This window comes from Aedes albopictus, chromosome 3 (genome assembly GCF_035046485.1).
Source record: "Aedes albopictus strain Foshan chromosome 3, AalbF5, whole genome shotgun sequence".
Classification (NCBI taxonomy): domain Eukaryota; kingdom Metazoa; phylum Arthropoda; class Insecta; order Diptera; family Culicidae; genus Aedes; species Aedes albopictus.
The window spans coordinates 444694988-444832935 of NC_085138.1; the positions used below are offsets into that span (position 1 = coordinate 444694988).

The following is a 137948-nucleotide window of genomic DNA, read 5'->3' on the forward strand; positions in this document are numbered from 1 at the left end:
TCATGTTTACAACTTTACTGATAGATACACCGTTTTGATACATGAGAAAACCAAACGACGTATCTAGCCAAAATCAAAAGTAACAGATACACCAAACTGGCACCATACAAAAGCGACGTATCTGGCATGACGTATCTCTAACCAACCCGGTGTATGTGTATTTATGTCAAAATTCATTGTAAAAATGATATGGAATGAATAGGTTTTGTTTCTTACCTATTGCGTGCTATATCCCTGGTGATGTTAAGCACGAAAAAGCTTATGAAAAGTCTTTTTATAAAAAACTGTTTTAGTGAAATGGTCGTCAACATTGACCATGAATTTACTCAGATCAGTGAAAAAGTTAGATACGTCGATTTGAAAAAATATGCTTGAAATATGCTTAAAACTAAAAATTAATATCTGCGTGTTTGAAAAGGGATTTACATTGGGTGTTGCAAGTCACCCCGCACGACGTCTTGTATCAAAAACGACCTTATTTGGCTTTTTCAACATGAAAAAATAAATCAATCTATAACTTGTTCACTCTATTTTATAGAGGAGCTGGCTATTAAAACTATTACAAATAGTTTGAACTTTAAAATTGAGTTTAATCAACATTTTTTGTTAGTTGAAGCTGAAAAGTGTTGCAAGTCACCCCTCCTCTTCTTCTTGGCGTAACGTCCTCACTGGGACAAAGCCTGCTTCTCAGCTTAGTGTTCTATGAGCACTTCCACAGTTATTAACTGAGAGCTTCCTCTGCCAATGACCATTTTGCATGTGTATATCGTGTGGCAGGCACGAAGATACTCTTTGCCCAAGGAAGTCAAGGAAATTTCCTTTACGAAAAGATCCTGGACCGACCGGGAATCGAACCCGTCACCCTCAGCATGGTCATGCTGAATACCCGTGCGTTTACCGCCTCGGCTATATGGGCCCTATAAAGTCACCCCGTTTGACGGTATTAAATGAAGGGCTTTCTTTGTCTTTCATGTCATTGCATGAAGTTGAATATTGTGAGGCAAGTAGAATTATACACTATGCCCAGGGAGTCGAGATCCATAGCCTCAACCACTGGAGACCCTGGAGGCAGTATAGTGTCTATAACTGCAACAGAAAGCTTGTTGATTGTTCATAGTTTCGCCAAACTTTCAGATAATGGCTCTGTTCAAATTATGTTTTCCAGGGTGTTCAACATGCATTCCTTACAGGTGATTAGAAATCGCGATTTTCTAACTTGCTTTAGTTACGATTTTTTGTCGCCAGAAACGCAGTCATATTTACAAGCGCAGAAGAAACTGTCGACCATAATCGATTGGTTTCCGAGGAAGTTAAGCGACATTTTCCCTAGCTTTGTCCTCAGCTTGTCCAAAATACATGATTTACCCTCGACATCGATGTTGTCCTCTCATCGAGTTGGAGGTTTTTTTGCCATGCACTCTCGATCCTGCCCCAGTGTGCGTCGTCATCGGTGGCTAGTTTGATGGTTGTAGAACATCACTCTACAGGGAAAGAGGGAAAAGAGGAGGGAAAGCGTGTTATAAAACTGCTAACCTATTTTGATGCGTCGCGGCGCAGTTACTGTACTCTCTATCTCTCTCTAATCGTCGGGATTGTGTGAGCGGTGTGTTTGGGCTGCTGCCTGCTGCTTTGGGTTCAATGAGCTTTGAAGCATTTTCTTTTCGTCGAGGAGCGGCCAAAAGACATCGCCCGCCACAATCCGTCGAACTACGGAGATTCTCAGTTCAAAAGGGGGTTTATTTCACGCCGCACGAAGCGGTCAATGGATTGGCTCTTAAGTTTTATCATCATTGAAAGCGCGTTTTTTCGGGAAGTTGGATGTTTTCCGCAAAGTAAATGCTTACCTAGAACAGGATGAAAAGCCACTTCCGGTAATGGTTCCACAATCTGGAAGGAAGGTGTAGAGAAGAAACATGCCTGAGTAAACAATCTATTCTAGGTTAGAATCGTTCTCGGTGATCTTACCTGTTGTTCTGGCGCGCGGATTTCCCGGTGACTCATCTCCGGGCCGATTTCCGCGATCTCTCACAGTATACTCCTGTGATTTGAGATTTTTCAAATGCATCAAGCCACAAGAATATACCGCGAAACAGCGCACCATTTTGGTTCTCGTCCAATTCAAGGAGGGACAGCTTTCGTGAAAAAGCACGTTTTTTCCTCTCCGCATTTCTTCCTTATACAGCCACCAGCTTGCTAGCACGTCGATTCCGAGCGGAAGGAACCGCCAAGACACTTAGCGCGACGACCTAAAAACGTTTTAATTCAATAACCCTCAAGCAGAATCTTTCACTTATTTTTCCACCCGGCAAATAAAAAAACACGATCCGAAATTTCACCTTATTTTCACTTGCACTTCACTCGAACGACGATCATTCGAGAGCGAGAGTCGAAAACCACGCCAAGCTCGTCTCGCCGTCGCCGCATTGTGGGAACAACTTCCGCAATTTCAACCGCCCGAAAACCGCACTTTTTCACCGAATTTTTCGCAACCTTCACTCAATAACCGGTCCCCAAACTTAGCCCCACTCGGAAAAACAAAAACAATGCCGAATTTTGGCATTTTATTACCCGAAAACTGCACTAAAAACTGGAGGTCAAGACCCGAGGAAATTCACGTACCGCCGCACACCACTCAGTCCGGCGAAGAGAGAAAAATCCTCACGCCGCGAAAGCGAACCAAACTCGAGTGAAGCCGAAGTGAAAATGAAGGCGCAAACGAACGAGAGAGTGCCAGAGCTGCGATGCATGCAACCCCGGCAGTGCAAGAGAGAGAGAAAGAGAGCGCTGCTTTTTGACGGAGGAGCAAACTTTGACGTCACGTCCGGAAGTGGCAAGAAAGTTTCAAGATAGCCGGGTGAGCGGTCTCTGGCGGCGGGCACTGGAAACGAGAGGGAGCAGTGCTCGGTTTCGGGTTGATTTGAAACGGCGGTTGAGCCTCGGTTTGCATTAGGTTCATTTTTACGCTATTATTTATCGTCGCAGCATCAAATCGAAGTCGTCGCTCATGCACATGCACATGCAAAGTTGTAGCACAGAGAACAGACATCCAGGCTAGAACAAATTTCAATCAGAAAATTGTGTAAGGATTTGAATCTTCACTTGAGTAAGGTTGCAAACCAATATACAATGACAACACTAACGCCGCCAAACATCATATTGCCACAGTCAGTGGTGAATTGAAACATTTCAAGTGGTGAATTTAATTAGTATGAGAAATTAACCGATTGCAGCGCCACGGTATTGCCACTTGTGTTGCCGATTTCAAATGGCCGTTAAATTCCTTACACAGTTTCTGAAGTGGACTTGGATGTCTGTTCTCTGTGGTTGTAGTTGAGAAGTAAATTTGATGAATCTATTTTTTCTGTTGCGCATCATTAAGATAAGGCCGATGCAAATATTTAATTTGTTTTATGTCACCACCCCCCTCAAAAATCCCAAAATATTGAAGGGGCGAAAAAAAAACATGGCGGCCAATGACTCTATTTTCAATAGAAAAAATATTTTCAAGCAAACAATTTTTCAATAGTTCACAAATATTTTCAATAGTGATTATAATTTGAAATTTTTCAATAGTTTTTTTTTTCGTTTGTTCCTTATTTATTTTTGTCCACCCCCTCGTACCCGATGAGAGGTTTCGGACATAAAAGAAAAATAATATTTGCATCGGCCTAATTAAGAGCTGCAATATGTATTGTCTATCCGGTTGGAATCAAGACCGACATTCAATCACAAATTGCCATTTTCTTGGTCCACAAGTGTCGCAACTGTTTCGCATCTAGTGCGCTGTGTTGCTGTCAACGACGAGAAGGATGCGTACTACTTCTAACATGTTTAAAAAACGTCGCGAGTTGGGTCGCGTCGCGACTTGATTGTGCAAAGTCCGGTTTGGTGGCGGCCCGACAATACTACTCCTCGCACTACTGTTTGCTTTCCCAAATGAGGAGAACGTGCCTCTGGACCCAGCTAACAATTGTAAGTCATAAACAAGCAAGCTTGCTGAATTGTTGCTTAATAATGGCAATGATAGCTGAACTAAAATTATGCTCTACATGTAAATGTCCAATTACTCATAGGAGGAATCACCCAACGGGGAACCTTGAAACTCGCTTGCGAACTCCACCGTTGGAACTGATGTTTGCTCCGGCCGAGTGTTTCTACCGAACTGGCGCCAAGCCGCCCAAACACTGAGTTGTGTTACAAACATAATCAACTTGTCTGTCTGACCTGACAGGCAGCAAGGATGAGGCGGGTATGCACCATATAATAAAGGACAAGCTTGGTATACACCTCACACTACACATTACTGTTTAAATGATTTTTCAATTGAGAAAATAGTCAATGTCGACTTTCCTCATCGGTATCAACAATGATAAATTGAAACACTTTTCAAAAGTTTAACAAGAAATTTATTCGACTAGCATTGATTCCTTAACAAAAGAGTTTAACAAAACATTTGTCTGTATCCTATTGAGCTGATGTATCGATAAGCATACACTGAAATAAATTTTGTTGTCGTTTCCACCGAATCCATGGTAGAATTAAGAACTGTACCAACAATTTTCAACCGAATGCAAAATTCTGTTAATTGTACTGAAACATTGTCAATATTATCATGCGTGTCGAGATGCGTGTATTACTGTTGACTAAAAACATTCTTGGTTCTACTATTTGGGCATTGTAATTTCGACCATGTAGACTTGAATCTTGCGCGTCTTAGATAAACATGGTCAAAAATACAATGTCAAAATAGTAACATCAAGAATGTTTTAGTCAATGGTACTTCACGCATGGTAATATTGACAATGTTTCAGTACAATCACAGAGAACAGACATCCAAGTCCACTTCAGAAACTGTGTAAGGAATTTAACGGCCATTTGAAATCGGCAACACAAGTGGCAATACCGTGGCGCTGCAATCGGTTAATTTCTCATACTAATTAAATTCACCACTTGAAATGTTTCAATTCACCACTGACTGTGGCAATATGATGTTTGGCGGCGTTAGTGTTGTCATTGTATATTGGTTTGCAACCTTACTCAAGTGAAGATTCAAATCCTTACACAATTTTCTGATTGAAATTTGTTCTAGCCTGGATGTCTGTTCTCTGTGGTACAATTAACAGAATTTTGCATTCGGTTGAAAATTGTTGGTACAGTTCTTAGTTTTACCATGGATTCGGTGGAAACAACAACAAAATTTATTTCAGTGTATGCTCCTTAACAATGTGTTTTTCACTTGTCAAATAAACGCCTTTAGCCCGTCATGGATTGATTCGGAACTTTGTTCGGATTATGGGATAGGGTAAACAGGTATAATATGCCCCCCTTAAGCAGAAATGATAATATTTTTAAAACTGGCGCCTTATTCCATCTATTGTTCACTGCAAATCGTTGTTCCTAGAATCAGTGAAGTGTTGCATGCGAACTTTGTCTTTGGAAGAGCGGCTATGGAAGCTTTGAAACGTTTTTCGAAAACGTTCCAAAATCTGCCTTTTCAAAACAAACGGGGCAATACGCCCCATCAAAAGAAAAACGTCCAGCCCCGTGATAAAACTGTCCCAGAAAATAATTCCACCACATGCATATCCTAGAAGGGCCTTTTACCAAGTGTTTAACTGCATAATAGTTGCAAAATAACCCAAGTAAACAGAACTAGCTTCGTTTATAATGAAGTCAGCTTACAAGAGGTAAAATATTACGTCTAAAGCCTCAATTTTAGACTTTTTGATATTTTTATTGCTTTTCTGTACCAATCAACTAACAGACCAGCTTGATGGTAAATATTCTTCAATACTTATGATTTCTAATCGATCACGCATGTGAAAAACGCTTGAATCGCTAGAAAATTAAGGGGGCGATTTACCCCGATGGGGCGCATTATACCCTTTTACCCTAAATCATGGCTAAAACTGTTTAGGCAACCAAGTTATTAAAGAACCAAAACTTTAAACGAATCACATAAAATAAAACAGAATAGAATTAGGGTAAGTGTACCAATTATGGCTATAGTACCATTTATTCGCCATAGTTGATTTTCACCCTTTAACGATATATATCAACAATAAAAAAAATGCGAACAACACGTTCACAAAAGAAGGTTGCACTCATTTAAAGTCCACATTTTGCTTAAATTATGGTAGAAATAAATCATTTTCCTTAAAATTTCGGCTCCCTTGCACCCTTTTTCGCCATAGTGTACCAATTATGGCTAATCCCATAAGAAATGCATGCAAATAGTGCGAAAAGGAACCGAAGTTAAAAAATGTAGCCATAACTGGGACAGGGTTCCTATCATTGGCACGCGCCGTAATAAATACTAAAAGTAGTTTTGGCTCCGTTTTTATATTTTTCCTGTAAAGTATGGAAACTAAGCTATCTTTTAACATATTGGTGACATTCGTTGGTCTTCGCGTTATTTTTGTACAAATAGTTTTCCTTAGGTAGTGCCATAATTGGTACAGGCACCCTATTTAGTTTAACACTGAGTGCTAAGAGACGTAATCAACGTAAAAATGAGGCATTTAGTCTGTAACAAGACATCTTGTACCTTGATTATTATATTTTTTATCTTCCGCAGCAGTTCGATTGTATGAGACGCTTGGATCGATGCACTTGACATTTCAGTGCTGTCGTGTTTACTGAATATTGTTCCCTAGATAACCAAACAGCATTCAGAAATCGACATAATTCAAGTATTCCTAAACATCCTTATGCACTATTTATTGAACATAATATCAAGATTCCACGACAAAAGCATAAATAAAGAAAAATGCTCAACGGATCTTCGACTGAGCTTGAGTAGATTACCTGAACAAATGCTGTGAATGCACAATTTCCAAGGCCATACCGCACCACACATTGTCATACATTTTTACAGATCGATATTTAATAATAAAAATAAAACATATTCATATCGCAATTAGTTCGTCTGGTAACAATATCTTCAATAAGGACCAACACTTTTTGGCCGCATTCGATACAAGTTTTCTCACCATGCGATAAAAATACTGACAGCGAAATCAGAATGGAAAACACGTGTTTTGGGCTGAATAGTTGTTGAAGTATAAGGCGTTGTTCAGTTGATTACCACGTGCTGTGCTAATTCACCACTGCTGAACACAAGTTCAGGAGTGATCATTATTGAGTCATGGGAAGATTATGTTTTGCTTTGGGTGCTGCATCTCACAATCTCTAGAATGGCGCAGATAAGAAGGCATGCGGCTTGCAATCGACAAGTCTCGAGTTCTAATCCGGATTTAGGTAATTTTTTTATGTAATTCTTATTTCATAATAGGTGTTGTGGTAGTTTAGCAGATCGATAAGTAGGCCGAGCCCTTGGAATTATCATTTGAAATGTCCGTGGATAAGTCTTACTTATTTGAAGGTTGGACAAAGAATGAATTGAAAGTTTATTGAATGTCATAATCAAGTTAGGGTCTGGGACCATTTGGGCAGGAGCACCTATTTTGGGCACTTGCTTCTACAACTCAGTCAATTTCAAACCGATTGACTTGAATTTTTGTACACGGCTAGATACTGTGCCTAGCTGATTGTGTCTCAAAAATCAAGCCAATCGGTTGAAAATTGCCTGAGTTATAGCAGCAAGTGCCCAAAATAGGTGCTCCTGCCCAAATGGTCCCAGACCCTATATTAGATTGCTTATATTTATCGGTTGCTCGGTTGCTATGATGTAACATCTCTCTAAAACAACCAATATCCTTGAAGCTTGGATGGGAGCCTAAGCAATCGTCTAGGGCGTTCCGGTGTTTCTGGGTTTGCTCGAGGTTCTTCATCTTCCGGTTCTGGTTCGGGATCATTTTGTAGTTCATCTTGTTCAAGTATGGGTTCTACCAACTCGGTTACCGGTAACGAAGAAACTTCATCGATTGGGACCATTGGAACATCTACACCAGCAGGTACATGAACTTTACTTCCTGATTCTGTAGTCGGCATTTGTCGAAGACCAAATTCATCGAAGAAAACCGTGAGTGGTGAATCTTGATGTAACGGTTGCTCTTCAACTTCAACTCGATTTCGTAGTTGTTTGATGTGCGACCGGATCAGTCGACTATTTCGATTCAGAAAAACGTTGTAATTAACTTTTTGCAATTTCTCATCGTAATAGGCTGTTTTACCTCATGCAAATCTGCCAGGAAAAGGCCTACTTTCCCACACCACATTAGTAGTGCGGTAATGATTCATTACAGCACTGATTTGCGTTGCGTAATGAACCATTACAGCACTGTTATCAGTTTTGATCAACTTCTTGATGCTTTCTGGACGCAAGTTTCAAAATTTGTGACAACTGCACAGCATAACCTGCTATGATCAGACTTCTTTAAACATGGCTATGAACAACAGTGTGCAGTTTGATGAAAAAGTTTTGTTAAAAACAATCCTCAAGTGGTAATTTATGAAATTGCAAAAAAACGTTGTACGCAACTCGGTGCAGAACTCGATTTTTACAGCACTCGTCGTACTTATCCAACTCGGCAAGCCTCGTTGGATAAGGGTACAACTCGTACTGTAAAAATCTTCATTCTGCACCTTGTTGCGTAAACTACTATTTCCGATACGCTCGATGATCCTACCAGGTATCCAGCTCCACGAATTGCCTTGGTGAACTTGGGCATACACCGTATCGCCTTGTTTGAAGCATCTTGGAGAATCCTGAAGGTTGGTAACATCACCCTTCCGTTCGACTTTCTTGGACTGCTGTTGACGTTCTGGAGGTTTCAAAAGAGCTGCTACTGTTCGCATTGACCTTCCTAGCATTCTTTCAGCTGGTGACAGTCCGCCAAGATCCGGTGTTGGAGTGGAACGGTATACGGTTAGAAACGTCTGAAGTGAATCTTCTAGGGACTCTCCTCCTGAGCAAATCTTCTTTACGCTTCTTTTGACGGTGTCCACAAAACGTTCAGCCAATCCGTTTGATTGCGGGTGGTATGGTGCCGTGCGGATGTGATGGATTCCAAAAGATTCGCAGAATTTCTGGAATTCAAAACTGGTGAATTGTGTACCATTGTCACTTACTACGGTTTCAGGAATTCCAAACGTAGCGTTTGAGGTGCTTGATAGTAGCTTTTGCAGTCGTCGACTTGGTGAGAACTATTTCGGGCCATCTGGAAAAGGGATCAACGACCACCAGAAAGTATTGATTGATTGATTGATTTATCTTTATTTGAGAGACTTTCAGCCCTTACCACTAGAAAGTAGTTGCCATCAACCGGTCCAGCGTAGTCGATGTGTATACGTGTCCACGGCTTCTCTGGTGTGGGCCATTGTTCTGGTTTCGCCTTGACGGGAGCCTTAGTAGCAGTAGCGCAGTGACTACCGCGTCGAACATAATCCTCGATTGCACCATCCAGTCCAGGCCAGTAAACGTAGTTTCGTGCGATAGTCTTCATACGAAACATTCCGGGATGTCCTTGGTGGAATTGATGCAGCAAGCGTCGCCAAAAAGCCTCTGGAACGATCACCCTTTCCTTGAACATCACGCATTCGCTGATAATACTGAGGGATTCACGTCGATTGTAGTACGGAAGAACAGCTTCGGCAACTTTCTTTGGATTAGCTGGCCATCCATTAACAATGTATTTCTTGACTTGTTGGAGAACTTCGCATTTACTTGTGGCATCTCGGAGCGCTGAAAACGAAACTGGAACTGCTTCGATTGTGGTGTTTGTCGTAACGAAAGATGCTAGTATAAATTCCACATCTGATCGATACTACAATAGAAACCAGACTGAATTCGTTCACCTCATCCCGAGTTTACGAACCCCTACGACCATCTCCATCTCGGTTACGAATCTCTCTCCCTCTCTCTCACTCCTATGCGGTTCTCCGCGCGTCGCAGCCGCATCGAATGAGTATACTCCATAGTTTGCACTCTAGTCTGCGCTTTCAACTGAATTCAACTTTCGTTCGGTTTTTGTTCTTTATCCCGGTTTGCACGCGGTTCGTTTAGAGGTGTTCAAAACAAAATGTTTGTTTTTTATTGCACACATGATACATCATAATCATTTATTTAATCAATCCAATCCTAACCACTACAGTGTTGAGGATACTTGCCATGTCTTCTTCGAGCGAAACGGCAGCAATAATGTAGTCTTCCTCTGGGCGCAAGCTTCTATCGATAAGGCGGGAAAGCATGTCAGCACATCCAAATTCGTTTGTTGAGACGTGCTGAATGTCGAAATCGTAATTCAGCATGATGAGGGCCCAGCGCTGCAAGCGATTTGCCGTGTGCACCGGGATACCCTTTTTCGATCCGAAAATTGACAGAAGTGGCTTATGGTCCGTCTGGAGTGTGAATCTTCTACCCAACAGCATCTTGTGGAATTTGGTTACTCCGTAAACGAGAGATAGGACTTCTTTTTCCGGTTGTCCATAGGCTTGCTCAGCAGAGGTGAGAGTGCGTGAAGCGTGTGGCCTAGGTAACGGACTTCAGTTTGGAAAAACTTGCATTTTTGAATTTTCAGATTAAATCCGCAATCCGTCAGTCTTTGCAGCAACTTGTTCAGCGATTCAGCATGAGATTTCCAGTCAGGGCCGGATTTACAAATGTGGGGGCCCGGGGCCACTGTGTTGTGGGGGCCCTCTTTTTAGAGGATATTTTTTTTTCATTGTAGAAAAATTCAGAAAATATGAAAAATTCTTCCATAAATTAGTGTAGTTATTGGAGAAATTAATCTAGCTTAATTAGCGTAACTAGAAAAAAGGCAATCTAAGTATAACAGATATCCAGATATGAAAATCTAGTCTGAAGTCGGTTGTAAAAGAAATTCTATCAAGTAAATAACTCTTTATCCGAGAGTGTTCATAGTATTAGATTCCATTGATCAAGTCGAAATTCGTGAGAAAGTTCTTTAAGTAATTTAAAAATAGATTTTTAAGGAGACATTTTCGATAAATTTCAAATAAAATTTAATTTATAGCGCCGTTATTGCAAAAGTTCCAAATAGAATTTCTTGCGGAATCATTGATGAAATCTATAGAGTTGCTAACCGATTACCAAGTTTCTTTTTTGTGAAACTTGAGCATAAACATTTCTAACGCGACTTCGAGAGGTGTTTCTGGTGTACGCGCAAAATAATTGTTAAGAACTCTTTGTGAAACTTCAAGAGGCAACAAATCCATAGTGGTATTTTTAGCGGAAATTCTACTAAAAGCTGCTGAAGAAATTTCATCGGAAATCCATAAAGAGTTCCTGTTTTATTTTGAATAGAATTATAAGTAAAATTTCGCAATAATCTTTGACGGATGAATTTTTAGTAAATTTAAACAAAAAATGTTTGCAAAACTTTAAATGTTTCAGGATTTTTCAAGAATTTCTCCACAAATATCTACTGCAATTTTTATAAGAAACCTATGGATTTGTTAAGAGTTCGCCTTAAATTACACATTCAAGCCAGGAAGAAAAATTCGACATGAATTTAATCATATTAAAGAAAATCGGATTAGGTCTTTGCAAAAAAAAATCCACTCAAAATTCTTGCTAATTTCTTCAAAGAAATGTTTCAACAATTCTGGGATTCGATTTGAATAATTTATAAGTTTGGTTAGTGGAATCAAACTCTACAACTCAAAAAACTTTTCTTTATTCTGATAGAAACACTTGCAAATCTTCAAAGAACTATATAGGAAATGTTTAGAAATAATACCAATAATTTTCGACAGAAATAAACACGAATTTTCAGCAGAAACTTTTCGATTCTCTATTCCATAGAGTTTAAGATTTCATTCAGAATTCAGGTGAAGTTGATCATTCCGAACCATAAAAATCTTAACAACTTTCAGAAGAAGTTTGAAATTTTATAAAAAGGCAGATATCTGCTTCTTTCTAATTTGGAGCACAATATTTCACACACATCTTGATAGTTGAAGTACTTGTGATAAAAATTAAAGCAGGATGTTTCTAGCACTACTTTTTTTCGATTCCCATTTCAAGTTAGATTTTGTGGGGGCCCCTAAAATGTGGGGGCCCGGGGCCATGGCCCCCCTGGCCCCCCCTTAAATCCGGCCCAGTTTCCAGTCCTTGCTGAAGATGATGATGTCATCGATGAAAGGGCGTACTTCAGGAAGATCCGCGATGAAACTTTCTATCATCCGCTGGAATGCCCCTGGTGCTGACTTGACTCCTGGGGCCAGGCGGTTGAAGCGAAACAATCCTCTATGCGTGTTGATCGTCAGAAGTTGTTTCGAATCTTCGGTTACTTCGCATTGAAGATACGTATCGGACAGGTCGATCACACTGAAGACTTGACATCCTGCCAGCTGGGCAAAAATTTCTTCTGGTACCGGCAGGGGATAGTTGTTGGCTTCCAGAGCGTTGTTCAGGCCTGTCGAGTAATCCGCGCAAATGCGAACTCTGCCATCCGGTTTCTTCACAGCTACGATGAGGGCTGCCCACTCCGAGAAATCCGCAGGTGTGATTATTCCTAGGCTTTGAAGACGATTGAGTTCAGCATCAACCAACGGTACGGGATGAAACGGAACGGGTCGTTTTGGGCAGAAAACTGGCTTAATTCCGGGCTTGAGATGCAGTTGTACCTTAGTGCGGTTGCACAGTCCATGGGTCTCGTTGAAAACTTCTTTGTGCTTGAGTTTCAGCTGCTGAATCTCTCGATCGATTTCACGTTTGGAAAGCATCACGATCTGATTGCAAATGGAATCAAACGGAATTGACCTGCAGTTGAACAAGTCAATCCATTCAATGCCCATCAGATTCAGATCACGTACGGATGTGACGAAACATCTGCCTCGCTTCGTTTCTCCTTTGATGGATACTTCACATTCGAACTCACCGACTAGGGATAGTGGATCACCCGATGCGTTTGAGGCTTGGCTTGATGATGGATTGATCGCCGGCTTGCCGAGTTGCTTCCAGACAGTTTCCGAAACAATGGAGATGTCGCTGGCCGAATCGAGTTGAAGAGGGACTGGTACTCCGTTGATCGCCACGGTAACGAACTTCCGCTTGCTTTCCCGGTGTTCAATGTGGTTGACAACGAACACGCCTTTGGCTTCAACACTAGAGTTCCCCTTCTTTCGCTTTTTGCTGATGGTTGATTGTGATTGTGTGGTCTTAGCCGGATTTGCTGATTTCTTGGAGCAGGAATAGTATCCTTCCTTATGACCGACACGGTTGCAGTCTCTGCAGAGGTGGTTGTTGAAAACGCATTCCTTCACAAAGTGCATATGTCCGCACTGCCAACAAGGTGTCTTCGACTTCTTACGTTCTTGCTTCGAGAAATTGTTCTGAGGCGCTGCACCTTTCCTGTCCCTGATGGCGTGAACCGCTGACTTCGAACTGGATTGCTGTTCGATTATGCTTGTGTCTTCCTTCAGGTTGATGAGGCGTTGATACTCGTCAATTAACGACTGGAGAGTGGCTGGTGCTTCAGGTTTCTCGTGTTCCAGGATCGAAAGAAGTCTTGCTCGAACATCGGCGTATTTTGAGGCTTTCAGTCCACTGACGAACATGAGGCATTTGAAATGGTCCAGGGTAAGGTTTTGGAATTAAAAATCTTCACAGGCTCGATTGACATGTCCACCATACCTGATAATATCTTCAGATTCACTCTTCACCAACTGGAGACATTGGAAACGCTTCCGGAACGTGGAGACTTGATTTCCAAAGATTTTCTTCAGAATCTTCACGGTGTCTTCAAACGTCACGTCTTTTGGAAGCTTCGGGAGTAAATAATTTATATAACGGCTGCGCGAAGGAGTATCCAGCTTCCGGAGGAGCAGGCGAACTTTTGCGGCGTCTTCCAGCTGGCGGGCGTCATTCTCGAAGAGGTCTTGATAGCGGTCAAACCAACGTCCAAACGTCACTCCGTTTTCTTCATCGAAGGCAAACTCGGTTATGTTTGAGGACAGGGACTCCAAAATCTGCTCTTGAGATTGAACCTGCAGAAGTGCTTGCTGCTGCTGTTGTGCCATCTGTTGTAGAAGCTGGGCCATTTGAAGAATGACTTGCTGGATTCCAGGAACGGCGTTATCTCGTTCTGGCATCTTCGTGAGTTCTAACTTCTCGCCGCCAATCGAAATGTCCGTGGATAAGTCTTACTTATTTGAAGGTTGGACAAAGAATGAATTGAAAGTTTATTGAATGTCATAATCAAGTTACATTAGATTGCTTAGATTTATCGGTTGCTCGGTTGCTATGATGTAACATCATTATTAGTCGAGACGACAACTGGGGAAGCACCACACATCATATATTTGTAAATATGCCAAATACCTGCTTTTTCGCCAAGAAAAGCACCCCATTAAACCCTATCCAATTTCCAACTCCAGATATCCATGAAGTGGGCCAAGTTCTTGGACATATTCTGAGTAGATATCTAATCAACATTTTCCCTCCCCATCCCCGCTGGTCGTAAGAACCTGGCCAGGTGTCGAAAGTCGTTAAATGAAAGGTTTCTTTTGGATATCTTTTGCTGTTTCCCTACCTGTCCCTATCCCAATTCAAATCATAATTTCCTTCTTTTCCCTCAGATAGATGATGAAATAAGCGTTCGTTATGGCGTTGGTACAAATGTCCCAAATGAAAGGATAACATGCCTCTCGACCCAGCCTTCTGATTCTTAATACCTAGGATCCTAATACCACTATGCACTGCGAGTTGTAACCTTGTTAGCATGGTGGCTCTAGAGAGGAAGCTATAAAGTTTGCATGGGTTGTAGCTTCTTCGACTAGAACTCTTAAGAATTCCGTATCGCGCGTTAATCGTAATTCGGGGCGCAGCTGACGCCATAAGATTAGAAGTCGCGAGTGAGTGAATAATAATACTAAATATAATTCCAGATGTTGGGCTTAGTGAACGAAATAGACAAGCTTGTAGCTTATTTTAACAAGATTGGCAGTATGTTTCAAACACGGTTTGAATTGATGTTTAAATGAGATCCACAGCACCGAAATTTATTTAAAAAAATGGATTTAAGCTCAATTTGGCGTACAGTTTCAGAATATGAAATTATCCCAAAATTAGAAATAACTAGAGCAAAGGGTGGAGAAAGGGCTTTGGAATAAAGGGAGTAGAAGAGGCTAAAATGTTGAACGTAGCTTGAGGGAGACCAAAACGATCGATTCAGAAGGTGAGACATTGTATCTTTCAAGTGTTAAATTTTTCATGTAGGCCACCCTAAGGACCACGCTTCAGTGGATCCTGCGAGTGCGAGTAACGAAGAAACCATGATGTAACGGTGAAAGATGAATCACAAGCTCACTATCGCAAGTCCAACATCCAGAAGATGGCCAACCTGATAAAAAAATACAATATATGCACAAAAAAACCAATTGCACTAGAGATTTCAATAATGAAAACACCATAAATTTGATGATAGTTGACTTGCATTTGCTCCAGAAAATTTGATTTTTTTTATGGTAAAGATACATAACAACCCCCATTTTCTTTTGTAAAAGTGATATTTTGAATACATGCTATGGATTACTGCACGAATTTATACTAGCCTGCTTACTCTCACACGAAATTTGACGTTTGAGCGGTGTCTCAAACGTCAAATTTTCTGTGAGAGTAAGCAGGCCAGCATAAATTAGTGCAGTGGACCATGGTGGAAAACCATAGGGTCTGTTGTTACTCTATAGTTTAAACAATTCAATGAATTGTGACTTACATTCATTTCAGCGTGTTGTAACAATACATTAGTGGGCGGGCATGATGCAAGATTGCTGCACAATAACCTTGTACAGTTAGTTTTCGTAGCACATGTGATCTGGCGAGCATTGAGCGTAATTGAGGGTGGAGAGTGACCAACGCAGAATATTTTGTCGTTAATTTATCAAGTTTTGTCTTCATGAATTAGAATTGGAGCAAACAGTAGAAAAGGGAGAAGTTCTTTCTGAATAAATGATATTCCATTCGAATCCATTATTCTCTGTCGAATAAAAAGTACAATAATTTATTTTCTGCTCTAAAATGCGCACTGTTAGAATAATATTAAACAACTGTTGTATCACTTAGTATTGGGGGAGGGAGTGTATTGTATATTTTTACTTGCATAATTTGTTCATTTGAATCGACCGATAAGAAAAAAAAAAGTGTAGAGCTAATAAATAAAGAGGCATATGGTGTAAATTTAAATACTAATGTAACAATTAGTACTGCGTTTTTTTTTTGTTGTTGTTTGTCGTCGTTTTGTGTTTCCGTTCGATTGCGACTCTGTATCTCGGCAGCCTACTTAGACCACGCGCCACTGAAGTACACTTGTGTCCAATCCACCAGCCGACAGAAGCCGGACGCCATCATGCATGAACTTTACGGCCGTTACGTGACTACTGTGACCTCGGTAGGCATGCGACAATGACTGAAATGAGTAAATTACAGAAAAACAATGAGCTAGCTACCTAGCTGCATCTCGCGTGATGCGGGATGGATGATCTGACTGAACGCGCGATTACCTTTGGTTGCGAGGCCGGATAGCTAAACAGCCGTATTTTGCCGGTATCGTCGGCTGTGACCAGAAATTGCTCTTCCCCGTCTTTGCAGACGCTGTTGATGTCCGTGCCGTCAAAGTTCTCCGGCCATATTCCAACCGTCTCGAAGCTCACCGTGCACGACTGGGTGGCCCATTCGAGGTTCTTCACCGTACTCTGGGTTGTTATTTGGCGGCAGAGCGTTGGGTTCCCTGTGGGAAGATTATGAATTAGGTATCCCATTAAAGGCTTCTTATTTTTAGAAAGTTTGTGATTAGACGAGATTAAAACTGTTAAACTTACAGTAGAGTAGTTCGTAGTCTCCCGAGTTTGACCTCAACACTGTACTATCTTTAGACCAGTCCATGTGGGAAATAAAGCTCGAATGACCCTGAAAGTGAACAGTTAGTGCCTTCCAAGCATAAAATCTAATCATTACTCACCGCACACTTTCCAATCTTGGAGAACCGATGAGGCACCTTGGTACATTGATAGATGTATATGCCACAGTCCTTCGAGCCCAGAGCCAACAAGTTGCTGTCCGGGGAGAATTTGATCGTTTGAATAACGTCCTGTCCATCCTGATAGACGGCCAACAGTTCTCTTGTCACCGTATCGAAAACCATCCATCGCCCTCCAACGCCTCCAACTATGATCGTGTCTCCGGTGTTCGAAAACTGCACCGTTTGGATAGGCTCTCCGATATCTTTACTCCACACTACAGAATGTGACAAAGAGTCCCATAATTGCAGAAGTCGATCACGTCCACCGGTTACAAACTGTGCCACCTGAGGATGTGACGACAACGACCACAGAAGATCTGTATGACCCATTACGATCGGTACAAGTCCCAGGGTGAAGTCACCGGACAGAATGCAATTTTTCGTAGTCCCAATGAGCAGCTGTGATCCTTTTCCTTGAGTAACAACTCTGACTGCTCCAAAATGTGCTTCGACTAGTTGTTCCGACTTTAACCGCATCGAGTCATCCATCAGAACCAATCGACCATCCTTACCTCCGGATACAAACCCTCCGTTCCGCAACGCACATATCGAGAAGATCGATCCTTCGTGAACCTTTTTCAAGAATCGACTGATCACGTTTGTTCCACGGGGCCAAATGGAAATGTTTCCATTCGAATCTCCCGTCACTACGTCTCCGGCAGGAGTAAACGATATCGCCGTCACGTACTTGGGCTTCTCTCGGTTTTCAAACACTCCCATCCGCTTGTACAACATGCCGTTCTGATCCAACGACCAGAACGCGATATGATTCTTCCCGATCGTAATGATCTGCCCTTTGTCGAGCGGATGGAACTCCACGGCTACGATCGTGTCCACCGAGCATTTGGTTTCGGTGATCCTTCTTCCATTCTCCTTCTTCTGCCAGTCCCAGATTGATATGATCTTGTCCGGTGAATCATCGATCGCCGCAAGGATCGTCCCACTATCCGCCCGACTAAACGACAAACAGTTGATCGCTCCGGTAAAGTCTCCCAGTCCGATCATGTTCAACGTCGCTAACGATACGGAGTTCCACACTCGTATATGGGGAAGCGTATCCCTTCCTTCATGGCCTCCACATTGCCCCGTCGCCACCAATAGCTTGTTGGGATGCACTGCTAAGCTCTTGACATCGTCAGTATGGCCAACGTAGTGTCGCTGGGACTGCTCGTCCATGTTGTACAGGATGACCACCGCAGCAACGAAATACACCATTTCGCCGGTCGGAAGCTGATGCAGGTTCGACCGACAGTCCTTACCCCGATACCCGTAGACCCAGTCCAGCCGGAGGCGTTTGTTCGGAGCCGGCTGGACCTTGGTCGTTTCGTACGAACTAATTTGAGCTTCTGGAATGTGTAGCACTATGGGACGGCCACTGATGTAGAGCTTAAGATAATCGTCGTCGTCCCGCCGTTGGACGTACGCGTGCGATCCGGCCTGCTTCGGACCGTTGCCGCTGAGGCTGCTGTTCAGATTCAGGAGGGACTTGGTGGAGAAACGCGACATGCTGTTACTGGAATGGAATAGGGGGAAAAGCAAAATGAATCAATTAACAATACAAGCTAAACATGTGAACTGTTGAGTTTATATGTATTAAATATTCTAGTTGTAAATAAAATTACGGCGAACTAACAAGTTTATTTGCAGGCTCTTTCGTGCATTTGGGTTCATCGCTTTTCCTGCGGGAATCATTGAAGTCTCCAGCATTATATTTCAAGCCCGGGAGGATCATTGGAAGAATTTTTGAAAACATTCTCATAAAAGCATCGAAACTATCACTGGAGGAAACCCTCGAATTGTTCCTGTGAGAATTTCTAAAGGAGATGCCTTAAGAAATTCTTGAACAATTTTGCTGCAGGTAGGGTATCGCGCTACTTGGGCGGTGGCTTCTATATTCGTCTGTTTTCCACTATAACTCAGTCAATTTTGAACCAGTTGACTTGAAATGTTGTACACGGGTAGATACTATACCTATCTCGCCGCATTCCAAAAATTGTGTCAATTGGTTCAAATTTGACTGAGTTATGGCGGAAAACAGACGAAAATAGAAGCCACCGCCCAAGTGGCGCGATTCCCTATCTTGGGAGAACTTTCAAATAATGGCGAGTTTCAAAAGATCCTGGAATTTATGCAAAAAGAAATGTCTGGAGGAATTTAAGAAGGAGTTCCTAAAAAATGCCTGGTGCATTGCCTAGAGTAATTCTGGAAGAAGTCCTTGGCAGAATTCCGAAAGAGTCTTTCCTGGGTGAATTCCTGAAAGATACTTTGGAGAAATGTCTGAAAGCACATACTTACATGCTAAAATATAAGTTCTTATATGTTAAAAGTAAGTCACAGTGACTTCTACGCAACCAGACTTATTGACTTATTGTCTTGCTTATTGTAAGAATTGCTAATGAAATCCCTGAGTAAACTGAAGAAACTGCTGGAGAGATTCCCGAAAGAATCCATGGGTAATTTCCTGGTTCCTGTGTGCATCCTTTTTAAATTATTTTCCAATACTATTCGCTGGAGGAATTCCTCCAGAAATTCTTGAAGTAATAAAAAAAATCATCAGGTAATGCCGGAAACATTCATGTATACATCCCTGGGAAAGATGATTGAAAGATTTTTGATATTTCTGAAACTGAGAGGAGTTTCTGAAGAAATCACTTCAGGTATTCCTTAACCCTTTGGAGCCGGAGGGGTCATATATGAACCCAACATAGAAACGGCTGTATAAATTCATCCATTCAGAAAAACAGAATACTATCTTCGGCAAAGTTGTTGCAAATTGAGTCCTCTGTTAAGGAAAAATGGGAATATTTGTATTTGAGACTTCATTGACAACCTAGAACATCCTGAACACCATAAAATTTGGAAAAACGAAATAATTGACATACCAGTTGTTCTAAAAGCTGAACTTGAATATGGGTTACGTTTATATGTATTCATTAACCCTTGGTCAAGAATATCAAGAGATGTTTTATATTCTGGGATGTTCTAGTTGTTCCAAATTGTCCTAGAGTGAAGTCCTTCAAATCTACAAGAATAATTTTATGTATTTTCGTCACAAACAATAGTATTGCATTATCTACTGTGATCCGTGAAGTTCTTGGCATCTACAATGTCATTTAGAGACACTATAGGGATACCCCAGGTCAGCCAAACTACCTTGGAGTTCAGAACTTCAGGTCTACACTCGTAACAATAGCCATATCTGTTATACTGAGTAACGCTGCATAATCAACCGCGGTTACTGGAGCAGTCTGAAGTCTACTAGCTTATTATAACCCTTTGGGACATTCAGGGTCGTCCAAACTGTTCTATAATGAAGTCCTTCAAATCTACAAGGATAACTCTATGTGTTTTCGCCATAAATAATAGTATTGTATAATCTGGTGGGATCCGCGAAGTTCTTGAATTCTCATTCATGTTCAAATGACACTATAGGGATATTCCAGGTCAGCCGAACTACCTTGGAGTTCAGAACTTCAGGTCTACACTTGTAACAGTAGCCATATTTGTTATACTGAGTACCGCTACATAATTAATCGCGGTAACTGGAGCAGTCTGAAGTCTTCTAGCTTATTTTAACTCTTTTGGATATTCCCGGTCGTCCAAAATGTTCTATAATGAAGTCCTTCAAATCTACAAGAATAACTCTATGTGTTTTCGTCATAAATAATAGTATTGCATAATCTGCTGGGATCCACGAAGCTCTTGAAAGCTCAAATGTCATTTAAAGATAATATAGGGATATTCCAGGTCAGCCAAACTACCTTGGAGTTCAGAACTTCAGGTCCAAACTGTTATATAATGAAGTTCTTCAAGTCTACAAGAATGTCTTTATGTGTTTTCACCACAAATAATAGTATTGCATAATTTGCCGGTTTATCCGTGGTTACGGACTAATCTGAAGGCTACTTTTTATTATTAACCTCTAGGACATTCAGGGTTGGGCAAAGTGTTCTAAAATGGAGAAAAACTTTGTGTTTTCGCCATAAATAACAGCATAGCATAATCTGCTGAGATCCGTGAAGCTCTTGAAATCTTAAAAGTTATTTAGAGACACTATGGAAATATTCCAGGTCAGCCAAACTATCTTGGAGTTCATAACTTAAGGTCTACACTCGTAACATCAGCTATATCCGACATCTGACATACTGCTACTGTTACGCACGATGTAGTACGAATTACTTAAAACTGAAATGGTTTACTCAAAATAAAATGGAGTATAAAACAAGTTGATCGGATTGAACGATTGATAACAATGAATGTAATGCTTTAGCGCTGAAGTGTGTGAGATGTGTCAGCCATCAGGATCAATCCTGTTCAGTTACTAGGATGTGGAACTATTTGGGCAGGAGGGCCTATTTTATGCATTTTCTACTATACCTCAGATAATTTGATATAATTTTTACGTGCACAGCAAAAAATTCTGTAAGTTACACCTTACGTAGAAAAGTTTGCATTTAACATTTAACTCACTGAACTTTACATTCAAGAATTTCTTGTATGGAATACTGAAAACAAGCTTCATACTGAGAGCAAGCTGTTATAAACAGATAGAAAAATGTGTGCGATACGACGTGGTCCTTATAAGGTTTTATTACGTGGACTTCATGTAATATATTGCAGGACAGTTTGTACGACTCTGATTACCCCAAACTACTACTATGTCATAGTCTCTGGTTGTATTCTGTTAGCTCCAGTATGTATAATAGATTATACAACATAACTCTTTATAGCCAAAACAGAAGCTTCAACTGCTGTAGATGCTAGATAATAGAAACCAAAATAGTTTGGATGGCCCCAGCTGATCTTATGATGTTTATTGAGCTTTCAGAAGACGTCTCTCTCGGGCATTCCAGAGGTTAAATGAAAACCTATAACAATGGCTTTTTATTCAAATAAGAGATGGTTTACTATTCAGTAAATCTTTTTTTTTAATTTCTCATGTTTCGTACAAAGTCAACTCGGAATTCACGGAAACATGGAGTAATCATAGTTACACATAAATTGTACCTGTAGTTGCTCTGCAAACCATTTGCAAAACTATTACCCAACCTTGTTGGTGATAATCTCAGGTTCATATTATAGAATGTTGGATACAATTGAATCACACATAATAAAAGAACATCCAGCTTCTTTGTTGAACATATTTAAGTAATGAAGTGAACAAATAGAAAACAATTATAATGTTGAATTGTATTTTCGAATAGTTTTTGGGGTTTCATTCTTTTCGGGGCCTTGACCAAACACCAAAAACTATTCGAAAGTCATCAAAACAGTCGTCGTCATTATAGTTGAATTATAGCAAAATGCACATTTTTTTTGAAAATTTCCACTGGTGGGTCGCGAGAAGACCGCCTAATGGCCAAGGGGGTCGCATATCCGAAAAGTTTGGGCACCTATGAAAATTCAAGAACAGTTTGGATGACCTAGGATATCCCGACTGATGTAATACGCTCTATTGAACTTTCAGATGACTTACTGGACATGATAGATTACAAATCGGAGCTTTGTATAATGAAAGCAATTACCGTTACACCCGTCGGCTTTAGGATCTAAACTCAAGAACAGTTTGGATGACCTAGGATATCCCGACTGATCTGATACTCTCTATTGAACTTTCAGAAGACTGACTGAACATGATAGATTATAAATCGTAGCTTTGTATAATGAAAAAAGTTATCGTTACACCCGTAGACTTTAGGATCCAAACTCAAGAACAATTTGAATGAAATAGAATTTCTCGACTGAGCTGATACTGTCTAGGCGCTGTCCATAAACTACGTAGGCTTCTTTTCGGCAATCTCAGAATACCCCCCCTCCCCCTTCGTAGGCTTTTGTTCATACAAAATTTTCGAAATTTGTATGGAGCGTAGACTTTGGCTAGACCACACCGTCCCCCTTAGAGTCTTCGTAGTTTGTGGACAGACCCCTATTGAACCTCCAGAAGACTTACTGGACATGATAGATTACAAACCAAAGCTTTGTATAATGAAAGAAGCTGCCGTTGCGCCCGTAGACTATAGGATCTAAACTCAAGAACAGTTTGGATGACCTAGGATATCCCGACTGATGTAATACTCTCTATTGAACTTTCAGAAGACTTACAGGGCATGATAGATCACAAATCGTAGCTTTGTATAATGAAAGAAGTTACCGTTACACCTGTAGACTTTCGGATCTAAACTCAAGGACAGTTTGGATGACCTAGGATAACTCGACTGATATTATACTCTCAATTGAACTTTCAGAAGACTTACTGGACATGATAGATTACAAATAAAAACTTTATATAATGACAGAAGTTACCGTTACACCCGTAGACTTTAGGATCTAAACTCAAGAACAGTGTGGATGACCTAGGATATCCCGACTGATGTAGTACTCTCTATTGAACTTCCAGAAGACTTACTGGATATGATAGATTACAAACCAAAGCTTTGTATAATGAAAGAAGCTGCCGTTACACCAGTAGACTATAGGATCTAAACTCAAGAACAGTTTGGATGACCTAGGATATCCCGACTGATGTGGTACTCTCTATTGAACTTTCAGAAGACTTACTGGACATGATAGATCACAAATCGTAGCTTTGTATAATGAAAGAAGTTACCGTTACACCTGTAGACTTTCGGATCTAAACTCAAGAACAGTTTGGATGACCTACGATAACTCGAGTGATCTTATACTCTCAATTGAACTTTCAGAAAACTTACTGGACATGATAGATTATAAATGAAAACTTTATATAATGACAGAAGTTACCGTTACACCCGTAGACTTTAGGATCTAAACTCAAGAACAGTTTGGATGACCTAGGCTATCCCGACTGAGCTGAGATTGTCTATTGAACTTCCAGAAGACTTACTAGACATGATAGATTACAAACCAAAGCTTTGTATAATGAAAGAAGCTATCGTTACACCAGTAGACTATAGGATCTAAACTCAAGAACAGTTTGGATGCCCTAGGATATCCCGACTGATATAATCCTCTCTATTGAACTTTCAGAAGACTTACTGGACATGATAGATCACAAATCGTAGCTTTGTATAATGAAAAAAGTTACCGTTACACCTGTAGACTTTCAGATCTAAACTCAAGAACAGTTTGGATGGCCTAGGATAACTCGACTGATCTTATACTCTCTATTGAACTTTCTGAGGACTTACTGGACATGATAGCTTACAAATTGAAGCTTTGTATAATGAAAGAAGTTACCGTTACACCAGTAGACTTTAGGATTTAAACTCAAGAACAGTTTGGATGACCTAGGATGTCCGGAAAAAATATTCTGCATAATATTCTACCTTTTTCATACTATTGAGCATCAATACTACAGAAATACGTAGAAAAAAAACCATAATTACGCTTGGAAAATTCCGGCTTCGAAGGGTTAAAGAATTCCCGGAGCAATCGCTGGAGGAATTTCTGGAGTTATTGCTTTAGGAATTGTTGGAAGAGTCCCTGAATATTCCTGGAGGAATCTCTAGAGGAATTCTTTTAACAAATACTGGATAAATTTCTGGAGGATTCTCTACAGTAACTCCGGAAGAAATTTCTGAAAAAAAAATCCCTTGAGAATTCCTGAAGGAATTTTTAGAAGAATTTCTGGAGGAATTCCTAGAAAAATCCTCGAAGGAATTACTGAAGGAATCCCTGGAACAAATCCTGAATAAGTTTCTGAAGGAATTCTTAGCGGCATTCCTGGTGGAGTTCTTGGAGAAATCCCTGAAGCAATTCCTGGAGGAATCCCTGGAAAAATTCCAGAAGGCATTCCTAGAGTAAATCCTGAATGGATTTCAGATTCAATCCGTGAAGGATTTCCTGCGGAAATTCCTGGATGAATTGCTGACAGAATTAATGGTGTAATTCCCAGAATAATTCCTGGTGAAATCCTTGAAGGCATTCCTGAAGAAATTCCTGCGGTTACTGAAGGAATTCCTCGAGAAGACCCTGGAGAAATTCTTGGATGAAATCCTGGAGAAGTCCTTGAAGTGATTCCTGGAGGAATATCTGAAGGAGTACCTAGAGGAATCGATGAGTGAATTCCTGGAGAAATCTCTGCAAGAGTCCAAGGAGGAATCCCTGGAAGAATTCCTGGAAAAATGCCTAGCAAAATTCCTGGTGGGATTCTTGGAGGAATCCCTGAAGTAATTCCTGGAGATTTTTTTGGAGTAGTTCCTGTAGGAGTCTCTAGAAAAATCCTTGGAAGAATCGCTTGAAGAATTCCTGAATGAATTTCTGGAAGAACTTCTGGGGAAATCCTAAAGCAATTCCTGGAGGAGTCCCTGAAGCAATTCCTGGCAATTCCTTCGCTGAAAGAATTCATGCATAAATCTTTGCAAGAATCCAAAGAAGAATCCCTGGAGGAAATTTCGGAAGAATTTCTGAAAAAAATTACTGTAAAAGTTCTCGGAGGAATTCCTAGAGGATACCCAAGAGGATTGTCTGTAGGAATCCCTGAGTACATCAACACAGGAGCTCCTGGAGAAATATCTAGAGGAATTTCTGGCAGAATCTCTGGAGGAATTCCTGGGGGATTTTTTTTTAGAGAAATCCCTGTAGGAATTCCCGATGAAACTTCTGGAGAAATCTCCTAAGAAATTCTTAGGGAAATACCAGGATCAATTCCCGAAAAAATCGCAAATGGAATTCTTGATGAAATTCTGAAGCAATCCTTAGAAGAGTTCGTGGGGGAATCCCTGTAGCAGTTCCTGAAGAAATCCTTAGAGGAACTCCAGAAGAAACTTCAGACGGAATTCCGGAAGTGAATTTAAGAGGAATTTCTAAGGGAATATCTGAACAGCTCGTGGAGGAAGTACTGGATGAATTCCTGAAGGAGTTCCTTAAAGAATACAAGGAGAAATTTCTAAATAAATCCTAAGGAGAGTTCCACGGGGGATTTCTGGAGGAACTTTTAAAATAAGTAGTTCCAGAAAGATCATCAGAAGGAATTCCCGAGTAAAGTCCTGGACAAGTTTTTGGAGGAATATCCTTGAGGAATGCCTGCAGGGATTTCCGGAGGAATCTTTGGAGAAACTCCTGGAGAAATCTCTAGAAAAAATCCAGGAGGAATTTCTAGAGGAATCTCTAGATGCATTTCTGTAGGAATCCTTGGAGGAATTGTTAGAGAATTCTCTGGAATAATTCGTGGAGGAATCTCTTAAGAAATTCGTGGAGAAAACCCTTGAGGAATTCCTGGAGAAATCCCAGGAAGAATTCCTTATGATATTGTAAATGGAATTCTCCGAGAAATCCTAAGAAGAGTTCGTGGAGGAGCTGCTCGATGAAGGAATCAATCCCTGCAGGTATTCCTGAAGAAATCCCAGGAAGAATCCTGGAAACAATTCCTAAGGCAATCGCTAAATAGTCCCTGGGGGGAGTACTGGATTAATTCCTGGAGGAGTTTCTGAAATAATTCCAAGAGGAACTCCTGAACGAATTGTAAAATAAGGTCCTGGGGGAATCCTTTAAAACAATTCCTGGAATTAACCCTGAAAGCAACGCAGAAGAAATATCCGGGTGAGTTCTTGGAGGGAATCCTTGAGGAATTACTGAAGAATTCCTTGGGAAATCCCTTTCCTAACAAATTCTTGGAAGAATTTCTGTAGGAATATCTAGAAAATAAATATGCAGGAATTCTTGACGAATTATTGCTGGAATTTTTGGATGGACTCACAAAACTTAGCCATTTTACCAAGCTTGTTATTTGGTAAAATTTTATGATAAGATTGAAATGGTTCCCTTGGAGAAATACTTGGCAAAATTTCTTGTGGTTTTCGAGTAAAAAAGGTTTGATATTTATGGATAAAAACCTTAATTATTAGAATGATATGTTTCCTGACAAAGAGATGAACCAGCCAAGGGCTGGAAGTCTCTGAAATAAAGACATATCAATCAATCAATGTTTTCTGAGATATTTTTTGGGATAATTGTTGATAATCTGTGAGTTGGCTTGAATTAAAAAAAATCTGGCGGCCAGGAGGCCCCCCTGCCCCCCTCTGACTACGCCCATGAAATCGGCTTGCACCGTTCTGAGATAGTGTCAAATAAAAGCCATTTTTAGAAGAAAACCACGAAGTTATTGAAAGAAACCATTTTTTGGGTAACGCCCCATTTTTGGGCTCATTTGGGCCACCCTTATTTCATATTATGTATTGAAAAAAAAATGTTCGAAAAATATGAAGAAATCTTCTCGAAGACAGCATATAGCAAGCCTCGTTGGATAAATATACGACTCGTGCTGAAAAAATCAACTTTTTGCAACTCGTTACATAAATAACTATTGTTTCATCACCAGTTACGATGCCTCAATAACTTTTTCTATTCGTTGCAATGTGAAGACTGCATATCAATAGAATAGTCAATTCGTATATGCATAGAACAATGATGGATCTAGCTTCTTACTCACCCGGTATTGCTGCCCGCTGGTCCCGGCGAACCGCTCACAAAGTCCCCAGTGGAGCTCCACCGCTTGCCCATGCCACCGCCCATCCCAACACCACCCACTCCCCCGATTCCGGCCGCCGAAGCGGACAGATTCTGCATGTTTGGCTGTTTGGGCGATGGCGACGGGGCAGGCGATATCGAATGGCTACTCATCGAGTCGGAATGCAACGACCCGTTGGAATGGTGTATTGCTTTTTGCGCCAGACTGCTGGCTTTGGCTGTGGACATGCTTCGCGATGGCGAACTGGTCACCCGCGATGGTACCCGACCGAATCGTTTCTCATCGACGGTGGAGTTCACTGGAAATAGATTGGAATTCTTGAAAACTTTTATATTCAAATGAAAAGCGAAATGATGTTACATCTAGTGATGGTGTTCCGCGAAAACCGAAAACTTTTGCTGGACATCACCGAACCGCTGTGTGAGCTGCCTTCGGTGTTCTTGGCGTTGTCATAGCTGTTGTCGATGGTACTCAACCGTCGCAGCACGTCAGCCAACGTGGATTTCAGACAAACGATTTCGTCTTTCTGCTCTAGCACTATTCGCTCCAGGTCGTTCACGCGCTCCACTAGGCTGGCCTTTTCCGTTTCCAGCATTTCCTCTGCAACGAAGGGAGAACGCAAACACAATAGATACCATCAGATGCAAGTTATTGATGAAATTTTTGCTATTTTTTTTATTGATTGCGATATGAGTCTGATATACAAGTCTGCGAAATGTTCTAATAGATATGTATATAGCAAAGCAATTATCATTACGCCATCCTTTCTGCACGACGCCGACGTCCTTGGAAGGGGAGACTTTTGGGGCTGCAGTCTCGGGCGACTTTGATTCACCTTCGTTTGCCATTCCATCCAGAAATCAAAGGCGACTAGACAGTTAACGTTCTACACACTCACACGTAACAACTCATCGGTAACTTGGATCAGCACAACACAACATGTTCACTTTGGCTAATTTAACAATTGAAGGAAACACAACTGATTACATGATAGAACGGAAAAACAAAGTTTGGAAACTACACCAACAGATAACACATCTTTCTCCCTAGAAAGAACTGATGTGGGAAACGATATTCGCACTAGTGCCTAATAGGCTCCAAAGCAGCAGCTGCCGGGCTCTGGTTTGGATGACAGGAGCCACCCGGAACAACGATTAGTAGCGGTACGGTGCGCAAGCGTTGGAATTCGTGTAGGCTATATACTACAGATAGGTATGCAGGGTATTATGCGTTCCACAATCACACTGGGCAATGATGACGACTGTTCTGATAGGGAAAGAATTGCGATACAGTGCCGACTATTTTGGGGAACGTTGAAGTCAACAGCTACCGTTCCAATAGTGGAGTTTTCTGATCAATGGATGGTATTTTGCAACTACGTGATTCAATTTCTTATTTTAACTCTAAGTCTTGAAATAAGAAATGATTACTAATTTTATACCTAGTTCAAACATTTTTGACCCAATACTGTTCCATGTGAACATTTATGCGTCGTCGAAATATGAAACATATGTTTAAGCATTAGAGTTTTCACCTTCTTCTGGCATTACAGATGTTTTTGGCATAATAATTTAACAATCACGTGGAGTGGACCTGGACCTGGTGTAATGGTTAAATCACGTGACTATCACGCCGAGGACCTGGGATCTAGACCCACTCCCGACAAATTCACAAAATGTGAGTTCTTCCTTCGGAAGGGAAGTAAAGTGTGAGTCCCGAGATGAACTAGCGAAGGGCTAAAAATCTCGTCAATACAGATAAAAAAAATAATAATCAAGTCAATCTCCCCAGCTTCGAGAGCATCACATTCTTCGCACAATATGGAACATAACTGTTCATTGCTTGTGCTAAAGTGTATTGATATCGGCATCAATGGCACTCGACCGAGCACGCAATCACAGACATGACGGACTTTTATTGGTTATCAGTTGAGGGGGCGAGCGAGCAACGCCCCCACTTCGCACTGCCGCTAAACGTTGTATGCCGGTGCCGTCAAAGCTGTGTATGAGGTTTATATTTTTTTTTGCAGATTTTAAGATTCGGGTTACCAGAATGTTTAATTAGCGTGGGACACCAAAAGACATTTTACTCCTGTACACTTTTTGAGTTCCATTTTGGTCCCATATTACCTGTGCAAAATTTCAGCTCGATCGGAGAAACTATATTTTAGCGCCAGCCATTTTAAGTTTTCATACGATTTACTATGGGGAAAATAACTTTTTCAAAGAAAAATCGCCATAGGTTGCTCCTTAACCCCTAAAAATAAATCGATGAATGATTTCTGTTGGAAGTTTTACGAGGAACCAACCCTCCGAAGACCGCAAAGCGATCTAAGGCATGTGGAAAAAGTTATTGACTGAAAAACGAATGGCATGCCAACGCTGTTTAACAAGGAAGGAATAACAATAAATAATAAAATCTCGTGATTTTATCGATCGGGTGAGGCTTAATAACTTTTTCCACGAACGTCGCATCGGTTTGCGGTCTTCGAAGGTCTGATTCCTCGTGAAGTTTCCTACAGAAATCATTCATCGACTTATTTTTAGGGATCTAGGGGTGACTCCTAGCGATTTTTCTTTGCAGAAGTAAAATTCCCCCATAGTAAATCGTATGAAAAACTAAGAATGGTGGGCGCTAAAATATAGTTTTTCCGATCGATTTGAAATTTTGAACAGTTGATACGGGACCAAAGTGGAACTCAAAAAGTATACAGGAGTTAGAGTTTTTCAATTTTTTGTATTTTCCCATATAAACCGTGTACCAGGCTAATGTTTATAGTTGTGAAATACCCTAAGTACATTTTCAATCATATGGCCATACACTTCAACCATTTTTTGCTTCGAATGAGTGTAATCAGTTTTGTACCTTTTAATTCCGCCCTATTTTGCTTATTCTTTGACAGATACGCGTATTTCGACTACCACTTGTAATCATCCTCAGTGTCAGTTATCCACATAAATGGATAACTGACATTGAGAAATATAACAAGTGGTAGTCGAAATACGCGTATCTGTCAAAGAATAAGCAAAATAGGGCGTAATTAAAAGGTACCGTTTTGATCAGCTAATGCTCATTGGAAGAGAAATTTCCCAGTTTGCTATGTTTGCTATGGAATCACTGAACTAGTTAAATAAGAAAATAATGCTTAGACTCCATATTTGTAGCAGCACAGGAATCAAACCCAGCTCACGTAGTGTCTTATTGGACATTAGAGCAAGAAAATATAAATAAAAAGGTAAGTTTTCCAAAAACACCCACATGATTCTTGGCTTGAAAATAAAACAATACATTTGTATCTCACATCTGGGTGGATTAATGTGAAGATATAACGAAGCATAATTTCTAAACTTTAAGATCGCAAATCTGAAGAACCAAATGATAGTTTGCGCTGAGATCTTGAATGATTGCTTGGTGGTGATGTTTAAGCGCAAATCATCTTTGTTTTTTAGATCTCGGGAGGAATTACTGGAGAAATTCCGGGAGGAGTCCCGAGAGGAATCCCTCAAAAACCCCGGAAAGTATCTTTCAAAAAAGCAGGAATCCCTTCACGTATACCTAAAAGTTCCACTATGATTCTCTGCATATATCTTTGAAAGAATACCTAGAGCAGGGATGCCACATATACAGATTTATCTCTATTATACATATTTTTGATCATCAGTACAGATCTCGTTTTATATGAAATACAGATTTTTGAGCTAGAGGGACTATTTTATTTTTGTATGGGATACAGATTTTTGAAAATAGTGATAGAGATTTCGTCATCTGGCATCCCCGACCTAGAGGAAAACGTGAAGTAATCCCAGTAGGAATGCCGGCCAGAATACCAGAAAAATCTTTTCAGGATTTTCTAAAGCAATCCCGGCAGAAATCCCTAATCCCTGGAAAAATCCCGAACAGACTACCTAATGGAATCAATTTGAACAATTTCTGAAAGAATCCCATCAGGATTTCTGGCAAGAATACATAAAAAATCCCTTTTGGATTGCCTGAAAAAATCTCGGCAGAAATCTATATTCTTTCATATTCTTTTTCTGGAGAAATCCCTAAAGGAATTTGGGCAGGAATCTGTAAAGTGATCCTTTACGAAATTCCGGAAGGCATCTTTGAATGAATTCCAGCAGGATTCCCTGAAGGAATGCCGACTGGAATATCTAAAAGAATTCTTTCAGGATTTTCTAAAGCAATACCTGCAGAAATCCTTGAAGGGATCCCAGAAGGAATCCTTACAGCAATTCAGGAAGGAACATCCTGGGGAAAGTCTCGAGGTGAACGCCTGAAGAAACCCGGAAAGAATTTCTGAAAATATCTCGAGCAAATCTTATCTCATTTATATTTATACACTAAACCTCTACCATATCTTCCACTCTATCCTCTACCTTACTGTCTTGCTTACCCTCTACCCTAACCCTCTACTCTACGATCTGTACTAACTCTAGATCCAACCGTCCACCCTACCCTCTATGTATTCTATCCTCTACCATATCAGCTATCCTATCCTATCGTATACCCTAACCTACTCCCGCTACCGTACCCTACTAGCGTGGGCCACAGAGGTCATTTTCTTCAGATCAAGGTTTTTTGAATCCATTTTGGGTTTTGAGTGATTGTGCAAAATTTGAGCGCGATCAGTTATATGCCTACACTACGCGCATCGCTATTGAAATTTATATGGGAAAACTTACTATTTTGCATATTCCTTATAACAGAATAAAAATATTCTGAAAGTTCCGATTATGTAAAAATATAGATGTCCTGATAAACTTTGCCGGAGACCGCAAAGCCATCCGAGTCTTGTTACAAAAGTTAGTAGGTTATAACTTTTGTCACAAGACTCGGATCGTGTGAAGGAGCTTAACGCTTAACATCTGAAGGACATCTAAAATAACATCAAAATTAAAATCTCATTTTTTCCACATGCATTGGATCGCTTTTCGGTCTTCGACAAAAAATTTCCAAACATGCTCAACTTTCAAGAAAAAAACGAAAAAGTATGGTTTCGTATGAAATTCCCATACGAACTTCAATCGCGATGCGCAAAATGTAGGCTAAACACCAATTGTGCCCAAATTTAATACAGTTGTTTGGGACCTCGAAAGGCACCTAAAAACTTTGATCTGATTGAATCTGATCAAATTTAAATTTTCCCATACAACGTTGATCCACCCTTACCCTACCCTTGGAGAACAGACATCCAGGCCAGAACAAATTTCATTCAGAAAGTTGTGTAAGGATTGGAATCTTCACTTGAGTAAGGTTGCAAACCAATACACGATGAAAACACTAACGCCGCCAAACACCATATTGCCACAGTCAGTGGTGAATTAAAACATTTCAAGTGGTGAATTAAATTAGTATGGGAAATTAACCGATTGCAGCGCCACGATGTTGCCGCTTGTGTTGCCGATTTCAAATGGCCGTTAAATTCCTTACACAGTTTCGGAACTGGACTTGTCTGTTCTCTGTGTTAATACCCCACTTGTTCGTTAAGCACTTGCATGCAAATTTTACTTTAATATTAATTGCATGCAAGCATTTATAGGGTACTAGATGTCCCGGCAAACGTCGCACTGCCTGCCTACTGTGTTTTTGTCATACAGCTCTTTAGAAAAGTCCCCCGCAACTTCATCTGAATGGGAGCCCCCCTTTCCCGAGATCGAAGGAGTCTCACACCAAGCTAAGAACCTTCCCTGGTCCCAAATCTACCTGCATACAAAATTTCACGCCGATCAGTTCAGTAGCTTCCGAATCTATAAGGGTTAGCCAGACAGACAGACAGACAGACAGACAGACACACAGGAATTCATTTATTGGTTCCATAATTAACCGTCATGTGTCCGACAAACTTTTTGCTTTTTTCTACACCGTGCTTTTGAAATGGGCGCTGGGTACCCGGGTATCCTGTCGGCCACATAAGGATTAAGCATGTGACTCTCATTTTCATCCTACGAAAAAAAAACAAAGAATTGAAGCGTTGTTTGTTTTTTTCTTTTTTTTTGTATTTTTTGTTAGAAGTGAGTACGCTTGAAAACAAAAAGAACGGAATCAATCGGTGCCGTAATCGCTTGCTTTCGAATAGGATGAATTTGGGAGCGTGAGATTACTAATGACACACATACCCTACAGATAGATAGACAGATCAACACACTTAGTTGAGCTCGGCTAATTTTCATTCTTTTTGCGAGGTATGCACTTCAAACGGAATCGTTCAAGTATTTTTCGTACAGTACATTCTTTTTCCGTGTCCGGAATGGTCAAGAAATTTAACATAGCAAGCCCCATTTGATTTGACGTTTCGTTTCAGCTCCGTACTAGGATCCGGAATAAAGCGACGCTTTATCATTTCTAGAGGGATTCCTTGCCTGAATTTTCCACACATCGAGATAGGCCAAGAAATTTCTTGAGATCAGCGTACTACCCATTTGCCGAGATCCGCACAAATCTGGCGTTCGATTTGAATAGGTCGTATGTTTGCTGTGCTTCCAATGTTGATACGGCCTATTCAAATCGAACGCCAGAAATCTCGGCAAAAAATCAATTTTATTCATAGCAGCACCTATGGCTGCCGCTGGCATCAAACTTCAAACGTCAAGTGTTTAACCGAGATTCAGCAAATGAACTTGAACCAAGATTTGCACAGCCGAACTCGGCATTCTGTTTTGAGTGTGAAGGCTATTCTAAAAAGTAATAGTTACTTCAACGAACTAAGCTTGACCACATCAGTAGGACGGCTCCAGGGGCACGTTCTGCTCCATTTGGATAATTTGTGACACATCTTGACCAGATAAAGATGTAGTGCTTTTGCAGCTCTACGCACAAATCACGTAGACGTGACCTTTTCCAATGCAAATAAAATTATGCTTATGTGTGAGCTTCAGTCTTCCCACAAACTTGACACATGTTCAACGTTCAACTTCTGCACGTTTTCTCGCACTTGTGTTGAACATCAAACACCAAACATCGGAGTACCCGTGTTTGCTGCCGTACTCCGTGCCGAAGAGTACTCAAGTACAAAACTTGTGTACGTACAGAAGTACAAAACGAAAATCGATCCGAGCACAAACCGAGAATGAAACCCGAAGCGGCGTTCGGATTGGCAAACGATTGGTGCCGAACTGTCAATCGTCGTTCGAGAAAGTTCTTTTTTGCACGATTGCTTCCCACTTCGTTTCGCACGGTACACATGTACTGTACATATGTTCGAACTTGTGTTTGAAACGAACTTTGAACATAAGTACACGTTTGGGTACAGATTTGTGTGTTGCGGTACGAACGCACAGTCAGAGTACAGGCGGAGTATAAATACAGCAGTACTTAGCGAGTTTGATGTTCGTTTGGGAAGACTGGTGAGCTTCCATCTGAAAATGTTTTTCAAGTTTATGTTTTGCAACATTCTTCACCTATGTTTTGTGAAGGACGTATGAAAAAAAAATCTTATTTTCTTCTTCAGAAAATTATAACTCAAAATTGATTTATTGGATTGAGATGATGTCTTCAGAGATGATTCAGGATATTTGAAGGACTTTGAAAAAAATACTCTGAAAGTAATATTCATCGCGACACCATTTAAATTTATGAGTTAGAATTTATTGAGGAAGAAATTTATTTCATACGCCCATTTGAAAAGGTAGGTAAGGAAAAATGGCTATGTGTTAAGCAAAAGTAAATGATACACAAAACCCAGCGCTCAAATAGAAAAATATCGAATGGCATGTTTTCGTGCTTTGGGCTGGAAATGCTCAGTTGCAGAAAACACCAAAAATGTAATGTTTTGATGACCTCAGATATTGACGAATCTAATAAATTTTACAACAGCGCCCCCATTAACATTGTGAATATTACGCAACTCACTATAACAATCCGTTTCCGACATTCTTAGCAAACTACAGTAGAATCACTTGGCATGATACGGGACCTCGCAATACAGGCGACTGGCTCCGCCAAAGCTCCACTCCTCAATGAGGCAGAAACACACTCACTGTCTCGTCATGATGATTGCTGTCACCGATGCTTACTAGGGGAAGGACACGCAAGGGGAATATCACTAATCATTATTCACACCTGTGGCATGTGCTTCACACATGTCATCGAACCATGCCTGAGTTCAACAGAACTCGCACGTTGTTCCATGCTGGGTCGAATTCTAGACCCTATCAGTTAGCAACCCGTCGAGTCGATGGCCGTTGCATTGCATAAGCAACAACCCGTCGATTCGATGGCCGTTTCAATGCATAAGCACTTTCAGTTGGACCACCAAATGTGTGGTCTCTTTCTATGCCTATTCTCTCTCTCTCTCTCGAGATCGGTGCATCGATCTCTGATTGGTTGTAATTTACATAGGACTTCAGACTCCTCATTAGTTACTAAGGCTAGCTTAAGTCGAAATTATGAATAAAGTTTCAGTCTGGTGAGAACCACCAAAACATCATTATCGTTTCATTTTACATGGCAGACCGCGTCAAGTGACCGGTACCTGTACCTTTAGTATAGTGAAGTTTTAGCCATTACCATACACACTTAGATTTTTTTTACAGTATACACACTCAGATTTATCTTCGTTGTTCGGTAATTATTTTGCAGAAAAAAATCGGTAATGCAAAAAAACAACCGTATTTCGGTAAAGTGAATTCATTTTACAACAATTCGGTAATTTTATTACCGATTAAATTGTAATTTGATACTTTGATAGCATCATCTGTCAAATAATTTACAGCTCGTACTGTAAAATAAAGAAATTGCCGTATACTGTAAAAACTCTACTGAAAACTACTGTAAACCCCACCTTACTTTACCGAAGTTTTGTTAAGGTGCCAACAACATTTGCGAATTGTCAAACTGCTGATGGTGCTGAAGTCTTGTTTCAGGTTTAGTAGATCGAAGAAAGTGTCCTCTGAAATATCTGTTGAGCTCTAAAAATCTTGTCATCTGAGAATTGTGGCAATATTTAGCGGAGCGTCGAGTTTACTGCAATTGAGTAAGTGGTAATACATATGTTTACTCTGGCATTTCCTCAATCAAAAATCAACATTTCGTTTCAGCTCACCCAGGTGTTTCTGTGGGGGAACGGGGTAGGAACTTGTTTCACGTTAGTACAACGATTCGGTGCTGGCTGAGACAAAATTAGTAACTGTGATGAAATTTGTCAATAAAGGCATCACATTATCTCCAAAAATTAAGTTAATACAGACAAATGAGCCCCTCAGACAGTATCTTTTATTTACATGTACCGAAAAACTGTGAAATACAAAAACATAAAATCACCGAAACCCTACGGTAGTTCTGAAGCGCACATTACCGGACTGTACGGTAATTTTTGACAGCCTTTCGAAAATGCAGTTTACCGGATGTTCGGTACTTGTTTCGATTACCGAACGTTCAGCTGTTGAGAATTCGGTAAAAAATTACCGTATACTGTAAAAAAATCTAAGTGTGTACATACAGATTTCCATCTGAGCCATGATATTAAACTCAATATTATCATTGGCCTAATGGCGCTTCAATTAGTACTAGCCTTGTACAGAACGATCGTTAAACGCGAGAGAAAGCGCGCCAATAAAATCGCGGCAAAATCACTCGCAAATTTGAATGAAGTGATTTCGAAATAGATGAAGCCAGCGATACAGTGACACCTGCGACTCCTGAGACCCCTGCGACCACTCCAGCAAGAACGAACCAACCTTCGCTCCCGTCTGAACATGGATAAACCTGTCAACAGTAAAAAAAAAGTGAGTTTTTTGATAATCTTTTGATGTAAAGTCTACCATTTTTTTAAGTGCATATTGTGTAATTTAGTGAGTGGAACCCGTAAGCCATATATTTATAAATTTGAAAATAAAATTTAATTGGATTTAGTATAATAGCTTAATGCAACGAACGAGTTTTAAACTCTTCTAGGTAATATAAACTTAGTATCACATGGAAATTGAGGGTGACATTGAACTTTATTTAACCAATTTAATCAAAATTAAATCAAATTTCATCAAAAACCCGTACAGAAATTATTTATATAAAACGTTATGTGAGAAACAAAAATATGTTAAAGAATTGTACAAGTTGATTACAGAAATTTTATTGAAAAACGAAAACCAGATAAACCCAGTAAAATTTAATTATTTCGTGAAGTGCAGTAGAATAACAGCTCAGGAAATTCTTGATATTATTAAGCATACATTTCAGACAGCAAAGAAAACATCAACGTTTAAATCAGTTGTACAAAGCATAATATTTTGCAATCGTTTGTCAAAATTTAAGACAGCAAAGGAAGCATCAAAGTTCAAATCAGTTGTACAAAGCATAATATTTTGCAATCGTTTGTCTCAAATTCCGAAAACAAAAATGGCTAGTGTTATTGAAATTATCAGGATCATTACTTCATTAGTGCCTGTTTACGATGGTAGGGGTGAAAAATTGAAAATGATCGTGTCAGCCTTGGATGCCTGTAAATCGTTGGTTAACGCTGATAATAGAGCAGCAGCCTTAAATACTATTCTATCAAGGCTAGAGGGGAAAGCAAGAGCAGCGGTGGGTAGTAATCCACAAGATGTTGAAGAAATTATACAAAAAATAAAAGATAAATGCAAAATAACCATAGCTCCTGAAACCGTAGTAGCAAAATTAAATGCTACGATGCAAAGTGGTGAAGTTTCAAAATTCACCCAAGACATTGAAAAGTTAACTTTAGAGCTGGAACGAGCTTATATCAATGAGCAAGTCCCAGTAGATACAGCTTCGAGAATGGCGGTTAAAGCTGGGGTGAAGGCACTTGCTTCCGGAATAAGAAGCGAGGAAACCAAACTATTGTTAAAAGCGGGACAGTTTACTACCCTTGACTCTGCTATTGAAAAAATTACAGAAAACGAACCATCGTCAACAAGCCAAATTTTTCATGCAAGCGCTGGTAATTCAGGGAATAATAGGTATCTGAAACATGGAAACCGTCAATCTAGGAATAATAGTCGAGGACATTTCAACAGCAACAGTAATTCCAACGTCCACAGTAACTTCAGAGGCCGTGGGAATTACAGAGGCCACGGAAACTTCAGAGGACAGTACGGATCACAACGCAATTATCATCATTCGTTTAGAGGTGGTAACAATTTCAGAGGAGGAAATTTTCGCCACCAGAGTCGTGTTTTCTATGCACAACAGGAAAACATGCAAGCCCCCCAACAGCTGAACGTTGGGGGCACGACGGGCATGATGGGCACAACGGGAATGAACGTACAACCAGCGCAACAGTCGAACCAACAGGTTTCTTTACAAAGCCAACAAGTAGCACTAGCGAATATTGTGAGACGCTAAAATGCTACAACATTAACACTTCTTGCACAAATTTTATAAATATTCAATTAGCTGCCTCCGATCGAGTGTGCACTCTTCTAGTGGACACTGGAGCGGATGTGTCAATATTAAAATCAAACGTAATTAGTGAAAGTGAACTTGTTAACATTAATGAAACGTGCTCAATTACAGGCATTACTGAACAAAAATTAGAAACTATCGGAACAATATCAACAGACATCATTTGTCCTGATAACGTTCTTATTAAACAAAAATTTCAATTAATCGCAGATGAATTTCCATTACCAACAGACGGAATTTTAGGAAGGGATTTCCTAACTAAATTTCGTTGCAACATCAATTATGTCTCATGGATACTGACTGCATTTCATGAGAATAAAGAAATTGAATTCACCATTCAGGATAACCTGAGTGGACATTTCGTTATACCACCAAGGTGCGAAGTTCTGAGAATCATCGATTCTGGACTACTTCAAGGAAACTACTTCATGGACTCAGCAGAAATTCTTCCAGGTGTTTTTTGTGCAAAATCAATCATAAACACCAGAAACCATCTAATAAAAATTATAAATACAACGCCTGAAATGATTAAAATTAGCAAAACTTTTGATAGGACATATGAGCCATTAGAAAATTTTGACGTTTTCACTTTCAATAAGATAGATTCCCAAAATAGACAGGAACGTCTCCGGGCGGAACTGAAACTGGATGGAGTCCCAAATGAAGCTAAACCTAGCTTAACGAGTTTATGCCTAAAGTTTAGTGACATTTTTGCACTCCAAGATGATAACTTAACATGCAATAATTTTTATAAGCAAGAAATATTGCTAAATGATCAAACGCCAGTCTACACCAAAAATTATCGAATCCCCGAAGTCCACCGGAAGGAAATAAACGAGAACGTGGAAAAATTACTAAACTACAACATTATTCGTCCTTCGGTATCACCCTACAATTCTCCAGTACTGCTTGTACCAAAGAAGTCAAATGACGGTACGAAGAAGAATTGGAGACTTGTAGTTGATTTTAGACGATTGAACAAAAATATCATTGCTGACAAATTCCCACTCCCCAGAATCGATGACATTCTCGATCAACTGGGAAGGGCTAAATACTTCACTACGTTAGACTTAATGTCTGGATTTCACCAGATAGAATTGAATGATTCGTCCAAAAAGTATACAGCCTTCTCCACTTCTAACGGTCATTATGAATTCAATAGACTACCATTTGGACTCAACATTTCGCCAAATAGCTTCCAACGAATGATGACCATAGCTTTGAGTGGTCTTCCCCCTGAATGTGCTTTTCTATACATCGACGATATTATTACCGTTGGGTGCTCAATTAAACATCACCTAGTTAACCTTGAAAAAGTTTTCCTAAAATTTCGAGAATACAACCTAAAGTTGAACCCATCGAAGTGTATGTTTTTCCGAAGTGATGTGACTTATCTTGGCCATCACATATCTAGTGAGGGGATACAACCCGATAAATCAAAATTTTCAGCAATTCTTAACTATCCCGAACCGCAAAATGCGGATGATGTCAGACGATTCACTGCTTTCTGTAATTACTACAGAAGGTTCATTCCTTATTTTTCTGAGATTACTGCTCCCTTAAACAAACTTTTGAGAAAAGGTGTAAAATTTGAATGGAACGATTCCTGTAAAAAGGCATTTGATAAATTAAAACAGAAACTTCTATCACCTACAATTCCCAAATTATGATAAACAATTTATTCTTAGCACGGATGCATCCAAGATTGCATGCGGTGCTGTATTAGCTCAACCTTACGGTGACATTGAGTTACCAATATCTTACGCGAGCAAAACATTCACTAAATGCGAGAGCAACAAGTCCACGATTGAACAAGAGTTGACAGCCATACATTGGGCAACCAACCATTTTAGACCATATTTATATGGTAGACGTTTTACGGTGAAAACAGATCACCGCCCACTTGTTTACCTATTTTCGATGAAAGATCCCAACTCAAAACTGACCAGAATGAGGGTAGATTTAGAGGAGTTTACCTTTGATGTTGAACATATTAGCGGAAAACAGAACGTTGGCGCCGACGCTCTATCTCGCGTTATGATCGACTCTGAGGAACTAAAAAATCTCTCGGTATTGCCTATTCAAACTAGATCCATGACAAGGCAACAATTGAATTAACCTAATAATGACACAAAAACCAATTTATCTGTTGACGAGATTGATCACCTCAAGGCTTATGAATCGGTTAACAACCTTGACGCATTTAACATGCCGAAAGTAATATTTGAAATCAATGATAATATGTACTCTGAATTTAAGAATTTTAACGAAAACACTGAAAAGGATTCTTGCACGAGAGCAATTATTCTACCAATGTGGAAAAGTTAACTTACAAAAATGTCTGCAGACATTAGATGATATGGCCGCCAAACTAAAATTAAAAAAGCTAGCAATGAAGAATGATGATAACATTTTTAATGTGATTCCTCGTCAGTTATTTAAAGACGCATGCAATAAAATACTGAAAAATTTAACACCCATCATATACCAACCAGCTCAGATTATAACCGATGAGGAAATTATTCAAAAAATAATCTCGGAAAACCATGACACCCCTACGGGAGGTCACATTGGTATAAGTAACCGGATTAGGTCAAAATATTACTGGCACAACATGAAACATACTATAGCAGATTTTGTCAAACTATGTGTGAAGTGTAGCCAGAACAAACATAAACCAAAAACAAACGAAACTTTTGTTAATACCACGACACCAACCAAGAGCTTTGATCTCGTATCAATTGATACCATTGGACCTTTAACCAAGTCTAAAAACGGAAATAGGTATGCTTTAACAATTCAATGCGACCTATCCAAATATGTAATTGCAACACCAATACCTGATAAACAAGCAAACACGTTAGCAAAAGCTTTGGTAGAAAACTGCATTCCCATATACGGCTGCCCAAAAACGATTAAATCAGATTTGGGTACCGAGTATAAGAATGAAATTTTCGAAAACGTTTGCAAACTGTTAGCAATTCAACATAAGTTTTCAACAGCCTACCATCCCGAAACAATAGGAAGTCTTGAAAGAAACCATCGTTGTCTAAACGAATACCTTAGAAGTTTTATCAATGAAAACCAAGATGATTGGGATTCATGGTTAAATTTTTACACATTTTGCTATAACACTACGCCGCACTCAGACCATTTACATACCCCTTTCGAACTAGTTTTCGGCAATCTTGCAAACATTCCGAGTCAATTTTCAAATGTATCAGCAGTAGATCCGGTCTATAACCACGAGTCTTACTTATACGAACTAAAATATAAAATGCAACAGGCATCAAAGAAAGCAAAAACCTTGTTAGAAAAAGCTAAATCAGTAAGAATCGAAAGCCAAAATACAAAATCGAGCCCAATAGTAGTAGGGATAGGAGATCGAGTATGGTTGAAGAAAGAAAAGAGAAGAAAACTGGACCCAGTTTATTCTGGTCCATTTGAAATTGTACAAATAATTCATCCAAATGTAAAAATTAAAAATATAATTAATCAAGATGAAATAATAGTCCATAAAAATCGAATAATTATAAATCAAATTTAAGTTGCATTTATCAATTCACAAATAATCTTAATTTCTTTTTCTCAAATTGTGCTATATGAAACTCTGTGAATGATTCTACTATTGAAAATCATTCTTCTTGAAGGGGAAGGATGAGCTAGCATTTAAGAAAATGAAATTTATAACGAAAACTATTATTAAATCAAAACATGTTGTAAGAGGTATCTGAAGTCAAAACAAAAATGATCTTCAATCATTTTTTCCCAAAGAGTGGTGGTGTGGCATGTGCTTCACACATGTCATCGAACCATGCCTGAGTTCAACAGAACTCGCACGTTGTTCCATGCTGGGTCGAATTCTAGACCCTATCAGTTAGCAACCCGTCGATTCGATGGCCGTTTCAATGCATAAGCACTTTCAGTTGGAAAGTGTCATTTTACAGAATATTACTTAATGACTGTTTCCAGGCAATGCTCGTTCTCAAGCTGCCTGCGGTGTGGCAGAGCCAAATGTGTGGTCTCTTTCTATGCCTATTCTCTCTCTCTCTCTCTCTCTCGAGATCGGTGCATCGATCTCTGATTGGTTGTAATTTACATAGGACTTCAGACTCCTCATTAGTTACTAAGGCTAGCTTAAGTCGAAATTATGAATAAAGTTTCAGTCTGGTGAGAACCACCAAAACATCATTATCTTTTCATTTTACACACCCCACAAACATGATAGGGTAACCAATATAATTTGGACCCCCATATATTTTGGACCCCCTGTGTCCTATTATCACAACTTACACAAGTTTAATGATGAGATGGCGGAAATATTTAGAATCATTCGCTAAATAAGATCGCTCTGCACGGGCAGCAATCATTTCCTCACTGGAAATATCCTTATTTGCCTTGAAATTATTTTTTACCAATCTCGTCATCCGTGCGAGTGTCGCATCTTGTTTACAAAAAGAGAGTGCGGTGCTGAGGAAACTTGCAGATGTAAACAAAAATGTTTATCATTCTAGCGCATTAAATTCGCAAAGTTCGTCTAATCAGCCTTTGTCAATCAAGTAATTAGGATGTGTTTCAGCATATTCAAGCGGCAAATTCTTCCAAAATAGTTTCAAACGAGTTTAAACACCGGGTGTCCAAAATATATACTGAAGAGGGTCCAAAATATATTGGGATGTCCAAAACAGTGAAAACTGATGCTTAAAAAATCAGTTATTTTCATCAAATTTTCAGCCAGAAATGACCTTGTGGGTATTTTTAACGGACAGTGGAGGCTTTTACGAACATACTAACACCATCATTATGTGTAAATACCCTCTGAATCTGTTTGATTTTGAATTAAATTCAAATCAATGTCCTCTAGGGGTCCAAAATTCAACCGTTACCCTATTATGTAATTATAATAAACAATTTAAAGGTCATAAAAATTAAGTGAGCAATATTTTCAAAAAATAGATTTATTTAAAAACAAATTTTCTTAAAAAATAATGTTAAGGTGCAAATTAATTTGCATCGCGAATTTTGTAACTGGAAATTTTGCGTAATACATACATACGGTAATTCTAAACTGCACTTTTTTTCGTAACAAAAGTGAACATGTGAAATATCACACGTCTCCATTTGTTTTTTAGCAAATCGGAAATACATGGCTGATAACAGCAAATCTTTACATTTTTACTAAAGTTCCATTTCAAATGACCTTTTATATATTCACATGCCATACGCCAAGCTGCCAACCATGTTCCCATTCATTACATTTGTCTTCACTCTGCTGTCGTCCATCGACCATCCAAAAAAAAAACCCGATTTAATCCACCTATGGTGAACAGAACCCTTCTTACACTTATTAAAATTATTATTGTATTATTTATATTTAACATATTTATTTTGTGTAATTGACCAAAAGTTCTAGACAATATTGTGGATTTGGCATCTAGTGGATTGGTTTCCAAAATTGCATCATGGACCATGGACTAAACTACCAGAAATGCCAGACACTTCCTAGAGTCTTGTATGGAATGTTTAAAAAATAGCTTACATATTCTGGAATTTTGTATCTTTTATTAACTGCTAAAAGATCTTGAATCGATTAACAAATGGTTAAGAAAATCAGCGAGATACACTTTGTCTAAATCAGTCAATTAAATTAGCTCCGAAGTACTTGGTATTCATGGTTATGGTGTAAAAACGACAAAAATGATATATCTACTAAGTTAATCAGTTTTGGCATTAGCTAGTTATTTTGGCTGTCTGGTTCTTCAAAGCTTTCATTTAACATATTGTTAGTTTCCATAAAATTCCTGTGTATTTGTAATTTGTTATTTATAATTTTGTTGAAAACAATAACCTGCTAGTTTACACTTTGTATGAGGTCAGCATCATTTATTGAAAAATAATTTCCCATAGACTGGTCAAAAACAAATGCAAGATAACAAGTGAATATAATAAAAAACAGAATTTATTGAAATACTCTTCGTAAGATATCTCAGTAATCAAATGTCGAATCGAAATAAAATTTCAGCGCCTTATACAAGCATATTGTAGCTTTCATTTGGTGCTTAGAGAACCCAAATCGGTTGACAGACGGCTGAGATATTTATTATGGTACCCTTTGGTCAAAAATCTCTCAAAAAGTTAAGGTTGAAGGATTCGTCATTGATATTATCGTCATCATTGAAATTTCAAAAGCAGTTTTCTCGTTTAAAACAAACAAGTTCGTTATGAAAATGTATTCACTGTATTCCATTCTCCATCTGGAATACAGTGAATACATTTTCATAACTAACTTTTGTGTTTTGAACGAGAAAACTGCTTTTGAAATTTCAATGATGACGATGATATCAATGACGAATCCTTCAACCTTAACCTGTATTACTCCCAAGTACTCTTTGAAAGATATCTCGGTAACCAAATGTCCAATCCTAATGAAATTGTATAGGGTTCTACTAGAATGTTGTAGCTTTTATTTGGTGCCAGGATAACCGAAATCGGTTGACAGACGGCTAAGATATTTATTATGATACTTTTGGTCAAAAATCTCAAAAGGTTTAGTTGTATAAATCTGAAGTACTCTTCGAAAGATATCTCTGTAACCAAATGTCCAATCGAAATAAAATTTCTGGGCGATCTACTAGGATGTCGTAGCTTTCATTTGGTGCCAAGAGAACCCAAATCGATTGACAAACGGTCGAAATATTTATTATGATACACTTGGTCAAAAATCTTAAAAAGTTTAGAAGTATGACTCATAAGTACTCTTCGAGAGATATCTCGGTAACCAAACGTCCAATCGAAATAAAATTCAATAGCGTTCTACTAGGATGTAGTAGCACCGACAAACCGACGTGCCACTCTATTTTCGTACATGGCAAGAGATTTGTAACGACCTTTTCAAATTGACAGTAACTCGTTATGTCAAATGACCTGTCAAACGTCCTGTCACATTTATCAAAACACCTGGACCATCCAAAGAAATGTCAGTGTCCTTTCGCGCTTGTTGTGATATTTACGCACGTATTTACGTTATTTTGTAATCGCTGAGAAGATTGTTCGATCGATGGCATGAAAAATGGGCCGTACTTGTGAAGTAAAAAATTGTTTTAACAGTGAGCCAGCATGCATAAACAAGTCCTTTTACAAGTTCCCGATGGACGTAGAGTTGTAAGTGACCGTGTATATACCACAGTACATTTCAGAGGAGAAACGAGTGATTTTTCTCTGTCCTTGTTAGATGTCGCAACTGGGTGCAGTTTTGCAATTCTGCGGAACTGGAATACTTGTTCAAATCTTCTGGACCTGCAGCATTTCAACGCAAGAGAATATGTGCAGATCATTTCCCAGCAGAAATGTTTCGCGACGTAGGCAGGTATGATAAGGGGTAAGTTATCCTACATGATATAATGAGGTCAAATTTAAACTAATACGATGCTTCTGTCAAGGCTAAGAATAGGTGCTTTTCCGTCTGCCGATTGTTCAACGGCTCCGGACACGAATACTGCATTGACAGAAGACGCGGAAGCTTGCGCGAAAGTCACCTGCATTTGCTCTGCTCCGACAAACCATCCGTCCTTTGGAATAATCGATGACAACCAAGCATGTGCAATGGAGCATTATTGCAATGTTGAGTACCTCGAAGATTCCCGAACCTATTGTCCTGTTTTAAATTCTAATGAGCCGTATGAAATTGAATCGTCCAATGAAATGATGGCACCCGTTCTGATGGAGGAACCGCATGATCGATCCAGAAGCAGCATAGTAGACTCCGCCGGGCCCATTGAGTGGAGCAATGTGGGAGATCATGATCACGGAAACTTGGACACTCGAATTACGAATATTTCCATGTCGAAAAACGATTACGGCAATACGACATCTGAGTCAACAATAGCGGTGTTGAGACAAAAACTGAAATCGGAAAGGACAGCACATTCTTCGTTAAAACAGCAAATGCAAATTGTCCGGAAGCGTTTATATGCATCTGAACGAAAATGCAAGCGAAAAGAAGCTATGCTGCAATCGCTGCGGGCGAAAGTGCGCGAGCTTACCGCAAGCCTGAAGCAGATCCGAAATAAGACTAAATCAGATGAAGCTCTCCTGAAATCAGTTAAAACGAACGAGGTTATTCACAACAGTTTGACCAACGCATCCAGGAAGCCGAAGGGAAGGAGATACAATCGTCAATTAAGACAATTTGCGACATCTTCGTATCTCTGTGGACCTAAAGCTTACAGAATGATAAAAAGTTCTAAGGCATTGTGTCTTCCCTCAAAAAGGAGTGTGAAAAGATGGACAAACAATATTCGGATCGGTCCAGGATTGAATCGGACCATTTTTGAAAAATTGAAACAGAAAGCAAACAACCTTTCTGAAAAGGATCGCGTGGTAATCATTGCTATGGATGGCATGAAAATCAAATCTAGTCTCTGTTACACCGCAAAAAATGATACTTTCCACGGATTTCCAGATACGGGGGCCAAAATTAAAGTTGAAAAAAATAGCCCTCAACGTTTAGCTAGCGAAGCAGTTACAGTCATGATGCGAGGAGTTTTCAGCAATCTCAAACAGGTAATTTGTGCATGATTCTAAATTAAGCATTATTAAATGTATTATAATAATTCTAGGGACTGGGATATTTTCTAACACAGAACACCCTCGGCAGTGAACAACAACTGGAGATAGTGAAAGAAGTCATTAGACGTGTAAGAGAGGCAGGTTTCTTTCCCAAAGTTTTAGCCATGGACCAATTTGCGACTAACATCAAGATGGCAAAGGAAGCAGGAGCAAGAAGCGAGACCCCATACTTCTCCGTGGACGGCGAAAGGGTCTATGTGATGTGGGATTCGCCACATCTCATGAAAAACGCACGTAATATGCTGAAAAAGTGCAATGCTGTTTTTGATGGTCAAATTGCTAGCTTTGACGACATCGAACAGCTTTATGCGGTGGATTCAGTATCCAATCCCAGATTGGCACCAAGACTGACAGAGAAGCATATTATATTGCCTCCCTTTTCTCCTATGAATGTATCCATGGCGGCACGAACACTCAGCGAGTCAGTGGCAGCTGCGCTCCGATACTACTCGGATTCGGGAGAGCTTCCGCAGCGGGCCAAAGAGACAGCCAACTTTGTAGCCATGATTGATAAGCTATTTGATACGTTTAATACGCGGCAGAAACGTTGTGTTTCAAAGGTACGTTTTCTTACTTACTTTGTTGAGAATCGATAAAAGATCTTGATTTACAGGTATATAAGTCAGCCATCGAGCAAAACTCGTGTCACTGGGAATTGCTGGAGTCAGTGAAATGTACACTTAATAAGATGTACTTCACTGATAAAACGTGCGTCGATATTTCAAAGGTGATTACTAAATATTTATTTAGGAATCGTCCATAAATTACGTCGTACAAAAGTTGAGAGTTTTTGATATATCCATCACCCCACACTCCTCCCTTGTCAAACTTATGAGACATATAAACTTTTGTATGCATTGTCACACCACATTGTGCTTAGTACGCTTACCACCTTAACTACCACGTGCCACCACCCTCTGCTCCGCCCAAAGCGTGACGTACTTTATGGACCTCTCCCTTATAAAATGTTTCACAAATGCTAAATATTTTACTTTAAGGCTGGTGATGAGTCGAAAAAACTGACCATGAGACAACGGCATCCGAACTTTGTTGATGGATTCATAAATAACATCAATGCACTAAAATTGCTGTGGCTGGATTTAACAACTGAGTGCAACTGCGAGTATCTTCCTACAAACCATCTGTTGCAAGACTGCCTTGAGAATCTCTTCTCAGAAATACGCCGCCGATGTGGAAGTAATGATACACCCGATGCACTACAATTCGGTGCAGCGTTCAAGTACGCAATCGTTGAGAAAAATAGTGATCTAATCGATGGTAGCAATTGTGAACAAGACTTGGCTCGACCACTGCTGGATGAAACCGATACTCAGGTGTGCAGCACCGAAGAATCCTCGGAAGAATCTACCATTCAATACTCACATGCTACGATAGATATAACGAAACCACTAGAAATCCCTGTCAAGGAGTTGAATGGTTTGATTTACATTCTTGGAGCATCAGTAAGGAGGCTGTTTCATCAAAGTTGTCACAAAAGGCTGATAGAAGAAGGACATGGTATGGCGCTCGACGATGAAATGTACAATTTTTGTAAGATCAAGCAAACCACTGGGAACAGAAGTTACAATCTACCAAACAATTATCTGTATGCCATTGGCTTAACTTGCTACGGTGCATTCACGCAATACTTCAGAAAATTTCTGTATCAAAATCATAAAGGTGTTAAAACCCGCTTGAAGAGCTGTTTGAACTACGACATTTTCAAGGACGTAGTTTGTCAGAGATGCTATGATCGAATAGTCGACAAAGTGTTTAATACATTTATACAGGGCTTCCTAAAACAAGTTAAGGCAACTAACGCAAACAAGAGTAAAACTGTAAAGCGAAAAGGTAAAGCACGCCGGATGTGCCTGCCGTTAGAATCGTCCGAAAAGTAGTTTTGTTTTTTTGTGTTCTTTGATTCTACATTGTTGATAAGCTATCAGTTTTGATTTGATTCATTCTAGATTTCTGTTTATCTTCTTTTTTTCGTTCAAATAAAAATCATTGAAAAACGATTGCAATTGATTGTACTATTGCGCAGTTCCCACCCAACTGGACCCCTTTCGCAGTTAGTATAAGTGCGGGATCGTGAATACAACTGCGATTTTGCGTCGAATCGTTTCGGTGTCTTCTGCGCACTTATTCGGCACTTTGTAATGCATAAGTGCGCAGAAGACACCGACACGATTCGATGCAAAATCGCAGTTTTATTCACGATCCCGCACTTATACTAACTGCGAAAGGGGTCCAGTGGGGTGGGAAATGCGCAATACATTCTCACTATTTTATTATTTAAAAATTCGCGAATTTAATCTTCATCTGTAAACTACCTCCTCACTCCAGCTGGTCCCAACACAGCTTCAACAGGGCCTGTATTCGTAGCTGCAAGACACACGTCACTACTAGATTTCCAATTCTTCCATTAGATTTCATTTTTTCTCTACTCCACATCACTTCGCATCCAATATCACTGTTCCACCCACGGTTGGTGTTCTGGTGTTGATTATGAGGGCTGGCGTTATGGAACAATCGAATAACGGTTGGACGCTGGCTATTTCTCCGTCTCACATTCGGAACAACTCCTTGATCGGATTTCCGCAAACCGTGACGATCGACAAATGCTGCTGGAAAGGCATATCGGTTACCTAAATTGATGGGAGTCACCATGGAAGTCACCATAATCACTTACCTGTTCGTTCCACAAGTGCCTCTCGTCAAATTTGATTTCCTGCCGGATGTTTTCTCGGGGCCGTAAATAAAATAAAACGTTCCGAAACCATATTCCAATAGCCGGTCTGTTTGGTTGGAAAAGCTAGGCAGCGGTGGCTGCAGATCGCCTGATTTGACAACTGAATGTAAACACTATATACACGAAAAACGTAATTTAGCAAACTGTGCTTTAAAATAAACTCTCAAAAACAATTCCAAATTATTTTTATAAAAACATTAAAATTCAGTACGAGGCAATAGAAATCATAATGATAGACGACAAAAGAAATGAAAAAATAACAAAATAATTTGTGCTAATTAATTTTGGCATTGAATTTAAGCCATCGGTCAGGAAAAACATTTTTTTAGATTTTTACTCGTGATTTAGTATTTTTTGTTAACCTTGTTTTTCTCTATGCACGCACACAGATGCATGCGGAACAGTGTGTAAATCATCGGATAGATGGAGCTAGTGTTTTAACGTATTTCAGTTTGAATTATTTGCCAGAAATTTATCCCCAAATCCCACAAGCTGACACGTCGGTTTGTCGGTGGTAGTAGCATTCATTTGCTTCCAAGAGAACTCAAATCGGTTGACAGACGGCTGAGAAACGTGCGTGACTTTTTTTGTAACGCACATACACACACACACACACACACACACACACATACAGACATACACACATACACACACACACACACACACACACACACATACAGACATTTGCTCAGTTCGTCGAGCTGAGTTCATTGGTATATGAGACTCGGCCCTCCGGGCCTCGGATCGAAAGTCGGTTTTTCGAGCGATATTTATACCCTTCTTATGGGTGTAAGAAGGGTAAAAAGAAAGAACTTGCGCTCTTCGGCGAAACCGTCGCCGTCATCATACCGTTGCTGTCAGTAATAAACCCAAAAAATGCTGATTCTGTAACACGAATCAAAGATGCGATGCTAGTTGCTCGATCTCTTATGATATCGCAGATTATTGGACACTTTAGATAATGGGATACATTTTATGATAACTTCCACCAAGATGGTGCCACATATGACGTAGTTTTCATATTTTTATTAAAACAGTATTTAGACAATGTCGATGTTTCCCAATGGTGATGAAACGTAAGTAAGATTACCAAGTGTTTCCATAATTATGGGAAGAGTGTACCTTCGACCAGTGCAGTGGGTGCTGGTCGAAGCAATAACCGGAAAGCGAAATGTGACAAAAGTGCCTAAATAAGGAAACTGTCGTAGCTGTTTGAACTACTTTTCCAGCAGTTGGCACAGAGAATGGCGTTCGGTAATGTTTGGGTTTTGTTATTTTAAGCTTGTTGGGAAATAGTTCACGTCATTGAATGAATTTGGATTTATGACGTTTTGACACTCGCTATGATCTTCAGTAGTTTAAACCAGAAAGCATTAATAATTAAGTGTCCATATTTGAGCGACCGCACAATGGCTTAGCCAAATTTCCATTTGCCATTTGAGAAACGAGAATAAAATAATCAACCGCACCTACCAGTGCATATTTTTGTGCTGCCAGTGGTCATCCTTGGATCAAGCGAAACTACTCCATGTTGGAATCCATTTATGAATGCGGGGTCCGGTGTGAGAAATGAATGACATAAATTTTCGAATCATAGTTGTGGAAGCCATCACAACTAGCCAGTCGCCACGTACTCGCTCCACTCAAATGGAAGGTTTAGCAAATATTTGCTCTCCATTTTCAATACAGCAGACGTTTTGTTCAGATACATGTCAATTTTCTTGGGAAGAGGCAGAATTCTACACTGGCATCACTAATTGGAGATAAACTTCGGGGCGGTCGATTCGAGACCTGTTCTGCACAAACAACGCCATTTGACCGAGCCAATTTTGGCACTGCAACTCATTTCTGACGAGTTAGCAGCAACATTCGAAAATGATTCGCTACGTCATCTTGTGAAGATGATGTCGATTTCAAGTGACCGCGCTGGGGTTTTTTTGAAGTGTCATGAGTGAGTGGTAGCTAGCTGCGTAGCTTCACGGTATCCAATAAATATTGTTTTACCGAGAATGGAAAAAACGCGGGGGTTGGAAATGAAATATTTGAACTATGCGAGATAGTGATAGATGTGACCACTTATCGATTCCCTGTCGATGACTCGTTTGTAACGCCGGGCTGGTGGTCAGAAAAATTTATGATACGAAGGTCAATAGTTATGATCGATCAATTACTGCAATGAGTAGAGGCGTTGTATTGACTTTTCAATAAAATTTCAAATATCGAACGTGTGCGTGTGTCACGCTTCAGAATGAATGTGATGGGTTGATGATCTAACTAGTCACTTGCGCTCATATCCATCGTTTCTCATGGAAATCTTTCCATTATTGTAGGCACTGGTGAAAAACTCTAAACTTAAGTAGGCCTCGACATTTACAGACTATAACCAAAAGCTTGGGGGTGGAAGCTCAGGTAAAATATTAAGGGGAATTCACTAAACAGTGTAAACTGATTAAACGTCGCGATCACTAAGGCAATCTTTGATTATTTCATTCGCAAAATCATGAAACATTTCAAATAAGCAGAAAATCATGGCTTACGCAGCAATTAAATCTGTTTAGTGAGTACCCCTATTATCTCCAGGGCGCCCATTAAAAACACCGCCCCCGACGAAGATTGGCGCTTGAGCCTAGCTATTTAGCACTGTAGTTGGAGGAGAAAGCAGAACCCGTAGCTTCCGGGAAGGTAAGCCCAGTTCCTTGGGTTAGTGGGTTGGTGTGAGGCCCTGCGAGCCAGCCATAAAAAGACAAGCACCGAAAAATCAATTAGAGAAGAATGCGAACCGATACCAATGGAGACGACCACATCGACGAAAAGAAACTTGTGAGTGGAAGCTCGGTACGTGGAACTGCAGATCTCTCAACATTATCGGGAGCACCCGAATACTCGCCGATATACTGAAGGACCGCGGGTTCGAAATCGTTTAGCGCTGCAGGAGGTGTGTTGTACAGGATCTATGATGCGAACGTTTAGAGATAATCATACCATCTACCAGACTTGCGGCAACACACGTGAACTGGGAACAGCTTTTATAGTGATGGGCGACATGCAGAGGCGCGTGATCGGTTGGTGGCCGATCGACGAAAGAATGTGCAGGTTGAGGATCAAGGGCCGATTCTTCAACATCAGCATAATAAACGTGCACAGCCCACACTCCAGAAGCACTGATGATGACAAAGACGCATTTTACGCGCAGCTCGAACGCGAGTACGATCGCTGCCCAAGCCACGACGTCAAGATCATCATTTATCGGCTGTTCGAGTCCGTATGAAGTTGATCATCAATATTAACTTCTTTTCTCGATCAGCCTAGATAGCTGTGTAGTGTCGGTAGCGATTGTCTCAATTGGCTAAGAATAACACTACGGACCGCCTGTTCCGGTGGTAAGAATCCACCAACAGGTGACCCCTAATTCATGGTGTGATGCGGCTTCATGCTTACCGTGCCTAGGAATGAATGGCTAGGGGGGTCTAATAAAAACCTAACCGCTAACGGAGCCTGTGGAGTACCAGGGCGCCCTCCACAGTATGTAGCCCTTACTGCGCTAACCGGAGCAATGGTGCAGTGGACCTTGTGTTTCTCCGAGACAATCAGCTGCCCTTCTTTAGTCTCACTTGAGGCTAAATAAGGGCGGGATTATGAAGATGTTGTTAATTAGTTTAAATTTTCACCTATATGGTTTCGCATTATGCGATTTACACAGTGTATTCTGTGTATCCTCGCCTTTGGCGTTTTCCAATCGATACCGATTTGGTTTTATTGTTGCTGTTCATTGTTGTGCTGTTGTTGCGAAGAGTTTAATCTTACCTAGTTTGGGTAGTGGCTACGGTTAGGATTGCTCAGATCAATCTTCAGCACAAAAGAACATCAACAATCAATCTTTGCAGACTTATGCAAAATGGTACAGCCCAAGTGGCCTTGGTACAAGAACCTTACTTTTGTAAGGGAAATTTCTATCTAGGAAACCTTGTGAACCCGGTGTTTGCCACTTTCAGTAAACATGAAATGGCAAACTCGCGTGTCATGCCTCGAGCCTGTGTGCTTGTCAACAACGCAATAGTTGCTACACTCATCTCTAAACTAACCACCAGAGATGTATGTGCTATCACAATTGATGTATCTGTTGGAAACCTCAACAGGAAATACGTCTATTGTTCTGTGTATTTACCGCATGATGAACCATCCCCTACGGATGCTTTCAAACAAGTCATCGCATACTGCACTTCAAAAGGCCTTCCGCTAATTGTTGGCAGTGATGCTAATGCTCACCATATCATCTGGGGCAGCTCAGACATTAACTTGAGAGGCTCCAGTTTGATGGAGTACTTAAGTAGTACAGATCTTGCATTACTTAACATAGGCAACCGCCCAACCTTCATGGTATCTGCTAGAGAGGAAGTGTTAGATATAACACTTAGCTCTAGCAGAGTTAGTCACGAGCTGACCAATTGGCATGTGTCAGATGAAGAATCTTTATCTGACCATCGCTATATTTTTTTTTGAACATTTAAATGTTACTTCGCAAACATTGCGTTTCAGGAATCCTCGGTCAACAAACTGGGATCTTTATACTGATTTGGTTGCAGCCAAATTTCATGGATATTCACCATCCATTGACACTCCAAGTGATTTAGATGATGCCGTTGATACTACAACGACCTTCATCATGGAAGCTTTTGAAGAAGCATGCCCTCTACGGTCTGTGAAGATCACAAGAGGACCCGGGTGGAGGCTAATGGCAAACAAAGGATCACAAGAGGACCCGGGTGGAGGCTAATGGCAAACAAAGGACAAAATAATAACTGGTTTTGCCTTCATATCTCGTTTTGCCATTCTTCTGTTATTATGAAAAACTTAAAACGGCAAATCAATGGCAAAATATACAATCATAGCAAATCTTGTCATTGATATGTTATTCATGAATAATGCTAAATAACACATCAATAACAAAAATTACTATCATGGTAAAACTTGCAATTTAGCACCTTATTTATAATGAATTGTATAAAATATCAAAACAATAACATAATTTACATTCCTAGCTAAATTTGCCATTATTTTGATATTGTGAGAAATTATTTATAAACATTAGGCACCATAACATATTTTACTCTTGATATACCATTAACTATTATTGTATTAATTGTATATTTCAAGCATAATTTTTCAAACTGTTGCAGAAACAAATTTAATTTTTTTTCACAGGAAGAAACAACAGCTTCGTTTAATTTTGGGTCTAGAAGTTGGTAAATTGACGACGACAACAGCATTACATGGTCCATGTACTTTTTAGGCAAGATATCAACGAAGGCCGGATACATATAATGAATGAGTATGAATATCGCAAACAACCCTACGCTGCGCAAACGTTCCTAAATAGGAGAAGCCAGAGTAGATCGCGGGGCAACGGTGGCTACGTTCATCACAGTGAATTTGATTTTTAAGTTCGTTTCGTTTTGAGTTTTTAATTTCCACAAAATAAAACTGTTTTTACATTGATTGATGAACTTAAACTTTATTGAAGAAAAAAATAGAAATAGCTCATTTTACCTTTCTGCTGCTACTTTGAAATAATAACTGAATCTACCATTATTTTAAAATTGAATTTGAACAACTAAACCTACCATCTTTTTGATCGCCACATAAACAGCTAAATTTGTTCTTATTCTGTTATCAATAACTCAAGAATGCCATATTTTGTTATTCACCGATAACAGTTAATTTGGGTCTTATTTTGTTATCAATATCTCAATAATAACTTATTATGTTCTTCAATTTAATCCGCATGCTTTACCATTACTTTGTTATTACAATGGCAAAATAAGTTATTTTTAAGTTTTTCTGCTACCAAAATTTTGTTATTATTTTTGTTATTTTAACTCTTATTTCAAACAAACAAATAACACATTTTGCCATTCAAACATTCTGTTTTAATGGTAAAATTTGCCATTATTTTGCCATTAAGCTCTAGCCGGGGAACCCCTTGGTGGAACTCTGATCTGGCGAAACTCAGGAAACAATGTAGAAAGAGTTGGAACAGACGACGTTCGGCTGGTTCGGAGGCTTTCAGGTCGGCTCGCAAGGCCTACAGGAAAGCTCTCCGGTCTGCTGAACGATCCTGCTGGAAAAACCTTTGTACAAATGTTTCCAGCTTGAGTGAAGTCAGTCGGTTAAACAAAATCCTTGCGAAATCTAAGGATTTCCGAGTGAACGAACTTCGTTTGCCAAATGGCGATCTGACTTCCTCTGATGAGAAAGTTCTGGAATGCTTATTCAGCACACACTTCCCTGGATGTGTGGATATTACATCTTCGGATGATCCTGATGTCTTTTCTTGTAGTTATGATTCTTTAGCTTCGGCTCGGAGTATTGTATCTATAGAATCGATTGAGTGGGCTCTTAATAGCTTTGCTCCTTTCAAATCTCCTGGGGCAGATGGGATTTATCCTATTTTTCTTCAGAAGGGATTTGATTATTTCAAACATGTTTTGAAAAAACTACTTGTTTGCAGTTTTGCTACAGGGTATATTCCCAAATCCTGGAGGGATATTACTGTAAAGTTTATTCCGAAAGTGGGTCGTGCGTCGTATGAAGAAGCAAAGAGTTTCAGACCTATCAGTTTGACCTCTTTTCTTCTGAAATGCTTAGAACGCATTGTGGATCATCACATCCGTGATGTTCATCTGGCCAACGTGCCTCTTCATGTGAACCAACATGCCTACCAATCTGGTAAGTCCACTGTGACTCTTTTACACAAGGTTGTTTACGATATCGAGAAAGCATTCGCTCAAAAGCAATCTTGTTTGGGTGTTTTCTTAGATATCGAGGGTGCCTTTGACAACGTGCCTTTCGATGCCATATTGGAAGCCGCACGGAGTCATGGTATATCTCCAATGATTTCCAATTGGATTCACCAAATGCTCAAAAACCGATATCTCTTCTCGACATTGCGTCTAGCAGGGATTAGGAAATTGAGTGTTTGTGGATGCCCCCAAGGGGGAGTCTCGTCACCGCTTTTATGGAATCTCGTAGCAGATACGCTATTGAGGCAACTCAATAATAGCGATTTTCCTACTTATGGTTTTGCCGACGACTACCTAACATTGTTAGTTGGTATGTGCATCAGCACCCTTTTCGACCTGATGCAAAACGCCCTTCAGGTAGTTGAGGGTTGGTGTCGCCAATATGGCCTTTCGGTTAATCCGAGTAAAACATCTATTGTTCTTTTCACGGAAAGGCGAAACCGTAACGGCGTTCGACCTTTGTGTCTCTTTGATTCTGAAATCGATGTGACTGAACAGGTAAAGTACGTTGGAGTCATTCTTGATTCCAAGCTTTCCTGGACACCTCACATTGAGTTCAGAATCAAGAAAGCTTGTATGGCCTTCGGGCAATGCCGGCGTACTTTTGGTACAACTTGGGGTCTAAAACCCAAGTATATCAAATGGATTTACACAACTGTGGTTCGGCCAATATTGGCTTATGGATGTCTTGTGTGGTGGAAAAAGGGCGAAGTGAGAACGGTCGAATCAAAATTAGGCCATCTCCAAAGGATGTGCTTAATGGCGATGTCTGGAGCGTTCTCTTCAACTCCCACGGCAGCGCTCGAAGTTCTCTTTGACGTAGCCCCACTACACATTCATCTCAAACAAGAAGCACTTTCTTGCACTTACCGTCTACGGGTACTCGGTCTACTAGAGGAAACTCCTGTGAACCGCACATCAACACACACCTCGTTGTTTTCACTTTTGGTGAATTGGGATAAAATTGTTCTTGCTCCAAGTGATCTTACATTTGCTTGTAATTTTCCGTATGGGACATTTTCCACGAAATTCCCTTCCCGGGAAGAGTGGACATCTGGATATTTGGAAAGAAGTATTTCAGACGGCATCGTATGTTACACTGATGGCTCCCTTCTCGAAGGTCGAGCAGGTGCTGGTGTTTATTCTCGTGAGCTAAGGCTGCATCAGTCTTACTCACTTGGTAGGCACTGCACCGTGTTTCAGGCCGAAATCTTTGCTCTTATGTGCGGAGTGCAATCAGCACTTCAGCAGCACGTAATGGGCAAAGAAATATACTTCTGTTCAGATAGCCAGGCTGCTATTAAAGCACTTGCTTCGGCCAACTCCAGGTCGAAGATAGTTATCGCTTGTCGAACTCAAATCGAGGAGCTGAATTCAGCAAACGCTGTTCACCTTGTATGGGTACCTGGCCATTCTTCCATCGCTGGAAATGAATTGGCTGATGAGTTAGCTCGCACTGGAGCATCACATGACTTCATTGGCCCTGAGCCAGCTATTCCAATATCGAAGTGTTGGGTAAAGCTTCAAATTCACAGCTGGGCTGCTACTCAACACAGACAATACTGGAATAGTTTGGAGTCATGTCGTCAAACAAAATTGTATTGTACTGAGCCATTTCCAAGGGTGGCGAAGTATCTTACAAATCAAATCTGTCAAAGCAGAATTGCAGCATTCTGGTCAAAGCATTGACTGGGCACTGCCGACTCAGCTATCACATGGCGAATATTCAGCAAGCTGATTCATTTGCATGTGATAGCTGTGAATCCAATTATGGAACTTCGTATCATTTGATATGTAACTGTCCAGTTTTTGCGCAACTGCGTTTCCGAATATTCGGTAAACACTATTTTCGTGTGACGTCAATAATAGACTTTCTGTAGCCATTTTAGAAGGAATCCGTAGAAATTTCGGTATAGAAATTATTTGAAACTTCTAAGGAGGAACTTGAGACAAGAAAAGTCACACGTCTTTTACACAATAGTGCCCTACAGAAGGATCGAGGTCATTTACGTTTAATAAATTAATCAGGTTTTTTTATATTCTTCATTCAATAAATTTTCTGTTTTGCTATAATTCAGTCAATTTCATACCGTTTGAGTAGATTTGTTGTATTCGGTGAGATACTTTAAATATCTAGTCGTGAATCCCTATTATATTCAAGTCAGTGGCTGAGTCTTAGCGGAAAACTGTTCAAAAGAGAGCTACCTGCCAAAATTGTCCCGCACTCTAATATTAATTCGATGTACCTATTAGGAAATTCCAATTATAATTCTAAAGTGTGTTAATCCTTGTACCATTCAAAACTGTGGGTGGGTGGAAAACTTTTCTCGCAATTCCATAAGATTGGCAACGAATTACATCCGCAAGGCTTAATCTCGTATAATCCCGCAACGCAACCACCACCATAGAGAATATTCGAAAACTCACCCGACGCTCCGTAGGCGCTTTTGAGATGCTGCAAATGGTACGACGAGGAGCGGCTCACATTGCTGGCGGTGGTGGTCATTGAGCTCTTGAAGATGGAACTGCTGCTGGCCGAAGTCGTCGTAGACTCCGAAATTGTCTCAAACGCGTGGGTGCCATTATTATTTCGCGACTCGCGATCACCATTACTGTTATTGTTATTGTTGTGTTTCTCGAGCCCGTCGCCGAACATGGTGTGATCGGCGCTGACGGCAGCGCTCATATTTTTTCTCCCTAACCACTCGCACGAGGTGCGGAGGTGCAGACTCTATGCGAAAATCTATCGGTCTAAGTATGCCGTGACGGACGATACGCGCGACGACGGCAGCCACCGACACACACAGTGGGGTGGTTTGGGGCGGTTATTTACTGCTTTTCACTTTAGCTGGATGGCTGGTTGTCTGTTGTAATGATGTCATTCGAAATGAATATTCGATAAAAAAAAACTGCGATCCGGCAAATAGCTATCACACATACGCCCCCTCACATGCGGCCGGCATACGGCCCCACCCTACCACAGAGCACAGGCGGCCGGCGATAGGTGGTACTAGCCTGCTTTGCTTTGTAAATGTCAGTCCTCCCCGGTGCGATTTGTGCGACAATCAATGGAGAAGGTGCGATGGCGGTGGAATATCAATTTCCGCTCCTACCAGTAGGCAGAGTCACTGACTGCCGTCTGGGCCTGGAATGAAACCGGGAGAGATACGGGAGTGAATTATTAGCAAAATAAGGAAGGAAGTGGTAATGAATGGAGAATGACAATAATTAAAAATAATAGCATTATGAGGGAAGGAACATGATCTAGAAAAAAAAAGTAAATGAGATCTGCCAAGGCTAGGAAGTATGAGATTTCGTTTTTGTGTCTTGTCGTTGTCAATTAGGTGAGGCTAATGACATAACAAATGATTTACGTGTCGAGACTTGCCTATATAGAAAGCTCTGGCGTGGTTATTATGACTATATAAATAAAAAGTGCACATACTCGGTCATCATAGGGTAATAACAGCAATTTGACATTTTCATGTAATTAAACGGGCGATTCATCAGTTGGGAATATTTTTAATTGACGTTTTTCGGCCCAATGACCCTGCACTCATTTTAGAGATTTTGTCATTATCTTTGCAAATTAGGACAAAGAATAAACGCCGCATCTTCATTATTATTTATTTATTTTGCATCAATTCTTTTTTTTTCATCTGTATTAACTAGATTTTCAAGGGTCCATATAGCCGAGGCGGTAAACGCACGGGTATTCAGCATGACCATGCTGAGGGTGACGGGTTCGATTCCCGGTCGGTCCAGGATCTTTTCGTAAAGGAAATTTCCTTGACTTCCTTGGGCATAGAAGTATCTTCGTGCCTGCCACACGATATACACATGCAAAATGGTCATTGGCAGAGGAAGCTCTCAGTTAATAACTGTGGAAGTGCTCATAGAACACTAAGCTGAGAAGCAGGCTTTGTCCCAGTGAGGACGTTACGCCAAGAAGAGGAGAGGAGAACTAGATTTTAAGCCCTAGGCTAGTTCATCTCGGGACCCACGCTTTACTTCCATTGCGAAGGAAGAACTCATATTTAGTGAGTTTGTCGGGAGTGGAAATCGGTCCAAGGTACTCGGTGTGATAGTCACGTGCTTATCCAAAACATAGAAACTCATTTTAAACATGACTTTTGTATATGAGTAACTTTCGCTGAGACCGGCCCACTTTTTACACCTTGTCTTCAAAAATGTTTTAGGTGGCGATTTTCTGAAAGTCCTCGTCAAAAAAGTAAGGAAAACACATTTGGATACTCAAATTGATGGACCCCCGTTAGTTGGAGCCACAACAGTTTTTGCATACCCTTTGATTTTGGTCAAATGATGACTCATTTAAACCGTTTTATCACGAAAGCTTCTCCAAAAATCACCTTAAAAACAAAATGTTGTTGAAAAGAGGAAAGATAGAGCTACTACAGTCGAACCTCCATGAGGCGATGTTCCTTAACTCGATATCGACTCATGGAGGTAATTTTTTCCATACTGAAAAATAATTTCTGGGTTACTATGATGGTCCCTCCAAAAAGCTTCCCTAAGGATTTTTGTTCCTTTACTCGATATTTTTTTTTGAGTCGATGGACCCTTCAATATCGACTCATGGAGGTTTTACTGTATTAACAGTTATAAAAAGTTGGGTCGGCCATATTGATTCTGGCCGCCATCTTGGATATTTGATCCAAAACTTTTGGCAACCACCGATTTTCAAAAATTTTGCATCAATTGAAGGCTGAGACATTTATACACAACATATCAAAAAATTAGAGATGTCTTTTTCTCCCCTCAAAAGTTATCTGCCGTTTTGTTGATCGTGCCACTTTTGCGCACTGGCCCATGTGCCGGTAGTTTACATAAATGCAGCGTTATTTTGCTGTGTATCAAAACATATAAAAACTGCATGAAAGCTGAGTTTTCGATAAACGGCTCAGAGTTTTTGGCATTCTTTGCATTTCTACGATTTTCTAAACATATTGCAACTCCCCGATACATGGTTTCTTCTTGTGCTTTACATTGAGCAGATTTATTTTATTGTTATTTTTATTTTCATATTTTATTTTTCTTTTTTATATTGTGACATACTTATCGCGACTGTATGGTTTTCTAAACACATTGCAACGTACCGATGACCCGGTTTCTATTTGTATTTTTTTTTAAATATTGTGACATACTCTTGACGATTGTACGTTTTTTTTAACATATTGCAACGTTCCGATGACCCTGGAGCGATCGGGTCTACTTATGCTTCTCACTGAGCAGAAACATAATAACAAATAATACTGTAAATAAGATCACATTTCTTCTCTTTTGATTGCCGGCATTCAAAAGATTAAATAACAACCTAATAAATAACAAATGACATGGGTCCATCGCCAGCTTTTCAGGCGAATTCTTGACTTAATACCTCTCCCAACCTCCCACTCCGTAGTACTCAGACAACCAGGAATCGCATAAGGATGCACGCTGTACATCGTATAAAGTACTATTTTATGTCACAATCGCATATGTGTACGGCTGAGGGACAATTTTCATCGCATATGGTGTTATTTTTTCATCTTACTGCGATGTATCTGGTATAATCATATAAGAGTGCAAATTAACTTTTATAATGTATGACTACATCGTAGTAGACGATATTCCTATGTTTTGTTGCGACGAACTTTGCTTATTCACAAAAGCGTTCAAGTGAACTCGCAAAGTGTCAATGGAATTCGCATACTTGCGTACTGGTACTGGTACACTTGGTACTTTTCTAATTATGTCAGTTTAACCCAGGGATAGGGTGCGACTCAAAACTCTTTGCGTGCCGCACACTCTGCTACGAGACAGCACAACAAACTAGAAGGAGACGAGTACGCGCAATCGGTTGTGTGTTGCTCGCTTACTTTGCCGCGCGCTGGAGCTCTCCTGTCTCTCACGCTCTGTCGTATGCACTCTCTCGGTGCTTGTCTCCGTGCTTTGCACTTGGCTTGATACTACGCATGATTGGAAAAATTTCGAATCAAACGACCCATCACTTGTCAGCCCTTGACAAGCTTAACAACTTTGCCGAAAACACAAACTCTTCAATTAATTTATTAATTGATTTTTTCTGTTTGGAGACAAGCACAGTCCCAAGCACCGTGCATTACTCCCTGCGCCGTAGAGCTAGTGCTGCGATTGTCTCTCGCACAATGACGAAAGCTCTCACTCATACGTCTCTTGTCTCTCGGCAAAACGGGAGACGAGCACTTGCGATTGTGTGAAACACACGCTTTTTTCGCACCGCACGGTGCATGCCGCCAATCCCTGGTTTAACCCGCACTGGTGTACAAACTAAATCGCAAAAAGTGAAAATAAACTCGTTTAAATGTACATACAAATTCGCATAAGCTAGAATCGTTACCGTTGGCATATTGCAATGTGATATGTGATAACAATGAATGAGGTGCTGTTGGAGTGCCAAAAAGCTACAAGAAAGTTAAAAGTCATCATTATAGTTACAAAACACGTTACAAAGCCATCATTTGTTTTGTTGACCTGGTAATTAACAATGGGTAATCTTATTGTTTTCATGCGTGCTCACTTTTAACAAAAAATACAAAAATAAGAAACAAAACAGACAGCATTTCAATCCTTTGTTTTTCGTAAAATTAAAATGGGAACCACATATAAGGGGACCAATACCCTATTAGTAATTCCAACTAAAAACAAATAAACCCTAGAATAAACCACTATCTCGCTAGCTTGTTACAATCGAAATCTTTTACCTAAAAATATGTATGGTTGCTTCAATAGCCAATATTTTGAGCAATGGACATACACAATAACGTTATTTGCATAAATGCCCCTAAAAATTAAAAAAAGTTGAGAAATTCATTCAGGAATTTCTACGAAAATGCTTCCGAGGATTTACCCTGGAATTCCTTTACGAATTGCTTCAGAAATTCCTCCAGGATTCCCTCCAAAAATTTCACAAAAAGTTCTTTCGGGAATTCAAAGATTTGTGATAAGCACTTGATAGAGCGTGGTTACTGGTTGTACTGTATTTACCGAACGATCTTTTTGTACGAGTAGTGTAGGTTAGTGCCTCTATCTGCTCGGTCGCCTTTTGTTGAAATTCTGGGGTGTTGTATAAAAGTAAGTGAGCCCAGAATTTTCAACTTTATTACGACGTTTATGTACAACTTTGGGTGATCGACTGTGCCTTTGGGGGGTTTATTGACATTTCAGTCTAATTTGGTCAATCAAAAACAACTGTAATGTTTTCTTATCCCGACGTTTCGGTCCTTATTGGAACTTTTTCAAAGGTTGTTTTTGATTGACGAAGAATTGACAAAGAATTCTTTCACGAAATCTAGCATTAATTGCTTTATCAATTCCTTTATGATTTTTCACAAACATTCCAGATATTCCAAAAGCTAGACTTTATAAATACTGGCGTGAGTAAGAAATGGACAAATTGGAGTGGAATTTGTGAAAAAAGTTACTCGTCCTCTTGGTGAGACTCGAACTCACGACTCCTACTCACTAAATAGGCGCGTTGCCAACTACACCACGAGAAGACCCGAAGATGTAGTGACTAACCTGAGTTCAAGCTCAGCTCAAGTTGGCAACGCGCCTGTCTATTGAGTAGGAGTCGTGAGTTCGAATCTCACCGAGAGGAAGAGTAACTTTTTCGCAAATTCCTCTCCAATTTGTCCATTTTTTCACTCACGCCAGTATTTGTAAAGTCTAGCTTTTAGAATTAAGTAAAACTACCACTCGGCTGATTGAGCCGCAAACATCGATGATTGATTAACCCTCTAATACCCAATCCCGCCTTTAGACGGGGTATAGTTTGAGCAGTTTTGTAATTTTTGTTTCGTGGAAAATCATTTTTTTAATATTTTTGGCTGATATTTAGGACAGTTCTGTATATCTTAAAATGGTTTTTGGTGTATTTTAAAGCGTAGGCTCAGTGTACCAGTTATGGCTATAGTGCCTCAAATTCGCCATAGTTGATTTTCAACCTTTAAAGATACAAATCAACAAGAAAAAAATCGTGAACAACAGATCACGAACACAAAAGATGATTGCAATCATTCAAACTTCACAATTTGCTCAAATTATGGTAGAAATAAATCATTTTCCTTAACTTTTCGGCCTCCTTGCACCCTATTTCGCCATAGTGTACCAGTTATGGCAACTCCCATAAGGAATGCATGTAAATAGTGCGAAGTGGAACCCAAATTAACAAATGTGTCCATAACTGTCCATAACAAGTCATTGTTTATTTTGTATTGAATCGCTACAATTAACATATTTTAAATTTTTCCCAAACCATTCTATCCTTGTTTAATAGTATAAGGGAATCGAATACACTCTAAAATTTTTTTCCTTGAAATTACACGGAAAATAAAATTTTCTGTGAAAAAAATTAAAATAATAATATTTTAACATTAATCATAAAATCTCAAAATGTTTTCATCTCAAAAAATCCGTTCCCCAAATTGGCTTCCAGGAAAAATACAAAAGTGTGGGGATGTTCAAAAATAAAAATTAGAAAAATCAAAAACTGAAATTCACGAAATCGAGAATTAAAAAGAATCATCTTCCAAAACATGTTTAAATCGATTTTAGATGACGAAAAATGATATTTAGATCAAAATCAAAAATTTGGGTATTAGAGGGTTAATCAATTATTCCAGATATTGTTCGAGAAATTCGCCCAGAGATTATTTCAGAATTTCCTCTGGATATTTATTCAAAAATTTAGCTATGCATTGGTTTGGAGAATGTATAGGACATTCCTTATGAAAATGTATCAAAAATTTCTTCAGAAGTTTTTGTAAAAAAAAAATCTTTTGGCCTTTTGTGCGAGTATTCGACCAAAAATCCCTCACGGATTCTTTTAAAAAATCTTCCATTGATTCATTCGAAAATTATCTTCAGAAACTTCCAATTTCTCCAGTAATTTTACTAGGAATCTCTATAAGTTTAACAATATCTGTCAGATAATCTCCCTGGGAGTTCTTTAGAAATTCCTCCAGGGACTATTTAAAAAAAATGTATGATCCATTTGGGAATTTTCTGCAGGTATTCCCATAGAAACTGCCTTAGCGATTCTTCTACAAATTTTCCGAGGTTTTTTTTTTCAGAAAATCTCCCATGGATTTCAATATAAATTCGACCCTTGTTTTTAGAAATGTCTCAGGATTTTACTCCAGAAATCTCTTTAATTAATTTCTCCAATGATGACTTTGAAAATCTTCCGCAGATTTTTGGGTAATTCATTCACCCTTGCTGAAATCCATCCCAGAGTTCATCTTGCACGAGTTCCTGAAAAAATCTCCCAGGGATTCGAACACATTTGGAAACTCCTCGTAGATTTACTTTAAAAATCATCCACGAAATAGAAAAAAATAATTCAGAAATTATTTCACCAAATATTTTTTAGTACCTATTTCTTCTAGAATTTTTTTCAAGACCTCATTTATCTGCATCCAGTCATCGTAATTTTTCTCCTTCGGAAAAGCACAAAAATGGTCATTACTTTTTTTTTGTTTTTCGATGGATTTTGATGAAATATTCCCAACTTCCCAAAAAAATCTTCTAGTTTAGAATTCCGGGGACATGGGTGCCTGGTCCACATGGTTCCGGAGTTATTCCGGATTGTCTTGGGGTACCAAAATTGGCCACATACTTTCCACAACGTATTTCTCAAGATCCCGATGAGGTAGAAGGGAAGTGTCTTGGCGAATTTGTTCAGCAGATAAAGAACTAACTGGCAACGGCGACTTTGGTTCGCGATTAGGCCGCTAGGCGGCGCCAATGTAAAAAAATGTTCAAACCCTTATATCTCAGCAACCTGATAAGATAGAATGTTGCTGTCTTTGGCAAAGTTCTTCAGCAAGCTCAGGACTATCTGATACTAGAGTCTTTGATTTGGGATTTATTCGATAGATGCCGCCTTGTGTCTGAAAAATTCAAACATGTAGGGTAGTGAACGTATTTTGGCCCGGGGCATGTATTTCGGCCCACTCTGGGGTTTTTTTTACATTTATCATATAAACTCTACAAAATCTTGGCGAATAACTATTGGAACTTCAATTTATTATTTGCCAAGATTTTGTAGAGACTATATGATAAATGTAATAAAAATCCCAGGGTGGGTCAAAATACATGCCCCGGGCCAAAATACGTCCACTACCCTATATCTCGATAGCCTTATGAGCTACAAGCATGCCATTTTCAGCAAAGTTGTTCAGCAGGCTAATAACTACGTGATAATGGCGTCTTTGCTTCGAGAATCGTCCGCTAGGTAGCACCAGGATCAAAAATGTTCAAACTTCTATATCTCAGAATCCTGATTAGATAGAATGATGCCGTCTTCAACAAAGTTCTTCAGCAAGTTAAAAACTGTCTGACTGTTGAGTCTTTGATTCGTGATTTATTCGCTAGGTTGCACCTTGTGCTAAATATTTTAACACGAATATCTCGATACTCTAATGAGCTAAAAGCATGGCGTTTTCTGCAAAATTGTTCAACAGGTTGGGATCTTGTTGTTGACGCTTGGTGACACCAGCAATCAAAACGTTCAAACAATTTTATCTCAAAAATCTGAAAACGTCAAGCAAATTGTTCCGAAAGTTATACGTATCTGGTGTCCTTGGTTGTGATATTTTTCGATATCCGTCAAGTATAAAAAAATACTTGTGTGAACACCCAAATGATCAAAAAGTATTCCGTTTTCAGCATAGTTGTTCAGCAAGCTAAGATTTTTTTGGCAGGATAGTAGGCGGTCGTGTACGGTGGTGCAATACTTTTACACCGTCGTTGACCCCCTGCAGATAAATTTTATCACCCCACAATATTGCTTCTTTTCAAAGATGGTTAGAAGGAAAAATATGGCCGCATCTAAATTCCCGGTTTTCCCTGGTAAATCAAATTTCATGAGGATTTCCGGTTTTCTATGATGATGATTAACCTGGGCTTGTTAGGGGAATATCTAGGAATTTGCATCCTTTGACAGATACGTATTTCGACCTCAACTAAGGTCGTCTTCAGTGTCTTGTACTTGACTCGACTCAAATAAGTATCTGTCAAAGGATGAAAATTCTTAGTGGAATTCAAAGGAACAGTACTTAACACGATTTTTCTTTTTACTTACAGATATTCCCCTTATAGCCCAGGTCATCATCATTTATGGTTGTTTTTGTTGTTTAAGATGATGGTTTTAGTAGTCCACCACGGGACAAAACCGAGAAATAATCCGAAAGGCCGGGGCCCGTGGCGCATGTAACACGTTTGCTTCATAAGCAGATGGTCATGGGCTCGATCCCAGTCCCGGCACTTTCGTCAGTTGCTCTTTCTCCCTGAGAGCAGGTGGCACTGACCCTCTTCTGAGCCCATGGCTCAAATGGACCCGGATACTTGGACATCGGCGAAAGGCAACTCATAATGGACCTCCAATCGGACTAGAAAAAAAAGGAACAACCAACAGCCAACACATCAACATGCTTGTGCTCATCATTTTACCATGATAGGGTAGAAAGTGAAAGCAGCACAACGGCAACCAGTTCGATATAGTAGAATTAGAATAGAATACATTTAGGTTAGAATAGAATACATTTAGTGTAAGAACAACTTCCAATTGGAATCGCTCACGCAGTGTCCTAGTGAACAAAAGAGCTGTAAATTAGGTTAAGTGATTGAAGAATAAAAAAAAACATTTTTGAAATAAAAACAGTGACATAAAAATGGATACTTGCTCTAGTATTCATTTTGCTTAGAAGATCAACCACCCCAGCATGCTTTATCATGTGTTCTTTTTTATTTCTCTGAGCATGAGATAACGAAATTTTGCTATCTTTATTGGCGCTCCACTTTGTGTAAATATTACAAAACTCACGATGCTCTACAAACTCACTGGGGGACATTCCGGTGCTGTAATAATTAGCAGCCAACGAGAACAATCTGAACCGGTGCGATACTGTAATAAAATTCCCCCGTCCGCGTCGAACACCGATTGTTCGATTGTTATGCATTTGCCATTATCGAAGTGGGTCACTGTATCGTTTATTCTCGTACAGCCAAGGGAATGAATCTAGAGGTATTTGAACTTCTGTGTGTGTACAATTGATTCTCTATGCTCAGGTAATGAGGGAGTAGTGCCCTGGAGGATCTCATCTTTAATAATGACACCAAAAGTATGAACAATATTGTAAAGAACATCTCACATCAGTCAATTACTTTGAAAAACGTTCCATTTTTTATGATTAAATGATTGTAATCCTGATTTATTGGTTCATGCATATTCGGAGTGATCAATGCACTTCAAATGACATCTTGCAGATTAGATTAATATTAATTACTGAAAATTAATATCTCAGTCATGAAAGCTCGATATGTCAACGATTACTGTTTGCGATTCTTTTTATCGCATTGTCCAGAGAGAATTGACATCATCCATTCGAATATCTCACACCGAATAGCTTCTCTCGAAATCCACAATCATCATTGCGAATGTCATGGCCATCCACGGCTCGTACTCATCTCAAAAGCTCTACAAGCGCATTAACTCCACTGAACATTTATATATTTCGTTTCGGTTTCCTTCATGCTCTTGGAAAGCAACAATTTTCGACTTTTTATCAACAAATCAAGTTTCCAAAACCGACCAAATCATCTTTGCGAGTTCGTTACCGGTTGATTTCGCGCTACAATATGGCGCGTAAATTTACACCTTAATGACATCATTTTTCCTTCGACGAACGGCAAAAAGTATCACTGTTTTTTGCATCCAGCTAGTAGTAGCTCGACAACACCAACATATTACAAACATCATCGTTCATCATCATCAACGTACGTGATGACGAAGGGCGGACGGGTGCGCGGGATTATCTTGATGGTATATTTATAGACCGAGCCTGACCATGTAGTAATCGAATGGCTTATCAATTCACATAGGCGCAGATACATGGTCGAATCATCTCACAATCAGAGTAGGCAGTTCCTCCCCTCACATCATCCTAATGAATGTTTCCACCTTGCAGCAATGAATGTTTCGTTCATGTTGGACACTGCTGTCAGCAACAGTCAGTCAGTGGTAGCCGCAGCAGGCCGATCCAAGCTATCATAACCAGCAGAGGTGCGGGATTGAAAATGTGATTGCTTTTTATTGTCGATTTTTTTTTTGTTTCTTTCTATGCTTTCCTTTTCGCATGCCAATGGTGTGGCGCATTTTTTCGCTGTTTATCATGTGTTGTTTTTCGATATTTTTTTTTGCGTTTTCCAAACCAGCTGACACACTTAAACGCCGACGACCAATTTCGACATATCGGCGCCCTGTTGGGCTTCGTTGTTGTTGTAACCGGCGCGGCAGGTTTCCAATGTTTGGGTGATCGATGATAGTGAATTCGTTTGCTGTTTTTGATTTTTTTTTTGCCATGTCACTTAAGTGATGCTTTAGTTAGCTTATGCTGATTTGATGAAATGCTCTCTTGATTTGACAACACATTTATTTGAAAATCGTTTTCAATAAATAAAATGTTTACATTTGATAGCTTTTTCTATCAAATATGATAACGTTGATTCGGTTCGGATCACTTGGGAAACCCAAGTAGCATTTTGCTAACCAATTAGTCTTGTAGAATACCTTTTAATTTTGTTTTATGATGGTTCTAAGAACCTCTTCTAGTCTTTGATAAAAAAATGTCACTTGGGAAGGTCGATTCCTTTATCCTCACCAGATTCAATATAAAAAATTGACAAACGGCAACTTTTAGTGATATGTTTTTCCTATATATAACATCAAAAGCACCATGTTCCGACTTAGTGTCGAAATCGTTAGCATAGATGTAATTCTATAGTTGGATTTTTCAGTTGTCTTCCCATTCTTTTTTTTAGGTTAATATGCTATATTCAATCCCTAACCACGCTTAAAAATAGCTACAAAGAGTATAAGAAAATCAAGTATGTTCGGTGGCCTAGAGATAGTAAAACCATGATATGGAACTCTGACTGTATCACCTAGACGTGATAAAGGTTTAATATCGCGCCTAATGAAGAATTTTTCTGAGAAACCCCCGTTATAAATTATAAAACCTCTTTTAGGATATCTCGGGGAATCAAATTAGGAATACATTTCTTCCCATGCACTTGTTCAGCTTTTTTTTCCACGATTATCCAGAAACACTACCAAAAATTCCTTTAAGGATTTTTCAGGATTTATCAATTTGTTTCCAGAATTTTCATTTAAAGAAGAATTTGGCAGGATTCATTTTCTCCAAATATTTTGCCAGATATCCCTATAGAATTAATTCTTGTCTATGTAATTCTTTAAAAATTTCTCCAGTAATTTCCCCGGAGATTTCTTCAGGAATCCTTCAGGAATTATCTTCTTCTGGAAATTTGTTCAAGGATTGCCACAGAAATTCATGCATGCATTCGTTCACAAATGTCAAATATTTTCGAAGGATATTTTCCACGAATATTATCAGAATTTTCTCCAGAAGTTTTTCTTCAAAATTTCATTTAAAGATTTCTTCAAAAAATGCAATTCCTGCAGATTTTTTTTTCACAAAGATTCTTTTAGAAATTCCTCCAGGTTTTTTTTCTAGAAATTCAGAAATTTTTCCATGAACCCTTTTTAAAAATAATTGTTGGATTTTCTGCATTAGGTTTCTTCAAATATTTCTTCATATATTCAGATATTTTTTCAGACATTTATATAGAAACTCCTCTAGAAAATTCTCCAAAGATTCTTCTGAAAATTCCTCTATGGGTTTCTCTAGGTACTGCTTGAGGTTATTTTTCCGGTAATTTTTGAAAAATTTATCTACAAATTTCTTGACGGATTCCTTCAAATATTTCTCAAGCAATTTGTCCTTCGAATTACTTTCAGAGTTCTTACATACGTTTTTCATGATTTTTCTGCTAGGAATTTAGGAGGTGTCTCAAGCAGGTGCGTCAAGTATTCTCCCAGGCATTCCAGGAATTTCTCCAGAGATATCTTCCAAAACTGCTCCAGGAAATCTCTCCTGAAATCTCCCCAAAAATGTTTTAAATATTTCTTCTAGGAATCTGCAAAAGTATCACCAGGAGTTTTTGAAGGGATTCCTTTAGACTATCCTCCAGCCTCCAGGTTTGTCTAGTTTTGTTTTGCGCAACTTCTGAAAAAATACTTTGGAAATGTCTGATCCTGAAAGAATTTCTCGAGGAATTCTCTGAGGAACCATTGAAAAAAAAATCCAAAGGAATCTCTGTTGGATCAATGCAACAATTCCTGAAAGAATTCCTCTGTTTTTTTCTGGATAAATCCCTGAAGAAATTCCTAGACATGTTCCACCAGAAATTTTCAATGGATTACCTAGAGCAATTCTTAAACAAATACCTGGTGGACTTGTTTAAGAAATACTTGTACGAATTACTGTATCAATCTTGAGAAACCATGCTGAAGAAATTACTGATAAAAAATCTGTAGAATTCTGTAAAAAGGTCTGAAATTGGAGAAACTAAAGAAGTATTTTCTGAACGAGTTCCAAGAAGAATCTCTACACCAATCCCTCACGGAGTTTCAAAAAGAATCCATAAAATATACTTCAAAGAATTTTAGAATTGGAGTAATTTCTGGGGAGACTCTTCAGGAAATATCCGAAGTAAGCCCAGAAGAAATTTCTTAGGAGTCCCTGGAAAAAATTCTGAAGGAATCTTTTGACGAATTTTTGAAGAAGTCTGTGGAAGATTTTCCAAAGAAATCACTTGGAGACATTTCTGGCGGAATCCTGAATTTAATTTTTCTTGAAAAATCGCTGAGAGCAGTTCTGAAGAAATCCGTGGGTTTTCCTTTAAGAATTCTCATACAAATTTCTGAAATAATCTATGGAGCAATTTCTGGTAGCTTTTCAAAAAGGAATTCTTAAAGAAATTTCTTCAGGACTGTATAGATTCTGGAAAAAATCCAGAAAGACAAAAGAATTCCTGGCAGAATGTTTTGAAAAATTATCTGGAAGATTTTCTGAATGAATCTTTGGCAGAATTGCTGAAGAAATACTTAGAGGATTTTTCAGGATGGTTTTCAAAATTGATCTTTCGATGAGTTATAAGAAATCTTTTTCTCAAAGAATTTCTAATGGAACTATGGAATTATGAGAGGATTTCTGAAAAAAAAAATCAGGGGGAAATTGTGGTGTTCATTGAATAAATTTCTGAAAACTAGCTAGGACAAATATCTGAAAGAATATCATTAGGAGTTCATCTGAGATACCCACAGAAACTTCTTCTGGTTACTTCTGAGATTTCTCCAGGAATTCTTCTTCGGATTCCTCTAAATCCTTCCGTGATTTCTGAAGAAATTTCTCACAGGATTCTTTCAGGAGTTTCTTCTGAGTCTCCGAGAGGTCCCATATGGGATTCTTAGGGGAGTTTTTCCTGAATTTCTCCACGAGCTTCTTTTGGGATCACCTTTCGAGATTCCGCCAGGAATTCTGTCTGATTCGAGATTTCTTTATGTTTTTCTTCTTCTAAGATTCATCCAGTTGTTTTTGGAATGTATTTACACTTTTTAGGGATTCCTGTAGAAATGTAATCCTAGAAAGAGCCAATGGAAGATGCCATTAAGAAAATCCCGGAAGAGTTTCGTACAAAACAGATGAAATTCTTCAAAAGATTGTAAGGAACTCATGGAAGAATTCCATGCGGAACTCCTAAAGTATAATTAATATAATTACACTGTGTCCAATAAGTTCTCATACAAAATCAAATTGAGTTAATTTTACATCTGAATTAAGGATTTTCAAAGTTAAGTTATTTATCAAAAGGCCAACTAAGAACTGACCAAATAGAGCATATGTTTTGAAATTAACTGTCCTTTATCCTTCTCTGCTGGCCGCTTATGTGTGGTAAGTCCATTTCAGCTGGCACGCACGCCATATAAATGATATTTCGTCCCATATTACTCGTTAATAGTTTTAAGTTGAAACAAATTAGGTTCCTGTCCTCACCATTGCTAGTAGCAAGTATGACCAGAAGAAAAAAAAAATTAGATTCTGTATTGGTGAATAACGAAGCCATTTTATTTTGTACAAAATAAAACGTAAATTAAACAAAAATGTCCATTTATGTGTTTTAATGAGATTTATTGTTTTAAGAATCATGGCTGCATTTTTTTCACACTATTTTCACTTCTAAAACATGCTTGTATCTCTATTGTGGTCAGTTTTGTCCAAAATTAACGTTTTACGATGTTTATCTTTAATAATAGCGGTCATTTTCAAGAAAATTAGCCCAAGTTGAGCTTACTTGCCAATTTCTTACCATATCATGACTTAAATTGAATTGTTTTAGCCTTATTATATTCATTTGGTACAATACTTGGGATAAAACACAAAATTTAGCCCTATGGAATTTATTTAGTAACCGTAGAAAAAAAACTTTTCGAACATTTTTCTTGCGTGCCGGAGCAAACAGGTTTCAGAAAACGGAAGTGAACTGCTAGGCTTATAAAAACATATAGAAAATAACGTTATTCGAAACCGTATGCTTTATTTAATCAGTACTATGTGGCCCTTCAATACATGCATTCATTTTGAAAATATGTATCACAGATGTGAAATAAAATTATATTTTCTAAATTTGTATTTTGTATGAGAACTTACTGGACATGGTGTAGAGTATAAGAATTTACATGAAAAACATCCTGAAGGAATTTCGTAATAAACTGAATGAGAAACATTTGGGAATATTCAACAGATATGCTGGAATTCTACGAAACACTCGTTATTTTCGTAAGGTATACCGGGAGGAAAACCGAAACAAGATGTTGGAGGAATCCAATGCACTAGTAGTTCTTAGAGGAATTCAAGAAAGACTTCTAGGTTGAATTCCAGAAAGAAATCCTAGAAGAATTGCTTCCAGAAGATGGAAGCATCTCGGATGGTATCCTAAAAGGAATTCTTGAAACAATCTAGAAAGCAGTTTCTGAAGGAAATCCGAAGAATACCTTGAAGCAATTCCAAAATGATTTATTTTTATTTCTTTATGTTTGTGAATTTGAGCATGCTGCAAATTTTTCATAGGTAAGAATTTCTGGAGAAATTCCGAAAGATCTTCAGGAAAAATCCCGAAAGAACTTTTGGAAGAATCCTGGAAGAAATCATAGGTAAAATTCAGGCAAGAATCCCGGAGTGATCTTCTGTTGTAATACCAGAAAAAAAATCTGATCTATGGAAGGAAACCGTAAAGGGACTTCTGAAGGAACCATAGCAGGGGTTCATGGAGGAGTTCTAAGATAATTCCTGGAGAAATAGCAAAAATACTTTTTTGAGAAATCTCAGAAGGAACTCCTGGAGGAATCCGCGAAGGAACTTTTGGCTGAATCTAGGAATGAACTTACAGAGGAATCCCAGATGGAGATTCTGGAGAAATCTCAGAAGAAGGACTTCCAGAAGGAAATTATTGTGCAGTTTTAGTAGGAACTTTTGGAGAAATTCTTGTAGGAACTTTTCACGGAAGAGGAATTCTCAAGAGGGGAAATTTCAAAAAGAGCTGTTTGAGGAATCTTAGAATAAACTTCTAAAGGAATCATTATGGGCATCACAGAAGCAAATCCTAGAGTAATCCCAATAGGAGATTTTTTTTTAAAAGAGGAATCCCAAATAAAAATCCTGGAGAAATCTCAAAAGGAGGAATTCTTAAAATGGGGAATCCTGAAGGAATTTCTTGGGGAGTTTCACAAGGTACTTCTGGAGGAATATCAAAAGGATCTCCTCCTGGAGAAAATATCCGAGAAACCACTGACAGAATTCCTGAAGAAATTCCAGAAAGAATTCTTGAAAGAATCACAGAAGCAACTCCTGGAGGAACACCACCAGCAAGTCATAAAATAAAGGACTCCGTGAATTCAATCCCATTACCCGTGCAAAGTCGACGGAAATGTTTAAGTTAAAATCGTAAATAGGGCCCTGCACTGTTTTGATTTTGTATGGGGTTTGAAGTTTCCACGTTGTCGTTGTTTACAAAATTTCTGTAAGAGTGAAAGAGAAGGAGAGAATTTCGTGCAGTACCCTATTACAAGGTCGCGAAACGACAAAGAATTAAAAGATATAAGCATAGCTACCGCAGCATGCTCTAAACGATTCACCATTTTCAGTTGACAATGACGGAATAACTGTCTTTAGACAAAATGTTTTATAATATTTCAATGTGAAATGAAAGTTTTACTAAAAACACATTGCTTAACTACAAAAGTACTGAATACTGTGGAACTGTGTTCGATGATTCCTTTTAGCACGTACAAAGTTGCACAATTCTGCACAAACAATTACGACATAAAGCTATGTTTCCTTCCTTTTGAAAGGAATTTCTCTTAGGATTTCTTCTGAGATTCCTCCATGTATTCCTTCACGGATTCTTTAAGAAGTTTTTTTTTCTGGGACACCTATGAGGAAATCATGAAAAATTTTCCTATGTAATCTTTTGCAACTCCTTATAAGATTTCTTCAAGATTTTTTCTAAGATTCCTCTTAGTTGTCCCGTACTATTCCGCTTGGTTATCTCTTGCAATTCGATTAGAACAAAGAATTTCTGATCCTTGGGATTTCTCCTGGAGTTCCTTCTGCGAATTTTCAAAAGTTTCTTGTGAGATTAACTAAAATATCCCTTTTATTGCGAGATGAATCAGCCGAGGGCTGAAAATCTCGATAATAAAGAAAAATATTAATAATAATAATAATAATCCCTTTTATTGCTGCAGGAATTTCACCAAGAATCAAAATTTATTTAGGAACTCATTCTGGGTAAAGACTAAAAGATCATCTTGAAATTCCTATAAAAGTTGCTTTTGAAATTCACTAAAATGTTCCTTTTGAAATCCGAGGTTTTCTTCAGAATGTTCTGTGGTATTTTTTTTTTATTTTTTTTTTGCAGGTATTCCCGCAGAAATTTTCCCTGGGATTCCCCCAAAAGTTTTTCTGGAGTTTCATCAGCAGTTACTTCTAGGATTTTTCAAGAAGTTCATTCTGCCATTCTTCTAGGAAACTGCTTTGGTATACCTGTAGAAGTTTCTTCTGGGGCTTCAATTATGAATTGATGGATTCATTCTAGAATCCTCCAAGAGTTTCTCCAAGGAATCCTCTTGGAGTTTATTCTTGGAATCCATATGGAGTTGCTTCTGGCAATCCTCCTGGAACTGCTTCTGGGAACATTAGGGAGTTGCTCCTGAGAATTTTTCTGAACTTCCCGGAGTACTCAAAGGGTTTCTTCGAGGAACCCAAATCTGTAAATTACTACATATCTACATATCTTTCAGTTCTTTTTAATTCATTCAAAAGTTCCTGGTGTTCCTTATGGAAATTTTTCAGGAGTTATTTCTGGGAACCCTCCAGAAGTTTTTTTTTTAACCTTTCAGGAGTTGTGGAAATCTTTCAAGCGTTTTTTTCTGGAATAGACTATAGAATACTCCAGGAGCACTCATCTGAGAATCCTCCAGAAGAACTTTTCACATATTCTTCCATTTTTTTTTCTGAAAATTCTGTAGAACTTCCTTTGAGGAGCTCTCCTGGAAATCTTTCAAGAGTTATACCTGGGAATCCTGAAAAAATCCTATGAATCATCCTAGAGTTTGTTATAAGAATTCAGAAGTTCCTCCTTGCAGGAGTTCTTTCTGGAAGAAAATTCTAGGAATTATAGGAGTTCCTTAATGGAATCTTCAGGAACTGCTTGTTAGGATTCCTTCAGGAGTTTCATCCTGGAATCTCAAAGGTGATCTTGAAGAAATTCCAATATCGAATTCCTAGATACCAGACTTAGCTCCCGTAGGAATTTCGAAAAGAACTTTTGATAGATTTCCTGCAAAAATCCCCAAAAAGAGTTCTAGGAGCAGGAATTACTGAAAATATCCAGGATATCATTTCTTGAGTAGTCGACAAATGACACTTCTGGAGCAATCCGCAAAGCAAATGTCTGAATCTACTGAAAGTACATTTTTGGTGTTATTTAAAGAATAAGGTCCTGGAGAATCTCTAGATGGAATTTCTGAAAAAATCCTCAGAACGATTTCCTGGAGGAATCCTCAGTTGGAGGTTTTGGAGAAACCCTTACCATGAAATCCTGAAGGAAGCCACTTTTTGCCTGTTACCAATGACATCAGTAGGTCGGCTCCAGAGGCACGTTCTCCTCCATTTAAGAAATTTGTGCCAATGACATTCTCGTATATAAAATCTGTTTTTCATACTTTCATAGCTAGGGTTACAAAAGTATTTTTTTATAAGGCTCTAACGTCATTCATACAGCAGGAATCTTCAGCTCGTACACCGCGGTGCACTTGATACACCGCAAAGCCAAAGTGTCCAATTCACAGTATAATTTATGTAAATTGAAGACTTTTTTGGCTATCCCGAAATATGTCTTCAATGGGTCTTGCCTGAAATCATTCAAATATAAAAAAAATCACCAACACATCAAACATCTTTCAAATTACTGACAATGTACTTTCGAAATCTTCGCTGAGATATTAGCAATTCTGATGACGGAGGTTTTTTTATCATCTCTTATTATACCTAAATTCAGTCACCTAGAGCTCATTTTAGAAGCTGAACCTGAGAATATGGTATGTATACGAAAAACTTGTGCGGCTAGACCAGTTCTGCAAGAAAGTCACGGAAAACCCCAATTTTTTTTCGAATATTTGAGGTAAATGTCACGGACTACCTTCGAAAAATGCCAATGATATTGACGGTAAATATCATTTTTTATTTTTCAAAGGTAGTCCGTGACATTTACATTAAATTTTCGAAAAAATAGCGGTTTTTCCGTGACTTTCTCGCAGAACTGGTCTACCCGCACAAGTTTTTCATATACCACACTCTCAGGTTCAGCTTCTAAAAAGAGCTGTAGGTGGTTGAATTTAGGTATGACGAAATGACATTTGCAGCTCTGCTTAGAATACTAGAGGAGATAAAGCGATGATCTCACAAGTAAATACCAAGAATCTTTATAAAATTTGTGATTTTATATAATAAAACCATTAGAAAGAGTCGCGTAAATTTTATGGGACGTATCAAGCAGGCATCTTCAGATTTAAATAAGTAAATGTTGCCCATTAGTAGCATTATAAATTAAGATCTGTGCCATCAGTCGAAGATATTAACATTTTAAGTAAACGAGCTTTTTTGTACGTGATTATGATGTTAAGAGTCTGGATTAGTTGGTCGAGCACTCGAATAGCGATGTACTGTCAATTACTTTAAACCAAGTGTTTGGCTTATCTTTCATTTTCGCTGTTCCAGCACATACTGACGACGCGACGGTGAATCAGAGTCATTCGTTTCACACGCTGATTGTCGCAAATCGACATAAATTTGCATACATAGTTTCGGTTGTGGAACAGCTTTGTTTTTATTTTGGAGCACGTTTTCGTAAGTGTGCTGAAGTGAAAGTAAAAATCAAATATTTGCATTTGAGAAATATTACCTCGTAAAGATCATTAAGGATGCAGAAACATCATTTATTGGCAAATGTGGTAGAGAATTCGTTAGTAGTTTGTTGGCTTCATAGCTTTTCTGAAAGTTTTATTAGGGAATTACTCATTACCACGCATTGGTAGGTGAAATATTCTACATATGTTTTACCCGTCTGTTTATCTAATGAAGAGTAATTGACAATGCAACAAGACTAAAAAATGAGGTAATTATGGTTCATCATTATTAAAATATTGAACTGTTCGATTGAGCACAAAAAACTGTAATATATTCGATTTCATACAGATGGCTCACAAACGGCTCGTACTAAATTGCACTTTCTACGATTTTCCCAACTGATCGGACCGTTTTTAAATCAAACGATTAATTACCACCAGTTTGGCAAACAGATCTAAAATTCCTTCAGCCGAAAAAAAAAATCGGCATTGGCTTTCATTCGGCTCGCAGCGCCACAGCATGGTTCATTCCATTAACATTGGAGTCGCCGCGTAAAAGAAAAACGCAGCTATAATAGTGAAAGAAGTGAAATGATTGGACACACCGAACTTGTGCACCGTTTGCCACCGTGAAGTTTTTTTTACCTATGATGAGGGAACGGGTGGTGAGGAAAAAAGAAAATTTACCAATCCGAAAGTGATCTTTACCGTTAATAACAGACAGCAATGGCAGTTTGGACGGGAAGTAGTCCACTTGTTTTTTTTGTCAAATCCGGTGGTTTTAGTGTAAGTAGGGTTTCCCTGGAAACGGCCGTTTATTTAGAAAACAACAAAATTACGCACAATGCGCGTCACGTCTACTGCTGATAAGCGATTTTTTTTGCCGCACTCACTTCGCGTCTTCCTCGTTTGAAGGTTATTATCGCGTCTAATCGAGTTAGCCTTGCCTCTGTTCACTTCAAAACTCACAAAGCCGTTTGATTATCGCACGCTCTCACTTTGTGTGCATATCTAGCCTACTGCGACGGGAGACGATGACGAGAGGTCGATTGTTTAAGCAATTTGTTAGCACATCAAAAGCTTCACATTTTCGTTCGACAGTGTAAACACTACCTCCTGTTGGCGATGCTTGCTGCTTTAGTTCACTACGATGATGGTCTTCCCGCTTGGCTACCGAGATTCGCTGCTTGCATACCGTTGCAGTTGACGTGACAACTTTCCCGCATCGTCGCACATTCAATGCATATTAGGGGGGCTATACGACCCCCTTTCACCCACTATTTCCGGCGCACCTTCACCTTTCACCGCACACGTCTCGCCGAGCCACGAACCGAATCACGTTTCAGACACACCATCAGCCAATGACTCTTTGCACTACTGTAGGAGATATCACATCATGATCCACTCGCTCATTCAGAGTACGGTTAGGTCACAAACTCGATTCGCATGCACTTCTATCAACCCTGTCAGGTACCGTATACTAGACACTAGGGCTCAGGGCAAGAGCAAAAAAAAACCGGGAAGACCGACGACCCGCTAGTTGTAACACATAAAAACTTGGAATGCTACCGCGCCGTTTGCGACTCCCATGAAGGTACGAGCACACTAAACGCGATTCGCTAATCCGGTCCGGTCGAGAGCCACTTCGAAACTCGCATCGTTACCCAAAAGCTCGCAGAGATCACCTCGGAGAGACTCGCTCAACCTGCAAAAACAGACAAACAGACACGGGCCACAGCCAGGTCGTCGTAGTGTTGCGTCGTCGTTGTTGATGTCGTTGCTGGTGTAGGGCGACTCATACCAAGGCACTGACGACGGTACGGAGCGCTGCGCAGCTGTTTCGAAGTGACGATCATTGAGTGTAAAATTGTGTCCCAATATGGACTACATTCTGTAGGTAGGTAGGTAGGTGACTGAGTTCGAAGCTGTGTGTGCGAAGCGAAGAGGGGTCCTCTACAACACATCGAATCGAAGTAGCCCAAGTGGAAGAGCCTCTCAACGGCCACTGAGCACGTGAGGCGAGGTGACGCGCGCGCCTGCACGAGTAAGGCTGCGGCCAGAGTGGACGCGTCACGCGGCGCGACGCGGTGCGGCGCGTTTTTGACGTGGTTTCCAACGCGGCTTGATAGCCAGAGTGAACGCGGTGCAACGCGTCTGTTCGTAAAGTAAACTGAAAAGTTTTCATAATTTTCGTCACCTTTGCACATGAGTACATGTTATCTGATGAAAAATTTCCAAGAGATATGTGATTATTGTGCTCAACCTAAAATTAAAAATAAATCATTTATCTAAATTTACCCTCAAATGCTATTTACTTCAGATGATTCAGAAGAGATATACATTTGGGACAATGGTGATTCCCTAACCTCAAATCTACCCGTCCTACAGGTACAAATTTTGAAATTTTATGAACAAGTGAGCTTGTAGTCAGAGTTACCACAGGGTTGTATACGTAAAAAATGGCGCCCCTTGGTTTATTTTTAAACAGCAAGGCAATGGAACAAGTTTGTTAACTCAAAAATAGTGCATTTTTATTTTGAAACTATTTTTTAAGCTTACACCCTAGTAGAATACTTTGAGATAGTAAAATAAACGAGAGGGTATCAACCCTTTTTGTGCATGAAACATGGGTAGGGCTAATGTGAAAGCTCTGCTTGTAATGGGTGACAGAGATTTCGATTATTTCCGTTAAGTCTTTAGTCATAAATTTGAAGAAATTACTGATTTTGTTTCGCATAATAGGTGAAAAGTGAGGTTACGAGACGCCACCGTATAATAAACATGTGGTATAATTCATGTTAATATTTTTTATATTCACATTTGAATACATTTGAAAAACAATTTCGTAAAATTAACGTCATGGTTTGGTAAAAACGGACGAAATCCACACAAAAATACAAAATTCTCCGCGCAAACCGCGTGACTTCCGCATGTAAAACAGTGCATGCACTGTTTTGTCGTGCGTCGCGCGGCTAAACGCTTTCCGCTTCGCATCGTTCCGCGCGCACTCTGGCATGTTATGATTGTTTTCCTTGTATTCCAATGAACGGAGTTCTGCCGCGCGTCGACGCGCGACCTGTCAAATGCCGCATTGCACCGCGCCGCGCCGCGTGACGCGTCCACTCTGGCCGGCACCTAAAGAGCAACAGAGAGCTTCGAAAAAATTGAGCAAGTTGGCTTTGTTTTGTGTATTATTTTCGCAGTTTGCTTTGATGTGCATCAGAGGTGTTCAGGTTTCTGGTTTTCAAGAGCTGAGCGTGCGGCCAAGTAGTGTCGTTGTCCTGCCCAGCGGCATTTCCATATCTTAGAACGATAACCGCGCATCCGACATATGGTAAACGGGGGTTGAAGATGGTTGCGTTGAGATATCATTGTAGCTAGAAGGTAAAGCTAATTTAGTATTTCAACAGAATCCGTTTTGAATGTCTGTTGGCTTTTGGGTCGGTGGAGAACTGCTCGGTTAAAATTTCTAAATATTATACAATGTACAAACTTTGGATGCGCTTATCAGCTTAAAGGGTAATTGTTTCAAATTACCCTTTTGGTGCTTGAGCTGTACATACAGTAATATCTGATGCAATATGAACATGCACCGTGTTCATGGTGTGATTGTGCCATCCAATAGAACTGCAATTGAAGTAATAATCATAAATAGTGGATTGTCCAATTGAACACTTATGCTGTGTCGGGACCTACGCGGGAACAATCCTAAGTGTAAATATGTAAAAGAAAATCGGGTTAAGTACGGTTCCTTTGAATTCCACTAAGAATTTGCATCCTTTGACAGATACGTATTTCGACCTCAACACACTTCGAAAAAATCTTGTAATTTTGTGTCATATAAGTCCGACATATAAAAGCAACACATTTGACGCAAAATTGTGTGCGATCTTATTTTTACAGGAAACGGAAAATGTTTGACTCATGTAATTTTACCGCAACAGCTCAGCGCGTCGGCTGCTTGTATGTATACATGATTGAGAACTGTGCTATTTATAGCACCGAATATTGAAACAAAAAAAAAATACAAACGGTTCCATTCGGGAATCGAACTTCGATCCACAGAGTGTCAGTGTTCGATCTTACTCTCTCGGCTGACTCACCACGTTGAAGAGATGGCAGTCGAAGATGAACAACTTCTACCATAAACGAACTTGCCAGTTCGGCTGTCGCGTCGTCACTGCTGGCGTGTATGTATGTACTGAGACAGCCGTCATCGCAGCCAAGCAGACAAAGGCGCCTTCTGATTGACTGAGCGTGGCTGTTTTCGTTTACCACTGCATCGGCTGATGGCAACGGATTGTCATTTCCAAGTTTGTGGCTCAACCCGGTGTTAAATTTACGAGCGGTTTTCATGCTGTTTCACTTTCGTAATAAACAATTTTCCAATGCAGTCTGTAGTCTTCATCTGATTTTGTAAAGTGCTGTTTGACAGTTCAACATCAGTAAACATTATGTTTCTGTAATATATCATGTAAATTTATAGCATAGAGAACTAAATTATCAGTTCTGTGATTTAAAATTATGACTGGAAGAACTCAAACAATATAAACTTAATACGTACGTCACAAAAAGTGTAAAAATGTGGCACATTTATGTTTATGTCAAAGTTTTTTCAGGCAGTTCGATCAATTGTGTCACTATTAAAATTGAGATTTTTTTAGTGTGAACTGTAAGGTCGTCTTCAGTGTCTTGTACTTGACTCGTCTTGTACTTGTACAATACACTGAAGACGACCTTACAGTTGAGGTCGAAATACGTATCTGTCAAAGGATGCAAATTCTTAGTGGAATTCAAAGGAACCGTACTTAACCCGATTTTCTTTTATTTTCAGATATTCCCCTAACAAGCCCAGGTTAATCATCATAATCCTAAGTGTACCTTTATAGAAATATTTTGGTGAAATGTATTAAACCGAACATTGTGCAAGTACCATACAAATTTTCCGTTTTTCTCGCTAGCTAATTAGTTTCTTTTGGTGATTTAGTCATGAATCATGCTTCTCCGAAGAGTTTTGCAAACAAATGGAGACGCTTGGTTGTTGATGATGAAGCTACTCATTGCAAATAGCAAGGATGCATGAATGTTTGAGAATTGATCTCTTTGCGATGTAAAATACGATTGAAAAAAAAATCGACATTTTTCTAAGGATTTATGAAAATTGAGGAGGTTAGAAGATAAGGGGTGTAAATGACAAAATCTCACTTTCGAGCAAACGAGGCTCAAAGTTTATCGCCAATTTTTCATCCCATACAAAACATATGGAGTTTCCAAATCAACCCGTTATTGTTTCCGATATATTGTAAATTTTCCAATCATCGTAACTATAATCCTAAAAAGTTCTAAAAAGCTTGAGATCTGAAGATGGTCGCTAACAAATTTTCAAAGGTTAGAAAAGAGCTTTTCAATATATTGAATTTTTAGCAACAAAATTCATTTCATTTAGAAGATTTTGAGCCCTAGGCTAGTTCATCTCGGGACCCACACTTCACTTCCCTTCCGAAGGAAGAACTCACATTTTGCGAGTTTGTCGGGAGTGGGATTCGATAAGTATCAATGTATTCTTGATAAATGTTCAAAATTTCATGGTTTCCGAGATATGACAGTTCAAAAATTAGTTGTCTAAAAAATAGTGTTTCACGAGCACGGGTCTAACTTCGCGAAAGATTAATCAATCGAGCCCAAATTTGTACCAATGATGCACATATAACTTGACATATAATAGGTTGACAAGCAGTCAAAATTTGAGAATTTTTATGCTCTTTATGAAAAGTTACAAAATGTTGAACTTATATGTGAGAGAAAAAAAAGTTGCCTATCCCAAACATTTTGGCCACCCCCTATATATGTTTTTTTATTTGCATGATTTCTATTTTTTCATAGCCGCATTAGTCGAGACATAATATGGACTTTTGATATGAAAAAAAAAGTTTCTTATGAAATCGAAGTGTGCCGCGCGCGAGGAAGGACGCACAAAATTTTGCGTGCTGTGTTTAGGTCGTACTGCTGTCATATTTTTGAACCAATTTGGCCGATGGCCACTCAAAAAAATGCAATTGCAATAAATTTGTTTTAAAGTTAATATGAATGTATGGTCTTTGGAGTGTACGTTTGTGCCAGTTTGAAGCAAATTTTGCAATGGACTTGCAGCTTAGTAGTGCTACATGACTGTGCGAGAAGTTTTTTTTTGTACGGGTGTAATCCGGCTTCGGAAGTAACTGTTAGTTCCGAGGATGTCTGCCCGGAGGAGTGAATCGGGGGCTTCTTATTTTTTTATTTTGAACCATAAATAATGGCTGTCACTCACTGAGTGCAAGCGTAAATACGCGGGTAGTAGCTTGAAGATCCGAAACAAACTTCTAGGTAACTCACGTGGACCAGTCATTAGCTGATGGGCAGATGGGTATAGCAACTCGAGCAATAGCGAGCCAAAAGGGTTTTTGTGGTCTAACAGCAGTGTAACAAAGTTTTAATTTAGTGAGGTCAAGCTGTTTTATATAAATATAATTTCAGGTCTATTTCAGGTCAATTCAGGTAAATTAAAATTTAGCATTCTTTACTATTTTGTTTTGTATTACTAATTTGGTGAATTCGTTTTGATGTGCATTGCGAAGTTGTCTGCAAGTCGTAATAATTATTTGTACGTTTTCGATTCTATTCATCATATTTGTTTTATCATTACACTTCATTACACTTTTTTCGTTTCAGAGAGCGAGTAATGGCGCTTAAGCCTAGGCATAAGGGTCAGGACACAGAGTAAATACCTGTGTTCCATCCCAGGAAACCCAGTCAACCACTGATCGTATAAGATGTTGCATAAGATGATAAAGTGGAGGCGATATGCGTACATTTTACATGCGCTTAAATGGAAGCATGTACGCATATGGCCTCCATTTTATCATCTTATGCAACATCTTATAGGATTTCTGGTTGTCTGGGAACTGAGGACCAATGGGTGACATTAACTTTCTTAGCATCGTCACCCCCACCGATTTTCAAGGTTGCTTTCTCAAAGGCTGAGCGGTTGGTACGAGATGTCCCCACTCTATAGCTTTCTTGTAAAACCAATAACGCTGCACAGTAGGCCTGGCCACTTTAATGCTTGTAATACATTTCTGATGCACTGCAAGCATTAATAATGACAAGAAAAATGGTAGAATTAGTCGGTTCTATCATTTTCCAGGATTCTTTCAATGAATGACTGTTTATCTGTAGACTAGACTAGACTAGAAAAAAATGGTTTCTTATTTAAAAAGGAATAGCATAAAAAATCCAATTATATAAAAAACATCGACCAAAATCGATTCGTGGTGGTGCGTAGAAAGCCCCTCCTCCTAAAACGAAGCGGTTGGTTGTGGTGCGTGGTCTATGATACATAAGTGGAGAACCTGATCGCTTCATATTTTTTTAATTATTTGACCACACCCCCAACCCCTCCCCCCATTAGTCTGCACAGTGGACCTCTTCATTTTAATATTTGTATCACATCTTTGATATGTTGAAACTATTAATACTGACAAACAATCAGAAAGAATTTTGATATTTCTAAGATTCAATTCAATACTGGCTGTGCAAGAATTAGAATTGAAAAGATTAGAACATATTTTGTTGAACTATCTGGATACAAGGTTATTAATCGATATATATTCGTTATCGCCGATAAAGTAAACGTCTGTTATTGATAATTGTCGATCACGATAACGTCTTCAGACAACTTCGTCATCGGCAATACAGTTAACTGTGGAGATTATCGACACGATAACGTCTCCGGAAAAATTTCTTCATGATCTGAACCGTTGTTGATGCCGTCACTACGGTAACCTTTATCGTGATCGAGTATGCGTTGAGTTAACTGTCGATAATTTATCGGTGAACAACCTTGATCTGGAAGTTATACCTTGAAGATTATATTGCCGAATCTCTGTTTTGCCTTTCTCGTACACTAAGTGTACTGGAAAGGCTATATATTCACTTAAAAAATGATTTTTCGAAAAAAGGCTCGGAGGATCAAGTCGAATATACCAATCACCTCAGTTCGATGATTTGAGATGATGTCTGTATGTGTGTATGTACGTGTGTATGTATGTATGTCTGTGCGCAAAATAAGTTCACTCACTTTTAAGGCCCTTCTCATTGGCCGATTTTTCGGATTATAGCTCGAATGGAACCGGAGTTTTATCGAATTGTTTGCTATTAAAATTGGTTCAGATCGGTCAAGGCGTTCCGGAGTTATGGCCATTTCAGTGATCCGGACCAGAACCGGCAGAACTGTCTGTATTTAAAACTTAACCAAGTCCCATCATGCGACACATCAAACAGCAGCGAGTTTTGTAGCCTTCAGCGTGGTTGACGAATTTTATGCGGAAATCAACACTGAAGAACAGAAATTCCACGATGTCGGTCCAAAATGGCAGCCTAATATTGAAGATGGCGGCTTCAAATTCAAGATGGTGGCTGTTTAATTGAGCTTTAGGCTCTAAAGTCATTGAATATTGATATTTTTGGTATGGGGAAGAAGTCTGCACCCCAAAAATGGTAACCGGAATATCCAATATGGCGCCCTTAAATTCAAGATGATGGCCTAAAATCCAAGATGGCAGCTCCAAATTCAAGATGGCGTCTGTTTAATTAAATTATAGGCTCTAAAACAATGAAATATGCTAGGAAATATGGGTATATTTGGTATGGGGAAGAAGTCTGAACTCCAAAAACGGCGACCAGAATATACAAGATGGTGACCTAAAATCCAAAATGGCGGCTGTTTAATTGAGTTTTGAACTCTAAAACCATGCTAAACCATGCAAAACCTTGCAATATGGGTATATTGGGTATGGGGAGGATGTCCGACGTCCAAAAATTGCGACCAGAATATCCAAGATGGCACCATAAAATACAGGATGGTAGCTCCAAATTCAAGATGTCGACTCAACATTCAAGATGGTGACTGTTTAATAGAGTTTTAAGCCCTAAAACCATATGATATGACGACTAGAATATCTAAGATGGCGGTCTAAAATCAGAGATGGCTACTCCAAATTAAAAGGAAACTATTTAATGGAGTTTTAGGCTTAAAAACTATGCAAAATGGGTATATTTCGTATGGGGAAGATATCTGAAGTTTGAAAATGACGACCGAAATATCCAAGAAAGCGGTCTAAAATCCAAAACGGCGGCTTTAAATTCAAGATGATGGCAGTTTAATTAAGTTTTAGGCCCTTAACCCATTGAATATGGGTATATTTTGTATGGGGAAGTAGAACGTACTTCAAAAATGGCGACTAGAATATTCAAGATGGCGTCTCAAAATACAATATGGCGGCTATTTGATGAAGTTTTTTTGTCTGTATTAACGAGATTTTCAACCCTAGGCTAGTTCATCTCGGATTTGATGAAGTTTTAGGCTCTTAAATCATTGAATATTGGTATATTTGATATGTGGAAGATGTTCGGAGTCCAAAAATGGTGACCGCATTATTCAAGATGGCGGTTTAAAATCTAATATGGTGGTTGTTTAAGTTGTTTAAGTTTTGGGCTCTAAAACAATGGAATATGACTATGTAGTATGGTGAATATGTCCGGAGTCCAGAAATGATGGCCAGAATATCCAAGATGGCGATCTAAAATCTAAGATGGTGTCCCAAATTCAAGATGGCAGCTTTTCAATGTTGTTTTAGGCTAATTCACTATGAGTATATTTGGTTTAGGGAGAATTTCCGGAGTCCAAAAATAGCAACCAGTATAATCAAGATGGTGGTCCAAAATCCAAGATGGCGGCTGTTTATTGGAGTTTTAGGCTCTAAAACCATTCAATATGGGTATACCTGATATGGGGAAGAAGTCTGGACTCCAAAAATGACGATCAGAAGTTTTAGGATGGCGAACTAAAAACCAAAATGGTGGCTCGAAATTCTTAGTTGCGGCTTTTGTAAGAGTTCAAAGCTCAAACATCAAAAGCCAGATAAACGATATAATTAAAGGTGTCATGAAAAGGAATTTTGTTAAACATATGAAAGTGCGATATTTATCAACATGTCACTTGAGTTTTGTTGAAATTAGTTTTCGTAGGCACGATTAAGGAGCCATCACCTGTAGGTGGATTAATTAGGTTTTTTTTTGAAAAATCGTTTGATAACATCTCCTTGTCATAGAAATTGCAGGTAAATTTTTCAAATAATTCTGACACTGAATTTCTGGAAACATCGTTGAATTCCATTAAAACATTTCAGAAAAAAATTTCTTACAAAAATATTTTCAGAATAATTTTTCAAAAGAATACAAGAAACTCCAAGAATAGCAAAAGAAATTCTTGAATTTAAACAGTACATTTTTGACGAGTTCTGCCAGAAATCTAGAATCCGTGATAAATACTCTGTAAAATTAAGCCTAAATTCATCATATTGGCAGACAAACTGAGGAGAAGTATTAAAAAATAAAATTGTGTCAAATTCATATCCATATGTTAAGCGACTAGTAGTATGCCAAACGATGATTATGCCATATGTACCAGATTTTATTGATTTTCTATCTTTTTTTGTCTCTTGTTGACTACAAAGTAACTTCACTCCAGCATCAGAGCACCATCTTCGTTGGTCTTGACTCTTGGGTGATGTTCCTCCAGTTACCCTGACCTTGTAGGGCTGGCATATAGTTTTGAATATTTTCAGATCAAAATTTTGAACATTAGAAAAAAAAAACAACATAAAGAGAAGTTTGTAATATACCTCAGATTATTAATAAAATTCACAGTTTGGAAAACTTTCAAAAATCGTTTTCAAATTCCCAGCTAACACTAAGTCGTATAGGAAGTTGACTAGGATGTTAAAGTGGAGGTCATATGTTTCAGTATTTCGGAAAAAGCCATTGGCTATCAGAATAAGCCTTCAGTATTACCTATACCGATTCTATAAGTTTTGCCGATAATTATCCGGTCCTCCGCGAAACCTACAGTAGTTTAGTAATTGGAATACATTCTTATACACACATTGTTATTATGAAACTTCTCAGCCACTTCTAGAGGGTCGTATGGCGCCCGCGGGCCGCATTTTGGTGATCGCTGACCTATATGGTTTATGCGTTTTACACAGTTCTATTTCAATCTTTTCGTTACCGTTAGTATTACGTGTTGTTTAAGGTTTTCGCATAGGCAGATTGTAGCGAAGGCGGTCCGAATCCTAAAAACTTAATTGAAAATTGTGGGTTTTCTGATAAAAAAACGGATATCTACAAAAATCAAAAAACGGTTGAGAGATTGAAAAATCCAAACATGAATCCAATTGACGGAAAATTATTAAATTATCAACTTTTTCGTACACTGTTGCGTAAGTTTGACACCAACATAAATGTTCAAATATATGACAGTTTACTGTAGTAGATAATGATTAGGTATGCTATGGATTCTACTTTGATAAAAACTCAAAGAAGTCCAATAACTGTTATGTGTCAATTTGAGTAGGTTGAATGCAAAACATTCGCTTTTTATATCAAAGTTTTCAAGTACAAGACACTGGAGACGACCTTGCAGTTGAGGTCGAAATACGTATCTGTCAAAGGATGCAAATTCTTTGTGGAATTAAAAGTAACAGTACTTAACCCGATTTTCTTTTTACTTGCAGGTATTCCACTAACAAGCCCCGGCTCATCATCATCAAAGTATTCATACCTATTGCAGTTTTAAAATTGATCGTCTAAGCATGATATACAGAAAAGTAAAAATATAGGAAGAATATAGTACGTCATAAAGATATTCGTTTAACGCCGTCTATAATTTCCTATAATGTTTTCCAATCAATTCAGCTTGCTTAGAAGATAAATTTCGCCCATTTCTTTCCAGAACAACTTATCTTATGCATTGCTCTTTCAATTAACAGGAAAATAACTTAAAAGTCAAAATATGCTTGCATAAAGAATCCTTGTGAAGGCCTGATATGTAGTACGGAAAAAAATAAGGCCAGATATGTGAACTGTTTTTCTTAATTTATCCTACGGTTATCGAGTTACTTTTCTACAAAATTTATCTTTCTAAGGAGTTCGTGAGACTAATGGAGACGCTTCGTTGTTGATGGCTGACGGCATTTTGCATCACATTCAAAAAAGTGTCTACAGTTGTATTGCGGATTTTACCACGTAAAGGACTACCACATTACTTACCAATGTAACTATCCAGACGCTTCGTTGTTGATGGCTGACGGCATTTTGCATCACATTCAAAAAAGTGTCTACAGTTGTATTGCGGATTTTACCACGTAAAGGACTACCACATTACTTACCAATGTAACTATCCAGGGTTCTACGGAAGCCAAGGGGGCTCCGAGTAAGAAACTCCCCACACTCACACGTTCGCAGAGGAAGCAGCTTAGAACTCTCCGGGAGAAGGGAAAAGACCGGAATGAGGCCTTGTCCATAATCCTGAATAAGGAGAGCGAGCCCACTTCCTCAAAACGCTCGAGAAACGACCTACACAAATCCGCCACAGAGGACCCCAAACAAAAAAGGGTGAAGCACCATCTGGATCCGAGAGAGCGCGCCCAACAGCCCACAAACAGCGCGCCTCAGAAAAACGTGTCTGGATAACAAAACCCACCCATGAGGAAAACAGCTGGTATCAGCTACAGTGATATGGCCAAAAGCGTGAAGGTCGGGATAATACCCAAAGACTTTCCCACCGTCCAACTCACTACAGCCCAGCTAGACCTTCTACAAGAAGCACTCCTGCTCAGAGTAGTTCAACAACGAAACGAGCCAATAAAACCCAAATTCAACAACCTCATCTACAAGTCCGGTTACATGGTTCTAATCTGTAAGGATCAAGAGACTGCTGAGTGGTTAAAGAGAATATCCCCATCCATGAAACCCTGGGAAGGTGCAGAGCTGATGGCAATGGACGAAGTGGCGATTCCACGTCCAGAGATGATCCGAGCATTCTTCCCACAAAGCTCCAGCTATGACAACGACCGAATAAAGGCTCTCATAGAAAGCCAAAATGACATCACAACAACTAATCGGCGTATTGTGAAACGATCCATTCTGAAAGACATTCATGTCGAATGGATCTTCACAGTAGAGGGTGCGTCGATGGAAAAGTTGAAGAAGTCCAAATACACCCTCAACTACCGATTTGGTGAAATCCAACTAAGGAAGATTACAGATCAACCGACTGCCGATACCGCCAATCCGACTGGAAGGCCGACCCAAGAGCAATCTGAGGAGGCCTCCTGTTCGGGCAAGGTTCGGCTAACTGGAAAGCCGACCCAAGAGAAATCTGAGGAAGCCTCCGGTTCGGGCGAGGTTAGTAAATCTCACCCCAAAAGCACCATAAAGGCTAGTCAGTCCGCCTCTAAAGGAAAAGCTCGAAGCTTACATGCGACTCCCTGCTCTAGTGGTACCAAACCAAAGGTATCTAAACAGGGCAAAGGGAGTGCAAAAAGCGACAGTTTGACCACAGAGGCGAAACTGGCGGGCCAGGTCGCTACAGGGAAGAGAAACAACTCAAACTGTAACACCAAACGACACCCTGATGATCCGCAACATCCAAAGCCGGATAGTCGTCGTCCGGAAAAAAGCGGTAACCCCGGAAATGGCGACTAAAGTTCTGCAAGTGAACCTCCACCATGCTGAGAGCGCCACGGGTGTGCTCTGTCGGAGGTTCACCAAAGAGAATCTAACCGTGGCCCTCATTCAAGAGCCATGGGTCAATAAATCCAGAATACAAGGTATTCCACAACACTCATGTAAGTTGGTATATGATGACAGCCAGCTTTCTCCTAGAGCGGCTATTTTATTACATAACAACTGTAAATACTTTCCAATTTCAGAATTCATAAAAAGGGACATCGTAGCTGTCAGGATGGAGGTACCTTCCGCTAGAGGAAGTAGAGAGATCTTGATGGTCTCGGCATACTTCCCAGGTGACGTGGACGAAATCCCTCCTCCAGAAATAGCTGCGCTCGTAGCCTACAGCCACCGACACAACATCCCCTTCGTCATATGGTGTGACGCGAATGCACATCACACCGTATGGGGAAGTACAAATATAAACACCAGAGGTGAGTACCTGTTACAGTTTCTCTCTTCCAAGAACATTGACATTTGTAATGTTGGTGACAAGCCCACGTTTGAAAACCTCATTCGTCAGGAAGTTTTGGACTTGACTCTATGTAGTCGGTCTATCTCTGATAAAATAAAAAAACTGGCATGTTTCTGAAGAAATATCAATGTCAGACCACAAACACATCATCTTCGAATGGGAAGGGGGTCTAACGTTATAAAAAACGTTTAAAGATCCTAAGAAAACTGATTGGGAATCCTACTCAGCTATCCTACAATCTGAAGAGTACATCATAGAAAGTCACATCAAGTCCATTACACAATTAGAAGATGCGTCCAAATCCATTAAAAACAAAATCCTTAATGCCTACCAAGAGAGCTGTCCAACTAAATCAATTAGTTCGAGCAGAGACGTTTCATGGTGGAATAAAACTCTTGAGAAGCTTAGGAAAACTGCGCGTAGGGAATTCAATCGTGCCAAGCGAACCGGCGATTGGAGCCTATACAGAAAGGCCCTGACGAACTACAACAAAGAAATAAGGTCAGCCAAACGGAAATCGTGGATTCTAATGTGTGAAAGCATAGAGAATACACCCGTAGTGGCCAGACTCCAAAAAACTCTTTCAAAATACCACTCCAATGGTGTGGGTAGCCTCCGAAAGACGGATGGTTCGCTCACTGTAGAGCCTAGCGATACACTGAGCGAATTGTTAAAGATCCACTTCCCTGATTCAATCCCTGAGTCGAGCATCGGCGACCAAGACACTGGAATTGCTGTCTCAAATCCACAAGAGATCCAATCATGGGTTTCTGGATCTAAAAAAGACGCAATAAAGGTTGCAAAGGAAGCTTTCACTCGGGCCAGGGTTGAGAGGGCTGTGAGATCTTTCGAGCCATTTAAGTCTCCTGGAATGGATGGAATATTCCCAGTTGATCCAAAAAGAGGAGAAAACACTGGTTCCACCATGTTTAGGGCGAGTCTGGTTTTGGGGCATATACACAACGATTGGCGTCAAATCCTGCATTCCGAAGACAGGCAGGAAAGAGAGTTAAAACCAACCCCAAAGCATTCAGGCCGATAAATTTATCCTCTGTAATGCTCAAAATTATGGAAAAGGTACAATGCGAGTACATAAATCACAAATTTATGAAAGCAATGTCTTTGTCAAAAAACCAATTCGCTTATCAAAGTGGAAAATCTACGATCTCGGCACTACATACGGTAGTTCAAAAGATCGAAAAAACACTTAATGCAAAATAAATTGCTCTTGTAGCATTTCTTGATATTACTGTTAAAGCAGCGAGGGGGTGTCCGCAAGGCGGAGTGCTTTCTCCTTTGTTGTGGTCACTGGTGGTGGATGAGCTTCTAGACAGCTTAGAGAGAAGAGGCTTCGAAGTGGTTGGATATGCTGATGACGTTGTCATTATTGTACGAGGCAAATTCGAGAGTGTTATCGTGGAAAGAATGCAATCTGCTCTAAATCACACTTTTTCCTGGTGTCATAAGGAACAACTAGGCATAAATCCTACAAAAACTTCCATTATCCCTTTCACCAAACGGAGGAAGGTCCAACTGAAACCCCTTTTCTTGAATCAGACACAACTAGTTTATTCAAGCGAAGTAAAATATCTAGGTGTCATACTCGACGCAAAACTGAATTGGAACTCTCATCTCCAATCAGTTGTGCAGAAAGGTCTCAATACACTTTGGGTTTGTTCAAAAACCCTGGGTAAAAGATGGGGCCTAAAACCAAGTATGATCATGTGGATATATAAAACCATTGTTCGTCCCAGGACTACTTACGCTTCCCTTGTCTGGTGGCCTAAAACTAATGAGGCTGCTGCAAGGGCGAAGCTCAACAAAATCCAACGCACCGCTTGCATAGCGATCACTGGTGCAGTTCGTAGTACACCCACTTAGGCCCTAGACGCAATGCTTCACCTGCCCCGGTTAGATCAATTCATAAAGCTGGAAGCGGACAAAATGCTCTAAGGTTAAAGAGAACAAAAACACTGCTGTCGGGAGACCTTACGGGTCACCTCAGCATATTAAATGAATTTCCATAAATCCCGCAATAGGAATTTGTAGTGACTGGATGGAAACGGTAGTCAATTATGACTTACCTTACGAAGTGCTCATTCCTTCCCGCCAGGAGTGGGAAGGAGGTGGACCCAGCGTTCCAACAGGCTCTATAAATTTCTTCACAGATGGTTCGAAAATGAATAATCTGACAGGCTCCGGAATCTATGGCCCTAGAACAAAAATCTCTGTCCACTTAGGACAGTGGCCCACAGTATTTCAGGCGGAAATATATGCAATATTAGAATGCGTGTTATTATGCCTGAGGAGAAAGTATAGGTTTGCAAAAATATGTATTTTCTCTGACAGCCAAGCGGCTCTTAAGTCGCTTAATAACTACACTTGTAACTCAAAGCTAGTGTGGGAATGCATTCTGGCTTTGAAAAACTTATCCATACGCAATCGAGTCTACCTATATTGGATCCCAGGACATACGGGTCTAGAGGGAAACGAGATTGCTGATGAGCTAGCCAGAAATGGATCTAATGAAAGGTTCATTGGCCCTGAGCCCTTCTGCGGGATCTCAGACTGCTCTGTAAAAATGGAACTGAACAAATATATGGTCAGTCAAATCACATCAAACTGGAATGCACTTCCCCATACGAGCCAATCCAAAAGGCTCGTAACGATAAACCCCAAGAAAACCCAACAACTATAAGGTCTCAACAAAAGGGATCTCAACATCTACACTGGCCTAATAACTGGACACTGCCCCTGCAGATACCATCTACAAAAGATCGGAGCAATCCAAACCTCAAATTGCCGCTTCTGTGACGAGGAGAGGGAAACATCAGAACACATCCTCTGCTATTGCAGTGCACTCACTCAACGTAGGTTCAAAGTTCTCAGCAAGCCCTTTTTAGGGCCTGCTGACATATGGATCTTATCTCCCAAGGACGTGGTTGGCTTCATAAAGCTAGTCTCGCCAGAATGGGGGAGTCACATACTGTAACTCAGGATCTCTATTCATCAATAATAGATGGTCTTGAGTTCAGTCGATACCAAGGTATCTCAGTGACAAATATGTTACTGAGATAACTTGCGTACCTCACAACAAAAGGGTATATCACAATAGTTCTAAAATCTGGACGCAGTGATCTTCACCCGACAAACGAGAGATCCATCCTTTACCGATATCAAAAACTCTTTCCCACAACAACTGTGGAGACGCAGAGGTCATATTGGTCTCGTTCCTTTCCTCGATAACCGTAAAGACGTAGCTATCGCCGTTATTGACTTTCTGAAACTTGGAGCCCTCGCTGTCAGAGATGCATATTGAAGATAATCAACCCCATTGTTGCTGTAATGTCCAATATTGATTGTTCTAGCCAATCCTTGAGTAGCAACCACGAAGTGCGCGGTTGTCTTTGCCCATGCTCAAGATTGAATGGTTCTTGAATTAAGGAAGTTAGTTGTTGAATCCATAGAAAGTTTGAAAACACAAAAAGCATTTTTAATTGCATTATCATGTACCTACTGATAAATGTAGAATTTTTTTAAGCATCACGATAAAAAACTAAAGCAACATTCGAAATGGATCATCAACACCCTGCATATTATTAGGCAGAATCAATTTAAAAGCTTGAAAATGAGGAAAATGAGAAGAATAATTCTATAAACGGTCCAGCATCGTCCACCTAACATCAATACACATATTGTTTTCAACTGTAGATTACCTTCCTCTTATTATAAATGAAATATCATAGGCAATGAGTTCAAGATTATCGAAAAGCAAAACATGTACTCACCTCTCGGTATCTTTCATGTATCTCGTGTTATTAATGATGATCTTAAAAAACGACAATCCGAAAAAGGAATCTCAAGGATCGTCGTCGGTCATGGTCTTCCGCAACACACCGATGGCCAGTCAAAAACTTGCAAAATCATACCACACACTGCTGCTAGTAAACAGAATAGCATTCGAAAATATCGAATACTGACACCCAACGGCTACAACACATGACTACAGATCCATAAATAATGTGCCCAAAGGGCATCAGCCACTACAGTCGGGCTGCTGCTGCTGCCGCGTTCTCTCCAGTCGAGAGAAATACAAACTTGTATCCACCATAGGCAACGCCACTTCACCACCACAGCCACAAAAGGCCACAAAAAAGCGGCTTGCCGCTGCCACTAAAATAATAAAACAGCAATAGCCCTGTGGCCGAAGCCAATCGAAAGCTCCATGCATAAACACTACCGATATTTACACACAGCTCACAAACACCGCACGGCCCATCGGAATCGAATAGCGCTTACTCAACTCAAACGAGTCGACGCAAAAATAAACCGCAAAATTTGCTTAATTATTTAAATAAACAATAATACAAACATCACTAGCAAGCAACCGACCGCTCGATCGCTAAGCTGTCTTTTCTGGACAACGACGACGTTCCAACTTGATAAGACTAACAAGTCACAACCTTTTGGTTTCATTGATTTTGATTTGTACACCGCACACTTCAAAAGCGGATGTGCGACATCCTCTTCCAAGTTGTCGCGACGATTCGTACTGACTGCGTACAAAAAAAAACGACAAAATGCACACGCACAGCTTGTTTGATGCGTAGCAATGGTGCGACTGAATTGTAAGTCGAAAAGGCACTCGACGCGACTCAACGCCTCATTCGTGCACGATGTCTCTCTTCCTTCCCATCTGAGTAAGCTATTACCCATTTATGTCGAAGTCGGCGATCCGGAGGTGTGTGGTGGAGTCCGTATGCTGTTATGCTCACGTTTTCAGGTATTGTTGACGTACTTGATCGCGTACAGTTTTCCGCCGAATTGGACGCCTTCGAAGTAAGTCGGTTTCTAGAGGAAGAAATATAAGATTGATCCTCATGAATTGGAGTTTCCAGTGGCATCAAGTCAAAAAGGAATCCAAATTTTCATAATTGTTGGAACCTAAGAACTAACTTGAATAGCTGCTTAACCCTTTAGTACGATATTAGGGTCTACATGACCCTGACAGGTTTGCTGAATGTGCACTACGCTGTGAATATTTTGTACAAGAATTTAAAAACAAGAAAGTTTGAAATATTAAATAAAACGATTTAAACATTTAGAAGTGTAACTTGGAGAGAAAAACCCTCAGATTTTTTTTTTTATAAAGAAGAACCACAAATGGAGACGCATGGCTGTTTGTTCCACAAAGAGTATATGGAAAAGAACGTTGCTTCTATCGTTAGCCGCAATCATGTACTTCGACAATCTCGTTGTTGGCCTTTTCAGAAGAATAAAACCTTCTAATTCCTGCTATTTCAGTGCTGATTAGATCAATATTTTTTCGCAAAACCTTTTTTGCCTTTAATATGTGACAGCAACATTAGTAGGAGAAAATATAGGTAGCAGAAAACCCTTTATTAAAAAAAAATCATTGATTTATTGCGACATTTGCACCCACTTGGACTCGGCCCAAATTCATTATTATCACAGTCGAGTTTTGCACACGACTTTGCAGCGGCTTGCGTTCACAAGTTAGGTTGAGTGCATGACAGGAGCGTCGGATGCAAAATAGGATAGCAAAGTAAGTTTGAGAAGTATGAAATGTCGCTGAGACATGATGATCTAGTGGATTCTCAAATAATCACAGTAGTTAATGAGAAACCCAATAAAAAGATAGGCTTTGTGCAATATCGATTTTAATTTTTAAAGCCTTTATTTTTCAGTGTAGGAATTTATTTGCTATTTTAAGGATGTCGCAGCAAAATCTATCAGTGGTCAGATATGCCCTCTATTTCAAATCAGTTCTCATTACCAAGCCAATCTCTTTAGATCACATTAGGCACTCATCAGCCACAAAACCCTAAACCCCCTGTTGCGCATATTAGGTTGCGATAAATAATTTAGAATAACAAATTGAATAAAATGGAATCCGAAGATGTGTTTTTACCCCGTAATAAAGTGTCGTTCATGTCTTGAACGCCGCGAGTGATCCTCAATTACCCCGAATTCCTGAACATTCGTAAAACGGTTACTAAGGATATTTTCCAAAACTTCATGTGTTGCAAACACTTCAGTGTGGAGTGATTTTGAGATTTTATACGAATTGGTTGTGGTTTGTTATAAACTAGTGGTTTGTTATAAAATAGTGCAAGAAGGGCCCGTAAGTGTTATGCAGTTTTCTCCGTCAGTTACTGTTAGTCCATAGTTTAGTAGACTACCGTACTACGCCACCATCCACGCTACTTCCAAAACCCACCACCAGAAGGAAAACGAAGTCCTTTTGGAATCTGAAAGGGATGGCAGACGCTGAAACAAGACGGAAAGATGTCTGTGCACGAATGGGCTAACAGGCATGAAAAACGGCAGTACAATGTCTCGGGTCACTGTCCGAATACTGGAGTCCAGTGACCCCACTACACTCCATTCCATGGAGAGTCGCAGAAGAACCACTAACCGAAATGATTGAAGGAACAGACATAAGGAGAAAATTTCTGTTGCGCCGCTATCCCAGGATTCTGCAAGATAAGGATCAACGGAGTGACATTAACTTTCTTAGCAACGTCACTCCCATCGTTTTTGCTTCACATGATTACACATACTATACGGAACAGTCGACTAGATGTCGTCGTTCTACTATTTATTTAAAATATACTCATTAACACTGCACAGTAGGCCTGGCCTGATCGCTTCAATAACAAGAAAAATGCTAAAAGTAGTCTTTTTTATAATTTTTCCGGATTCTTCCAAGAGATGGCTGTGTATGTGTAGTAGGGTGGGGCTTTCAAAAAATCTCTCCTATATATGATTTCTCAAGTGGAAAGTGATCTACTAGTCGAAATAAGTCAGCTGTACAAAAATGAGCGATTTCGGTTGATATTTTGGGGTGGCGCAAAGGGTTCAAGTGAAATTTTTGCTAGAACAAACTTTCAAAAATCATTTCAAATTTAATTTTCAAACTTATTTTTTCTAGACTAAATCGGTGATTCTAGAACCCGATTGGGCCAAATTTGTGCTCAAAATATCTCCACTGGTTTCCGAGATATTTGAGAAAAATGTCATATTTTGGTACCAAACCCAAAAAATACTGAAAAACGACATTTTTTTTTCAAATATCTCAGAAACCAGTAGAGATATCGCAATTTTGAGCACAAATTTGGCCCAATTGGGTTCTAGAATCACCGATTTAGTCTAGAAAAAATAAGTTTGAAAATTAAATTTGAAATGATTTTTGAAAGTTTGTTCTAGCAAAAATTTCACTTGAACCCTTTGCGCCACCCCAAAATATCAACCGAAATCGCTAATTTTTGTACAGCTGACTTATTTCGACTAGTAGATCATTTTCCATTTGGGAAATCATATATCGGAGAGATTTTTTGAAATTAGCCCCACCCTAATGTGTAGGCTATATTTTTCTTTCGACTAATATATAAGACCGAAGATGATGAACCATACACATTATTTCGTGAATGGAAAAACGAGCATCTTACTAATGAATGGCACCACCATCGTGAAACACACTCCGTTCTACATGCAAAGCGTAACATAGGAACCCGAAATTATAAGCTAATATCGTTACTTGGATTAACGGACTGAACAAAGTAAAAAATATACAAACGCTTGTCGCAATAATAATAAAATATCAAAGAACTTTATGTTGCTTTCTAATACTTTACATATGTTCACAATAGATAAATAGCATGAAACGAGCTCACCAATTTATTTGCATCTATCTTTCCAGCGGTGGTTGTACACCCGCGTAACGTTTTGACGTGTTATTCTCTCCGCGATGTCCACATTTCCATTGTTTACTAGTAGTTGCTTCGTCGTAGCGTCGTAACACACGCACATACACACATACGGTGGCACGCGGAATTTCTGCGACCGACGAGCCCCAGTTATCACTTTGTATTGATGGCGACGTCGTCGAAAGTACCACCATTCAGAACGCCGTTTGTGCTCGAACTAAAAAAACACACATACGACGGCATGCGAAGCGGAACTTCTGCGACCGATGAACTCGAGCTATCACTTTTCACTCCAATTTGGCACAGAACGATAATATCGATTAACCCCTTGAAGAAGACCAAAAAAGTAGTCGAAACGTTGGGTAAAATCAAACACAATGATGACCCGATTTTGTCAGCCCCCGATTTTGGCAGCTCTAGAAATGCCATGAATACCAGGTCCCAACGCACCACCTGTTCATCGACTTCAAGGCGACATACGACAGTATCGACCGCACAGAGCTATGGAAAACCATGGACGAGAACAGCTTTCCCGGGACGCTTACCAGGCTGATAAGAGCAACGATGGACGGTGTGCAGAACAGCGTAAGGATTTCGGGTGAACTATCCAGTTCATTCGAATCTCGACGGGGACTACGACAAGGTGATGGACTTTTCTGCCTACTATTCAACATCGCCCTGGAAGGTGTTATGCGACGAGCCGGGCTCAACAGCCGGGGTACGATCTTCACGAAATCCAGCCAATTTGTCTGTTTTGCGGATGACATGGATATTATTGCTAGAACATTTGGAACGGTGGCAGAACTGTACACCCGCCTGAAACGTGAAGCAGCAAAGGTCGGACTGGTGGTGAATGCGGCTAAGACAAAGTACATGCTGGTAGGTGGGACTGAGCGAGACAGGACAAGCCTTGGCAGCAATGTTACGATAGACGGGGATACTTTCGAGGTGGTGGAGGAATTCGTCTACCTCGGATCCTTACTGACGGCTGACAACAACGTGAGCCGTGAAATTCGGAGGCGCATCATCAGCGGAAGTCGGGCCTATTACGGGTTCCAGAAGAAACTGCGGTAAAAAAGATTCACCACCGCATCAAATGCACCATGTACAAGACGCTAATAAGACCGGTGGTTCTCTACGGATCAGAGCTGCGCAAAATCAGCCTTGCCAGTTCACCTCAGTTGACTACTGATATTGCTCCACCGTCACTATCACTGCAGCCCGATCAGGACGACGATGACAGACGACGACTTGATATTGACCGACACCCTGGATCCCTATCATTGCAAATTTACTGATATTTTTGTGGTTTTAGCCAAAACTTTTTTCATGACTAACGTACAATGCTAGTTAAATTGAACTTTATTCTAGAATTGCATTCTGGTAATCCTCTATTCGGATTTCAAAACGAATTTTAAAGATGACCTATCACTGATATTCCACACCAACACAGTCAGTCCTGTTCTGATGGAAAATGAAAAGTGACAGTGACGCCACAGAGCGCACGCTGACTTGGATCGCAGTCGGCCTATCAAAATGAGCTATTTGCTTACCATAGGGCACTGCATGAAATTATCTCCTTCTCTTTCACTCTTACATAAACTTTGTAAACAACAAGGCCAAGAAACGTCAAAATCCCATACAAAATCAAAACAGTGCAGTGCCCTATTGATAGTGATAGGGTGCAACTCTGCTACGGATACGAGACATGGACGATGCTCGAGGAGGACCTGCAAGCACTCGGAGTTTTCGAGCGACGCGTGCTACCCAAGCAACACACATGTTATAATAGAGTTACGACAGCGCAAGTTTTGGTTGTATAGAAGTTTATTTTACGTAATTCTAACATTGTGTTGAAATAACGTTAAATAAACTTCTATACAACCAAAACTTGCGCTGTAGTAACTTTAATATAACATGTGTGTTACTTGGGTAAGGACGATCTTCGGCGGCGTGCAGGAGAACGGTGTGAAACGGAGAAGGATAAACCACGAGCTCGCTGCACTCTACGGTGAACCCAACATCCTGAAAGTGGCTACAGATGGGGCTACAGATGGGAAAGATGGCTACAGGGCATGTTGCAAGAATGCCGGACAACAACCCTGTAAAGTTGGTGTTTGCTAACCATCCGGTTGATACAAGAAGGCGTGGAGCATAGAGAGCACGATGGGCGGACCAGGTGGAGCGTGATCTGGCGAGAGTTGGGCGTGACCGACGATGGAGAGCTGCAGCTGCGAATCGAGTATTATGGCGGCAAAAATTCAGTGTTATCATGAATTTGATGTTGAACTAAATAAATAAAATTGAAAAAAAAACATGATGATGATGATGAAACTGGGCTTGTTAGTGGAAAACCGGTAAGTAAAAATAAAATCGGTTAAAGTACTTTTCCTTTTAATTCACATTAGTTCAGTTGAAGTCTTTTGGCGTCATATGTATATAAATCTCGTAACGAACATATCTTGCGTCACTTTTGAAAACAGCCAAATATGCAAACTAACATATTTCTGTTCCATTAAAGGGTGCCCTAAAGGTGTCTAACCCTGTTCAACCATTATTGTTTCAAACTGCTGAAAGACTCTTCTTCTTGGTTACCTCTTGAACAGGACAAACGTAAACGTTGCCTGTTGATACGTCAAAATCCACAAACCTGCTGAGCTGAGGTAGAAATGACTTCTCTGGCTGAATCTCGTTCGAATATGGATGTAAAACATGATGTAAAATTAGTTTCTTCTCTGCCTTCATGCCTCCAGGGATTTCTCCAAGAATATTTGATCCAACTGGTTTATGAACGGCCCCTTGCTATGATTGTCACAGAGATTCCTCTAACATTTTCTCCTGAGATTTCTCACCGAAATTTGTTCAAGAAATTCCATCATTAATTCTTCTTAGGTTTTCTCTCAGAATTACTTTGGAAACCCTTCGGGAATTAATATTGAGATTTTTCTCGGCTTCATAAAAATAACACTCCCTCACAAACGCGAGTGTGTTGTGGATTGGCGTCTATACCGAAATAGAGATGGGTTTGTGAAAAAGGAGTGTTCGCGGTGTGGCTTAAGAGTCAGTTTGACTTTCTATTCCGCAGAATCATTACCTGTTCTGTGGCTTAGTTAATTAAAGCTCCGGTCTAGTGAACATGGTTTCGTGGGTTCAAATCCCACCAGAATGCGTTTTTTTTCACAAAATTCATCTCTAAATTTGTCATTAAGCAACATTTCGTGCCTATTAATCAATTACAAGTTTTTCCAGTACGATTCAGACATACTAGCAAATCTGGTAAAATGCCAGTAAAGGGCAATATGTATCATTGTGAGATATGTCCATAAGATTTTTTTCCTATAATTCCTCCTGTAATACCTCCAGAAGGTTTTCTTGATATTCCTTCAGATTCCTTGTTGGTAATTCTGCAAGACTTTTCCCATGAATTTCTACAGGAGCTTCTCCAAGGATGTATCTAGAAATTTTTCCTAGAACTACTCCTTGGATTCATCCTGGAATTTATCTAGGGCTTCTTTTAAAATTTTGTTGAGGTTTCCATCAGGACTTTATGCTAGGATTTCTCCAGAAATTATACCGGATATTCACCTTGGTGTTTCTCCGGGGATCCTCTAGAGATTTCTTAAGAAAATGTACATGTGAATGCCTTCAGGAGTTTCTCCAGAAATTACTGAATCAATTTATCCAGAAATTCCTCGGGTGATTTCCAACATTCCTCTAAAGATTTACATTTAGGGCTTCTTCCATGAATTTCCAGGTTTCTGTTGGGATTCCTCCAGGCTTTCCTTGTGGAATCCTACAGGAATATCTTTTGGTATTACTTAAGGAAATCCACTTGCCATTTCTTCCTGAATTCCTGCAGATTTTCAAGTTTTTTTTGCTGAGAATTCTTCTGGAATTCATGCTAGAATTTTCAAGTTATTTCTGTAGGAATTCCTTCAGGAATTGCTCCAGATATTCCCCACAACTTTTTTCAGGAATCCCCCTGGATGTTACACATAAGATGCGACGCGAGACAGGACACAACACTTATAGTTCTTACAACAAAAGTGCTTGTTGTAAGAACTATAAGTGTTGTGTTCTGTCTCGCGTCGCATCTTATGTGTATTGTCGAGGTTCTTACGTTAGCACAAACCTCAAGAAATTGAAGTGCCCCCTGGATGTCTTTATAAATTATGTCTACAGTCCTAACAGCAATTTCTTCAGAGATTTGATTAAGAATTCCTCCAACGTTTATTCTAGGAACTACTCCAGGAAATTTTCAAGGAGTTCTTCTGAGGATGCCTCTAAAAATTTCTCAGGAAATTACTGCCGTTCTAAGCATATCTGTACCATGTTATTTTTCTACGCATATTGTCCCACTGCTCTAACTTAAGTTCTATCTTAAAATCGATGCCAGAAAGATGCTTAACGTTATCGTGGAATATTCATTTGTGATGCTAAATGGAAAAGCTATCAAATCAACTTCAAATGGCTCTGTTACTGATACAAACACGGGAAGAATGCAAAACAACATGGGACAGATATGCTTAGAAGGGCAGATTACTCAAATGACTCTCTACATCTCGATATTGAAGGGACCATCGAGATAGGGAGAGATCGAACACAAGAACCAATTTGAAATGCACATTAGATTGAAAAATCGTCCGTAAAGCGCAGTTTCGAGTTCGAAAGGAATCGCTCAAGAAACTTCTTGAGTGTTTCCTGGCAGAAACTTTCGTCGGTGACTGCCATTTGAAATGTCATTTCTTCGCTACTGCATACTCCGATCGAAGAAAAACCGGTTTCTTGTGCGATTCAGGCAAGGAATTTCCCATGCATCAAGATAGGCTGAGAAATTCCTTCTGATCTGCAAACAGCGCTTAACTAGGAAAAACCGTCAACAAACAGATGTCACTTCGCCTACCCAGAATGTTTTGCACCTAAGAAACGAGATCTAGCAACCTGAAAAACCAGGCCACGGTGCCCCCGCAGACCGTTATTATAAAATAAAAATGTCCATCAAAACGAAGTTCAGGGATCGATTCCTGGTACCATTCTGCACCTCTGGGCAAATTTTAAAATTATCCCTAGGAGGAATCTCGAGAAATCTCGATTTGATGTTTTATAGGGGGATTAGGGGCATAATGGACACCCTAAGCAAATGAGTATGTTAGACCCGTAAAACTGAGTAAAACTTAACATATTATCAGTTGACTTTCAACTTTAACTTGTTTTCTTCATATTTCAATCATTTACAGCAGGTAGAATGTCTGTATTGTGAAGAAATAATGAATAGTAAACCGTGTGTTTTTCAGGGCTGGCAGGAAAGGTACGGGCGAAATGGACACCCATCGGGGCATAATGGACACCCCTGCATATTTTATGCTTATTCTTTGGTTACATCGACCAGTTAAGTAATTTGCCTACGGAGATTAATACCACAGATATAATACTCCATCTTAGACAAGTTTTCATAACATCAAAGTTAATTAAATAAACTTTAGACTAAAATAATCGAATTGATTTTTTCCAAACTCTCTAAAACGCCTAAAAGTATGCAATGTGCGTGCATCCATTCGCAATTGCCAGTGTTCATTTCGCCCCGAATCGACTACAACATTAAAATTGCTATTTTAAGTAAATTCTGATCAAAAATAAAATATTTCATCCATTGCTAAATCTTCGTATACATGTAGATAAAGTAACAATCAATTTGTTTTTATGGTGGACACACTCAAACACTTGTAATACCTTATTTGATGGTGCTTCGAAATTATAAGAATTTCACCATATGAAAAACATATTTCAATTTCAATGATATTTTGGTTATTTTAGAGCAATATAAATAGTACTTTTGTGAAATAGAACCATGATTTGTTCCTTCACACTTATACATTGAAAGTTTTACATAAAAGTCAACGGTTTCGGAAAAATCAGGGGTGTCCATTTCGCCCCGGGTGTCCATTATGCCCCTAATACCCCTACTGAGAAATTTTAAAGAAATCCATGTTCAGATTGGATAATATTGCTTAAAAACCTACAAAAATTTCCCAAAGTGTTCAAAGTTGTTTCAAACCAGTATATATTTATTATTACTTCAATTATACATATTTACTACTTACCCAACTCAGTTAACTGATTAAACTGACTTAAGTATGTTATGCTAAGCCATACACTAGTTTTAACGAACGCATTTAAAACTAGATTTTTTCATCATTGTTTCATAAACAAAGTTTACTTCCAAATGTTATACATTAAAACTTTCCCCGATTCTACAACATGTTTGCAATTTGCACTCCAATTTTTCATTGCGATATTAGCGTTCTCTGTGGAGTTATGGCAATAAATGTGAAACAGCGTTAAAACATATTTTTTCCTACAATTTTCTACTGAGTTGATTAAGTGCGTTGTGGAATATACGATATACGATCTTCAAAATCAGAATCATTTCTCAGTTTTCTTAAAATGAATAACGCTTTCAGCCACAATAGTCATAAACAAAATTGTTCTTTTTTTCGATATTGCTAAGCTTTTTGAACAGGGGCGCTCAGTATTTAGTATTGTATTGTTCCTTGCTGTAAATGCATCGCTCCTATATGAGGCGAGTATTGACACATAATCGATCCGATGACCGTAAGGATGTGGCCAGCGCCGTTATTGACTTTCAAATGTTGAACTCTCGAATTGTGCACATTAAGAATGATTAGCTAGTCCCAAGCCTAACATTCATTGGTACTCTGTGCAACTTCGATTGCTCTGGTCAATCACGGAGTAGCAACTACGATGTGTACGGTTATCTTCGAATTTAATTTCTTTGATATTGCCTATAATTTTGAACAGTTTTTTGAATGAAAAGTGCTACATATTCTTGCATGTGAAAACTAGAAAATCACTGAGAAATATGTGTTAAATAAAGATCTAATAGTACACCAATTTTGGAAGAACAGGAAACTACGACGTATAATTAGTAATTACAAATTTAGTACGTTGTTGTGGATTCATGACGAAGTAGAATAATATCTTCCAAATGCTATTTCCTTACAAACTAGGATACCACTCGTGAAAATTTGGCGCTATTTCTATGAATGTTGGCTACATTTTTGAAGTAATATGATATACGCGAGGAGAAATACGATGCAACTGATTTTCAATTCGTATCCAAATATTTATTTTTTTCAAAATCACTTAGGTTTTCCATACATTTGGTTGATTATATACAGTCGAGACTCCTGTTAAATACTGCCACCCACTTTATGCCCACCGCAGTTTCTCAACTGTCTTACATCCAATTTAGATGATTTTTTAGTGCTTACTATATACTCCATCATATACAAAAAAAAATGAACTAAATTGGTTAGAGGACAGCCTGGGAAACGCAATGGGCGTAAAGTGGGCGGCAGCGTCTAATAGAAGACCCGACTGTATTTTGATATTTTGATTGGTTTTATCTCAACGGAGCACAGAGGCACACCACAACGCACACAATCGACTCAGTAGAAAATCATAGAAAAAAAAAATGTTTCCATACTTTTTCACATTTATTGTCATAACTCCACAGTGAACGCTGATATCGCTATGAAAATTGGAGTGCAAATTGTAAACTTGCTGTAGAATTGGGAAAAATTTTAATGTATAATACTGGGATGTAAAATATGTTCATAAAATAATGGGGGAAAAATCAAATTTTTAATGCTTACGTGAAAACCGATGCATGGCTTAGCATAACATACTTAAGTCAGTTTAATCAGTTAACTGAGTTGGGTATGTAGTAAATATGTATAATTGAAGTGACGATAATAAATATATACTGGTTTGAAACAACTTTGAACACTTTGGGAAATTTTTGTAGATTTTTAAGTAATATTGTCCATTCTTAACATGGATTTCTTTAAAATTTATCAGTATACAACATCAAATCGAGATTTCTCGACATTCCTCCTAGGGATTATTTTAAAAATTTGCCCACAGGTGCAGAATGGTACCAGGAATCGATCCCTGAACTTCGTTTTGATGGACATTTTTATTTTATAATAACGGTCTGTGGGGGCACCGTGCAGGCATATCCTGGCATATCGACATATGAAGAATAAATCAAGAACAAAAACGAACGAGATCGCATCGAGATATGGGGATATCGAGGTAAGGAGATATCGACATGCAGAAAGGTAAAATGTATGCAGCTTGAAGGGACTGAGCAAACCATCGAGATAGGGAGAGATATCGAGATGTAGTACATCGACATGTAGAGAGTCGACTGTAACCAGGAACTCCTCCAGAGGTTTCTGCAGAATTACGAGACGAACCAGCCAAGGGCTGAAAGTCTCTGTAATAAAGCTAAATCAAATCAATCAATTTCTGCAGAAAATATATTCGGGAATTCTTCAGGAACTTTACCAGACATTTCACGAAGAATTTCTTCATTGATTCCTCTTGTGATTTTTTAAAGTTTTCTCTATGAATTCTTCCTCAGAGATAGATACAAAGGTTTTTTCATGGATTTCTTTATGAATTTCACCAGGGATTCCTCCAGGAATTGGGTTTACTTTTGTGATAAGCGTGCTTTCCCGTTTCTGACGTAACCGCTCTCTGTATAAGGTGTGTGTCATGGCCACGAGGTAGGAGATGTTTTTAGCTTTAACCCTTTGGAGCCGGAGGAGTCAATAAGACCTCGGCGATAAAATCGAGGCCAGCGAGGTTGCGGCAGCAGTGGCGAAATTATTCGGCTCCAAAGGGTTAATAAGCCACTGTGACTCACTGTGACAGTCTGTGAGCAATATTTCATCTATTCTGGTGTGTTTACCGTTCAGAACACTTTGGAAAGAAAACATGGATTATGCTAAGCCACAAAATATTCACTTCCAAAATCCATTTTTTTCTCTGTCCTCAACATTCACTTCGATTTTTGAACACAAAGCCTCAACCACCACTCTCTCCTTGTCTATGGCACCTTTCACTCGCTGCTGTTATGATTGATAAGCTCAGAACCATAATTAAGAGTAAAATAAATAAATAAATAAATAAATAAAACATGTCCCAATGTTCCTCAAAAGTACATGCAACTCCTGTATAACTAAATTTGATCATTTAAGAGTTATACACACTTTTGTAGAACATGTGTGATACTAAGGTATTTTTTTCTTTCCACACTTTGAAGCAGTTCAAATAGATGCGAAATTGTAGTACCCTCGTCGAAATCGGTCATCGCGTGGAAATACTGTGCGCTTATACGCACCCACTGGCACTGGCGTATGTATCAGAAGGCAGTTTGCGACGTACCTTCCGCAAGAGAGAAACAGCAATGATCAAGTGTGGTTGTGAGAGAGAGAGCTTGGGATGTTGAAATCTGTAAAAACAAAGCTTTAGTTTTGAGGGCTCATGACGATATGGGCAATCCTAGTTAGGCCCTTCCTGTAATATGCACATTAACACAGGTATCTGGAGAACATGGGCGTGCTTTGGAGATCAACATGGGGTTTGCCCATATATCAGTTTTAGACTTGATAGCATATCATGCTTTACAACATAGTTAAGCCTAAGCAAATAGGAAAAGTTCATTTTTGCCTTTCTCGTACACCAAGGTGTACCGAAAGGCTATATGTTCACTCCAAAAACGAAAATTTGATAGAGCCTCCGGAGGGGTCAAGTCTTATATACCAATCGACTCAGCTCGACGAATTGAGGTGATGTCTGTGTGTGTGTATGTGTGTGTGTGTGTATGTGTGTGTGTGTGTATGTGTGTGTACAAAAAACTCACATCACTTTTTGGCAGTAAACCTCATCCGATTTCAATGACCGACGGCTCATTCGACGCGGAATCTGGTCCCATTGTTTCCTATTGAAAATGGTTCGGATCGGGTCAGCCGTTCCGGAGATATGGCCATTTAGGTGTTCCGGAACGGTACCCCAGGAAGGGATAAGATATGAAAATGCATCAAACCTATGCATGCGACACATCAAACCACGGCATTTTCGATAACCTGATGAGCGGTAAGCAGAAAAATAGTCTAAGACCATATCTGAACCGGTAGTGTTCCAGAACCGGTTCCGGGTGTCCCGCCGGAAGTGGCAAATATCAAAGTGAACCAAACCCATGCATGAGACACATCAAACCACGACATTTTCGATAACCTGATGAGCGGTAAGCAGGAAAATAGTCTCAGACCATATCTGAACCGGTAGTGTTCCCGAACCGGTTCTGGGCGTCCCGCTGTAAGTGGCCAAATATACAAGTGAACCAAACCCATGCAAGCGACACATCAAACCACGACATTTTTGATGACCTGATGGACAATGAGCAGGAAAATCATCTCAGACCATATCTGAACCGGTAGTGTTCCGGAACCGGTTCTAGTCGTCCCGCTGGAAGTGGCCAAATATACAATTGAACCAAACCCATGCATGCGGCACATCAAACCACGGCATTTTCGATGACCTGATGGATAATGAGCAGGAAAATCATCTCAGACCATACCTGAACCGGTAGTGTTCCGGAACCGGTTCTAGGCGTCCCGCTGGAAGTGGCCAAATATACAAGTGAACCAAACCCATGCATGCGACACATCAAACCACGGCATTTTCGATAACCTGATGAGCGGTAAGCAGAAAAATAGTCTCAGATCATATTTGAACCGGTAGTGTTCCGAAACCGGTTCTAGGCGTCCCGCTGGAAGTGGTCAAATATACAATTGAACCAAACCCATGCATGCGGCACATCAAACCACGGCATTTTCGATGACCTGATGGACAATGAGCAGGAAAACCATCTTAGATCATATCTGAACTAGTAGTGTCCCGGAACCCGTTCCGGGGTTCCCGCCGAAGTGGTTAAATCTGAAAGAGAAACAAACCCGTACATGCGTCACATCAAATAGCAGCTTTTTAGATTACCTAATGAACGGTCAGCAAGTGTTTCGGAATCGGTTTTGAGTGGCCGGAAGAGGCCAAATGTAAAAGTGAACCAAATCCAGGCATGTGACACATCAAATCGTGGCTTTTGCGATAACCTGATGAACAGTTAGCTAGAAAATAGCCTTACGTCACTGGTAGTGGTCCGGAATTGGTTCAGAGAGTCCCGTCGAAATTGTCAAACCCTGCATGTGACACCTTCAATTTGCAGCGTTTTTGGTTAACCGATGAGCAGTTAACAAGACAATAATGTTAGACCATATTTGGTTCAGCCGGTAGTTACCCGGAATCAGATCCGGGTAGTTAAATGTAAAATTTAACCAACCCCATGGATGCGGTACATCAAATCACAACCAGTCTTGTAAACATTCGACACTTTTTACTACCTTCATTTCGTTGCCACAGTCGGGTATCAGCCGGCTTTGATACATTCGTGCGCTATCGTTACCTCTTACCTACACACAACACGAGCAGTAGAACGAAGACTGATCACGACTTATCGACAACCTGATGGAAAAATAGGGTCAGACCACATTAGATTCCCGGTAGTGTTGCGGGTTCAGCTGTGGCTTCGAAAGTGGTTAGAAGTAAAAGAGAAGCAAACCCATTCATGCGATATATCAAATCGCGGTGATTAGGTAAAGGTGAATAAATAGCAATAAAATATTCTCAGACCATAATTGGGACAACCGGTAGTGTCATGGTCCATGACTCATGGAATCAGATCTGGCTTTCCCACCGGAAATTACCAAGTATAAAAATGAACCAAACCCATACATACGACACATCAGATCGCAGATTTTTTGATAATCTAATGAACGCCTAGCAAGAAAATAGCCTTAGATTACATTAGAGACTAGCTGTTGTGTAGTAGAACCACCGTTCATGTGAAGAATTAAATCGTGGCTATGTTTAATGGCCTGATAAACATTAGGTATGAACAACAGTGACGAATAGGTCTAAGTTCTCATATATGAGAACAAAATATAGACAAAACTAAAGCGATCTCATCAAATCGTACCATTTCAGATTCCTAAGGTGTAAATTTATAGCAGGATGAGTCAACGTTGAATGGAAAAATAAGAATTTGATCGCGTAAACAGAAGATGGTGGCTGTTTTAAGGAATTTTGAGCTCTAAAACTATGTAAAACAATTGTATTTGGTATGGGAAATTTGTTTGGAGTCCACCAGAGTATCCAAAATAGCGGTCCAAAGTCCAAGATAATGGCCCAGTATTCAAGTTAGTGCCTATTTTATAGGATTTTTAATTCTTGCATTATGGGCATATTTTGTATGAAAATATGTCCAGAATTCAAAATTTCAGAAAACCCAAGCTGTGCGCTGTTTCACAAGGTCTGCAATATGACTATAGTTTGAATGGGGAAGAATGCCGGTCTTCGTCCGAAACTGGTAACCAGAAAATCATAAACGACATGCCAAAATTCAATACGGCGACTATTTTATGTAATTTTAGGTGCAGAATCCAAAAATGAATACCAGAACATCCAAGATGGTGTCTCAATGTTCAAGATGGCGCTTAGTTTAGTTGGGGTAGATATCCGGAGTCATAAAATGATGACCGGAAAATCTAAAATGACGTTTCAAAGTTTTGCGGCTTCATGACACTTGTTTGGTTTGAGTTTTGGATCGTTGTCTTATATTTTCTGAATATTGGATGTTATGCTAATATAAAATGTATCCATATTGAGTAGATTTAGCAAGCAGTTTTCATTTTGTATTTATGTCATCAACATGTCGCTCGAGCTTTGTTGAAAGGATATTTTAAAGCACGAGAAAGGCACCATCACCGCTAGGTGGATTAATTAGGGTTTTTTTACATTGGGTGACAATGGATATTATCGTCAGGTTTGTCTCTTCGTCTTGAGGGGTTTTTTGATGGCTGAATTACCTAAAACTTGGCCATATAACTCAGCCTGATTGGGAAAGATTTGACGCCAATTTTGAGTTCAATAGGTTTTTACAACATTTAAAAACTGTAGATGTTCATAAAACTCTATACTGACAATAAAAGAACTTACGTTTCGAAAAGGAAACAATTAATTTCTGATTCAATTGTTGCAGAAACAAATACTTGGTGTGCCTAATGCTCAGGTATCATCCTGGGCTTCATTTTCTCAACACACCCTCCAGTCAATATAAGCTACTTACACCCTGATCGGAAGAAGCCATACACCATCGGTCAATCTGATGGTCCAACAAGTCGTCAACAACAGTGTCGAATAGCATCACAGTCTCGGGCCAGTACGTCAGTAAGCGTCCGTCCTGCTCTGGTGTGGGTAACTTGATCTGCAGCAGCAATTCAATTTGGAGTGCTTCTATTTGGTCTCGGTTTTCTTTTTATGACCCCTGGCTCATTCACCCTTTTGTCGTCGCCTGCTGTTGCCACCGCCGCCACCCGCCGACTACTTTTGATGGCTTATACCTTTTCAGGAATGAAAACATCGACCTTAAACGTTTGTGGTTGTTGCTGTTGTTGCTGTCGTCGTCGTTGTAAGAGACCTTCTGCGTGCCCGAAATGGCTCAAGCATGATTAAGCTTGAAAAAGTCTACTTCGGATGTGAATGAGACGTCGATACGAAGGAAACAATATACAGGGGATGGCCAAAATGTTTGGGATAGGCAATTTTTTTTTCTCTCACAAAAAAGTTCAACATGCTCTAACTTTTCATAGAGTGCATCAAATATTCTCAAACCTATCATATGTGCATCATTGGTACAAATTTGAGCTCGCTTGGTTAATCTTTCGCGAAGTTAGAACCGTTCTGGTAAAACACTATTTTTTAGACTACTAATTCTTGAGCTGTCATATTTCGGAAACTAGTGAACCGAATTGAATGAAACTTTAAACTTTTATCCACAATATATGAGTGCTTGAAAACCATTTAAAACATGGGTAGAGTAAAGTGGGGCAAAAGTTCGAGTGGGGCAAGAGTTTCTTTGGAAGTTTTTGAGCTCAATTCAAATTATTTCTTTCGAGTGTCAAGGTTGTTCAAAGTCTTTTTGAAAAAGAGTCTTTCACTCCAAAAATTGAGGGGGTCAGAAGTAGAGGGGTGTAAGTGACCAAAACCTTATTTTGAGATAAAGAGCGAAAACTTTGACATCTTATAAAAAAATCAACAATATTCGAAAAAGTTTGGATTCGCCCCGAACACTCTACTATCAAGTAACTTCACCATCTGAGATGGAAACAGACATTATATACGCTGTTTTTCTGCAGATAGGAAAATTTGATTTTTTGGGTTAGTGTCACTTACACCCCTTTACCACCAAACTGTTGACTTACACCCCTTTGGCACCAAACAAGTTCTCAATAGGCCAGTACTCTACATGTAGACTCAAGTATTACTATGAATAAAATTGTCCCTAAAATGATTAATTTTATTTTAAATGAGCAATGCAAGCAACCATGATGATGTGGAAGCATTATTACTTTTCTGAATTCAAAAATCAGATGAAGTATTGGCAAATTAAGAAAAAACACTTAATTTAATCCTAGTGGGATGTAGGGGTGGGCTGCAAAACGGTGAGTCGATAAGGAGAGCATCCAATATAGCTCTGGTCCTCACAAGTTCCTACCTCATGCTTCCACGGGTCAAGCGATGACAAAGACCGCCAGCTAAGAGTTGTGTGCTTAGCTGGTAGTGCAGCCTGGGCACTGTTGTCCTTCTGACTTCAGCTAGATTGAGGAGGTACGATCCGAGTGTCTGTTCACCAAGGAGGTGCGGCTCAAACAGCGTCTGTTCTGGCATCCAGCGGCTGAGTAAGAAACGCTGCACCACGCCCAGCTAGATCCAAGGTGGTAGCCCCATCAGCGTGGTCGTCCCAGTGTTAGTTGGGACGTTAAACAGAACTGGCACGATGGCCCTCCGGCGAGACAGGAGTGTTGGCGTAGGCCCAATAAGCCACCCGTAAAAATCCCCATTGCGAATAACATAGGAGAAAATACGACTCGATACAATCGGCAAAGACCCACGCGACGAAATAAGGACTACGATTGGAAACTTGGAACATGGAATTGCAAGTCACTAGGTTTCGCAGGATGTGACAGGATAATCTACGACGAACTACATCCCCGCAACTTCGACATCGTGGCGTTGCAGGAACTTTGTTGGACTGGACAGAAAGTGTGGAAAAGCGGGCATCGAGCGGCTACCTTCTACCAAAGCTGTGGCACCACCAATGAACTGGGAACAGGATTTATAGTGTTGGGCAAGATGCGACAACGTGTGATCGGGTGGCAGCCGATCAACGCAAGGATGTGCATGTTGAGAGTTAAGGGCCGTTTCTTCAACTACAGCATCATCAACGTCCACTGCCCACACGAAGGGAGACCCGATGACGAGAAAGAAGCGTTCTACGCGCAGTTAGAGCAAACATACGATGGTTGCTCGCCGCGTGACGTGAAAATCGTTGTCGGCGACATGAACGCGCAGGTAGGAAGGGAGGAAATGTACAGACCGGTAATCGGGCGAAACAGCCTGCACGCCGTATCGAATGATAACGGCCAGCGATGCGTAAACTTCGCAGCCTCCCGTGGTATGGTAGTCCGAAGCACCTTCTTCCCCCGCAAAGATATCCACAAAGCCACCTGGAGATCACCCGACCATCAAACAGAAAACCAAATCGACCACGTTCTAATCGACGGTAAATTCTTCTCAGATATAATCAACGTCCGCACATACCGCAGTGCGAATATAGATTCGGATCACTACTTAGTTGCTGTATGCATGCGCTCAAAACTTTCGACAGTTATCACCACGCGTCGAAGTCGAACGCCGCGGCTCAACATCGAGCAACTTCGTAACGTAGAAGTGGCTCAAGACTACGCGCAGCAGTTAGCAGTGGCCCTACCAACGGAAGAGCAGCTTGGCGCAGCTACACTTGAAGATGGCTGGAGGGACATCCGATCCGCCATAGGTAGTACCTCGGCTACAGCACTAGGTTTCGCGGCTCCGAATCACAGAAACGACTGGTACGACGGCGAATGTGAACAGTTGAAAAACGAGAAGAATGCAGCATGGGCGAGAATGCTGCAACACCGTACGAGAGCGAATGAGGCACGTTACAAACAGGCGCGGAACAGGCAGAACTCAGTCTTCCGGATGAAGAAGCGCCAGCAGGAAGAACGAGATCGCGAAGCGATGGAAGAGCTGTACCGCGCTAAGGACACACGAAAGTTCTACGAGAAGCTGAACCGCTCGCGCAGAGGCTTTGTGCCACAAGCCGACATGTGCCGAGATAATCACGGGAATATTCTCACGAGCGAGCGTGAGGTGGTCGAGAGGTGGCGGCAGCATTACGATGAGCACCTCAATGGCGACGTTGCAAGTAGCGAAGGTGGCGTGGTAACAGATCTAGGAGTATGTGCACAGGACGAAAGACTTCCGGCCCCTGACCTTCAAGAGATTGAGGAGGAGGTTGGCCGGTTGAAAAACAACAAAGCCGCTGGAGCAGATCAACTACCAAGCGAGCTTCTAAAATACGGTGGAGAAGCACTGGTGAGAGCACTACACTGGGTCATTACCAAGATTTGGGAGGAGGAAGTATTACCGGAGGAATGGATGGAAGGTATCGTGTGTCCCATCTACAAAAAGGGCGACAAGTTGGATTGCGGGAACTACCGCGCGATCACACTACTGAGCGCTGCCTACAAGATACTCTCTCAAATTTTATGCCGCCGTCTATCACCGATTGCAAGAGAGTTCGTGGGGCAATATCAGGCTGGATTTATGGGTGAACGCGCTACAACGGACCAGATGTTCGCCATCCGCCAGGTGTTGCAGAAATGCCGCGAATACAACGTGCCCACACATCACTTGTTCATCGATTTCAAATCGGCGTATGATACAATCGATCGAGAACAGCTATGGCAGATTATGCACGAATACGGATTCCCGGATAAACTGATACGGTTGATCAAGGCGACGATGGATCGAGTGATGTGCGTAGTTCGAGTATCAGGGACACTCTCGAGTCCCTTCGAATCTCGCAGAGGGTTACGGCAAGGTGATGGTCTTTCGTGCTTGCTGTTCAACATTGCTTTGGAGGGTGTAATAAGGAGAGCGGGGATAAACACGAGTGGGACGATTTTCACGAAGTCCGTTCAGCTGCTTGGTTTCGCCGATGATATTGATATTATTGCTCGTAAATTTGAGACGATGGCGGAAACGTACATCCGACTAAAGAGTGAAGCCAGGCGAATCGGATTAGTCATTAATGTGTCGAAAACAAAGTACATGATGGCAAAGGGCTCCAGAGAGGAATCACCGCGCCCGCCACCCCGAATTCATATCGACGGTGATGAAATCGAGGCGGTTGAAGAATTCGTGTACTTGGGCTCACTGGTGACCGCCGACAACGACACCAGCAGAGAAATTCAGAGGCGCATTATGGCAGGAAATCGTTCTTACTTTGGACTCCGCAGAACTCTACGATCGAATAAAGTTCGCCGTAACACGAAGTTAACCATCTACAAAACGCTGATTAGACCGGTCGTCCTCTATGGGCACGAAACATGGACCCTACGTGCAGAGGACCAACGCGCCCTTGGAGTTTTCGAACGGAAGGTGTTGCGTACCATCTACGGCGGAGTGCAGATGGAAGACGGGACTTGGAGAAGGCGAATGAACCACGAGCTGCATCAGCTGCTGAGAGAACCAACCATCGTCCATACCGCGAAACTCGGGAGGCTACGGTGGGCGGGTCACGTCATCAGGATGTCGGATAGCAACCCGACTAAAATGGTTCTCGAGAGTCATCCGACCGGTACAAGAAGACGTGGAGCGCAGCGAGCTAGGTGGGTCGACCAAGTGGAGGACGATCTGCGGACCCTACGCAGAGTGCGGAACTGGAGGCAAACAGCCATGGACCGAGTGGAATGGAGGCGGCTACTATGTACAGCAGAGGCCACCCCGGCCTTAGCCTGACCGGTAAGTAAGTAAGGGATGTAGGGGTCATTATGACCCAGGCTCCCTAAACGAACACTGCACTATCGTGATGCGTCTAGCGTAATATTTTTTAAAATACACAAACACTAAGGTTTTACCGTTTGTCGGATCATTGTTACGTCAGTAAGGACCTAAGGTATTTTCAAAATTGTTAGATTATTTTATTTTTAAATGTAAATAAAAATACATTTCAACCTGATATATTAAAAAAGATAAAAAATATAGTAAACCGGCTGTGCGGTTTTTTGACATACAGCTCCATAGAGAAGTCCCCCGTTATGTGTATTGGTGCCTTTTTTGCCAGTTAATTTGTCAAGTTGTTTAGAATCTTCCCCGGCTCAAAAAAAAAAAAAAAACTGGAATGTAAATGTTCACGCCGGTCGTTTCAGATATTTGCGAGTCTATAAGAGTAATACAAACAGACAGAAACTCATTATTACATGTATAAATAGGTAGGTGTGAGCTACTAATACATATTTGATCCTTCCTAATTATGGAAATCGCCAACAATACGATTTAAAATCTTATTATTTATCATACGGATTCTAAAACAGAGCCTCAATGACACCATATACGACGTAATGATGCACTTTTAGTGTAATACTGCGTATGTAAACTCGTCCCTGGAAGTGGTTTCCAACGAGTATATACTAAAATTTTGAGTTTGGACGTCTCACGATTTCAAACGGTAATTTGTTAACTATCCTTCGTTTCATCCGTGTTTGGCAACCTTCTTTTAGGAGAAATATACCTTATTTTCCCTAGAAGAAGACTGCCAAGCACAGCCGAAACGTCGGAGAGTTTGCTATAGCAAAGCACCGCTTGAATTCGTGAGATTGTACAAACTTTTGGTAATCAAATTGATAACCTAATTCTGATCTTCACGATCGTTATAAAATCCTAAATTTTGGAATGAACAATTGTGAAAAAAGGCAGTGTTGTGATCTTAATTGGTACATTATCGTTATTCGTACTCACGATGAGCAACGAAAAGATGGTGATATTTTCACATTTTTGTGTGAAAAAGTTCAGCTAAAATATCAGTCAATTTATTTACTATCAATGTTTGCGACTAAGCCAGTCGAGTGAAATGACGAAAAGGTTACTTTTCCTCTCAGTAAGACTCGAACTAGTAGAATACCATCACTGCCATTATTAACTTGAGAATTTAAATTGATTGAAACAATGTTGAGCAGTTATATTGGAACAACAGGTTCAATGCGATTTCAACATTTTTAAGAACACATTCGCCAAGTGCGTCGTGGGTCCATGACATAAGGCATGATTAAAACCATGTACATTAAATCATAAAACAATGAGTCAATACTTCGTGTAAATATAATTAATTACTTACACCCCTCTGCCTCCAAGAAAATATCCTCAAAGGTTAAGCGTCATATTTTCAATCAATGTTTAAACATACTCAAACATTTTTAAAAATTGCGGGTCTTTGGCAACAAGCAAAGCTGATCTCGTAGAATCACGTACGATGTTTATCTCAATTTTGAATTTTTGGTCACTTACACCCCTCTGCCTCTAACCCCCTCAATTATGAAAATTGATCAATATTTCGTAAAGTTATGACAAAATGTTGGTTTTTGATCAAAAAATTGTAATATGCAATGGTCCTTCCAACGCATGGAATGGAATTGTAATGAAATCGAATTCGATATTTTATTTTGGGGCGTAACTAGGTATATTTTGAAGATGCTTTAGCATGTATAACTTTTTGCAAAAAAGATTTGGAAATCGTATTTTACACATAGTGGGGCAAAAGTTCGAATTGTGGGACAAGAGTTCGAGTCATGTAGCAACTTTAGGTAAAAACCTAAAATTCTGCAAAATGTACAAATTATCTCTAAAAATAATGAAATTAGTTGGAGAACTCGATCAAAGTTCAAAAAAAAAAATGTTGTTTCATCTGAATTTGGCGAAAAACTGCTAATTTTTGGTGTAGTACATTTAACCCCGATTTGGGTAAAATCCAGATCGAACTTCAAAGTGTATTTCAGTTCCAACATAAAATATTAATTGGTTTTAGGTATTCAGATTACCAAAGCGTCGAAATAGTGTGCGGTTAGTGAAATTCCACAAACACTAGATTCGAAATTTTGCCCCAGTGGTGGGGCAAGAGTTCGAATTAGACACACATATACAAAAAGTGTTGTAACTCAAAATTGAAAAGACATTTGGCGTAACTTTGTTCAACAAATTTTTAGATCATGGATGGTAGAATCACCACACGGTATTTTTATCTGCTTCGACTCACGGCGTGTGTATGGGAAAGGTTTATAACAAAAAAATAGGCATCGTCAAATTTTTCGCTATTCAAAAATAGAGGCTTTCAGCATTCATTTGCACGGTCCCTCAAAAAAATCCACCGAGGGATCTCGAACATCTTTTTCAGAATACTGTTTTTCCCCATACAAAATGAACGGTTCCAAATTAATCCCTATTTCTACTTAACAAACATACCCAATTTTTGTATGAAAAAGTTCCCCCGATGGAATATTTCGATGTTGGGCTTGAATGAAAGCTAGAAACGTCAACTTTCACGTAACGTAAAAATTAGCGATGCTTTTATTTTTTGTAATAAATTTCTTCTACCAGACACACCGTGCGACTTCTTGAAAAAAGTTGATTTTTCAACTAAGGTCGAACTTTTGCCCCACCTTACTCTACTTTTTAAACGTTGAAAAAAGTTATGATGGATTGACACTTTTTGGATCTTTTTCGAAAAAATGCATTTTTTTACATCAATGTCATAAAATTTTATTTTTGATATACAAAGATTTTCTACTTTCTGTTCATAAGATATCTATAAAAAGATACATTTGAGCCTATTTGGATTAAAGGAAAAACACATTTAGTATTTTTTGTGTGATATTGTAAATTTGACTCATTTTCCTCTAAATGGGTGAAATGTCAAACTATCATAACTTTTTTCAAAGTTTAAAAGTGTCTATGTTCTGATGAATTTTCAAGCACTATTATATTGTTGATAATCGCTCAAAATTTCATTCAATTCGGTTCACTGGTCTCCGAGATATGACAGTTCGAAAATTGATAGTCTTAAAAATAGTGTTTTACGAGATCGTTTATAACTTCGCGAAAGATTAAAGAATTGAGCTAAAATTTGTACCACTGATGATTATATAGGTTAATAAACAGACAAAATTTGAGAATATTCGATGCACTCTATGATAAGTTACACCATGTTGAACTTTTTTGTGAGAGAAAAAAAAGTTGCCTATCCCAAACATTTTGGCCATCCCCTGTAGGAGGAAAGTGGTTGAAAATGTGCTTGTGGCACGGTTTGTGGGGTAGAATATCATGAGGCTTAATTGAGAATTGCATCTTTATCAAAACTGGATAAAGCACTTTTATTCAAATAAATAAAAATAAATAAATAAAAAATGTGAACAAAAGATTACGTTCACTAAAGATGGCTTCACTCATTCAAACTTCACATTTTGCTCAAACTTTGATAGAAATAAACAATTTTTCTTAAAATTTCGGCTTCCTTTATATCAAAATCAAATGAAGATGACAGTAATAATTAAGGGTGTAAGTGACAAAACCCCACTTTTGAGTGAATTAGGTTTAAAGTTTTTCGCCACTTATTCATCCCATACAAAATGCATGGAGTTACAAAATCGACCCTATTTTTGACCTATTGTAAAACAATCTTAAAATAGTTCCTGAAAGCTTGAAGTCTGAAGAATTTCTTCATATGTTCAGCTCAAAATCGACAAAATGGTCACTTACACCTCTTTGTTTCTAGGCCCCTCAATTGTTCAATCATTTCATTTCTGTCATTTCTGTCAATTTGTGATAGGGTATCAAGCGACGTAAATGTTCTCGATTCGGTAGCTCTATAATATCAACCCAATAATGGACCCCACGTGTGGTCCCACCCATGATGCGACATTTTGGGAACAGAAGACAGCACACGTTGGGGCACTGCGGTGCGGACATATGGCAAGCAACGCCAGTGCCAGTGGGTTCGTACGTATGTTACAACACAAAACCTTTTTCTGATCCGCCGTGTACCACTTCTGTTCTGCGCCCTAGTCTGATCGCCCCGTTTTGCATAATGTTTGCTTGCAGACCGTCATGTTGGGTTGACATTATCGCATCGAGTTTTGCTACCTTGTACAGACTGAGCTGTAGGTTGTGTGTACGCGCCATATTTACATTTTTACCCCGACCGTAAAGCTCCGCCGGCAGCAAGACTCACCGGAAGATAGGTCGGCAAACAAAGAGAAAGAAATTCCAGAACAAGAAACATTTAAGTTTCGAAACTTTTTGCGCTCAACCAACAGCGGAGAGCGAGTATGGAAAGTATGGTTGAGATTAAATGGAAGTGAAGTTTAGAATGTTATCTGTATGAAGGTAGGCCAGGGTTGCATGAAAAGACAATTTTATATAATCCGATAATCTTTTAGAATTTTATATAATTAATGTCATTGAATGAAACAGAATCCGTCAAGTAAGGGTAGCTGTGCCCGTGTAGCTGCCGGCTTAGATAGCACTACGGACCACCTGTTCCGGGGGTAAAAGTCCACCAAACAGGTAACCCCAATCCAAGGTGTCAGGCGACCCGTGAATGGTTGAGGGGGTTTAAAAGATGCTCGATCTTTAACGGAGCCCGTAGCGTGGGTAGATCGCCTTTTTGGGTTGCGTTACGGTGAAAGATCTACCAAACCGAAATCTAGTGTCGTCCGATTTTTCAATTTTGGAATATGTGTTCTGGTAATTCAAGGAATTATAGTATTTAGTCCTTACTACTGGTGCTTTGGTGACTTCCAGTTTTTTTCCAACTTTACTTTGCATTTAGTTAAAAACCTCACCATCTGAGGCTAAACTCAATGCAAAGGAAATCAAATTGAGTTAGGGATCCATGTATGTACTAACTCTTCGAAGACTGGAAAGTGCTAGTACGCAAGGAACATACTAGAATCCTACTAGAAACATACTATTGCTGAACACATGTTCCATTATTGGAATGATATTGCTGCTAATGTTAAAACCCGGGTCCTACTGGGGAGAATTTAGCAGTAAAACAAGGGTGATGCTAGGTTTCCGATGCATGGCCAATATCAGTACTCTTGTTTTGTTTTCTAAGAAAACAAAACAAAAACTGTATCAAAATCGATACTTTATTGTCCCTCAATGGCAATTGAGTAATGCGACATGCACTACACTAAGGATACGGGTAATATCACAATAGATCTAAAAACTGGTCGCAGTGACAAACCCGAACAGGAATAAAAAAAAAAAATAAAAAAAAGGGTAGCTGAAAAATCTTAAGTTTTACATGGATTTTTCTTATTCTGTGATTGAATACGTGATTCTGAATCAAGTTTTCTTTTCTAATAATTTTAAGTTGAACCAGCTTAAAATACTGCACAGAGCAGAACAGCAAAAGTTTTCACGCCATTATAAAAGTGTCAAAAACGAATAAATGTTTTAAGGGACATTTTTGATAAACCATAACAATTTGCAGATAATGTTTGCACTTGTGACATGACCATAGCAGTTCATTGCATTATTCAAGCTAGAGCGTATGGAATTCAAACCTCAGCCATTTGCTCAGTTCCAACATTATGTTTGTACACTACTAGAAAAATCTTTTTTTTTTATTGTCGCAAACGTATTAAAACACTCCTCTATTTGTAATGCTCATACCAGTGTGCTCATGTTATAGTATCAACATTGTTTCTCATAGTTTTTTTCCTTCTTGATTACGATATTGACATTGATCGCATAATATTAAATTGTTCTCGATTTATCGCTCCAAGGATAACATTATTTGATAGCATAATTGCATTAGGTCTTCCAATTCCAATATCTATTCGGGATATTTTGGGCTCAAAATATGAACCTATATAAAAGCATTTATTCAAATTTTTAAATGAGATCTCCTATTTTGTTTGATACTGTTCGGTTTCCTTTTGGTATTTTTATTTTCAGCTTTGACCCGAAATTTGATGTCCCCCTGATCCCACCTACCTTCTGGATTTCTGGAGAAGATTGACGATTCGTGATTTGGGTTGCTTCCCTTTTTCAAGACTACGGCTCTGCTATGGTTCACTTCCGTGTGAGCCTTTAAGCGTTCTACGCGCAGTTAGAGCAAACATACGATGGTTGCTCGCCGCGTGAAAATCATTGTCGGCGACATGAACGCGCAGGTAGGAAGGGAGGAAATGTACAGACCGGTAATCGGGTGAAGCAGCCTGCACGTCGTACCGAATGATAACGGCCAGCGATGCGTAAACTTTGCAGCCTCCCGTGGTATGGTAGTCCGAAGCACCTTCTTCCCCCGCAAAGATATCCACAAAGCCACCTGGAGATCACCCGACCATCAAACAGAAAACCAAATTGACCACGTTCTAATCGACGGTAAATTCTTCTCGGATATAACCAATGTCCGCACATACCGCAGTGCGAATATAGATTCGGCTCATTATTTAGTAGTTGTATGCATGCGCTCAAAACTATCGACAGTTATCACTACGCGTCGAAGTCGAACGCCGCGGCACAACATCGAGCAGGTGCGTAACGTAGAAGTGGCTCAAGACTACGCGCAGCAGTTAGCAGTGGCCGTACCAACGGAAGAGCAGCTTGGCGCAGCTGCACTTGAAGACGGCTGGAGGGACATCCGATCCGCCATAGGTACCCAAGTAACACACTTGTCACAGAAGAGTCACGGCGGCGCAGGTTTTTGTTGCGCAGAAGTCACTGTGATTTACTTCTAGCAAGTTAGTGTTTATTTGTTAGAAGTAAGTCACTGTGACTTCTGCGTAACAAAAACCTGCGCCGCCGTGACTCTTCTGTGACAAGTGTGTTACTTGGGTAGTAACTCGGCTACAGCACTCCGCGACTCCGAATCACAGAAACGACTGGTACGACGGCGAATGTGAACGGTTGAAAAACGAGAAGAATGCAGTATGGCACGTTACAGACAAGCGCGGAATAGGCAGAGCTCAGTCTTCCGGATGAAGAAGCGCCAGCAGGAAGAACGAGATCACGAAGCGATGGAAGAGCTGTACCGCGCTAAGGATACACGAAAGCTCTACGAGAAGCCGAACCGCTCGCGCAGAGGCATTGTGCCGCAAGCCGACATGTGCCGACGTTGCAAGTACCGAAAGTGGCGTGGTAACAGAGCTTGGAGTATGTGCACAGGACGAAAGACTTCCAGCCCCTGACCTCCAAGAGATTGAGGTGGAGGTTGGCCAGTTGAAAACAACAAAGCCGCTGGAGCAGATCAACTACCAAGCGAGCTTCTAAAATACGGTGGAGAAGCACTGGTGAGAGCACTACACTGGGTCATTACCAAGATTTGGGAGGAGGAAGTATTACCGGAGGAATGAGTGGAAGGTATCGTGTGTCCCAGCCACAAAAAGGGCGACAAGTTGGATTGCGGGAGCTACCGCGCGATCACACTACTGAGCGCTGCCTACAAGATACTCTCTCAAATTTTATGCTGCCGTCTATCACCGATTGTAAGAGAGTTCGTGGGGCAATATCAGGCTGGATTTTTGGGTGAACGCGCTACAACGGACCAGGTGTTCGTCATCCGCCAGGTGTTGCAGAAATGCCGTGAATACAACGTGCCCACACATCACTTGTTCATCGATTTCAAATCGGCGTATGATACAATCGATCGAGAACAGCTATGACAGATTATGCACGAATATGGATTCCGGGATAAACTGATACGATTGATCATGGCGACGATGGATCGAGTGATGTGCGTAGTTCGAGTATCAGGGACACTCTCGAATCCCTTCGAATCTCGCAGAGGGTTACGGCAAGGTGATGGTCTTTCGTGTTTGCTGTTCAACATTGCTTTAGAGGGTGTAATTAGGAGAGCGGGGATAAACACGAGTGGAACGATTTTCACGAAGTCCGTTCAGCTGCTTGGTTTCGCTGATGATATTGATATTATTGCTCGTAAATTCGAGACGATGGCGGAAACGTACATCCGACTAAAGAGTGAAGCCAGGCGAATCGGATTAGTTATTAATGTGTCGAAGTCAAAGTACATGATGGGAAAAGGCTCCAGGGAGGAATCACCGCGCCCGCCACCTCGAATTTATATCGACGGTGATGAAATCGAGGCGGTTGAAGAATTCGTGTACTTGGGCTCACTGGTGACCGCCGACAACGACACCAGCAGAGAAATTCAGAGGCGCATTGTGGCAGGAAATCGTGCCTACTTTGGACTCCGCAGAACTCTACGATCGAATAAAGTTCGCCGTAACACGAAGTTAACCATCTACAAAACGCTGATTAGACCGGTCGTTCTCTATGGGCACGAAACATGGACCCTACGTGCAGAAGACCAACGCACCCTTGGAGTTTTCGAACGGAAGATGTTGCGTTCCATCTACGGCGGAGTGCAGATGGAAGACGGGACTTGGAGAAGGCGAATGAACCACGAGCTGCATCAGCTGCTGAGAGAACCAACCATCGTCCACACCACGAAAATCGAGGGGCTACGGTGAGCGGATCACGTCATCAGAATGTCAGATAGCAACCCGGCTAAAATGGTTCTCGAGAGCCATCCAACCGGTACGAGAAGACGTGGAGCGCAGCGATCTAGATGAATCGATCAGGTGGAGGACGATCTGCGGACCCTACGCAGAGTGCGGAATTGGAGACAAACAGCCATGGACCGAGTGGAATGGAGACGGCTACTATGTACAGCATAGGCCACCCGGCCTTAGCCTGATCGGTAAGCTAAGTAAGCCTAAAAATGCTCCCACACTATAATTTCAAAGGAAAATAGAAATAGCAATTTCGAAGAAAGTGAATATTCTCATCAACTCTGAGGTACGTTTAGATTCTTGAGATTCATCAACATTTCCTTGCATACAGCTTCTCCCATGTCCGAAGACTATAGTATACCGTACCGGACACCATCTACATATCGGTTGCTATTCTTATAAAAGGAGTATTTTCGAAAAATTGAATTTGATGGCATAGTTATCCAGTTATGAATGTCTTCGTTAGAGCAGAATTTTGGGTGTTGGCGTTGATTGACATCCAGCCTGAAAATCAAATTAACAGAGCGACCCATCGTCACCAAAACAATTCAACCAACCTAACATACCTGGGCGCTCGAGAGAGATAGAAAATTACCGATGCATCCCACCGCTCACTTATCGTTTAACTCAGTTGTCGTCGTCGTCTGGGTCGATCATTATCTCATTATTCTATTTATCTTATTTATCGAAGAAAACACACAGGCATGCGGCAAGCACAGCACCCTACATATCTACACATCTTCCACTTACTTTGGTGAAACTCCATTGCATTGCAGTACAAGGTCGCCCAGTCAGTCGGTCGAAGTTTTCACACCACACGGGAGGGAGGATTCACCCAGTTAGCAGCATCTCACCCGGTTGGTTGTCGTTTTCATCGTTTGTCACAAAACCGCGTTATCAGTTATCTTGCGTGTGCCGCGAGGAATCCGTGGAAACTGGGTGATAGACTTTCGGTTGAAGTTGAAGTTTATAACAACATACCAGTATACCTGGGGGCAGTTCTGCGGAAAAGGGAGACGAAGGAACAACTCAGTCTGTCAAGGGAACGAGCTAAAATTAATTGCGATCTAGATTAGTGCTCCAATTCACCTCTTCCGTCGCGCGCTCGCGCGTGTAGCCCCGGGGCCCTCCAACGAGCAGCTGTTGGCGGCGCAAGGAACGTCGGGTGTTCGGGAAAAGTTTGCACATGGATTGCTGACTCTAACATCGTTTGTGTCGGATGGCCTGAGAAGCGGAATTGTTTCAAACTCTCCCGGTAAGGTGGGATGATTGTTTACGGAGTGGGGCTTTTTTTGCGTTATCTTCTTCAGTTGTGGCAGAAAGGGGTGGAAAGAATTGAGAGGGTGTGTTCGACACGGCATGACCCCTCTGAAAAAAGCTGAAGAAAAACTGAGAAAGGATTACGTAACTTTTGCTCGGTTGGAAAAGGTCAGTAGAGATGAAAAATAGAATCATAAGGTCGTCGTGTCGTCGGTGTTCGTTTTATGTCCACTTGAACAAGTTTTTCTCGGTTAATCTCTGGATGCTTGTCCTCGTTGCTCAATGTCATGTGGATAACGATTTCGGGTCGTGTCATCGACTGGATATAAAATGTGATCTGATCTATGAACTGTCGAATATGATGAAAGTCGTTGACATTAATGGGCAAATTTCATCATCGATTCATCAAGTATATTTAAAGAGAGCAAATATAAAAAGACTCAAAAATCTCTTTAACATGCATGTTTATACCTACGCTGATGTAATTCTTAAAACTAATGTTTTCATTCATTCATTTTATTCAATATCACTAGTTTACAAAAAAAAAACGAAATACATTATATGAACTTTCATCAACAACCAACATTTCTAATTCATAATTAGTACTTTGACCATTCATTTAACGTCAAATATTTAACTACAATTTAGAACCTCTTTTGAATTGTACAAACTATTCCATTTTTTTTAATTTGAAATACTCTAGACCATGTTTTATGAACTTTGTTTCGCGAAACAACCCCTCAAATCCTTTTCTGAATTTGGAACTATTTGGATGATGTTGTAAATTTTGATAGTATCTTCACAGACAAACTTGATGAAACAGACGTAACACTCTGGTAATACTCATCGTACATCGATTTTACGGTCTATTAAAAAAAATGAAAGTTAGCCAACTGGTTATCCGTGGCGCTCGCATTGTTTTTGTTCGAGTTTGACGTTTGCCCACTACCGCCACCTAGTTGATGGTTAGCCAAACTCAGTACTTTTAGCATTGGACGGGCATGTGTCCGTGACTATGATTTGAATCGAAAAATGTTCGAAGTGTTACGTCTGTTTGTCTGTGGTATCTTACTGTCTATGCTTGTATTTTGTGAGCTCCAATACACCTATAGTTGATCGGAAAACATAACTTAAAAACCCTGTCTGTGTAGATCTTCTGTGCTAAACTTAATACTAATTTGGATGGTTTAAATTCTAGAACATCTCAACTAACACGTTGATCGCCTGCTAGGTTCCAATTGTTCTTCATCACCACAGTTGGCGATGAGAAGACGCCTGTAAGTTAGGCAAACAGTTTCAACAGTAAATAAATCACCTCGCGCTTTATACGTATGTTCATAAGAGATGGATATATTTGCGGTGCAGTTAAGGGAAAGATGAAGCATGACCGATGAGATTTAAATTATCTTGTAACAACCAAAATGCCGTGTCATTAATTTGCTCGGTAGCTTAGTTGGAAAAGCATTTGTCTAGCGTATAAGAGTCGTGAGTTCGAATCTCACCTAAGCTGTGTATTTTTTCGCAATTTCATCAATAATGTATTCATCTGTACATATGTATTTTGAGTTGATTTAAAAATCATTAATTGACCACATGGATTGGTATACCGAAGACTATGCAACTGAAGTATTACATAGCACAATCAAAAAATATCTAGCACCAATAGTAATACAATAACGAAACTGTATAATAACACTTGCAAAGCCCAGGACTCAAAGGGTCCTACTGAAACATCTGAAACGCATTAAAACTCCATGCTATTCTCTTATATCCTCTGAAACGCTATGAAACCTCTCAGAAAACTCCTTGAGACTACCGTAGACTCTCCTTAAACTCTACTGAAGCCCCCTGCAACTTCCCATGAAACCCCCTGAAATCCACAGAAATGGCTTGCAAACTCACAGGAAACCCGCTTGAGACCTCCGTGAACTTCTCTCCAATCCCCGACATCACCAGAAATACCTCAAAACCTCCTTAAACCCCCGAAGCTCACTGGAATTCCCCCGAGTTTCACTGAAACATCATGAAACTCCTCTGAGATTCTCGTAGTCTTACCTTAACTGAAGCCCTCTGGAACATCATAAAGCTCCTGAAATCTCCGACGTTCCTTAAATTCTACTGAAACCATCCGAATTTTGCAGAGACATCTTCAAACGTCTCAAAAACCTCTCAGAAAAACCTTCCTGATACAGCCTGGATTCGCTGGTTGGGTCACGACTGCGCCCCGATTAGCGAATTGTGTCTTACCTTAAGTCAAATTCGTTTTGACATTGACTGTTCTTTCTAGTTGGGTTTTTCCCCAACCAGCGAACATCCAACCATCCAGACAATCCATCTAACAAGCCCCCAACGAACGAATCGGCACTGTCGCTCCGCAGTCTGTAACTCTACTGAAGACTCCTGAAATCCCCTGAAATGCCATAATACGCTTTAAATCCTTCGAAAATTCATTGGGTGACCCCGTTATATCCATTGAAATTAATTTAAACCTCTTAAAAACCCTTGTAGGCATCAGGCATCAGGCTTTAGGGAGTTTCACAGTCTGTAAGGTGAGCTTCACGAGGATTCAGTATGGATTTAGAAGCGTTTCAAGGCGCTCCAAAACGTTACAGTACAGGTTTCCGTGGAGTTTAAAGGGGGCTCACAGGCTGTCAGGTGAGCTCAACGGAGGTTTCAAAGCATTTCATGGGCGTTTCAGGTGGTTTTAGAAGAGCTTTGAGACGTTCCAGACTGATTACGCTTGTAGATCCGATGACCTGCAAGCATGAGTTTCATTTAAATGTACAAGCTATGCACGTAGAACCTATGACTCTCTTACTTGCTTCTATCCCGAAAACCAACCTTATACCAAGGGACTGATGCACAGTGGTTCCATTTGTTCAGGGAAGCGGTCATTAATCATTTTCTTCATTTTTTTGAAGGGAAGAATCATTTTTATTGATCAGAAATAGAATGCTATAGCCAAAAAAACATATTCTACTACGTTTTCATGAACATCACTTGAAAATATTAACTTTGGACTTTTTTATTTATGATAATGAAATTATCATTAAAAAAGCTTTGTTTTGCACAGAAATTAGTAATCGAATATTTTTAACAATTATGAAGAGTGGGTCGACTTATATCAGTTTCTGCTAAGTATAACAAGTTAAAACATGTATCACATGACAGTATCATAATAGATTCTTGTGAATAGTATCAGTATTAGCATTAAACTTGTAATTTCATTAGTAGGTTTTATTTCTGCTGCAATACAATAATCTATGAAACTAGGGACTTGTCCTCAGAAATAAGGTAGTTTTCATTGTTAAAATACAGAAAAATCATCACAAATCAAATTAGTATGTATAACTACAGTGTCAAATTACCAATGGTTATAATTTTAAAACAGTAGTGCAGTACTGCAATTACAGAATCAATTACTTCTTCAATTGCAAAATTTTAGACAAATATTCGAGATTATTTCACATTACGTACGTAAAAGGAAGTTTTAAAACCATAAATACAATGCTTTACACCGTTATGATTCATGGGCCTGCGTTTTGAAAAAGATTAAAGTACCTATTTCCAGTCGTTTTTGTTTCTAGCAATTTGCTTTGGAAATGCTATCCAGTAATGAAGTACGTGGAATTTTAATCAAAGATAGCTCTAACCCAATAAACGAAATATATACAAATATCGCTCTACATTGCTAAATATTCGACAGAGTGCCTGCAATAGTATCAAGGAAATCAATTCAAATACTGAGGTTTGACGTAAATGAAATGATCAAATATTTAGATTTGGGAAGAGATTATGAAGAATTATGTCCAGTAAATATTAATCAAAGAACATATTTACTCCTTCTTTTCCCAACACTACAGTTTAAGGTACTGGATGGATTTTGAGGAAATTTTGTCAATGTTAGCAGTAAATGCAAAATTTCTTATCAAATAAAACAATTACAATGGTAAGTTTTAACAAGGCCAAATGAAAATGGTTGTTATGAAATTATTCATACCTCAAGCCATACCTCCAGAACTGTTTTTTTTCTTAATTAAAAAAAAACATCTATAAAGTTTGTTTTCAGATAAAATATCCCTCAAGTATTGTTAAAATCATTGAAATATCTCCAATTTCAGTAATTTTGGTACGCATTTCAGGCAGTTACAGAATATGTATAAAATTTTGTAGTTATTATAAAATATATTTTTTATAAAAAGAACGGGTAACTTTTAATACATCCTGCAAACTTATATGCAGATATTTGCAGCTACAACCTTCAAAGATTGATTCTCCTACTCAAATCTGATCATTTGATGGCTGACGATTGATTAAATGTGGTTAAGAACATGTTTGAAGTGTTACATGAATTTTTATTATGCATATATTCTATGGGTAAAATTATGTGCCTATTACTCACAGCCCCATTAGTCCAAAACATCCATTTCCACTTTTTGGTGCTTTGAATTTGAAAGATAAACATGCATTCTGGTTGTCTGCGTTGAAAAACTTTTGAAAATCCACTTGGTTTTGTTATACGAAGACGCGGTGTACAACTCAAAATTAATGTAATTTTTCGATAAATTTTGAAAATGTCGAATTGCATAACAGTACCTACGCTCTCAAGCAAAATATGCAACAGAAACATACATAAAAATGGTTTTTCTCCATTCTTGGGAACATCACTGATTTATAAAAAATATACAAACTCATTAATTAGAAAATCAATTTTTCGATTTTTGGCCTATGGCGGTACCACTGTGTGATGGTCTTCTTCTTTTCTTGTCCCATATAAAACTATGCTGCTGGGTTAGCACAGTTAACCATTTATGAGATCTCTGTCTACACTGAAGAAGATGGTTTATTCTAGAGTTGATTAAGAAAAGTCTGAAAATCACATTAACAGAACGTCCTATCGTCACCAAACCAGAGCCATTCAACCAATCTAACTTACCCTTGCGCACATCCTACTCATGAAAACAGGGGCCCGAGAATACTAGCGCTTCTTTACTCGTGAGTAAAAGAAATTGGCAAGCCTGTGATTCCCGAAGCTACTCGGGGATTTTTCCATTTTGAAGAAAATCGGATTTTCACGACTGGCAGTGCTGCTTTTTAGTAACAATAAAGCATTAGTTTACGATGGATAATCACTGGATTTGCGATTATAATTACACTAAAATGCACTTCCTGCACCCCCACTAGTTCTTCACGAATAAAAACTCATGAGTGTTTTTGTTTTCGTTTCGCTTCTTACTCACGAAGCAGCCGGGTACGAATAAACTCACACACTGTTTACTCTCGGAATCATGAGTAAGCCTTGTGTCGCGAATTGCTTCATGATGAGAACAATTTCATCACTGTCTACAGCAACGCCATTTTATTGCATTTTTGTGGAACAAATCATGTCAATGATAAGACTCGAACTCGGGACCCTTTGATTTACAGCCGTCTGCTCTGCTTCAATCTGAATTACATTTATCAGTATATTCAATTCCTGAGTCTGATGCATTATAGTACGTATACTGCTTAAAAATTGCTTAAGTATTTCAATCAACCAATTCTCCTCATCAACATTAAAACAGATCAGTGTTTGAATAGTTGTTATTGTAACGTTGATTCATGTTGATAAACTTTTCAGTTAGCTTTGTTGATCTTGAGCTCTACTGAAGTATCATAATAGCTGATTATTCATTTAATTAGTGGTTGGTGTTGTGTTGTAAAGCTTGTAACTCTTCAAGAATTTCTTCATTTAAACGCCTAGTGAATCATATTACATTTCTTCCCGCAAGAAATGGTGCTTGACGTCGATGTGTTTTGCTCGCTTGCATTCAGCATTTTTGGCCATTGAGATACATCCGTGATTGTCTTCATAGATGGTGAACGATTCTTGTGGTGACATCACTTCCAGGTCTGTAAGGATTCCTTTCAACCAGATACGCTTCTGTTTCCTATCAGAAGTATTGTTCGTGCAGTTGAAAATCGGAATTTTTAACATGCGAAAATCCATTTTTCTCCCAAACCGTGCGTCGGACGTACGTCGGGCATAGTGGGCTGGATAGAAGATCACGTCCGCTGTCCAGCGCACTTTGTCCGACGTTAGGTTTTCCGTATGGATTTGTAGAAAAGGCGATTGTCGCGTGTGGGGAAACTTCGGGTTTCAACCGCGACGACAATAAAAATGTATTTTTTCGTTTGTATATCTCCAGGCTGCAATCAAATAGGGTAGAAGCTTCAGTTTTGGCCAGCCCGGAGTTTTGGCCATAGTGCGGTATTCAGCCTGTTACGAAATAAATCGGCATAAATTTATTTTTTACAAGTAGATACTAGTATAATAATATGATTGCAGCTGTTAAAACCATACATTTTGATTAAAAACTGGAAGAAAAAAATAATTTTCCTTAAAAAATCAGCTCCCATATATCTATTTTGGCCAGGGTGCTTCTAATTTGGCCACTCCCATAAGAAATACACGTGATTGGCCAAAATAGAAACCAAAGCTGAGAATATGGCCAAAACTGCGGCAATGCTTCTATTTTGGCCAGTGCCACTTTTAATACAAAAATCAAGTATTAGCTTGATTTCTGCATTTTTCCAATAAAGTATACATCGAAACCTTTCATTTAACGCATTGGTAGTTTTCATCGGATTATTGGTTATTTTTATAAAAATGATTTCCCTTAGACTGGCCAAAACCGGTGCCCGCACCCTATAAGCATTAACCGTTATGTGTCCGACAAATATGTCCCTTTTTCTACACCATGCTTTTCAAATGGGCATTGGGTACCCGGGTACCCTGTCTGTCACATAAGGGTTAAGGAAATGCTGAGCCCGGTTTGAATCGTGTCACCAAGATGGGTAATCAACACGTCGATACAAGCTGGAGTAGCCGCCTCCATTGCCGTTACTGTTGACGAATTTTCCTCCGCTGGAGCATGTAATCGTCAGTGTAAAAGGTGAGTCAGAATGTTTTTCGGAAGTTTATTAGAATATATGGTAATATTTTGAGCTGCTGCAAGACATTTATTCGGTATTCAAGCTTGAAGTCGCAGATGCTCTTATTAGGCTTCTAATTAGCAATAGTGTTTGCGAATGGGAATATGATGAACAATAACAATCAACTGATACTATTAAGCCGCTGACCAAGATTGTTTGATTTTGTCTTTTTGTGTTTTGTTCCTGGCCATCCGGCAGACGAAAACCGCCAAACTGGTACCACCACGAATACGCTAAGCCAAAGATACCGCCCGGATGAGCTTCAGAAAACCCTTACCCCCAGTCCTTTCCAAGCCCATCCTTAAAACATTCTGACTTACCAATCTCGAGCTGCCATGAGTATCCTGGCTCCGACCCATACTAATTATGGTATATAAGGTTGTATTTGTAGACAACATACAAAAAATGAATTTCGGCTTCGCAAAGCGTTAAACGCGATTGAGCCCCAAATAAATTAAATAGATAAAAATCATCGTGTTTTTCAGCTATGTTAGGGTAGCTGAATAAAAAATTAAGCAAGCGTTATCATATGTGGGATAACGGCAATATGCCAGAAACAGCTTCTCTTCTACCTTAATTTGAGCATTAATAGGCAGATGAAAACTTTATTTAAACTTTAATTCCATTAGTTGTTCAATAAACAGAAATAATATGAACAAAAGCGCAATTTCCACTACATGAAATATTTATTCGTCACCTTGTTCAACATATACTCTTGGGCCTGTTCATAAACTACCCAAGTAACAATCAGCATGCCTTGAAGGTTTATTCATGTTTTATCCTGGTTTTATACGAGCATGTCAAAAAGCTAGTTGTTCTAAATTAGTTTTATGTGGTAGTTTTTTTACTTTGAACCTTTGGCGTTCCATAAAACTATCATATAACTTCTGCTATAAACATCTTTAGTTAAAGACTTGCAAGTAGACATGAATTGGTTTTATCACTTAATATATACCATTTCAATAAAACTTGCATTTGCGGTTGTTGTCGGAGAGATTTTTATTGTAAACAAATACACAAAACTGTGAGGCAATGCATAAAACCAACAAAAGATTTCGTGGCCGTAACATAAACCAGAAAAATGCTGTGATAAAACCGCTAGTTCTATCATGAGCTCAGTTATTACTACCTCAGGAGGGTTAGCCCTATTGGAGGAATCATCAGGAACACGGAGTTTTATCAGAAAAATATGTCGCCTAGCCGGGATAACTCATGCAAATACAGAAAAATTATTACTCAATTTTATGATGTCACGTACAGCTTAAGATCAAATTAAACCGTCATTTTATTTTGTCAGAAAAATTACATAATGTCCTTTAAACTCCCCTGTGTTGAAAAAACCTTTTTCGCACCCAATTCCACCGAGTAATTTAAATGCATTTAACTTCCAACTTATGCATAGTTTGCAGGGTCGTGCAATTTCGAAAGGAAAACATGACGTACGACGACTGTAGCAAATCGTTTCCCATGCGAACGGACTGCTGTGATGCTTTATCTCTCACCCAGCAACACACTCGTTCGTTGCTGCTACAGAAACAAGTGTGTATGAAACATGGGATGATACACTTGGATTTTCGTTTCATTTATGAGTCATTGAAATACTTCAACATGTTAAAAACACTATTTAAACCACGTTTTTAAATAGTGGTGCACGCCAATGGAATGATAATTATGTTTTATGAAAGAGGATAACAAATTCGACCACTTAAATCCAATTAACCGGCGCCCGTAACCATTGAGAGACTAGCGCGCACCAGTGAGACACTAATGCTCTGACGGGTGAAGCACAAGCAATGCGACCGGGTGGGAGACTACCGAGTGCTACGATGAGTGGAAAAGTTTTTTTTAACGACCGAGTCATTAGAAAAATGTATGAAACACTTGAAGTGACTCATTCAAATGTTGCATGAAAGTGTATCATTGAAACGAAATTGTACGCCCCTGATAGTTTGTGTGGCGCACTTAGTTTTTGTCATTATCACAGTCACATTCACCACAAATTTTCCGTGGCATGTCTCCTGACACGTATTAAATAGGAAAACAAATCTGAATTCCATATCTGCATCTTTCCAATTGATGGCTGGATAAACAATCAAGCATAATTTATTCTGACGATCGAACAATGAGAGTGAAAAATGATCAAAACAATTATTTGACAAGTCAGAAGATGGTTTTATTTAGAAGATTGA

General features: G+C 39.7%; 3 protein-coding genes and 1 long non-coding RNA gene across 10 annotated transcripts; 1 reads left to right on the plus strand and 3 right to left on the minus strand.

The window, feature by feature from the left end:
• Window positions 1-1143: 1143 nt before the first annotated feature.
• Window positions 1144-2849, minus strand: LOC134292127 (uncharacterized). The gene is made up of 3 exons (XR_009999486.1): window positions 1966-2849; window positions 1845-1887; window positions 1144-1481 (listed from the first exon to the last, which is right to left on the minus strand). It is a non-coding gene; the product is annotated as an uncharacterized LOC134292127 (long non-coding RNA).
• Window positions 2850-12012: 9163 nt separating this feature from the next.
• LOC134291079 (uncharacterized protein K02A2.6-like) lies at window positions 12013-14019 on the minus strand. Its single transcript, XM_062858362.1, has 2 exons — window positions 13562-14019; window positions 12013-13474 (listed from the first exon to the last, which is right to left on the minus strand). Exons 1-2 carry the CDS (start codon window positions 14017-14019, stop codon window positions 12013-12015), a joined length of 1920 nt encoding a protein of 639 aa, XP_062714346.1.
• Window positions 14020-15888: 1869 nt separating this feature from the next.
• LOC109407611 (echinoderm microtubule-associated protein-like 2) lies at window positions 15889-97994 on the minus strand. Of its 7 annotated transcripts, none has more exons than XM_019680740.3 (8): window positions 97175-97994; window positions 59362-60079; window positions 27754-27993; window positions 27355-27691; window positions 16887-18459; window positions 16747-16834; window positions 16429-16655; window positions 15889-16334 (listed from the first exon to the last, which is right to left on the minus strand). In XM_019680740.3, exons 2-8 carry the CDS (start codon window positions 59618-59620, stop codon window positions 16209-16211), a joined length of 2850 nt encoding a protein of 949 aa, XP_019536285.3. In that variant the 5' UTR covers window positions 59621-60079; window positions 97175-97994; the 3' UTR covers window positions 15889-16208. The 7 variants fall into 7 exon arrangements, with proteins under 7 accessions (XP_019536285.3, XP_019536286.3, XP_062712655.1 ...); XM_019680741.3 differs by lacking the exon at window positions 97175-97994 and adding an exon at window positions 80417-81282; XM_062856671.1 differs by lacking the exon at window positions 97175-97994 and adding an exon at window positions 80147-81282.
• LOC134292128 (uncharacterized) lies at window positions 91785-94227 on the plus strand. Its single transcript, XM_062860893.1, has 2 exons — window positions 91785-92527; window positions 92588-94227. The coding sequence occupies exons 1-2, from the start codon at window positions 91886-91888 to the stop codon at window positions 92885-92887; spliced, it is 942 nt and encodes a 313-aa protein (XP_062716877.1). The 5' UTR covers window positions 91785-91885; the 3' UTR covers window positions 92888-94227.
• Window positions 97995-137948: the final 39954 nt, after the last annotated feature.

Bases quoted from the DNA above. Each gene is read 5' to 3' on its own strand.
- LOC134291079 (XM_062858362.1), bottom strand. From the start codon at position 14,019: ATGCCAGAACGAGATAACGCCGTTCCTGGAATCCAGCAAGTCATTCTT. The intron at 13,475-13,561 runs GTATGGTGGACA...CATGTTCGTCAG, and splicing joins GAATCTGAAGATATTATCAG to TGGACTGAAAGCCTCAAAAT.
- LOC109407611 (XM_019680740.3), bottom strand. From the start codon at position 59,620: ATGAGCGCTGCCGTCAGCGCCGATCACACCATGTTCGGCGACGGGCTC. The intron at 16,656-16,746 runs GTAAGTTTAACA...ATCTTCCCACAG, and splicing joins AGACTACGAACTACTCTACT to GGAACCCAACGCTCTGCCGC. The intron at 16,335-16,428 runs GTAATCGCGCGT...TACTCATTTCAG, and splicing joins ATCCGGCCTCGCAACCAAAG to TCATTGTCGCATGCCTACCG.
- LOC134292128 (XM_062860893.1), top strand. From the start codon at position 91,886: ATGAGGAAAACAGCTGGTATCAGCTACAGTGATATGGCCAAAAGCGTG. The intron at 92,528-92,587 runs GTTCGGCTAACT...GGTTCGGGCGAG, and splicing joins AGGCCTCCTGTTCGGGCAAG to GTTAGTAAATCTCACCCCAA.